Raw genomic sequence first — 144,179 nt, forward strand, 5'->3', positions numbered from 1 at the left:
GCCTGTTTTGCCCCTGGTGGAATCTGCTGATGAAGGCTCCTCTCACCAAGAAGACATGAGTGACAGGGAGGAGGGGAGTGTGGCAGACAGCTCAGAAGGAGATCAATTATCTAGCTCCTCCTTGGATTCAGAACAAGAGTTAATGATACAGCCACGCATGCGGAGAGCGATGCATAGGCAACAACAACTGAGAGATTATTATCAAAGAAAATGAGGCCACCTGTGGTTGGGTGGGGCTGTGGTAATTAGTGAGGCTGCTATAAATAGCAGCCTGTGGGTTTGGCCATTGTGGAGGATTATCTGATCGTTGTGTTTCGTGACTGCTTTACTGACTTTGACTTTTTGTGTTCTGATTTTCCCCCGCTTTGAAACTAAACCAGAGCAAAGTGTGTTTCACTTTGTGAAAGAAGAAGGACTGTGAATTGCCTCACAGCTGCAAGCTAAGTATCACAGAACTGATAAGGGACTTGTACAAATTACCAGTTTGGTTGGAGATGAGTGCTCTTTGCTATGCCAAAAGAGGGCTTAGTTTAAGTGAATTTTCATTATAAAGAACATTGTTTTGAATTTTCAAACGTGTGTGTCTGAAATTTGTACCTGTGATTTTTTGGGAGGAGTCTACCAGAGAGCCCGACAGAACAAACATTATCTAAACCTAAAACATTATCCAAAACTAAAACCCCATAAAAATGGCCCCAGTCTTGCCAGAAAAGCCAGGTATTTACTGCTTTCTGGAAGGCCAGGAAGTTGGGGGTGGCCCAGATCTCAGGAGGTAGCTAGTTCCAGAGAGTCGGAGCAACCACAGAAAAGGCCCTCCCCCACAGACCCATCAGCCAACACTTTTTAGCTGACAGAATGTAGAGAAAACCAACTCTGTGGGCCTTTATCGGTCACCAGGAGCTACGTTGTAAAAGGCGGTCCCGAAGATAGTCTGGCCCTAAGCCATGTAGGGCTTTAAAGGTAATGACCAACATCTTGAATTGCACCTGGAGACCAATTGGAAGCCAATTCAGTCGGCAGAGAATTGGTGTAATGTGGGTGTACCTAGGTGTACCCACAACAACTCATTCAGTCGCATTCTGGACCAAATATAGTCTAATAATAATAATAATAATAATAATAATAATAATAATAATTATTATTATTATTATTATTATTATTTATTAGATTTGTATTCCGCCCTTTGCTGTTCCCTTTTCCTGGAAAGCAACCGCAGTGGCCTGTCCCTTTAAGGTACTTTGACACTGCCCACCTTCCGGCCCTGTGCAAAGGCAGCTAAGTGGGGAGGTTGTATGTGAAGAGAGAGGTGGTTGTTGGGGAAGAAGCAGGGAGAGTAAAGGGCCTCTGAAGGAAGGGAAATGGGGTGGAGAAAGTGGGCTGGTGGGATGGAGGTGTCCCTTTAGAATGGCAGGAGGTGGGCCCAGAGACTGAACACTACAGTTTGTTTTCTAGGATCTGCAGCTTAGAAGGATCTTCTGTTTTAGAAAATGGCATTGGTTGCACCATTTGCCCTAAAGTGAATTTTTCTTTGAAGCCTGGATGTCTGAGCATTGCTCCATCTCTCCAGTTGTCCTTTATATTCCCTGCCACCACCAATGCTCAATGCCTTTTGCTGGTCCAAGTTAAGAAACTTGAGTTTACTTCATGAACCTCACTCTGCTGCCTTTCTATTCTGTTCTGTTCTTCTCCCCTACACCGCCCATTAAATTTCCCATCCTTCCCCAGACTTTAGACCTGATGAATCAGACATGCTGGGTGAGGAGAGCTGGGCTTTTTGCTTTGGGATTGGATCTTGGCTGCTGTGTTGGAGATTTCATTAAAAGTCTTTTTTAAAAATCCCCTTCTTCAAATGGGATTGCTCCACAGCGAGGAGGGAGACGGAGAAGGGGGCAGCCACTAGTGGAGAGAGGAGTGCTTCTGGAATGGGAGAGCCAGGAAGAGAAAAGGCAGCAAAACTTGCAAGCGATGCTTCACTCTGCTGGCTAGCCTTTTTATTCCCCCTCACTTAAAGGACAGGACTGCTTGAAAGACAGGAGTATCTGCTTCTTTAAATTTATTTTACTTACAGTACTTTTTGCACAGTTCAAAGAAGGGAGATATCTCGTATTGAACTTGAAAGGGTGGAAGGCTAAGTCAACCTTGAGCCCCATCAGGGTTGAACTCCAAGGCTGTGGGCAGAATTTGCCTGCCAAACTGCATTCTAACTACTGCACCACCAGGACTCCTAGGTGTGGCCCAGTTACTGAAAACAAAGGAGGAAACAAAGAAAACAAAGGAGGAATCCACTCATTGATATTTTCAATTCAGTCTTTTTATATATAAAGTCCCATTTTTACAAGCCAAAGTTTTGCATGTGATAATCTTGGCAAATTTCTCAGTGAGGCTAATTAAGATATAATAGTTCCATGGCAAGGCTGCTGCCAAAGATCAAAGCTACTGGTGCATTCCTTCATGAGATAAGAAGTCTACAGTTTCACAAACTTACTAATTACAGCTTTCCAGCCTCTCAGCAGACAAGACACTTTTTCTCCAAGGATTTTTAGCAGGAAAAAAAACAGGTGGCTAGTGTAACCTGGTGAAACCTGAAATCATCAACCGATTCCATTGCAAAATATTGTAGCTCCACCCCGAATTATCCATATGCCATCCTGTGGTCAACAATTCCCCAGAGTTAACAAATTACAGACTACTTCATTTTTCCATGCAAGTATTCTTGCTTTTTTCTTAATCTTCTAAAGCAGGCATCTAGCAAAGGCTTCAGATCTTCCTCCTCCTCCTCTAAGCCAGACTCTACTGTCATTGATATATCTGCCATTTCTGGTGGTCCTTCAGGTTCATCCAGGTCTATTTCTCTCTAACTTTCTCATCAGCTGGCAACACCACTGGCCCAGGGTACCAAGATGAGCCTGGCCCATCCTTCTCAGAATCTATCCTTACCAGAAGTGGATGAGGAGCACTCACAACAGTTACACATCATATTAAGAAAGCTGAACCTATTTCCACTTGTTGAATTGGACTACTGTATGCATTAATGATATCCAAAAAGAAAAATGCTGTATATTTAGAAATGTTTACGTAAGGTTTTCAAAGATTTTTTTTAAAATTTAAAACAAAATTGATACAATTTCCAGAAAAGGTAGGGAAATAATAGGGTTTAATTTATTGACTTAATAGTTTCGGTGTCAAATTTACACTTAATGAATTTAATAAGAAAAAATACTGTATTACATATCATTTACATGCAAATTGATTGAATGAATTCAAAATCCTAACAATTTTTATTCCATTATTTAATCATTCCTCATTACTGCAAACAATTTCACCATATTTCTGTTGCTCATTAAACAAAACATAATTTTTAAGACATGAAAAATAATTTTTTCTGATCTTAATCTTATTCTCACCAAATTTACCATATCAATGGTTACGTATTCAATCTACTATTATTGGAAGTAAGTTACAACAAATTCAGGGAGCTTTCTCCCATGTTTGCGTTAGATTAATTGTTGCTGTTGATTTTCTTAACTATTTTTAAAAAATTGTTATGGAAATAAAGCAAAAAAAAAAAAGGCTATCTCTAAGGCTTACACAGCCAGGCAATTAGTTTGTTTGATAGAAATAGCTTTATAATATGTCAGACCAAATATCACTGAGTGTAACTCAAAACGGGTGCTTTGCTTTTATGAATCATGGAAGAAATCAGTCCTTGAAGGTTAATTGTGAAGCAAAGCAACTTTTCATTTTTAAGCTATGGACCAGCTTACTCATCTAGTTTGTATATGCAAAGAAGAAATTTTGAGAAGATACATCTGGTTGGAGCATACATTCCTTGATTTATGGCTTTGTGAAATCAAGTGTATAACTTTTTCTGTCCAAAACATCAAAAAGTAATCTGGCATCAAGGTCTCTCTCTTGGTGATTCTTTTAAATATCTAAATTGATATGTCTAAAAAGTCTTTCATATATCTAAATTGTCTTGGCTTTGATTAGTTTTTTTAAAAAAATATACATTTGAATGAATGAATCAATGTTCTACTATGTTTCCCTTGAAGAACAGAATTAATTGTATTTACACTACTATCAACTGACCAGGATAGTACAAACCACTTACATGTACATTCATAATATAAGGGGAATCATGGCTTTTCTCCACCTGTGTGTAATAGATTTCTTCAGATACATGTGGTGTTTCTTTCGAGCCCATTGTACCATCTGGATTGACATTAGTAATGCAAAAACACCAACTAAAAAAAAAGAAGGAAATTGCTGGTCAACTGGGGCATCATCAGAAAATATATTTTTTCTCGCCTACCCTCACCATCCATAAAAGTTGTTTTAGAATTGGGGGGAAAATTACTTCACTACAGTTTAGATAAAGGGGCAAGATCCTAGATGGAATTCATGCATTTTTGGAAGTAGTCTGATAAGATTTTATTTTTAGTAGCTTCCATGTTTACTGAACATTGTCTATATAAAAATAATGCTTCCTCAAATTCCCTGATTTCAAAGGAAAACCCTTATTATTGAAATGTTCCTCACTGCTGGATCAAAAAAAATAATAATGGAGGGACACGCTGCAAACAACTAGCTTTTAATATCATATTTTGTAAGTTATATTCTTGCTTTTCCTAAATCAAAGTTAATCTTTGGAAGGCTACCATATTTTCTGGTAAGTGGGCATTTTTATTAATTATCATGACACCTTTTGGAGGAGGGAAACCATTTTCATCTGCAACATATGCTCCCAAAATTGCAAATGTGCCTTTGATAAAAAGACTAACTTCAAAATTAATGTTGTTGAATTAAAACAATAATAGAAATAAATCCTAAACTGATTCTTATTCTGCTTAGTTCTGTGGAAGATGAAAGGAGTCAGCTCTTACATAGTTCTTAATTAATACAAATAATATGTATTCTTACCTGGCAGAGTTTGTGTCATCACTGTAAAACACAACCAAGAGCCAATCTATTATAGGAATAAAAGAGAAAATCTTCAACAATTGGCAATAAAAATACCTTTTTTATTTTGGCTGAATTGTTGTGCTCACATTAAGTTTCAGTGGAGGCTGTTCCATTTTCCCAGGCACTATATAGGGCAGTGATGGCAAACTTTTTCAGTTCAAAAATTTGGAAAATATCTAACATGATTCTGTAGACATATCACCACAATCACCCACAAATTCTCAACCTTCGTCCCACATCTATACCACCCTAAAGAGAGGCACTTAGTAGCAGCACAAAGGCTGAATCTAATATAAAGGCCTTGACTTATAAACAAGAGTTTAAACTAAATCTGGGAGGGTGACAATCCTTAGGATCTTTAGGATTTAATCTCATGTATAAATCCCATGACAACCAATCAAACAATGATGGTATCAACTGTTGAGTTGGTGAATCCAGAAAAAGAAACTCCTTGGACATTATTTTACCAAAAGTATAAATTTCACTGAATAAATCACATTGGCACAGAAGCAGCGAAACCAGCTCTGGGCTTCCTACACAAATCCACACAAAGTTCATTTCCTCTTTCCCCATGGGCACCCCAGTCCATTATGTCCACCAATCACTTCTGTTCATTTTGTTTTGGGAACATGTTGTGACATCTGCTCTGGGTGTCCATGAAGGGGAAACAATATCTCACAGGAATCAATGATGCTTCGATGCAATTCCCCCACCCTTGCAGTCCACCAGAATATAGGTGAAAGTTCAAGTGTGTCTTGACATGCCAGCACTCAGGACTCAGGACTATAGTGCTAAGTACTGTAATTTTCCCTTATGATATCTGGAGTCAAGAATCATTTTGATCTCATACTGCTCCTCTCCCTTAATTAGGCTGGGAGTAGGAGAAGGTTCTTTGACCGGCCTAAAACCGGATTCCTGAAAGTATTTTAAAATGAACTATAGATGAACTTGCCTTCTTGGAAATTTCAATTTAGGATTCACAATCTGGACAACCCCCATTCTAAATTCCCTTTATTGAGGGATCCTTTTCTGATCTGCTTGCCTTTTTTTTTTTTTTTTGGCTTTCCCAAGCTTTATTTATGGATGGCAGACTATATGGCTTTTAGAATATTTATCCAGTTGGCTAATAACACCTAGGCCAGAGCTTCCTGTGGACACTCTGGAATGAGTTAGAACTCAGTCCCTATAGCCACTTTGAAAGAGATAAAACCTTTGCTGCTGTGCACTAAGTTGCTATATGCCACTTCTGCGAAAGGACTTCAGCCCAGTTAGTCTGCTAATAATTTATATAACAGTGCAGTCTACTAATGAGTTGGCCTATTGAGCCTCCCATGGATGGAAAGTGGAGCTAAGTCCCTGGGAGGAGCCTATCAATTTTAAAACTTCATACCCAAATATTGTGGTGAATTGCAGTCCCTGTCTGAGATAATGTGTTTCAAGACCCTGTGTAGTCTGTAGATGTGTTGCACATCTTGGCTAGGACCTGGGCAGAAGGAATATTCAGACAAACCATAAAGTGTGCTTACTTCAAAAACAGTTCAATGACAATACAAATTAGTGGTACCTCAACTTAAGAACTTAATTTGTTCTGTGACCAGGTTCTTAAGTAGAAATGTTCTTAAGTAGAAGCAATCTTTCCCATAGGAATCAATGTAAAAGCAAATAATGTATGCAAACCAATTAGGAAAGAAATAAAAGCTCGGAATTTGGGTGGGAGGAGGAGGAGGAAGAAAAGGAGGAGGATAGCCGCTGCTGAAGGAAGAAGGTGAGATGAGGGGAATCAAAAAGTTCAAAACTTTAAGGCTTAAAAAAAGAGAGGGACTCTGAGGCGGCGAGGAGCTTTCTTTGCACAAAGTAGACTGAACAAAACAGAACAACTACAGAAAGAACCTAAAGATAAAGAAGAAGAAAAGGGGGCTGCTGGCAAAGAGAGGGAGGAAATACAAGATGTTAAAAAAAACAACCACAGATTCAACAAGAATTGGTGATAGATAGCAGATTGCGAGAACCCAAAGAAGCCAAAAAATACTATAAATAGAGATGTCACAAGATTTTTTTAAAAAATTCAGTTAATATAAATGGATTTAATAACTCGAGAAAAAAAGACCAAATACTGACCAAACTCAAGAAACAAAGAGCACAAATAAATATTTTACAGGAAGTTCATATCAAGAATTCAAATAGAAAATTACTTAATAAATCCAAATTAGGGAAACTATATACAAGTCTAGCGAACCAAAAAAAAGAGGTGTAGCAATGTACATTGATGAAACAATAGAATCAAAACAAATATATAATGATTGTGAAGGCAGAATTTTAATTGTACAAATAGATTTAGAACTGAAACCTCTCCTTATTATATCAATATATGCACCAAATGACAATAAAAAACAATTCTATAAGGAACTACACAATAAAATAATAGAACTATCAATAGAAAATATGATAATAGTAGGTGACTTTAATGCAATCTTAGATAGTCGAATGGACTATACAGGGAAAAAGAAAGAAAAGAAAAAAAAGGTAATTTTACCAACAACATTTTGGAAAATGAGTACAGAACTACTGCTAAAAGATATATGGCAGGAATGCCACCCAAAAAACAAACAATATACTTTTTACTCAAACCCCCATAAAATTTGGACTAGGATAGATATGGCCTGGGCACCAGCACACATAATGGAAAAGATCAAGGACATAGAGATAGAAACTAATAGTTGGGCAGATCATAATCCACTAGTTATATATTGGAAAGGTAAGGGAAAATCTAATAACTTGTATATAAATAGAAATGTATTACGCGACCCTGAATACAAAGAGTGGATAGGAAAATAATTAGATTTTTTCTTTAAAATAAATAAAAATAATGACACAACCCCACAAAACCTTTGGGATACAACAAAGGCATATATTCGGGGGTTAACAATCTTGTATATGGCAACAAAAAAAATTAAGAGAAAAAGACCCAATATCAAAAATTAGAGGATTAATTTAAAAAATCAGAATTAGAATTGCAACATAATGAACATGACGATAAAATTAAAAATCAGAGAGACTTATTAAAACATAAAATAAAGTTGATAGAACAAGAACAAAAGGCAGAAAAAATTAAAAAAGCGAAACAAGAATATTTTGAACATGCAAACAAACCAGGAAGATGGCTGGCTTATAAATTAAGGGAAGAAAGAGAAATTAGAATTATTAAAAAATTAACAGATAGTAGAGGTGGAATAAAAAATAGAATAGATGAAAAGAAGGAAATAGTATTAGAGTATTATAGGAAATTATATGAAAAAGAAGAAATAAACAGGGAGGCGATTTCGGACTATTTAAGTTCTATAGCAGGGGTCAGGAACCTTTTTGGCTAAGAGAGCCGTAAACGCCACATATTTTGAAATATAATTCCGCGAGAGCCGTACAATATGTTTAAAGGGCCATTGACAGATCAATCGCTCCAATGTTCACTTAGTACAGCAAGGAATGCTCCTCCCTGCTGTATAAAGCCACAACTGGACTGAAACAATGGTAATTAGCAGTAAAAAAATTAAATAAATAACTTACATTGTGAGCTTGCGATGCATGACATCAGTCCAGCAGTCTGGCTTCTTCTTTTTCCTGCGCATGACTGGAAGCTGGCATTCTTCCCACCTGATGTTGAGAGAATGCCAGCTTTGAGGCATTCGCAGAAGAAAGAAGATGGAACGTTGGACATGTCACACAACGCATTGTAAGTTATGTCAATTATCTATTTTATTATTTTACAAATCTCTATGCACACTGCACATACCTTATTTAAAGTAAAAAACAAAATGGGAACAAATACAATATTTAATATTTATTCTTCCTCTTTCTCTCTCTCCCTTTCTCTCTGTCCTTGTCTTTCTAATTCTCTCTCTCTCTTTCTCTGTCCTCTCTTTCTCTTTCTTTCTCTCTTTCTTTATCTCTCTTCTCTCTTTCACTCACTCTTTGTATCTCTCCCTTTCTCTCTCCCTCTCTCTGTCTCCTGCTTTCTCTCTCTCTCTCCCTTTCTATCTCTCTTCTTCCTTTCTCTCTCCCTCTTTCCCTTTCTCTCCCCCCTCTCTCTTTCTTTCTCTTCTCTTTCTTTCTCTCTGTCCCTCTCTTTCTTTCTCTCTGTCCCTCTTTCTCTCAGTCCCTCTCTTTCTTTCTCTGTCCCTCTTTCTTTCTCTCTGTCCCTCTCTTGCTCCTGAGTGGGCCGGGCCGGAAGACCCCGCGTGGAGCCCTCGCGACGCCTCACCTGGATTTTTATACCGGAGGAAGGGAGGGAGGCATTCCTTCATGCACCCCCCCCTCGCCTTCCCCTCCCTGGCCCGGAGCTCCTCCCCTTTTTAATTGCTCCAGCTATCAAAAGGGCGATTACCATCGGCTCCCCTGTCACCCGGGCGGCATTTCCTCCACGCCCCTAAACGAAGCGGGGGGTGGGGGGGCTGTCAAAAGCACAGACTCCCGGCTGCTTCCGAAGCGAAACTTTTTTTTCTCTTTTGTCTTGCTGGAAATTCCGGCGGCGATTCTCACCTGCTGCAAGTCCCCGGGACGCCTCGGCTGCAGGTTGCAAAGCTCCCCCCCCTACACTCTGGGAGCGGTGACTCACCAGGAGAAGACCCACGCGGCTCCTCTGGGGGCCTTGCGGAAGGCGGCGGCGGAAGCTCCCATGGCTGGCGCTGGGTGTGAGGGAGGATGCTTTCTGCGCGGGCGGAGGCCCACCCTCGCCGGAAGAGCTGCCCATCTAGCAGTCCCGCTGCCCCATTGGCCGGCAGGGGATGATGGGCAAGGGACGCCTCGGGGAAGGAGGGCAGGGTGGGAAGGGAAGGAGGGGGCTGGCGGGGGTTTAGGGAAGGGGAGCCGAGGCCAGCCTTGCAGCTCCTCGGCGGGAGGAGTCGAAAGCCACCAGGAGAAGACTGGGCTCAGCAGCAGAAGCGCCGCCCCCGCCATTATTCAGGCTCTCTTCGGGGTTGGGGAGTTTTTGGCGGGCGCCGGGGCCCGGGCCATAGACAGGTAGGAGCCCTGTCTGCGAGCCAGATACGGCCATCAAAAGAGCCATATCTGGCTCGCGAGCCATAGGTTCCCGACCCCTGTTCTATAGACATACCTAAATTAACTGAAGATCAACAACAAAAATTAAATAAACCCTTTACAGAAGCAGAATTACAGCAATCTATTAAAAATCAGAAAAATTAATAAAGCTACTGGCCCTAATACAATACCCACAGAATTTTATACGTTAGACAGTGAAATACTTTTTTCAAATATGTTGGAGATATTTAATGAGATAATAGCGGATGGTAAATTACCTAAAACATGGACAGAAACTTTAATAACATTAATACATAAACCGGGAACAGAAAAAGAAAAAAAATGAAAATTACAGACCAATTTCATTATTAAACGTAGATTATAAAATCTTTATATCAATATATGTATTTAGGTTTAAAAACATTATAAATGAAATAATACATGAAGACCAGAATGGATTTTTACCAGGTAGACCAGTGTTTCCCAACCTTTTTTGAGCCGTGGCACATTATTCATATTTTCAAAATCCTGGGGAACACTGAACGGGGTGGGGGGGTGGGGGTGGGGGGGCTTAAGAAAAGTTTGGACAAAAAAAATTTCTCTTCCTCCATTTTGCTCTATTTCTCCCTCCCTCTTTCTCTCTCTTCCTTCCTTCCCTTCTTTCTCTCCATCCCTCTTTCTTTCTTTCTTTCTTTCTTCCTCTTTTTTGCTCTCTTTCTCTCTCCCTCCTTCCCTCCCTCTATGTCTTTCTCTCTCCCTTGCTCTCTCTGCCTCTCTTGCTATCTCTCTTTCATTCTCTTTCTCTCTCTTTCTCTGTCTCTCTTGCTATCTATTTCTTTCTCTCTCTCTCTCTCTCTCTCTGTCTCTCTTTCTCTCTTTCTTGCTATCTCTCTGTCTCTCTTGCTATGTCTCTCTTTCTCTCTCTGCCTCTCTTGCTATGTCTCTCTTTCTCTCTTTCTCTGTCTCTCTTGCTATGTCTCTCTTTCTCTCTCTCTGTCTCTCTTGCTTTGTCTCTCTTTCTTTCTCTTTCTCTCTCTGCCTCTCTTGCTATGTCTCTCTCTCTCTCTCTGCCTCTCTTGCTATGTCTCTCTCTCTGCCTCTTGCTGTCTCTTTCTCTCTCTCTATTTCTCTGTCTCTCTTGCTATGTCTCTCTTTCTCTGTCTTTCTCTCTCTGTCTCTCTTGCTGTCTCTTTCTCCCCCCCTTTCTCTCTCTTTCTCTCTCTCCCTCTCTTGCTATCTCTTTCTCTCTCTTTGTCTCCCTCTCTTGCTATCTCTTTCTCTCCCGCCTCTCTCCCTCTCTCTTTCTCCCTCTCTTGCTATCTCTTTCTCTCCCCCCTCTCTCTCTTTCTCGCAGCAGCCGCAGCGGGTAGTAGCCGTGGGGTGGCGGCAAGGTCGTCAGCTGTGAGGCGGAGCTCTGGAACGGAGGCACCGATGGCAGTGTTCCTCCTAATTTTTTGGGGGGGTGGGCAGAAAAGTGTAGTGTCTGAGCGGCAGTCCCTTCGGGACCGGGCGGCACAAAATTAATTAAGTAATTAATTAATTAATTAATTAATTAATTAATTAATTAATTAATTAAGTAATTAAGTAATTAAGTAATTAAGTAATTAAGTAATTAAGTAATTAAGTAATTAAGTAATTAAGTAATTAAGTAATTAAGTAATTAAGTAATTAATTAATTAATTAATTAATTGATTGATTAAGTAATTAAGTAATTAAACTAATTAATTAATTAATTAATTAAGTAATTAATTAAGTAATTAATTAAGTAAGTAAGTAAGTAATTAATTAAGTAATTAAACAAACTAATTAAATAAATAAATAAACAAACAAACAAACAAATAACCCACCCTGTTTTACTTCAGAGAATTTCAAAATAAAATACTGTACTGTGTGTCTATAACAGTGAGCTCATAATAGGGCAACTCTATCAATATCAAAATGCCACTTAAATAGTTGAGCTAGTTTCAAACTAGATTTTGATTTTCTTTCTCTCTTCCTTACTTCCATTCTTTTTCTTTCTCTTTTCCTTCCTCTCTTTTTTCTATCTGTTTCTCTCTCTTCCTCTCTTCCTCTCTCTCTCCTTCCCTCTCACTCTTTCCCTCTTGGCTTCTGGGCAGGTTTGGAAAACTCTGAGTTGATGATGATTTTTAAGTGAGCGATTGCTCACTGCTCAGCTTAGAGGGAACTATGACCGACGGCTGTTCCGGAGCTCCGCCTCACAGCTGACCACTCTGCCGCTGCCCCAGGGCTACTACCCGCTGCGGCTGCTGAGAGAAAGAGAGAGGGAGAGAGGTTGGGAGAGGGGGGCTACTACCCGCTGCGGCTGGGGCTGCCGCCGCCATCACCCTCCCGCTGAGCGCCGCCCTTCCGCTGCCGCTACCCTCCCACCAGGCCCCAAAGCTCACCTGCTGCAGCTGCCAGGGAAGCTCCAGCTGGGCGGGGCGCTACAGTTGCTGGAAAACGTGGAAGGCGCTAAGAAGGAAGCTCAGCTTCCGTTCTCACAACTTTTTGCTCTTCGCAAAAAGTTTCGAGACCAGAAGCTGAGCTGCTTTCTTCACGGCACATCTGACCATGTCTCGCGGCACACCGGTTGGGAAACACTGAGGTAGACAAATTAAAAATAATCTGAGGACAATTATAAATACCTTAGAACAGGGGTCCCCAAACTTTTTACACAGGGGGCCAGTTCACTGTCCCTCAGGCTGTTGGAGGGCTGGACTATAAAAAAAACTATGAACAAATCCCTATGCCCACTGCACATACCTTATTTTAAAGTAAAAAACAAAACGGGAATGTATTATTTAGAGGGGGGGGAAGAAGTCTGAAATTCATATATGTTTATGTTTTGTTTTTAATTTTCTTTTGTTGACATCTGATTGGCTATACAAGGTTTTCTTGGTTTATAGAAAAATGTATAAAATGTTTATAGAAAAATATATAAAGAAAGGAAGCACTTTGGCATAATGGTTAATAAGTTAGAAATATAATTGGTGTTCTACTTTTTGAAGGAAAGTTAAGGAGGGAATTTAATTAAAAGTATGTGCCTGGAAGACAACATTAGAATAAAAACTTTTGCAACTTTTTTGATTATTAATATTAGTTACTGACAAAATACCTCATTTTATTCAGGGAAAATTAGATGGTACATTGTATTGTTTGAATGTATGTTGAGAGAAAAATTTAAAAAATTTTACACCCCCCCCCCAAAAAGACCTTCCTCCCTCCACCCCTCCATTCATTTCATTCTTCCTTCCTTCTTTGTTACCTCCCTCCTTTCCACTTTTCTCTTCCCTCTCCCTTTTTTCCTTCTCTCTCATTTGTTTTGTTTCCCTCTCCCTCGTTCTTTCCCTCCATCACTTTCTCATTTTTCTCTTTCTCTCTCTCACATTTATTTATTTATTTATTTACTTACTTATTTATTTATTTATTCCAGTCAAGAACCTCCGCTGCAGCCTTGTTTCAGGCCTCAGCAAGAGACTCTGCCAAACTGTGGAAGAGTGCATCTGGAATAACCCCAAGCACCCTCTGAAAGCCCTCTGGGTCCATCAGGCATCTGGGGCAGAACCTCCTAGTCAGTTCCGCCTCCCTGCAGGGAAGGATTTGAGCCAGGAAGTCAAGCCGCAGTAGAAAATGGTCTGACCATGACAAGGGCAACACTTCTAAGCCCCTTAGTCTCAGGCCATTACTCAATTGCTGAGAGAGGAATACCATGTCGGGTGCCTGCCCCCCCTCATGAGTCGGACCCTGTACTACTTGAGTCAGGTTCATGGCTATCATGGTGGCCATGAACTCCTGTGCTAGCCCAGAGGTTTCACCAAGTGACGGTAGGTTAAAGTCCCCCAAGACAATAAGTCTGGGGAACCCCACTGCCAGCCTGGCTACCTCCTTGAGCAGCACAGGCAGGGCTGTTGACACACAGCTGGGAGGTAGGTACGTGAGCAACAAGTCCACCTGAACCCCTAAGTCCAACTTCACCAGAAGAGACTCAAAACTCGCAATCTCTGGAGCAAAGAGTCTACACAGGCAAAGGCTCTCCCTGGCTATAATAGCCACTCCTCCCCCCCTTCCCTGGGGTCGAGGCTGATGCCATATCTGAACCCTGGCTGGGCAAATTTCAGAGAGAGGAACTCCTCCCTCTGGGCCCAGCCAGGTTTCAGTCACACATGCCAGGTCAGCCTCCTCATCCAGGATCAGATCCCAGATGAGGAGAGCTTTATTTACCACCGACCTGGCATTGAGTAGCAACAGCTTGAGCCCAGGGCCAGAATTACATTCATCACCAGTACCCTGGGGTGAGCTCATGGAGCCTGAGGAAGGAATCATTATTAAACAATGATCCCTCCTTCCCCTGGAATGGCTAGCTCCATGGCTCCCGCCATATCTGCCTCTCCCCAGCAATACTGGAATATTTTGACCTTCTGTCACCCCAGAGATAGTTGCCCCCTCCCCTCCTGCCTCTCCACCGTCAGGTGTGCCAAATATTCCATTCATACCATATTCATTCATCTCATCCACACCATAGTCCCACCCATCCCACTTATCTCCCATCCCACCCATCCCATCCACCCTCATTCAATCTACCCCATTCACTCCAATAGTCATAAACATCCATCATTTAAAAAAATCCCCAATAGAGTTAAAATACCAGTACAAAATCCCATTTCATTCTACCCCCCCCCCAGCATATATAATTTAGCCCCCTTAAAAATTAACTAAAAACATAAGACAAAGGAACATAGAACAAAAAATAGCATAGGAGTGGTTGTAGTTCTTTAAAAAAAAAAGGTAGCGGCAAGAGGGTGTCAAACTCCAGGCTGATTAAGTTCTTATTAATAAAGTCCAGTGCCAATGATAAGATAGTCTCTTCAATGCTGGCCACTGCCACTGACCCACAGTGTCCTGTCTCTTTACCTTGATTGATAGAAGGTCACCTGCTACAGGCAGGTAGTTGTGATACAGTTCCATGTTCAGCCTGTCCTGGAATTGATAGACCAGCATACATTTGGGCCAATTTTTCAGGTGAGCTGCCAGGCTATGAAAATCTTAGATATACTCTCCCCCAGCCACTTGCTTTGCTGCAGGGAGAGGATATGGGTTTCTGCACAATGAACTGGTGTGGGGTCTTCAAATCTTTTCACAACATCTATATAAAAGCATCATGATCTTGCAGCTCTGGAGACTCGTTGTCATGGGGAGACACCAGCTACCCTGCATCATCCCCCTCCAGATTGGTTGTAATGGCATTGACCTAGGACATTCATCTGGGTGATCCCCTACATGGTGATCCATGTAGTCCCAGACTTGGGTCAGGAAGTAAGTCATGTTGTTGGATTGCCCCTTGAATTGGACTGGTAAGAGAGGTGGCAGTTGTTACTCTCGCATGAGGACGTATACAGGTGGCAACCCCACTACCGCCAGGGGTGCCTGAAATGATATACCAGCTGCCACCAGGTCTGTGCATGCCTACTCCTTCAATGTGGCTGCAGCTGGGATGGGAGCCATTGTCGTTTGGGAGGGGGCTCCCATTTATCCAGGTGGGATTGGCACCATCAACTGCAGGTGGAAAGGGTAGGCAACAGTTTCATAGCCCCTGTGGGTCAGTCCTGTGACTGACTTTCATTGAGATGGCTTCCAGACTTTCTCCCTCATCTGCTCAATCAATGGACTGCAGTTGCAGCTAGGAACTTCCACTTGGTTAGGTCATCCTACTCACCTAGCCTTCCACTTCCCCCCACCATAATTCCATGGGGGATAGGCTCATCCTCTGCTTCTCCTCTGCTTCTGCCACCTTTGGTCAATTAGTATGGGACTGCCACTTTGTGCCCAATGTTGGGTTCCATTCGCTCTTCCTTTTTAGTGTGGGTGTGTTGCTCTGGCTTCACAGCCCTTCTGTCCTTTGTCAGTTGTCAACTGTCTCAAATCTGCCACCTTCTGCGGTAGGTCCAGATTGGGCTACTACCGAAGAGAGTTGGTTTAGAACCATGTCAGTGAATCAAGTGACTGTCCAGTGACAAATCAAGAAAAAGAAACTCCTGGGCATTATTTTACCAAGAGTATAAACTTTAGTGAAAAAATCCACATTGGCACAGAAGAAATGAAACCAGCTCTGAGCTTCCCACATACATGCACACATAGTTCATTTTTCCTTTCCCCGTGGGCCACCTACAGTCATTACATCCAACGATCACTTTTGTTCATTTTGTTTTGGAACTAGCTGATCCTGCTGTGACATCTGCTCTAGGTGCATTTGAGGGAAGGAGCAATGGTTCACAGGAATTGATGCTGCTTGGATGCTATTCCTCCTACCCTTGTATTACATTCCACCCCCCATTCTTTGTCAAACTGTGAGAAAAGTAGAATATAGCTGAAAGTTTGAGTTAATCTTGACAGATGGAAAGGAACAAACACTTGGAAGCCTACCCATGATCAGCCATAAAGGATTCAGCTTATATTCAATTCCTCAAAAGTTTGAAAACAAATAAAATGAACTTGAAATACTAGTACACAATGGCAAGTATGATATAGTTACTATTATCAAAATTTAGTGGGATGAAATGATTGGAATATATTGATGGAAAGACACAAACTGATCAAAAGAAATAGACCTAGCAAAAGAAAAAATGGAGTTGTTTACATGTAAGAGATCATGACATCTCTACAGAGATGTACACCACCCAAAATGAAAGCCTCCTAGAATGCATATGGGTAAATATATAAAGAAAAAGAAAACATTTCCATAGGTGTATACTACAAACTACCCAACCAAGTAGATGAAATAGATGAACTTTTTGCTAATCAGTTAACAAATGTATGTAGGAAACATACCATGGGGGACTTTAACTATCCTGATATCAATTGGGAAGCAAATTCTGCATAAAGTGGGAGATCAAAACAGTTCCTAACTAATCTAGATGACAACTTTGTCATTTGAAAGATAGAGGAGGGAATTTGAGGGACAGTTTTACTTGACCTAACACAGTATTTACTAACAGAAAAGAAATGCTGGAACTTTGGGTGAGAGTGACCCTGTCATATTGAAATTCAATATAACACAAGTACAAACAATATGACATAATATAATATAACATATATATAACATAATATAATATAATATAATATAACAATGCCTCAGCCTTTAAAAGAGCTGATTTTAACAAACTTACAAAGAGTTTGTGAAGGATTCAATGGATTAAAATCTTAAAGGGGAACACAATTCAAGGAGCTTGGGAAACTCTGAAAAATAGGATTATAAAAGCCTACTCCAGCTCAAAATCACTGAAAAAGAAAAACAAGCATGATTATACAAAGAACTCTCTCCTATTCTGAAAGACAAAAAGGACAGATACAAAATATGGAAAGAGGGACACATTACTAGAGCAGAATACCAACAAATAGCCTGAATTTGCAAAGATGGAGTCAAGAAAGCTAAGACTTGCAAATAATTAAAAAAAAAAGTCCTTTCACCATATTAAAAAAAAAACAAGAAAAAAGTCAAGGAAACAATCAATTCACTAATTAAAGAAAATTACAAGAAAAAACAGGCAATAGAGAGAAGGCAGAGCTGTTTAATTCACTTTTGGCATCTGTGTTTGCTCCAAATGATAATATAGCCCAACCAATGAAGAACATAACCATAAAAGACAGATTAAGATTACAAATAAAAATAAGTAAGAAAATGATAAGAGAACACCTATATTCTCTAGATAACTTCAAATTGCCAGGACCTGACGGTTTACATGCCAGAGTTTTGAAGGAGCTGGCAGATATGATCTTAGAATCATTGAATCATATACACTATTTCAAAGGTCCTGGACCACCAAGGAACTATCAGAAGTCAGAAAAAAAGCTGATGTTGTTCCCAGCTTTAAAAAAAAAAGGGGGGGGGGTGGACGACAGACCAATCAGCCTGGGAAGATCCTGAAAAACATAATCAAATAATAGATCTGAGAAAACATAAAAGGAAACAAAGTTGTAACCAAAAGCCAACACAGGTTTGTCAAAAACAAATCATGCCAAACAAAGTTTACTTCATTCTTTAACAAAGTGCCTAAATTAGTGGACATGAAATGTAGTGGACATAGTTTATTTGGATTTCAGTAAGGCATTTGATAAAGTACACTAAAACCTGTTTCTTGGTTAGTATCACTGATATATGGATTGTAATTGTAATTGACTGATAAACCACAGTCAACATGTAGTCTTTGATGAAATTCAATGAAGGGAAAAGTAAGGTTTTAAACTGAGGCAAAAAAATAATAATGAAATACACAGATAGAGATTAGGGGGTACCTGCCTCAATAGCAAGAACTGCAAGAGGGATCTTGGAGTCCTAGTGGACAATCACTTAAATATGAGCAGCCAAAATAGCTAATGCAATCCTAGGTCATATTAACAGAAGGATACAATCAAGATTATATGATTTATTAGTACTTTTTTTAAAATAAAGCCTTAGTAAGATCATACTTAGAATACTAAATCCATGTTTGGTCACACATTGATATTGAAACTCTAGAAAGAGTGCAAAAAAGAGCACCCAAGTTTATTAGAGGGCTGGAGGCTAAAACACGAAGAATAGTTCAGGAATTGGATATGTTTAGTCTAGTGAAAAGAAAGACTATAGGAGGCATCATAGCGGTTAAAATATTTGAGAGACTGTGACAAAGAGAGACAAGAGAAGCAACAATGAATAAAAACTAATTAAGGAGAGAAACAACCTAGAACTAAGGACTAATTTTCTAAGAAGTAAGCAGAATTAAACAGTGAACAGCTTACCTTCAGAGGTTGTAGGCAATCCATCACTGGAGCTTTTAAGAAGATGCAGGACATCCACTTGTCTAGAATAGTGACCTATTTTTATTCTAACTTCCTCCCTAGCTCACACTGCCAATCAAAAAGGCCATCTCACATCATTCCCCAAGACAGACATGCTTTAGAGAGTGGTGCAATTGCCCTCATGACCCAGCATTCCTTAAGATCTATCACACTTTTCATATTTACATTAAGGCAATGTTCTTTTTGTATTGACAAATCCCTGTGGCATAGCCCTAACCCAAGGCATTTGAAAGAATTCAGAAAATATTATTCTGTGACTTTTGCAGCCTCCAAAAATTATGTGAATTCTTGCCTGATTCTCAGAGGCTGCAGAGTATGCAGGAGCATAGCTCTCTAGTGTGACTTCCAGAGATTGGGCAAGATCACATCACATTTTTGTAAAACCTTAACAGTTTCTGAAAATCAAGCAATAGTGTTGTCAGGTGTTGATGAATACCACCCAAATGTCATGATGTGTGTTGTCTTTGATATATGTGAATAATCTAGTGAGTAGGTAAAATGACCAAAGGCAGCAAAACTGGGATCACTATAAGGCTGATTGTTAATAGAGCAATTCCAGAAAGTTGAAGGAGGAGAGAATGTGAAAATGACTGGCATATTGAAGGGAATGTAGGTTGATGGGGTAATCAAGACATGGACGTTATTATTATGGAATCATTGGTGCTCTCCAAATTTAGTTATTTTCTTTACTAAAATAGATAACTTCATCACTAGTAGTATTCTCTTCCATTATTAAACTATTGTAAGCACTTTTTCATAAAATATTGGCCATTTTAACAATCAATTGTTTTGAGGGAGGGAGAGAGGGAGGGAGGGAGGGAAGAAGGAAGGAAGGAAAGAAGGAAGGATACCTCATATGTGTAATTTGGACAGGAAACAAGTGTAAAAATCCATGTGAAAGGATTGAGTGTTGGACTTGGGAAAGATATTTTATTTCCTGTTGGAAAAAAGAAAAAGAAAAATATTGAGTTCAGGAATTAGAAGATATTTATGAAATATTATTTATTTCATTGTATGCATATCTATTTTCATTTACACAAAAAGTATTTTCATTATATGTTTACTTTGTATTCAGGTACTTATGTTATAAATGTAATTCAGTTTCAACTGTTCTTTAACTATTGTGATTTTCATAGCTTAGATGAACATTCATTTTACAAGTTTATACAGGATTCCAGGAAAGAAACTATATGCATTCAAAGTATTTAAATTTAGTTGTCAAGTTAGAAAGTGTGTTATGAATGTTTACTTGTTTAAAGTAGCAATATTACCATGAGGGGAAAAAACCTTGCACATAGACTGGAAAAATCAAATACAGGTATAGAATAGGTGGCATCTTGCTCAATAGTAGTAACACTGAGAGGGATCTAGATGTCCTAGTGGACCACCAGTTAAGGAAGAGCCAGCACTAAGAGTCTTATAGTATTAATGTATTTATGTTCTAGCAACAGAATAATGGAGTAGGAATGGACCTTGGATCTCTTCTAGTCCAATTCCTTGCTCAAACAGGAAAACCCTATACTATTTCAGATAAGAGGCTGTTCAGTCTCTTCCTAAAAGCTTCCAAAGATGGAGTACCCACAACTTCTAAAGGCAAATCATTTTAGTGGCTAATTGCCTCACTGTTGGGAAATTTCTCCTTCTAGGGTGGTTCTCTCTTTGATTAGCTTCCATCCATTGTTTCTTGTCCTGCCTTCTAGTGCTTTGGAAAATAGGTTGACCTCTTCCTTGTGACAATCCCTCAAATGTTGGAACACTGCTATCGTGTCATCTCCTAGTCTTTCCTTTTCACAAGACTAGACATATCCAATTCCTGCAACCATATTTCCATATATTCCGAAAGCATCAGTCTGAAGATGACAAGTGGGACCTCGTTGAAACATGGCCAGGATTCTATCAATCTCACATGGGAAAAAGCCTGAATACACCAAGACCTACATACCTTAATACATACGTATGTACGCACATACATACATACATACATACATACATACATACATACATACATACATATATTCAGGTGCTCTTTGTCGAAACTGAATTACACAATCTCACAAATGTACCGCTATGGGGAGGATACCTTCTTGCTGACCAGGATCTCCACCATCCTATGTGACTTAACATTTCTACACATCTGCCAAGACAAAAACTTGATCCCCAAACTAAAATTCCATTCTAAAACCCCATCCACTGAAAGGATCCTGAAAAGAACTGAATTAGCCCTAATCAGAAATGAACTCCACAGGAAAAGATTCCTACTAGACCAAACCAACAAAGACCTACTCACTCTTTACTTCAAAACCAGCAACAGAATCCACCCAATACTCTGGGACAAATCCAAACAACTAACCCTATGGAGAACTGAAACAAAAACCTCCCTCAAGACAGACATGCACCTCAAACTCTCTCAATGACCTAACCCAAATAGATTTCACTGAAGACTGAGTTGAAAAAGCATTATGTGACCTTAAACCTTCCCTATCAGTCAGACCAGATGATCTATGTGCATATTTCCTAAAAAATCTCTCTTCTGCTATAGCAGAACCACTGAGCATAATCTTCGAAAAATCCTTCAGAACCAGCACACTTCCTAAACTATGGTCAAAAGCTATGGTCATCCCCGCCTTCTAAAAAGGAGACCCCTCTCTTGTTGATTACTTCAGACCAATATCACTATGCTGTGTCCCATGTAAAGTTATGGAATGAATTATAAACCAATCAATTACTCTCCGCCTAGAAACTAATAATCTACTCTCTAACAAACAATTTGGATTCAGAAAAAACTATCCTGCAATCTACATCTCCTCCACTGCAAAAACATATGGACAACTCATCTTGACCAAGGAAAATCTATACATGCAATTTATATTGACTTCTGCAAAACTTTTGATTCAGTGATCCACCACAAACTACTTCTAAAACTCAAATCCTATAGCATCTCAGGATCCCTCCACAGCTGGATTACTGCATTCCTGCCAAACAGTCAAGAAGTGGTCAAAATAGGAAGCTCCATATCCATACCTGTCCCTGTTAAAAGTGGTGTCCCCCAAGATAGCGTCCTGGGATCAACGCTCTTCATTCTCTACGTCAAAGACCTTTGCAATCTCATCACAAGCAACTGTGTTCTTTTTGCAGATGATGTAAAACTCTTCAACACCACTGATAACACAACTACTCTACAAAAAGACCTAGACTCAGTTTCTGACTGGTCCAACACATGGCAACTCCAAATCTCAACCAGCAAATGCTATGTCCTACATATCGACAAAAAGAATCAGAACTTCAAATACAAACCGAATAAACAAATTATCACAGATAATCCCCACTCAGTCAAGGACCTTGAAATACTAATAACTAAAGATCGAAGTGCCAAAGCCCACTGCAACAACATCGCCAAGAAGGCCTCAAGAGTTGTTAATCTAATCCTACATAGCTTCTGCTCTGGAAATCTCACACTACTTACCAGAGCTTACAAAATGTTCGCCAGACCCATCCTAGAATACAGCTCATCTGTTTGGAACCCATACCACATTTCTGACATTAACACCCTTGAAAATGTTCAAAGATACTTCACCAGAAGAGCCCTTCACTCCTCTACCTGAAACAGAATTCCCTATGAAACTAGACTTACAATCCTGGGTTTTGAAAGCTTAGAGCTATGATGCCTTAAACATGATCTAAGTATTGCCCACAAGATCATATGCTGCAATGTCCTGCCTATTAAAGACTACTTCAGCTTCAACCACAACAACACAAGAGCACACAACAGATTCAAGCTTAATATTAACCGCTCCAAACTTGACTGTAAAAAATACGACTTTAGTAATCGAGCTGTTGAAGCATGGAACTCATTACCAGACTCTGTAGTGTCATCCCCTAACCCCCAACACTTTACCCTTAGACTATCCACAGTTGACCTCTCCAGATTCCTAAGAGGTCAGTAAGGGGCGTACATAAGCGCACTAGAGTGCCTTCCGTCCCCTGTCCTATAGTCTCTCCTATATCACCTATATCTTCTCTCCTATATCTCTATAAGCTTCATTGTATATTATTGTGTATTGGACAAAACAAACAAACAAACAAACAATCAAACAATCAAACAAATAAATAAACAAACAAATAAGCAAATAAACCAACAAACAAATAAGTATACCTTCGTAATTTGGCCATATGGGAAAGAAAAATTGGACAACTTCCTCACACATCTCAACAGCCTACACCCCAAAATATAATTCACCAAGGAAATAAAAACCAACAACCAACCTCACTTTCTGGATGTCCTGATTTACAAAAAATCCAATGGCACCCTAGGACACACCCTCTACTGGGAAAAAAACATACACACTAACCGTTACTTAAATGCACAATCCCCCCACCATCCTGCACAGATCAATTCTGTAGCCAAGACTCTCATCTCCAGAACCAAACGCCTAGCTGACAAAGACCACCTAGAAACTGAATTACACAGTCTCACAAATATATTAATTTCCAACAGATTCCAAAGAAAAACAATCACCAACCTAATCCGAAAGGAGATAACCCCTAAGAACCGAGACACAGAACAGGACAACCAATACATCAAAGGTACCACAGATAAAATCAGCAAAATTCTCCACAAACACAATATCAAGACAGCCTTTGGCACAGACCAAAAAATAGTCAACATCTTAAGAAACCCCAAAGATAATATTCAGCTAGAAAACCAAGGAGTTATGAAATACCATGTAAAATCTACCCAGCCACATATATTGGACAAACTAATATGAGAGTAAACACATGCATTGCAGAATATAAGAACGCAGTGAGAAAAGAAGAAAAAACTTACTCCTTTTTCCAACACTTCAAAACTGCAGAACATGAAATTGACTTTGAAAGAACTAAATTAATTTCCAAAACTAAACATTCCAACAAAAGAATAATCATGGAAGCCATTGAAATAGAGAAATATACCTCCCGCCTACCAGATATTTGGAAACTAGTCCTTATCAACAAATGTATCCCAGCGACGAAAACTGACAACAGACCCAGAACAATACAGGACACCAATACCAATCACCCTCACCAGACCCAAACCCACACCCACCCTACAGACAAAATGCAACTACCACCCAGAAACCAAACCACAGCAGCATCTCCAACTGCTGCACCCCCCTCCGACACACACAAAACAAACTGACACACACCATATACCCATGACCAGACCACAAACTCGCAGCCAAACCAAAACCTGGAATGTTACACTACAGACATACATTACAAAACAGTTGACTAGTCTGCAGGCTCCAACTGCCACAACTACTAAGGATATTACCCCTAATCCGCAAACATCAACTAATCTGCATACATTATCTGCATACATCAATTCCATCAATTACTCAAGGTGTTACCCTACCAACTAACCAGGAAGTTTTAACACAGCTTGCAGCAGCTGAGCCAGCACTCCACATCTTCCCACCAGTATTTATAGAGGGAAGGCAGCTCAGATCACACTTTGTTCATCCCAGCACAAATCTGAAAGCATCAGCCTGAAGATGACAAGTGGCATCTCGTTGAAAAGCACTAGACCTCTTCAAATCAAGCATTTATTTCAACAAGCTTCTTCATTTTGTTAAATTGTCTAGAACAATAATAAAGCAATCTTTTAAAAATAAGTCTAATAATTTGAACATTCTACAGGCATTTATAGTTATTGACTTACCCCCTGGCAGCAAAAAACAAACAGTCAGTTTCAGATTTGCCTCTCCCTGCAGCAATTTGCCTCTACGCAGCTTTAGTTTCACTTTCATTTTAGGACATGGGCTTGTTAGCAACTGCAATCAATCAGCTGAATATCAGGAGGCAGATAATCAGTGTCTTATGCTAATCCGGCTCTGCTGGTGGCTGCTGCAAGGAGGTAAATTGCTGGCAGACAAAGATCAAAGAGTGGGGATGGCTGGGTGGGGATACATTTGGTATATAAGACATGCCCAAGTTTTCACCCTCTTATGGGGAGTAAAAAGATGTGTTTTATACTCTGAAAAATACAGTATGTGCCATCAAGTTCATGCTGGCTTTTAGTAATGACATATATTTTCTTAATCATTCAGAAATGCAAAAAATATGTATTTATAATAATATTCAATTAGCATTTTCAGAACATAGTTATTCTACAATCAGTATTTGTATGAAGGTTCAGGTTTCTGAGTAATATGGCTTGACTTTTGTTCCAAAATTTTTAAATTCTTTTTACCATAAAGTTAATAAACAGATTTTTAGATAGATTCAAGAAAATCGGGAATTATAAGATAACATTTTCAAGAAGTTCAGGAAGTACAAGATAACTATAAGAGAATATTTTTAATTAGTAGACCTCCTGCCAAAATTAAGAGAAAACTCTAGAGAACCAGAAAGAGACATTGTCTTTTACCAATTTTCTGTTTACATAAGGTAATTTATGATAAACTATTTCTCAAATATCAAGAATAATGCTATGAAAAATATTAAAAGTTAGGAACGAAGAAATAGACTACAAACCTGACTGGTGAACCAAAGCCACATTGATAAAATGGTTTCCAGCTTCACATACCTGCAAAATATTTCAAATTTATTTCAATTTTTTTGGACACTATAATTTTGTAATCTGTTGATACATTATCTGGAGAGCCTAGTAAATTCAGGTTAACAAAAAGCAGGTGAGTCCTATTTATATTCTCATACTGTTCAAGAATATGAATATCAAGAGTATCAAGAAAAATAAATATACTCTTTACAAAATATAAACATTTTCCTACAATAGCAACATTAACGATGTCCTCTAGGCTTTCTTTACTAGAGATTTATGGAGTACTCCCTGCTGTTTTTATTACTATTATGCTTCTAACATGTAGCTATCAATAACTAGTGTGCCTGGCTCCAGAATTAAGTAGCATTTAGCATTAAATACATTGAAGGTTCCCAACTTAAATTTATAAAAATCCCAAACAAAAAAGTGTTAGACTATCAATTGCAACACTTTAAGGCTGTACGAAGCCTGCGCCCTGTTTAAAAAGTGGAGTAGGGAGAGGATAAGGTGGACTAAACATGAGAAAAGAAGCTAAGGTTCCAAATGGAAGATAGAGACATCTTGGACTTTGATAAAATTTAATTATTTATTTCTTCATTTCCTTTATTCAATTTGTATGCCGGCCAACTCCCTAGGAATTCTAGGCAGCTCACGACCAAAAATAAAACATACAAAAGCGGTAAAGACCTTGCTTTTCCAGCAGACTTGGGGCCATTGATCTGATGGTATACCATCAAAATCCTCCAATGCAGTCTGCAAAGGATAGGTGTAATGTGGTTGTAGCTAGGTGCACCCACAACAGCTCGTGCGGCTGCATTATGGACCAACTGTAGTCTCTGAATGCTTTTCAGCACATTGCAATAATCTAAAATCCTATTAAGGATGGCTGCACAGTGACTTCAAAACAAGTCTCATTTGGAACCATCCCTGACTTACTCAGTTGGTTCACAGGTTGTGACAAAAAAAAAAAGCATATAATTAGCTAAGCATTATTTGATCTCTGCTGCATGGCTTGCAATCACCCTGAGTTTTCCTCAGCAAATTAAAACTTTGTAACCTTAATAAGTTGTAGTTTATGAATAAACTCTTTATATGTAGTATATCTCTTTTTTCTTGGTTTAAAATGCTTATATGATCAAGTTTCGATATAGCTTCGATATCAACATTAGAATGTCAGCTTTTAAGTTTCAATTCAGAAACATAAGGTCTTCAAAAGAAGATGCTCCACAAATGTCATTCCCCTAAAGCACTTTTTCTCAATTATTTTCTGTTACGGCCCCCCCCCCAAGAAGAAGTAAACATTTCAGCCCCTCCCCCCAACTCTCTGCCGGGACGATTGTTTGCAATATTCAGCACATTTTCGCTGAAAAAAATCAAGCGTCTTATCAGTGTGGTTTGGGTGCAATGTGTTTAAGTGGCGCTTTAATTTGGTGCTTCTCAGTTATTTTCTGTTATGCCTCCCCCTAGGAAGAAGTAAACATTTTGTGTGCCCCCAACTCTCTGCCAGGATGGTTGTTTGCAATATTTGGCACATTTTCACTGAAAAAATGCAAGCGGATTATCAGCATGATTCAGGTGTAATGTATTTAAGTGATGCCTTAAATTATTTGGCTTCATGATGTGCACTGCCAACAGTTGTAGACACAGTAAACATACTGGTCTTTCCCTGTCTCCCACCATAGTCACAGTAAAGCCAAGCACTTCATACACTTTGTCATATTTCCTCATTGTAGCTTTCGGGAGACTTACATTTTTCTCATTATCTCCGTCTCTCTCCTCCTTTCTTTTCATCCTTCTTATTTTCCATGTTATCTCTTAAGGGTTTGTTATCTGCACTTCATATCTCCTGCTATTATTCATATCTGTGCTATTGTTCGGTGCAAAAAATCTCTACTCCCTATGCTAAAAAAAGCACATTCCCTGGGATCATGCGCCCCCCTGGTATTGCTCCGCCCCCCCGGGGGCCGCCACACTATTTGAGAAACACTGCCCTAAAGACATTTATATATACTAGATTTTTTCCACACTCATATTTATTCTTCAACTGCTTGCCTCTACATACCAGAAATCCAAAGGTAGCAAAAGAAACTTGCTTGTTTCCATATGCTAGAAAATATAATAAAACCATACATAAGTGATTATTTTTATTAAAAAGTGATTTTATTCGATGATTGAGAAACATTTTAGTATCTACAATAATATATAATTATAATTCACACAATTGTGTCTGCCCGGAAACTTAATTATTTGCTATCATTGTGATTTATGCATCAATATGTACTCCAAAAACAAATGCTTAATTCAGAATATTTAACTCAATATATTTCCATATATTTAAACCAACAAAAGGAAACAAAAATGCTGATTTATATTACATATTGAAGGAAATTAGCACCTACCACTTTCCTAGAAAATGAAATATCCTAGGAAATATTGAAAAAGGAAGAATATGTTTCCCTGGATGAGAAAAGGAGAAACATGTTCTAAAAACAAAGCAGCTTCCTTTAGCTCCAGGGTGCAGTGATTAAGACAGGGGTGGATTCTAAATTACCTTGCTGCTGGTTTGCTTCCTCCCACACCTTGTGGGTGTGCCTCATGGGTGTGATTTATAGATGCATATGCATGCTTTGCCAAAAAATAAAAAAATAAAAAATAATTTTTAAAAAGCCAAAAACAAGATGACGACTGCATGCACAATGCATGCAGTCAGCTTCTGCAGTTGCTCAAAATAATAATAATAATAATAATAATAAATAAATAATGAATAAATAAATAAATAAAATTAAAAATATAAAAGAAGATGGTGGTGCCCATAGATCAGCAGCAACCAAACTAGTTCCATGACATCACTGTGACATCACTCGCAGGTTGTTACCAGTTTGGGCGAACCAGTCCAAACTGGGAGGAACCCACCTCTGGATTAAGACCTTTACCCTTAGGACATGATAGGTTTAGCTCTTTATCCATCTCGCCACATGGCATCTGGGAAGATTGTATCAGCCAGCAAGGCGCAAGCAAACTTGGTCTCAGGTCAGCCTACAAAGTTACTCCTATTTGGCCCTATGGGAGTTTGACAACCAATCAGAGTGCATTTCTTGCACAGGAGCAGATAGGTCCTGAGGCGGGGCCCAAGAGAGGTCATAAAACCAAGAGAGTCTCAGCATGTCATGCCTTTTCTCTTTTTCAACATCTTTGAGGCATGTGATCCCCCTTTCCCCAGGACCTCAGAGTATGTGGTCTGCTGTCCCAAGCAATCACCATGCTTCCAGTGTCTTTTTCCCTACTTGGAACTGAAACCAGAAAGATATTCCTTACAACAATTTGGTACCCAAGAAATGGGACCCCAAGCTAACATAACAAACGGACGTTGTCCAAGTAAGCCTCTCTTGCTAGCAGGAGACCCATTAAGTCTGTGGGTAATTTTTTCTTGGACCCTGACCATTTGGAACTAGGTTTTAAAGGGGGGTTGCATTTTGAGCTCAAAGGCTATTTGGAAAGAAGGTGAGTACCTCTAAATTTTAATGTAAAGCATGGGAAATGTGTATATGCCTGTGTGTTTGTGTGTATATGTATGAATGAGGGGATCCCTCTCCCTATCATAGCTAGATTTTGCTTCCTCTGTGTGTTGTAGCAAGGGAACCTAGAAAGTATAAAAGGTCAGGCCAGAGTATAGGATCTTTTCTTTTGTGTGTATTATTATTATTATTATTATTATTATTATTATTATTATTAATTAGATTTGTATGCCGCCCCTCTCCGAAGACTGTATGATTGTGTGTGTGTAATTTTTTGTTTGCATTTTACTTTATGACATATGGACATTCCAATTTCAATTGAACAGTGTGTTATCTAGGTATATTATTTTAGGAAATAATAAACATGCTATTTGTTTAACCAAGTTAATGTAATTTCCTTATACAGTGATACCTCGTCTTACAAACGCCTCATCATACAAACTTTTCAAGATACAAACCTGGGGTTTAAGATTTTTTTGCCTCTTCTTACAAACTATTTTCACCTTACAAACCCACCACCGCCGCTGGGATGCCCCGCCTCCAGACATCCGTTGCCAGCGAAGCACCCTTTTTGCGCTGCTGGGATTCCCCTGAGGCTCCCCTCCATGGGAAACCCCACCTCTGGACTTCCGTGTTTTTGTGATGCTGCAGGGAAATCCCAGCAGTGCAAAAATGGGCACTTCGCTGGCAACGGAAGTCCGGAGGTGGGGTTTCCCAGCGAGGGGAGCCTCAGTGAAATCGCAGCATCACAAAAACACAGCGGTCCGGAAGTGGGGTTTCGAGGACTTCGGTGTTTTCGCGATGCTGCAATTTCACTGATGCTCCCTTCGCTGGGAAACCCCACCTCCGGACTTCCGTTGCCAGCGAAGCGCTCGTTTTTGCGATGCTGGGATTCCCCTGCTGGGATTCCCCTGAAGCATCGCAAAAACACAGAAGTCTGGAGGTGGGGTTTCCCATGGAGGGCAGCATCAGGAGAATCCCAGCAGCACAAAAATGGGCGCTTCGGCTGGCAAAATGGGTGAATTTTGGGCTTGCACGCATTAATTGCTTTTCCATTGATTCCTATGGGAAACATTATTTCGTCTTACAAACTTTTCACCTTAAGAACCTCATCCTGGAACCAATTAAGTTTGTAAGACAAGGTATCACTGTATCACCAATCTTTTCATATATTTTTACTTTTTCATAGCTGTTTTATCTGCTAGAATCTTGGCAGGATATTCATTTTTATGGTGGCTACTCTTCCTATTAATGATAGTTGTGGATTTTTCCACTTCTCCAAAACTGTTTTAATTTGTTGTGCCAATTTATAATAATTATCTTCTTTAATTGTTACACACCTTGCTGTTAGTTGGATTTCTAAATATTTAACTTTCTTGATTATTTGTATACCTAAGGTGACCAGACATCCCGATTTCTGCGGGACAGTCCCATTTTTTGCCAATTTGTCCCACTGGGTTTTTAAAAAGTTCCGCTTTTTTTACATACCAGCCGCTGGCTTGAATGCCGGCTGGAGATTGCATTGGAGCTGCTTGCCATGCGATCAGGTGACTTGAAGGGATCGGCTGGCAAGCAGCTCAGCTTCCACCATGGGGGGCTGGGATGGGCGCGGGAGACATTGACGCTACTAAAGAGGCGCTGATGCAGCTGCTCCTCAGCCTGCCTGAGCAGCTGATGCCACACCCCCTCGCAGGGAGAGAGAGAGAGAGACAAGATGTGTAGGGCAGCTGGCGAGTCCCGGACAGCTTCCCATAGAAGCCAAAGCAGTGGATTTACTGTCCTGGCCCTCTTCTTTGTCAGGTGCTCCTGCTCCTCGGGGATTTATCGGTGGTGCATCGGGCACTCTGTTGATGTTCCCGTCTGGTGGCTGCATGGAGGAGCATGCCTACCATGTCTGAGCGTCATGAAAGAGAGAGAGAGAATGAGAGAGAGAGAGAGAAAAAAAGAGAGAGAGAGGGAAGGAAGGAAGGAGGGAGAGAGAGAGAGAGAAAGAGAAATAGGGAGAGAGAGAGAGAAAGAGAAAAAAGAGAGGAAGGAAAGGAGAGAAAGAAAGAGAAAGTGGGAGGAAGGAAGAGAGAGAAAAAGAGAGAGAGAAAAAATAGAAAGGAAAGAAGAGAGAGAAAGAAAGAGGGAGGGAGAGAAAGAGAAAGAGAGAAAGGGAGGGAGGAAGAGAGAGAGAAAGAGAGAAAATAGACAGAAATGAAGGAAGGGAGAGAAAGAAAGAAGGAGGGAAAGAGAGAAAGTGAATGAGAGAAAGGGAGGGAGGAAGAGAGAGAAAGAGTGAGAGTGGGATGGAGGGAAGGAGAGAGAAAGAAAGAGAAAGCGATGAAGGAAGAGAGAGAGAGAGAAAGAAAGAAAAAGAATTTCTTTTGCTCCATATACACCAATTTTTTAATCAAGATGCCCCCCCATCAATGGTATGCCTCTTTAGCAATGTTAAAATCTGATCACCTTATATATACCTGTTTTCCTCATTAGTTCCTTTTTCCTGTATGCCTGTAATATTTTAACCATTATTTTGAGTTTTTTTCTTTATTTATTCTCACTCCTGCAACTTTACCATATTCTTTTATTTTCCTTTAAAAAAAAAATATTGAATTTTTCTTCTTCTATTTTCCTAATTAGTTTGAGTCCATTTTTTTGTGGGTCTTCCAAGATAAAGACCAAGTCATCTACAGATGCCTGGTATTTATATCGTTCCCCGTTTCCATGCCTTTAATTTCTGTGTCTGGTCTAATATTTATATTTGACACTTCCAATGTCAATATGAATGGTAAAGGAGACAGTGGACATTCTCATCTTGCACCTTTTCATATTGAAATTCTCTGTTGTACCTCCATTTACCATCATCTTTGCTGTTTGATTGTAGTATATTGCCTTTATAGTGTTGATGAGTCTCTCACCAAGGTCCATGTTTTAATTGTGGTGACATTGGTTGCCAGTTTACGGTATCAGGTGCTTTCTGTGCTTCTAGGAAAAGCAACATCATTTGTTTTCCATGATGTATTCCATAGTATTCCAGTGTATTTAAAATCAGTCTCATGTTGTTTTTAATCTGTCTCTTAAGAAAAAAGCCATTTTGATTTGAATGTATAAATTCATTTAAAACCCTTTTTAGTTTCTCTGCCATTACTGAAGCATATATTTTATAATTAGCACTCAGTAAGATATGATTCTGCATTAAATCTGAATCTTCTTTTGGAATCAAAGTAATATTTGCTTCCATCCATGAATTTGGTACCTTTGAATCAATCAATACTTCATTATAAACTTCCTTCAATATATAATTATTATACAATAATGCCATTTTGGAATAAACCAATTAAGATATAAAATATCTGATAGGAAGCCCACATCCCACCTTAAGGTGGACCACAGACTGGATCAGTTCAGAGAGATCAACTATGTTTCTCCTATACAAATGTTACCATAATCATGTTACCATATTTATTGTCTCTACATAAAAACATTATGCAGTAGCATGACCTTATATCACAGCAAAAATTACATTGCTTTCCTACATTAGAATGTCAGATGGAGAGAAAGCATGAAACACTGTTCCTCTGCCAGCAAATGTTTATAAAAAATGCCAATGCAAAAGTGAATCACTTCCAGTCATTAGAAAATGCCAAAAGAATGCTATCTAGATCTATTACTTAAGCACATTCTTCTGTTCTACTTACATGGAGGAGTATATTGTGGGTGATTGATGTAGTAAGCAAACCAAGAAGTAAATCCCCAGTAAAAAGCACAGCCCTATAAAGGAAAATACAGGAAATTATAATACAGATTTTTGTTATAGAATATACACATGCCAACTATTTTGATGGTATTTTATTTATTTAAATTATTTTTACAAAAAAAGAGCACAAATACTTGCATGACTCTAAAAGATGTACTAGGTAAAGTTCAAGAGAGAGTTGCCTTGTATGATGAATAACACCCTTTCTTTTAAGTATCATCAGAAAGAACACCACAGGAACAAAAAAAACCCAAAACCAGAATACAGAACAGATACTGTAGTTCCTGATCTTTTGTTACATTTTTAACCCCCTCCCCCCAATTGCTTCTTTATGAATGAACACTAAAAACTACAGAAGAGCTCCATTTCCTGTTCAAAAGTATCTATATCCCAAATTAAAATTAATGGAGCTTCTTATTTGGGAAGGTTGCTGTTAAGTAAAGAACTCAGACATATATAATCTATCTGGGGCAATCAAATAATGTAGATATTATCACATCTCATATTCCTCCATTTAATACACTGTTATTGCCTCCTGCACTAAATGCAGTGTACATCAATCTCCCCAACAGTGGCAGCAATTGAATCTTTTTATTTTTCCAGAAGGGCACATATTCCAGTAACATTAAAAATATATTCAGCTAAGGTTAGTGCACAATTGCTCTTTGGTGCTCAGTTGGGACCCTACTCCTCTTTTATTCCTCTGGAAAGGTTGCAATCCAAAATCCTAAGAGCCATATTTCAGGTAGTGCACTACATCTCAAATGCAGTACTAAGGAGGGAGAAGCAGGGACATGGATTTACATTTTTGTACATTGGTTAAAACTACTCATCTTTAATAGGGTTCTTCCCTTATAGAAGACAATTTCAAATCAATATAGTTGAGGACAATCTCACAAAAACTTCAGTAACTTGGTTTCTCCGGGGAAGTCTTTAAATGATGGGATATGAGTATGCCCTTAGAGTACTAAAGCGATATATTAAAGATCTGGAAATCTAATAAGATTGGGCTTTTTTCCTAATAATGTTTATTTGAGCAATCAAACTAATCCTTTAAAAGCAGCAAGATATTTATATCAAACAACCATCCCAAAAATCCAAAGGCATTGACCTTAGCATTCTGCAATGTGCATACCGGTCTTGATTGGGAGAGGCATGTATGGTGGGAGCCAGGGAATAGGCCGCTCATGGGAAACGAAGACCTGCTGCTTGAATGCGGTCCCTCGTTCTAGCCCACTGGAATCATTGAGTTCAACCTGTGGTACTGGTGATAGGTGAAATCCAGGTTCCTGGGCTCAGGTTCCAAAATTCATTCTGATGTCACTGCTGAACAGTTCAACTGTATTGAGTATTGATTCAAGTTCTGGGACTTTTCACATACAGTTTTAAATCATCCCTATATAGTAGATGGTTTATCATGCCATGTTGGATAGATATTTGGTATTTCAGTTTTATGTTTTGTAGGATTATTGTCACTGGAATTAATGTAATATTGAACAGTAGTGGCAAAAGTGAGTCCCCTTGGAAGATTCCTCTTCTAATTTTGACTTCACCAATGCTCTCCCCATTTGCTGTTAGAACTGTTTTCCATTTTTACATGTTTAGTTTTTAAAATGAACAAATATATTTGCTAATTTCATAGTTTTATAGACAGGTATTAATCCAGCTATGGGGTACTGAATCAAATGCCTTATTGTAAATAATCTATCTCATATTCAAATTCATTTTTCTTCATCTTGCATTTTTAGTACCATTTTGTCAATGAGCAGCTGATCTTTTGTTCCTCTTGATTTTTACTAATTTTCTTCTTGTTCTAAAAGATAAAAGCTGTTTTACATCAGATGATTGAATACTGAATTTGCCAATATTTGAGCAAACTTTGAACATTGTTAGCAGACAAATAATTGTTGCTTGGTTCTGTGCCCTTTTCTGGATCTTTCATTATCAAGTATGTTCAACCAGCTGTTAACCATTCTTGTTGCATTTTGAAGCATTTCATCAAATTGTGTAGCCAGGTGGTGATGAAGGCTGGTCAGGTGTTTTAGGTCAGGTGTATTCATGCAGTTCATCCAAGGCAGGGGTGCCCCAGTTCTTGATCTTCTTTACTTGTTTTGCAACCATATAAATTATTATTACAATATTCTCCATTTTGTTTTATGTAGCTTGTTTTTTCAATATCATTGAACCAGGAGACAGTTTTGTTCTATTCCACTGGGTTTCCCCACATTCTTTCCAAAAATTCAAAGCTTTTTCTTTACAGGAGTGAACACTAATTTGGATTCAACTTTCATCAAGTGATTGGTAGAAAAGACGTTGGTTTCTTCTGAACTGGACATTTTTACAATAGTGTTTTATTCATCCTTCATATTTTTCTATTTCGCTGCTGTTGCACATTTTTTTTGGATTTCCAGTATTATTTTTTCCTCCAGGTTGTAAACTATTTTTCAGCTCCTTATTCTTCAGTTTTCCCCCTTTGAAGTACTTCAAACTCTGGCATCCTCTTGTAGTTTCTTGATTTTATTTTCAAATAAAATTTTGCACTTTGGTGTTCCAGTTGCATTTTATAACCCAGTTCTGCAGTTATATAGCTGTGCTATAAATTGATTAGTTGGTTGGTTCCATGTTATCTGCTGGATGGGATGAAAGTTAAAATGTTGTTCATGGTTAGTAGATCTTTCACTCATTTGCTATTGCTATTGCTATTATTATTATTATTATTATTATTATTATTATTAGTAGTAGTAGTAGTAGTAGTAGTAATAGTAGTAGTAGTATTAAAATAATGCTTTCATTTGTTGCTTGTGACTGTAATAAAAATCGATGATGGCAGTATTTTTCCATATCCCCCTACAGCCACTGAAAACTTTTTGATATAGGGTCCCTGTCTTCACTGGCTTCATGTCTTGCAAAATCAAAAACATTCATTTTCCAAATTTCATGTTAATATAGATTTTTATTCCTCATCTTTCAAAGGAAATAGATGATAATCTCTACCAAAATTCCTAAGACTCAAAGCTTACAGATAATTATTTTTCATGTGACAGCAGCATCATATTTTTAGGATATTATAGAATTTTATGGTATGGTACGGTATGGTACGGTATTATATAGGTTGGAAACATGCAGAAGAAACCTTCATCCTGCAGTAGATAGACAACGGCTAAAATGATGTTGATGTAATAGAATGAATTTAATATTTGAAATGTTTGAAATTCAACTATAAGAATCTATTTTTGTGACAAAATATTTAACACAATAATGGAAGTATTGCTGGAAAGGGTCTGATATGTTGATATGATATGATTAAGGCAAATAAGTCCCCCCCACTAGAGTTTTACAGCTGCAATTGCAGTTGACTGAGTCAGTTTACTATGCATAAGTCAGAAAAATATCAGGAAGAGCATCTAATTCTGCTTCATTGACTATGCCTTTGATTATGTGAATCACGCAAATTCTAGCAAGTTCTTAAACAGATGGAAATACCAGACCATCTTATTTGTCTCTTGAGAAACCAAGAAGCAATAGTGAGAATTGGACACAGAACCACTGATTTAAAATTGGGAAAGGTGTCTGGCAAGGCTGTATACCTTCATCCTACATGTAAGTTAAATAGGCAACAGCCCTGCCTATTTAACTTACATGTAGAACACATCAGGATGATGGAATTAAAATTTCTGGGAGAAATATCAACCTCAAATATGCAGATGATACCACTCTAGTGGCAGAAAGTGAAGAGGAATTAAAGAGCTTCTTGATGCATGTGAAGGAGAGTGCAAAAGATGGCTTGAAATGTATGGCTATGAAAGTTGGACCATAAGTGTTAAGTTCCCATATGGAATAGACAGGGGTACAGTAGAACCTCGACATACGAGCTGCTCTATATACGAGCATTTCGAGATGCGAGCTAGGAGGGGAGAGATATTTTTGTTCTACTTACGAGCCCAAATTCGGGATACGAGCGATCACTGCCTGTCCCTGTCAGCGGCCCAGCCACCTTCACCCGCCCAGACAACCACCAGAGGGGCTCCTCCAGAGGGGCGCACGGGGAAGGGCTTGAGCCGCCGCCTTCTCCTTTCCCCGTGGGAGCGCCGCACCTCTTGTCTGCCCGGCCTGAGAGGCACGAAACCGGTGCTCATGCCGGGCGGCCCGCCTGGAACGCCAGCAATGCCACCGGGCCGATTGCTGAGCGGGGGCGGGGCGCGGAAGGAGGCGAAGGCGAGGAGAGCGCTGCTAACTGCAAGAATCTTGTAGAAGTTTGCCTGGGGGCGCTGCCCACATCTCAGAAGGGAAGAGGCGTAGGGAAAAAGTGGGGTGAAAAGTCCTGAAAACACCGCCAAAGCCCGCTCCATCCGGGATGGGGGCCGGTGCGGTGGCACCTTCGCCTCCTTCCGCGCCCCGCCCCCACTCGGCAATCGGCCCGGCAAGACCTGCCTCTGACTCATCCTTCTTCCTAAGAGTTCCCTCGTGTACGGTTTGGGATGCCGGCTTTGGCGGTGTTTTCAAGACTTTTCGCCCCGCTTTTTCCCTACGCCTCTTCCCTTCTGAGATGTGGGCAGCGCCCCCGGGCAAACTTCTACAAGATTCTTGCAGTTAGCAGCGCTCTCCTCGCCTTCGCCTCCTTCCGCGCCCCACCCCCACTCGGCAATCGGCTCGGCGGCATTGCTGGCGTTCCAGGCGGGCCGCCCGGCACGAGCACCGGTTTCGTGCCTCTCAGGCCGGGCAGACAAGAGGTGCGGCGCTCCCATGGGGAAAAGAGAAGGCGGCGGCTCAAGCCCTTCCCCGTGCGCCCCTCCAGAGGAGCCTCTCTGGCGGTTGTCCGGGCGGGTGAAGGTGGCTGGGCCGCTGACAGGGACAGGCGGTGAGCGCTCAGAGGGGGCACAGCCTGGAGCGAGACTTGGCCTCCGCTGCGGCTGCTGCCCGTCTGCTTCTCTCTCCCTCGTTCCCTCTCTCTCCTGACATGCATGGCAAAGGTGCGGGGAGGATCGGGAGGCTCAAGCCTCCTTCGGTGGTGGCGGCCGGTTTCTTATTTTTGGGCTTGCACGCATTAATCGCTTTTCCATTGATTCCTATGGGAAACAATGTTTCGTCATACGAGCTTTTCGACTTACGAGCCTCCTTCCCGCACCAATTAAATTCGTAAGTCGAGGTTCTACTGTATTCCAAAGAGCAAACTTGAAACTTCCCAGCTAATATGTAGATCTCTTTTTTCCCCATTAAAAATGTTTTTTATTGAAATCCTTTAAAAACATAATAATAATAATAATAATAATAATAATAATTATTATTATTATTATTATTATTAATTAGATTTGTATCCCGCCCCTCTCCGTAGACTCGGGGCGGCTCACAACAGTAATAGTACAATACATAACAAATCTAATAATTAAAAAGTCACTAAAACTCCCTTATTAAAAAAAAACATACACAGAAACATACCATGCATAAACTGTGTAGGCCCAGGGGAGATGTCTCAGTTCCCCCATGCCTGGTGGCAGAGGTGGGTTTAACAAAACATAAGCAAACATATTTATAAACAACCAAAAATACAAAATCAAATCAAATCAAATCAAACCAAACCAAACAATACAACAAAAAGAAAAACACACTTACAAGTAACAGTGAATATAAAATAACATTGCGGAAGGAGGGAAAATATATATTTGTGTGTTAATAATTATAGAAATTCATTCTAGCACTCCTTTCCATTCATTTAAATGCTGGCAAATACAATCGGCCTCTGGATTAATTATTTTGGTTGTTAATTTCTACCTATAAATCAATTATTATATAAAAAATCATCACTCTAAATATATACTACATAGATACTGCATATGTAGATCTCAAGACACAACATCCCTCCCAGCAAAGGGCTCCACTTACTTTTACCTACTAGTATGGGATCCCAAGCCGGTGCAGGCGCACAGGCACCCAACTTGTGTGCGCATGCATCCAAACCAAAATCTATTATCTATTATTATTTATTAGATTTGTATCCCGCCCCTCTCCGTAGACTCAGGGATGGGCTGGCATCCGAAAGTCATAAAAAAAAATCCTAACGGATCGCTGATTCCATTTGTACTCAGTGGGGACCATCACTGATCCTATCACTGATCCCTCCCCCTTGGCTACAGTGTTCCCTCTAAGGTGCGCAGCCACATGGCCGCATGCCCGAAACCTCCCCCCCGTGCACCCTTTTCCAAGCCATGCAACAGAGCTGGGCGTTGGAATTGGGGGCGGGGCGCGACAAAAGTTTTTTCTTCTTTTAAATGTCAGGCATGCACGTGCGCTCCCCATCCCCCTATCAGCCCGCCAGGGGGGGGGACGGCAGGGAGGCCACAACTGGGAGTCTTGGCACTGGCCCATCCATGGTGGGTGGGGTCGGGGGATGGCTGCGGCTCCCTTTCCTTCTCCTACTGCCTATGTCTACCACCGGTGGCTGTCGCCGGCAGTAGACATAGGCGGTGGGAGAAGGAAAGGGAACCCCGGATGCCCCCGCCCCAGGTGCCTCCGGCCCGCTTGCGCCTCTGGCCTCTTGCTGCTGTCACCTGCCTGCCTGATCTGCCCTCTTTCCAGCTTTCTCCTCCTCTGCCTCCTGCCTTAGGGCGTGGCTCCTCCCACAGCAGTGCTGCAGCGGCAGTGGCAGCTGCAGCTTCTCCTCCTCCTCCCAGCGAAGAAGCTGTGAGAGCGCTTTGGGAACGCCCGCCCCCCCACAGCCCCTTCGCTGGGAGTGCTTTCGTCCTGGGCTGTCAGCGAGAGGGCTGCAGGAGAGGCGGGGCAGGCATTTCCGAAGCGCTCAGAGAAAACACTCTCATAGCTGTTTTGTTGAGAGAGAGAAAGAGAGAGAGAGACAGACAGAGTGAGATAGAAAGAGAGAGGGAGAGAGAAAGTGAGAAAGAGAGAGAGAGAGAGAAAGAGGGCCAAGAGAAAGAGAGAGAGAGTGTGTGTGTGAGAGAAAGAAAGCAAGAGAGAGAGAGAGAAGGGAGGAAGGAAGAGAAAGAGAGGAATGATAGAAAAAAGGGGAGGAAAAAAGAGAAATGAGAAAATGATTGAGGCAGAGAATGAGAGGAAAGAGAGAGAAACAGAGTGAGAAGTGACTCTTGATTTAAAGCATATGGTAAAAAGCACCCAAATAATAACAGAGAAAAAAATCCCCAGCCCTCACCAGTTTTTGGAAATGGTTCAAGAGTTCTCTCTCTCTTTCTCTCTCTCTCTCTCTCTCACACACACACACACACAAGAGGGCAGGAGACAGGGATGGAAAAAGAGGAGAAGTGAGGGGGGGGAGGAATGAGAGAAAAAGGGAGGGAGAAATGAGAAACAAATGAGACAGAAAGGGGAGAAACAGGAGAGGTACCCAGAAATGAGAACAGTGGTAGAAATTTGAGGAGGGATGATTGATTATTAAATATGGATTGACTATGGAATATTGATAAAATATATATTTAGATGTTGTTTAATATTAGGATGTATTAATTTAAAAAATTGGATTAGAATTTTAGAACTATATAGAATTACATAGGTAAAATTAATGGAAGATACATATGATAAATAAGGGGTTTATGAAATGTACTGTATGGTTTTATGAGTTTGCATTATGAATTTAAAATATACTTGAAAATGTAGAAGATTGATGAAAGTTAATAATAGTAAATGCTAAGTGCCTGAAAATTAATTGAGCTTGGAAATATTGAATGAAATTATAGAAAAGTATAATTTATGGAAATATATTAATTGTTCAGGTAGATTTTCATAGTATTACTGGATTACTACAATACTATGATAAATATTTAAGAAATGAAGATTTTAAAGCATGGATTTATTAATAGTTGTGGTCAGTGTTCCCTCTAATTTTTTTGGGGGGTGGGCGGAAAAGTATAGTGTCTGAGCGGCAGTCCCTTCAGGACTGGGCGGCACAGAAATAATAAATAAATAAACAAAGAAACAAACAAACAAACAAATAAATAAATAAATAAAAAACCCACCCTGTTTTGCCTCAGAGAATTTCAAAATAAAATACTGTACTGTGTGTCTATAACAGTGAGCTCATAATAAGGCAACTCTATCAATATCAAAATGCCACTTAAATAGTTGAGCTAGTTTCAAACTAGATTGTGATTTTCTTTCTCTCTTCCTTACTCCCATTCTTTTTCTTTCTCTTTTCCTTCCTCTCTTTTTTCTATCTGTTTCTCTCTCTTCCTCTCTCTCTCCTTCCCTTTCACTCTTTCCCTCTCGGCTTCTGGGCAGGTTTGGAAAACTCTGAGTTGATGATGATTTTTAAGTGAGCAATTGCTCACTGCTCAGCTTAGAGGGAACTATGGTTGTGGTTTTGGTTTTGCTGGTTGTTTTAGTATTAATAGTAATAGATGTTGGTTTTGTTTTATTTTAAATTTCTTTTCATAAAAAAGAAGGGAATTTTTTTCTATCTATCTATCAATCAATCATCTATCTATCTATCTATCTATCTATCTATCTATCTATCTATCTATCTATCTATCTATCTATCTATCTATCTATCTATTTATACTTCTATGCTGCCCAGTCCCAAAAGGACTGCCGCTCAGACACTATACTTTTCTGCCCACACTGAAAAAAAATTAGAGGGAACATTGCTTGGCTCAGCTCTCACATATAATCACTTAGATATACAGGATGCTACAACTCCCTTCAGTTCAATTGGATCATCAGCGATAGGTGGAGAGGATGTGTTTTCTCTCTCTGGCTCTCTCTGTGGAATTTGCTGAAATGGCTCGGTCGAGGCTCCTGATTCTACTGGAATGGTCTGGTTGCTGTCATTGGGTAGCATCTCTGGATTGACCTGGCTCTCATGAACTAAAAATAGTGAGAGCCGGGTCTAAAAATGAACTGAAAATACTGTTAGGACTTGAACCTGTTTTCCAGTCAGTGGAGTTGGTTGTTGGTGGCCTCATAATTGGTCCACATGGCACCACCATTTTCTCCCATCTGCAAGGCCTATTATATAGGGTTTTGGGCCACCAGCTTCTGGTCAAATACGTCCTGGAATTCATGCCGCAGGTCATTGCAGCTCTCAGCATCCATTGTGTTAATCACTTGCTCATCTTGGCTTCCCTTCATTCTTAGTGTTCTGAACCAATTGAGACTCATGAGGCTAGGAATGTGGTCATGTGCGATTGTCAGTGGCAGCCTTGCTTCTTGGTCAGCTTACTTCACGGTTACCTCTCTGATCCCCAAAACTGCAATTCGGTTTCGTTGGCAGTTGGAGATTCACACTGGATGAGCTCTTAGTTGCTCTTAGTTGCAAAGTTAGGCATGGTTCACTTCACATTTGCCCAGGACATGATGGTTTATTATTTATTTTATTAAGTAAATTAAATTTTATTAGTAATTAAATTTGTATGCCGCCCAATCCCAAAGTACTCTGTTTATCGATGAGCCCATATCAAACTACATATCACAAAGAAAGCCTTCCACAAGCATATTTATGTGGATTTTGGAACTGTTCTGCTCACTTATTTGGTTCACCCTGATGTAATTTACCCCTGGTCCTGGAGTGAAACTGCTAGCATGTCGGGTTGAGCCCCTCTCTTCTCGCCTTGTGTCACTTGGGTAATAGTTTAGCCTTGCGCCTCTGGGAGGGATACACAGTGCCCTGATAAATACACAATGTGGCCGAAATTCCCTCACCTCTGGCACACTGTGTCACAAAATTGACAAACTGCTCAGGGGTGCCAACCCCCACTACTGTAACATACTGCTGATCCCAGCCTTCTTGCATAATTTGTCTTCTCTGTCTTGAATACCTCTCCCTCTTGTTCTCCGTGTTCTGGTAGCTCCACATTACAATCGGTTTCATGAACTTCTGAAATTGGTGTATTAGGGACTGGCATTCCTTTCTGGTGGAGTGTTTCGGCAGCCCTATTCAAACTCTCATTGGCCCAGGCCTCCTCCAGGTCGGCTTTAGACAGGAGCCTCTTCTGCAAACTAATGTCTCATACTCCCCAAAAGAGCTAGCCCAGCAGCTCATTGTCTAAATTGTGAAACTGGCAGTGAGTCATTGCCTGCCTTAGTGCTGTTTCGTATTCATTGATTCAGTCTTGTACTCTTTCCCCAAATTCATATTGGCTGACCCCCTTGGAAGGTGCCAGATCATAATGCTTTTGGAACTGTTGTTTTAATGTGTCCCATGATACTACATCGACAGCATCAGGTTTAGCTAAAATGACAGCAATCTTGTAAACTTTAGCCACACAATGGCTCAGAAACATTGCTCTCTTTCTGTTGTTGGATAGTGTCTGTAAATCATTAGCTTCCAGGAAACAGCAGAACTGAGTCATGTAGTTTTCCCAAGTTTCATCCACTGAGCTGGATGCAACCTACAACTCCTTCACTGCAAAAACATGTAGACTACACATCTCAATCAGGGCAAATCTATAAATGCAATTTATATTGACTTCTGTAAAGCCTTCGACTCAGTGGTTCATGAAAAACTACTGCTAAAACTGAAATCCTATGGAATCTTAGGATCCCTCCATAGTTGGATAAACCTATCAACAAGACAACAAGTTGTCAAAATAGGAAGTGCCATATCTAATCCTGTTCCAGTTAAGAGCAGCGTACTCCAAGGCAGCATACTTGGACTAAGGCTCTTCATACTCTATATAAATGACCTTGCAAGCAACTGTGTTCTCTTCGCCAATGATATTAAACTTTTCAACACCACCGATAACACAGCTACTCTCCACAAAGACCTTGACATTGTGTCTGAATGGTCAAACATCTGGCAACTCCAAATCTCAACCAAAAAATGCTCTGTCCTACACATTGGCAAAAAGAATCTGAACACCAAATACAAGACAACCTTCACTCTGTTAAAGACCGTGGAATACTCATATCAAATGACCTAAGTGCCAAAGCTCACTGCAACAACATCGCCAAAAAGGCTACAAGAGTTGTTAACCTAATCCTACATAGCTTCTGCTCTGGTAATCTCACACTACTAACCAGAGCATACAAAATATTTGCCAGATCAATCCTTGAATACAGCTCATATGCAGGGCCGCCGATAGGGTGGTACTACTGGGAGTGGCGTCAGGGGCCCAGCCAAATTTAAAAATGAGGGGGCCCCAGTTTTGCCTGCTGGCCTCCTGGCGCCTGCAGTAATTTGTGCCCAGTGAGCAGCTCCTCGCACATGTGCAGTACCGGCCCTCTCTTGCCGGCCGCCTGCCTCACCAACAAAAAAGGCGTGCCCTCTGGCCCTCGCGAGGCAGGACTTGAAGCCCCGACGGAGCCTTTGGCAGCGCGGTCCTCCCAGTCCCGGATGCGGCGAAGGTAGGAGCCCCTTCGGGGTGGTGGTGATGCTAGTTAGTTGCGCTTGTGTTAGTTGCGCTTGTGTTAGTTGCGCTTGTGTTAAATTTTGTTTCTTTCCTAAGCAGCCTTCTGTGTAAAAAAATCCATTTGGAAACGAGTTGTTCCCAAATGGATTTTTTTACACAGAAGGCTGCTTAGGAAAGAAACAAAATTTAACACAAGCGCAAGTTATAGGCTTCGCACAAGTGCGCCAGCATCCCCCCAAAGCCCCCCCGCGCACCCTTTTCCAAGGGTGCGCACGAAGCCGCGGCCACCCCCGCCCCCCACGCCTCTAGCCCCCTTGCGCCCCCTGGCTACTCGCCGCTGCCCCCACCCACCCGCTCCGCCTCTCTTTCTTCTCCGCTGCAAGAGAGGCGGGGCAGGCATTCTCACAGTGGGGGCCGCCAGCCGGCGAAGGCGATTTTCAAGGTCGGGTGTGCGGGCCGACTCACGCTCTCCCCATCCCCATGCAGCCCACCCGGAACATTCAAAGTAAGAGCGAAGGTTTTTCTTACTTTGAATGTTCTGGGCGGGCTGGCAGCAGGGGGATGGGGAGAGCGCGCGTCAGCCCGCGCGCCCGACATTGAAAATCACTTTCGCCAGCCTCCGGAGAACGAGAGAGTGAGAGCGACGACAGAACAAGATAGAGAGAAAGTGAGAGAGAGAGAGAGAAAAAAATAGGGGGAGAGAAAGAGATAGCAAGAGAAAGAGAACGAGAGAGAGAAAGAGTGTGAGAGAGAAAGCAAGAGAGAGAGAGAAAGAAAACAAGAGAGGGAAAGTGAGAAAAAGAGAGAGAAAGAGGGGGAGAGATAGAGAAAGAGAGAGAAAGAAAAGAGAGAGAGATGAGAGAGGAAGGAAGAGTGAGAGAGAGGAAGAAAGCAAGATAGAGAAAGAGAGATAGAAAGAAAGAGAGAGAGAGAGATGAGAGAGGAAGGAAGAGAGTGAGAGAGAGGAAGAAATCAAGATAGAGAAAGAGAGAAAGAAAGAAAGAAAGAAAGAGAGAGATGAGAGAGGAAGGAAGAGAGGGAGAGGGAGGAAGAAAGCAAGATAGAGAGAGAGGAAGAAAGCAAGATAGAGAAAGAGAGAGAGAGAGAAAGAAAGAAAGAAAGAGAGAGATGAGAGAGGAAGGAAGAGAGTGAGAGAGAGGAAGAAAGCAAGATAGAGAGAGAGAGAAAGAGAAAGAGAGAGAAAGAGAGAGAGGGGGGAAGAAAGCAAGAGAGAGAAAGAGAGAGAAAGAGAGAGAGAGAGAGGAAGAAAGCAAGATAGAGAGAGAAAGAGAAAGAAAGAGATGAGAGAGGAAGGAAGAGAGTGAGAGAGAGGAAGAAAGCAAGAGAGAGAAAGAGAGAGAGAAAGAAAGAAAGAAAGAGAGAGAGAGATGAGAGAGGAAGGAAGAGAGTGAGAGGGAGGAAGAAAGCAAGATAGAGAGAGAGGAAGAAAGCAAGATAGAGAAAGAGAGAGCGAGAGAAAGAAAGAAAGAAAGAAAGAGAGAGAGAGATGAGAGAGGAAGGAAGAGAGTGAGAGAGAGGAAGAAAGCAAGATAGAGAGAGAGAGAAAGAGAAAGAGAGAGAAAGAGAAAGAGAAAGAGAGGGGGGAAGAAAGCAAGATAGAGAAAGAGACAGAGAGAGAGAAAGAGAGAGAGAGAGAGGAAGAAAGCAAGAGAGAGAGAGAGAGAGAGAGAAAGAAAGAGATGAGAGAGGAAGGAAGAGAGTGAGAGAGAGGAAGAAAGCAAGATAGAGAAAGAGAGAGAGAAAGAAAGAGAGAGAGAGATGAGAGAGGAAGGAAGAGAGTGTGAGAGAGGAAGAAATCAAGATAGAGAAAGAGAGAAAGAAAGAAAGAAAGAGAGAGAGAGAGAGATGAGAGAGGAAGGAAGAGAGTGAGGGGAGGAAGAAAGCAAGATAGAGAGAGAGGAAGAAAGCAAGATAGAGAAAGAGAGAGAGAGAAAGAAAGAAAGAAAGAGAGAGATGAGAGAGGAAGGAAGAGAGTGAGAGAGAGGAAGAAAGCAAGATAGAGAGAGAAAGAGAAAGAGGGAGAAAGAGAGGGGGGAAGAAAGCAAGATAGAGAAAGAGAGAGAGAGAAAGAGAGAGAGAGAGAGAGAGGAAGAAAGCAAGAGAGAGCAAGAGAGAGAGAGAGAGAAAGAGAGAGAGATGACAGAGGAAGGAAGAGAGTGAGAGAGAGGAAGAAAGCAAAATAAAGAAAGAAAGAGATGAGAGAGGAAGAGAGTGAGAGAAAGAGAAAGAAAGCAAGAGAGAGAAAGAGAAAGAAAGAAAGAGATGAGAGAGGAAGAGAGTGAAAGAGAGGAAGAAAAAGAGAGAGAGAAGAGTGGAAGGAAGAGAGAGAGAGAAATGATAGAAAAAAGGGGAGAAAAAAAGAGAAATGAGAAAATGATTGAGGCAGAGAATGACAGAAAAGAGAGAGAAACAGCGAGAGAAGTGACTCTTGATTTAAAGTATATGGTAAAAGCACTTAAATAATAACAGAGAAAAAAACCCAGCCCTCACCTGTTTTTATTAATAGTTTTGCTGGTTGTTTTAGTTTTAATAGTAATGGATTTTTGTTTTTTTAAATTATTATTGACAAAATTGAACGGGTCCAAAGACAGGCTACAAGAATGGTGGAAGGTCTTAAGCATAAAATGTATCAGGAAAGACTTCATGAACTCAATCTGTATAGTCTGGAGGACAGAAGGAAAAGGGGGGACATGATCGAAACATTTAAATATGTTAAAGGGTTAAATAAGGTCCAGGAGGGAAGTGTTTTTAATAGGAAAGTGAACACAAGAACAAGGGGACACAATCTGAAGTTAGTTGGGGGAAAGATCAAAAGCAACGTGAGAAAACATTATTTCACTGAAAGAGTAGTAGATCCTTGGAACAAACTTCCAGCAGACGTGGTTGGTAAATCCACAGTAACTGAATTTAAACCTGCCGGGGATAAACATATATCCATCCTAAGATAAAATACAGGAAATAGTATAACGGCAGACTAGATGGACCATGAGGTCTTTTTCTGCCGTCAGTCTTCTATGTTTCTATGTTTCTATTAATTTATTTTAATAAAAAAGTAGGGATTTATTTGTTTGTTTGTTTGTCTGTCTGTCTGTCTGTCTGTCTGTCTGTCTGTCTGTCTGTCTATCTATCTATCTATCTATCTATCTATCTATCTATCTATCTATCTATCTATCTATCTATCTATCTATCTATCTATCTATTATTTCTATGCTGCCCAGTCCCAAGTTTTTCCTTATTTCCAGATTGCATTTCTTCTTGGTGAGGCCCATTGCTTCTTGTACTACCTTCAGGTGGCATGGAGAATAAATAGATGCCATCTGCTCTGTGGCAGCCCTTTAAGGATTGGGAAACTACTATTATATTCCCCCTCAGTTTTCTATTTATTGAGCTAAACATACTTGTTCTCTTAGCCCTTGTTCATAGGATTTAGCCTCTAGGCCAGGGGTGTCAAACTCAATTTCATTGAGGGCCACATCAGGGCTGTGTTTGACCTCAGAGGGCTGGGGGAGGGCTTGCCCAGGGTGTGTGGCCATGGTGGCATGGCACAGGATTTGGGGGGCAGTAGTTTTAAAATGGCCGGGGGGGGGGGCAGACACTTAGGCTGTATGGGGCCCCAAAATTCCTGATGGCGGCCCTGCTCATATGTCTGGAACCCACACCACATTTCAGAGAGATATGTCCAGAGATACTTTACTAGAAGAGCCCTCCACTCCTCCACACTCAACAGAATATCCTATACAACTAGACTTACAATCCTAGGTTTAGAAAGTTTAGAACTACGTCATCTTAAACATGATCTAAGCATAGCCCATAAAATAAACTACTACAATGTTCCTCCTGTCAACAATTACTTCAGCTTCAACCATAAGAACACACAAGCACACAACAGATGCAAACTTAAAGTAAATCGCTCTTTTTAATTTTTTTATTTATTAATAGAGTTGAAAGGGACCGTTAGGTCATCGAGTCCAACCCGATGACCTAACGGTCCCTTTCAACTCTATTAATAAATAAAAATTTTTTAAAAAAAGAGCGGTTTACTTTAAGTTTGCATCTGTTGTGTGCTTGTGTGTTCTTATGGTTGGCTAAACACAACTGAAGAAAATATGACTTTAGTAACTGAGTAGCTGATGCATGGAATTCACTAGCTGACTCTGTAGTATCATCACCTAACCCCCAAAACTTTACCCTTAGATTATCCATTGTTGACCTCTCCCGATTTCTAAAAGGTCAGTAAGAGGCATACATAAGCACACCAGAGTGCCTTCCGTCCCCTGTCCTAATGTTTCTCTTTTACTAGTATCACGTATATAAATATTATATCTTTATATACCTCCAATATGTATGTGACTAAACAAACAAACAAACAAACAAATAAATAAATATAGATCTCCAGACACAACAATAAGGAAGGCTGGGCACCAAAAAATTGAGGCCTTTGAACTATGGTGTGGTGATGGAGATTACTCCTGTCAGTGCCTTGGATTGCAAGGCGATCAAACTGGTCAGTCCCAAAGGAGATCAACCCTGACTTCTCTTTAGAAAGCCAGATCCTGAAGATGAAATTCAAATACTGTGGCCACCTAATGAGTAGGAAGGACTCACTGGAGAAGAGCCCAATGCTTGGAAAGATAGCAAAAGAAGAATGGGACAACAGAGAATGAAGTGGCTGGTAGGCTTGAGCTTAAATGGACTCCAGAGGATGGTAGAGAACAGGAAGGTCTGGAGGAACATTGTCCGTAGAATCACAATGGGTCGGACAGAAGTTCACAACTAACAAGAACAACAATAATTGCAGCTGGCTGAGTCAGTTTACTATGTCAGAAAAATATCAGAAAGTTTGCTCCTGCAAACTTTTTCTTTTTCACTGTCTTTATATTGTTTCCAAATCTGAAATAACGGTCACTGTAATAATGAAGTGAAATACAGTGAATCTCAGGAAGAACAGTTAGAGAATAAATAATGCATAGAATTACTATTTTAGAGAACATTAAGGAGAGAATCTTTGGACTTCTCCTGGATACGTATTTTAGCCATCCAGTTCATTTGGTCTACATTCTTGTATCTTACATCATCAGCTCATCACTTCATCACACACTCTCCTCAAGTAGGACAAAAGTGCTCACATTTAAGTGATGATAAGAAAAGGGAATATTTACCAAAACTGTCTCCAACACCTTCCTTTTTTAAAAAATGATCTTTATTAATTATATATATGTTGTAGTGGTCCATGTCCAGTTCAGCTGATCATGGATTTTGAGGACCAGGAGACGAAGGAATAGTGGCATCGCAGGCCAGTGTTCAGATGGCCAGTGCCATCTGAGTCTGAGAGTGAGAGTAAGGAAGAGTTAGGGACTGAAGAACCACCATAGGCTGCAGAACCCCCAATTAGAGTATTGTATGAGTCCAAGCCCTTCCACCTCAGGCTTTTTGGTTAACCCTTTCTCTTCCATTTCTCCTGAGTTTTCTTCTGTCCATGGCTGGGAGGAGAGAGATGGGAGCTCAGGTCCCCAAGGAAAAAAGAGTATTGGGATAAAATGTCAACACCCCAAATAGCATTTGGGAAATAAATCAGATTCCAGGCTAATTCTCTTATCCGAGGTTTGATTTATTAACAGAGCCATGTTGGTCACGCAGTTGACAATCCTGATACTAACTTCCTACCAGTTCTCCAGCCAGATCAAGGTTCATCCCCCATCCCCACACCCACAAGTTCATCACAAGGACTAATCTACTGTGGCAGGCCAAAGTCTCTAACTCCACATGATGGCTTTTGGCCTGACAGAGACATCAGTAGCAGAGATTTATGACTCTACTCTGGCTGCAATCCTGGATTCCAATTATCTCTGGCTAATGATAGAAATGTGGCCAACATCGCATTCCTGAAGTTAACCCTTGTATTGCAGAATTTTGTGTTATAAAGAGACTTTCCCTATTACTTCTGAACCAAAGTGTGAGTGGGTCTTTATTCCTAATAATTGATCTGACCAGACAGAACAATATATAAAAAAGACAAATAAACAAAACAATAAAACCAACAAACACATAGATAAATATAACATCAACATCATATATATATATATATATATATATATATATATATATATATATATATATATATATATATATATATATTGTATATATAATGCTAGTGCTATATATGTTATATATTAGTATAGAAAACACTCAACATACACGTCAACCATCCAATTGACCCTTAACTTATTTACTTTTATTAAAGTAATATATTTGTACTGTCTTCAATTAATCTTTATTTTCATTCATTTATTCATATCAATTTACTAATGATTCATTTTTTCATTTTAAAATATAAGGTGAAAAGCATGTAAAATTACATGCATCCGCTCTTTCTTTCAGACCGTATGGAAAGATAAGCAAACATTGCTGTATTACTTTATACTGTATTGTATAGTTATCGCAGTTTTGGCATTTTTTTTTGATTGAGCTAATTATACCATTTGTCCCAGGTTTTATAAAATTCCATTTCATCTTTATCTTGTAATTCCAATGTCATTTTAGTAATTTCTGCACATTCTAATACTTTGTTAACAAGTTTTAATATTGATGGGGTTTTCCAGTTTGGGACATATACAATTCTGGCTGCTGTTAACATGTGTAAAGTTATATACCTGTCTTCTATAGTGATCTTTTCTCTGAAATTGCCTAATAGGTAGAGTTCCATTTCTAAAGGAATATATACATATTTACACACAAACACACACACACAGAGAGAGAAATCTGTCTGCCTGCCTGCCTATCCGTCCAGATATCCATGATTTTAAATATATAAAACACACACAGATACAGGTAGTCCTCAACTTACGACCACAATTGAGGACAAAATTTCTGTTATTGAGATATTTGTTAAGTGTATTTTGTCCCAATTTATGACTTTCCTTGCCTTACTTGTTAAATGAATCACTGAAGGTGATAGGTTAGTGAAAAATACTCGAGACAGGCAGGTTCAAAAGACGGTCCCTTTATTTAGCTCTTTTTGGAAGTGACACTCAGCAGGGAACGCGTCTGCTGTCAATGAGAAAAGCCGCTCTATTTATACTTTTGCGGCTCGCGCCAAAAGGAACTGTCATGCGTCTGAACCAATCAGACGTGACCTCTTGTTATTTACATTTTCTGCCCGGAGACAGCTTTGTACAAGGCTTTAACTATTTACATAGGATTTAACACCCCTCCCTCCTTAGTTCAGAATATGTCAATCAGTTAACCATGTGATATAGTCCTCCAATCTGCTCACTCTACGTGAGTCTCTCTCCGACCTGCGCAGATCAGTTAAGTCCTCGCTTTCAACGGTGGAGGTCGGTTCGCCTGTACCTCCCCAGTGCGGCTGGGGCCGGGTTTGAGCTCCGGCCTGCTGAGTTGAGTGGGCAGGCACAACACCGACCTCTGAGGACGAAGATGGCTCGGCGTCGCTGGAGGACCATTCCTGGCTCGGTAAGTCCATTTGTAATTCCAGTAAATCGGGTTGTGAGTAAAAGTCTGATAGGGGGGAAGAGTTTTCGTTAGCGGTTTGTCCCTGGGAGGATTCAATGCGTCCTCTCAAGTGATCAATGTGCCGCTTCCACATGCGGCCATCTTCTAATTGTACATAATATGTTTTGGGAGCAGTTTGCTGCACAATCTTTCCCTTAATCCAGTTCAACCCCCCATCAAAATTTTTAGCAAAAACATTTTGTCCCAGGTACAAATTTCTTTCAGGATTTACAGACATATAATCAAGACATTTATTATTACAATATCGTGGGTGCAACCTGTCCAGAGGTGATCTGAGTTTTCTACCCATTAGAATTTCTGCAGGACTCTTGTGTGTATGGGAATTGGGTGTAATATGCTGTACTAACAAGAATTGGTCCAAATGTTGCTGAATTTCTCCAGGGCCTTCTCTGCGCAATGCTTCTTTGGCCACCCTTACGTACCGTTCCGCCAAACCATTAACCCATGGCGAGTAAGGTGATGTGAGTGTGTGTCTGACCCCCAAGTTACTGAGGAATATTTCAAATTGCCTGGCTGTCAATTGGGGCCCATTGTCTGACACTAAGATGTCAGGACAGCCATGAGTGGCAAACAAATGGTGCAAAACCCTTATTGTAGCACAAGTGGTTATATTACTCATTGCAATTATCTCAACCCATTTGGAGAAAGCATCTACCACAATCAGAAAATACTGAGACCCTATTGGGCCTGCGAAATCAATGTGTATCCTGGACCAAGGTCCAGCAGGCTTTCCCCACTCTACTGGAGCTGTTTTGGGGGGATTAGGCCGTGACTCCTGGCATGGGTCACACTTGGCTATCCACTGTTCAATGTCTGCATCCAGACCTGGCCACCACAAGTGCCCCCGGGCTAAACTCTTCATTCTGACAATACCAGGATGGCCTACATGTAACATAGTGAGTACTTTGGTCTTCAAGCTTTCAGGAATGATTACTCTATCACCCCACAATAGACAACCCTTAATAAAAGACAATTCTAACCTTTTGGTTTTAAACTCACTTAATTTTGCCTCCTCGGAGTCTCCGTGCCAACCCTTTAGTACACAGTTAATAACTTTTTGTAGAGTTGGGTCTTGCTGGGTGTGCGCCGCCATCTCCTTAGCTGTTGTTATTGAATTTTCCTCAAAGTCTATTATTAACACATCCTCAGATGGGGCTGGGTCTTCAACTAAGTCTGACATAGGGCACCTACTTAGGCCATCAGCCTGGTTGATGGTTTTGCCCCCTTTGTGAATGAGCTCATACTGGTATCCCGAAAGAAATAAGGCCCACCTAATTAGTCTGGGGGACATAAATGGGGGTGTTGGTTTGTTAGAGGCCAGGAGGCCCAGTAAAGGCTTGTGGTCAGTAATCAATTCAAACTTCCTTCCAAACAGATAGTTATGGAACTTTTTAACCCCAGCCACTAAGGCTAAAGCCTCCTTATCTAGTTGGCTATAATTTCTTTCAGTGCTGGTCATTGTTCTGGAAAAGAAAGCGATTGGGGCTTCAGTATTATTAGGCAGAACATGTGCCAATACCACACCTACCCCATAAGGTGAAGCATCGCACGTAAGCCTGATGGGTAGTAATGTACTATATTGAACCACCACGCTTTTAGAGGTTAATAATTGTTTAATTTGAAAAAAGGCTTCGTGCTCAGTTTTGCCCTAGGTCCAGGGAATTCCCTTCTGAAGCAGCCGGTGTAGGGGTTCTGCTGCCGTTGCCTTCTGTTTCAAAAAGATAGAGTAAAAGTTAAGAAGGCCTAGAAAAGCCTGTAGCTTAGTTTTGTTTTTTGGTTCTGGCGCTTCTGTAATAGCTTTTAACTTTTCGGCAGTGGGGTGGATACCATTCCCATCTATTCTATATCCTAAGAATTCTACACTCTCAGTACCCCACACACATTTGTCAGGTTTGATCCTCAAGCCCTTGGATTGCAGTCTATGCAAAACCTCCCTTATTCTTTGGTTTAGTTGTTCTTGGTTTCCCCCACAAATTAGTATATCATCAAAGTAGGGGATAGTCCCTTTAACCCCGGTCAATAAACGTTCCATTATGCTTTGAAAAATCCCAGGGGCTATGCTGACCCCAAATTGTAGTCTGGTGCATTTAAAAGCACCCCTGTGGGTAACGATAGTCTGTGCTAGAGATGTTGGTTCATCAACTGGGAGTTGTTGGTATGCCTGTGCGAGGTCGATCTTTGCGAATACCCTCCCTTCCCCCAAAGAGTGAAGGATTTGTTGCACTACTGGAATGGGGTATGGGTGATGTTGGAGGGCTTTGTTGAGTGTGGATTTATAGTCCGCACAGACTCTTAAGGAGCCATCTGGTTTTAGAGGGGTGACTATTGGCGTTTCCCAGGGCCCTTGTTCTACGGGGACCAGGATGCCCTGGGCTATGAGTTTGTCGAGCTGTAGGTCAACCTTGGGAAGAAGAGGTAAAGGCACCCTTCGGGGCTTAAGTCTGACCGGGGGGACCTTAGGGTCAACAGAAAACGATATAGGGGGCCCTTTATAAGTTCCCAAGGTGGGGCTAAAAACCTCTGGAAATCCCTGTAAAAAATTGGGAATGTTATCAGAGTTAACAGTACAGATACCCGAAATTTCAATACCCAATGGGTGCATCCAAGTTAATCCTAGAAGAGAGTGTTTAGCCCCTGCAACCACAACCATAGGAAGGAGACATTTAACATTTTTAAAATGAACAGGTACATGTACTTTTCCTAACACAGGTATGATATTCCCTTGAAAATCCCTAATTACCAATGTAGTTTGCAATAGATCAGATTGTAAGAGGTTAGGCATGTACATCTTAAGTTTCTCCCATGGCATAATAGTATATTTAGACCCCGTGTCCAGTTCCAGATTGCATGGTTTGTTGTTTAGGAGCAGCGAGATTACGATTTTGCTCCCATTTTTTGTTGTTGTGCTATTCACAGAAAATTGTTCGTTACTTCTTGTGTAGTCGTGGTTAGCGGTTGGGTAGTTTCAGCGGCTGGAACCTCGGGAAAATCTGTTGTCTCACGGTTGGGTTGACTGGTTGGAAAATCGCGGAGGGCGAGGAGTGGAGAAGGATTCCTCAGGCAGAGGGGCTCTGCAGGCCTCGGCGATGTGGCCACGTCGGTTGCAGCGGCGGCAGATGGCGTCTCGGAAGGGGCAGCGTTGGCTCGGATGGTTTCCTTGGCAGCCGGAGCAAGGAGCAGGGGGGCGAGGGTATCTGGGTTGTCTCGATTGATCCCTCTGGAGTAGGAGACAGTTGTCCTCGGCGATGGCAGGTGGGCTGAGGTCGTCTAGGGCCTCGGCGCGGGAAGGCGAAGAGACAATTTTTGAAACGGTTTCTCGTTTGTCATGTTCTTTTAGCTCTTTGGCGGCAGCGTCGGTGACCGCGGCGGTTTGTGCCAACTTGATTACCACCTGGAGAGTAGGCTCGTCTTCGGTGAGGAGCTTATTGCGGACTGTGGCATTTCTCATGCCGAAAATGAGGGCATTGGTGAGGCGAGCTTCTGGGCTGTCAAACCTGCATTTTGACAGCATCGTTCGAAGTCACGTGGTGAATTGGTTGATGGACTCGGAGTCGAGTTGTGTCATTCTGGAGAACTGGTGCCTGAACACGACGGCTGGTTTTGTGGGTTTGAAGTGGCTAGCGAGCCTTGCTTGTAGGTCGTCCCATGGAACGGATTTTGCTGGCAGCGGGTCGGTTAGAGTTTGTGCGAGGTCGAAGATTTCTGGGCCGCAGTAGTTTAAGAAAATTGCCCGCTTTCGGTCGGTGTCGGCGTCCCTCATCCCGGCGGCTTCGAGGAAGATTTCGAATTTTGCCATGTGGGCGTCCCAGGATGACTTCTCCGGATCGAAGTATTCAGGAGCCCGGCCGATTCGAAGGTTGTTCATCTTGCACGCGTGGTTCCTCCGTCCGTCGTCGCCAGTGAAAAATACTCGAGACAGGCAGGTTCAAAAGACGGTCCCTTTATTTAGCTCTTTTTGGAAGTGACACTCAGCAGGGAACGCGTCTGCTGTCAATGAGAAAAGCCGCTCTATTTATACTTTTGCGGCTCGCGCCAAAAGGAACTGTCATGCGTCTGAACCAATCAGACGCGACCTCTTATTATTTACATTTTCTGCCCGGAGACAGCTTTGTACAAGGCTTTAACTATTTACATAGGATTTAACAGTTAGTAACTCAGTTGTGAATCTGCTTTCCCCACCACTTGTCAAAAGGAAGTAATAAAGGATCTCATGATCCTGAGTCATAGCAAAAATCATAACTATGAACCAGTTACGAAACATCTAGATTTTGATCACATGATCATGAGGAAAGGTTATAACTGAAAAATGAACATACCACTTTTTTCAGTGCCATTATAACTTTGAATGGTCACTAAATTAATTATTTTAAGTCAAAGACTACCTATACACCACCTGCAATTAAGTTCTCAGGGTAATTTGCTTACTTCCACCTATAATTCTCTCTTAGTCTAACAATACCAATAGCACTTAGACTTATAGTACTTTATAGTACTTTATGAATCCCAGCAACTGATTAGGTCCCACAGAGTTGGCCTTCTCCGGGTCCTGTTGACAAAACAATGTCATCTGGTGGGACCCAGGAGAAGAGTCTTCTCTGTGGTGGCCCTGGCCCTCTGGAATCAATCCCCCCCCCCGGAGATCAGGACTGCCCCCACCCTCCTTGCTTTTCACAAACTTCTGAAAACCCACCTTTGTCACCAGGCTTGGGGAAACTGCCGTGAATGATTTATCTGAACTGTATGATTGTTTTTTATAAGGGTTTTAAAATTGTTTTTAATATTGGATTTGTATCTCATGTATTATTGGTTGTGAGTCGCTCCGAGCCCTTGGGGAGGGACGGCATACAAATCTAATAAATTATTATTATTTACAGTGGAGGGGGGTTTCTCCAGTTCAGACCAATTCTAACTTAGCAGCCTGGGTCACTAGAACTGGCATCAACCCAGGCCTGCCACACATCCCCCAAGCTAGTTCTCTTGACAGTGCCTGCCCCAGTGGTGCATCCCTTAGCAGCAACAAAGAGTTCAAACTTACCTCTCTGCTAGTTTGCTTCCTCCCATACCACATAGCCATGCCCCATAGGGGCATATGTGCTTTGCACAAACATGCACAGTGCCAAAAAATTTGAAAACAACCTCCCCTCCAAGAAAAGCCAAAAACAAGGTGGTGACCATATGCACAGTGCTGGAAACTCAGCTTCTGCACATTCTCAGAAAAAGAAATAATTTTTTTTTAAAGATGGTGGTTCCCATGGATCGACACTAACCAAACCAGTTCCGTGACATCATTGTGACATCACCAACAGGTTGCTACCAATTCAGGTGAACTGATCTGAATCAAGGGGAACCCACCTCTGTTTACAGCCCTCTCTAAGCGATTTTTCAGAGTTAGCATATTGCCTCCAATGACCTGGATCCTCATTTTACCCACTTCGGAAGAATGGAAGGCTGAGTCAACCTTGAGCCTGGTGGGATTTGAACTGTCAAATTGCAGACAGCTGATAGTCAGCAGAAGTAGCCTGTAGTACAGCACTCTAACCACAGTGCTGCCCAGGCTCTTCAACTTAAGTTGTAGGGGTTGTTGTGATGATAATATAATGCACCATATGAATAACTTAGAAAGCAGGACAGAAATGCAACAACAGACTAATAATATTTTTAATGCTTTCATTTCTATAGTATATTTTGTGAATGTTAATCACCTTGATCATATTTTTCAGTGGGGTATGTCCTTCTGAAATCTTGTGCACAAAGAGAGTTTCCAGAAGAAGCCTGATATAATGTAAGCAGTGACAGATGCAGGCCAAACTGCAGAAATAATCAAGAATAAGAAATAAACATATTTTTAAAAAAATATGATGCTATTGTATGCTCAAATCTAATTTATTGTAGTTCAAATCTAATCTATCATAGCAATGAATCTAAAAAACTTGTTCTGTCTATGATCCATTTGCTTAGTAGCCTACAGCTAATCACTCTATTTTTGAAAAATGTAGATTATTATAATGCTGACATTTTTTTCATTAAAAAATTCATACAGATGAAATAGTTTGAATATGCTAAAACATAAATAATTTTGACATGCATTTATTAAATGGAGAAACTTTAGCCAACTAAAAATTCAACTTATCCAATTAATCAATTAAATTAAACTTAGCTAACTTATTTAACTTGATTATAACTACAACAAGTTGCTGAAAGTATTTTATTTCATCTGATTTTTGTTACGTTCATTTCTATTTATAGACTGAGAAGTTGCAGAGAAGACATGCATTGGAATTTTTTGACCTATGTAGTTCTACAAAGTTAAAATACACATGCATGATTTGAATTAACAATAAAACATGCAGTTTTATAATTTAAAACCCCAATATATTTCAGTTAATTATTACTTAGTTATAATTGAGATTTTTAAAATACAGGGCAACAGAACAGCTTGCTAAGAGAGTAGAATATGGAAAAAGACAACCATTTTAATCTTATATTTCATTATATTCACAATGTATACATGCAAACACATTTCCCAAGTTTTGTTGAAAAATTCATATAGATAACTATTTAGAATTTATTTTAGTTTAGTTTAGATACCTCTGGTTAAAACCACTCTAAGAATGTTCAAAAAATAGCCACAGCTCACCCCTTTCAAGATGGTTGCTGCACAGTAAAAGTTTCTTTTCTCTCTCATTGATAGTTTGCTGATTTCACTGCTAAAGCTGGTTCTTTGGCATGCTGCTTGGTTTTGAATGGGAGCATTTAGGAGTGACCCAAAATGTCTTCTGGGCAATGAGGGGACCAGTGGGGAAGGGAGGATCTTGAAGATTGCTAACATCTTGAAGGGAGACTAATTAAATTTCATTGTACACATGTTGTGCATTGACAATAAAGGTTTAATTTGATTTGATTTCAATTCCCCCTGGAAGCAACTAAAAAGTCACTGGGTGTATCCACTTTGCTGTCAAGCAGGAAGTTTTAAAACTTTAATTTTGTTCTGTTTTACTATTATTGTTTTTCCTGTTAACTGCTGTGTCATTAGTATAACATATAGAAAACAGCTCAACAAATTGTTAATAGATTTAATAGTTTAAAATTTTTGAGAAGACCTGTATGGAAGGAGCTGAGAACTCATGTTGTAATAATATATAAATCAATATTCAACTTCGGGGGATAATACGTAGATAATCTGTGTGGTGATAGTGGCTTGATGCATCTCTAATGTTCTGATTGCTTTGTGTTTTCTTTTATTACTTCTTCAATTTTTATTTAGTTTTGTATTCTGTATTTTAACTTTGTTCTGAATAAAACTATATATATACACACACATACATGTACACAATTGTAACCGCTGATGCTATTGAAATAATAAAGGTTCATTATTTCTGGGTTCAGTGTAATCACTATGCAACTGATACCCAGTTTATACTTCAGTTTTTGGGTATACTTCAGTCTTGAAAGACCATGGTATCATGCTCTGGATTCCCTTGACCTACTTTTTCTATGAAATAACAAAATAAGAGAATAACAGAATAACCAAGTTGGAAGGGATTTTGGAGGTCTTCTCGTCCAACCTCCTGCTCAAGCAGGAGACCCAATACCATTTTTAACAAAACGTCTTCTTAAAAGTCTCCAGTGTTGAAGTATCTACTACAACCAAAAGGCAACCTGTTCCACTGGTTGATTGTTCTGATTGTCAGGAAAATTTTCCTTAGTTCTAAGGTTGCTTCTTGTTTTGCCTTCCGATGCTTTGGAAAATAGCTTGACTCCTTCTTCTTTGTGGCAATTCCTCAAATATTGGTACACTGCTATCATGTTGCCCCTAGTTCTTTTCACTAAACTAGATATACTCAGTTCTTGCAAACATTCTTTATATGTTTTATCCTTCAGCCTCCCATTTTTATTTCTCGTTTATGAACTTTTTCAACATCTTTTATATTGAGGTGACCCCAATTTGATGCAGTATTCCAAATGTAGTCTTATCAAGGCTTTATAAAGTGGCAGTATCACTTTTTGTGATATTGATTCTATCATTCTCTTAATACAAAAGCCTAGGATTGGGTTGAATTTTTTGCTCACTCATATTTAAATGATTGTCTACTAGAACTCCAAGATCCTTCTTGCAGTTACTGCTGTTGAGCCAGCTTTCATCTAGCCTGTGGTTGTACATTTGAGTTTTCTTGCCTATCTTTTCCAATATCTTCTCATTGATGTCAGGTTGATTGATCAAGTTTCCTGGATTGCCCCCCCCCCCTTTAAATGGGGACCACATCAGCTCTTTTTTAGTCCTCAATTAGCTCCTTGGTTCTCCAAGATCTTTGTAAGATATGGTCTAATGGTTCTGAGATAATATTTGCCAGCTTCTTCAGAACTCTTTGATGTAATTCACCAGGTCCCAGTGATTTGAACTCATCTAGATCACAGATCTCACTATTTTCTTGCTTGTTTTAATTTTTATTTCTAGTCTATCTTTTATAATTATACTTTTGATAGATTGGCCCATGTTTTCTTTTTGCATGAAGACAGATGCAAAAAATGAGGTAAGCAGCTCTGTTTTTTCTCCCTGTACTGCCTGTTACTTCTTTGTCATCATCTTTGATTAGTAGACCAACTGTTTTCTTGGCTGTTTTTGTTTTATTATATATTGAAATAAACTTTTAAAAATTGTTTTTTATATTTTTTGGAAATCTTATTTCATCCTGAGCCTTGGCTTTCCTGATTTAATCTTTAAAAGTTTGGGCTATTTGTTGATATTCTGCCTCAGTTATATGTCCCTCTTTTCATTTATTGTATTTATCTTTTTTTGTCTTTCAGTTTGCCAGTTTGTGTAGCCATGTTGGTTTCTTCTTCTTTTTCCTGAACGCCATCCCTCTACTAAACAAATAATTCCCTCAACACTGTCAAACTTTTTACTAAGTCTGCACTTCTATTTCTACTAGTTTTTTTCATCATTTCTATCATCCTTTTCCTCCCCCTTAGGACTGTGTGACTGTAACTTGTTGCTTGTATCCTAAGATTTTTATTAATATTGATTGTTTCTTCATTGTTTGTTTGACCCCTATGACAATCATTAAGTGTTGTACCACATGATTCTTGACAAATGTATCTTTTTCTTTTATGTACGCTGAGAGCATATGCACCAAGACTAATTCCTTGTGTGTCCAATAGAATTCTATTCTATTCTTATTTGTCATTTCCAGTGGCATTGAGGTGAACTGGACATTTATAATCATATTCTTTACAGATCCCCAAATTTCTTGGATTGTTCTCCCCTTTAAGATTTAAAATAGATGAGCTAGAGGGGAGGGATCAGGTCAGGTGGGAGAGTGGGAGGGAGATGATAGATAACATTTTCTGTAATGTACAAATATTTTCTGAATAAATAGAATTTTTTGCATATTCATGGAAGATCAAATAACATTAGGCGAAGTTCAAATGTAAGAGGAGAATATGAAAAGAAAACTACTTTGAGGACTGAAATAAAATAGTGAAAAGATGGTGACCTCATAGACAGCCAATAACTGCCAATGTTAATAAAGGTATTGGATTTGCATTCATAGTTCACCACACAAAATGAATTTTAACTATTTCCAAGAAGCACTGAAAATACAGTCCAAAGTGTAACAAAACCTGATATCCAGTTGTTACTCTCTGTCTCTGTCTCTCTGTATATGTGTCAAGCATATATTTATTTGTCTATTGAAAAAAATCTTAAATACAGTCACTCTTACTTACTGAACCACTGGATGCCGTAAACATCTTGCACTTTCTTTTGCATCGTAAACAGTTGAGAAGCGAAAATAAAACAGCAAATAGATTAGAAGAGGGCCTGTATATTCAGTTAGAAAAACCTGGGGGGGGGGGAGAGAAGAAACAGAGAAAGATTGATTAATACAGTGGGAACAGGCTATATTCTGAGAAATGTTTTCATGACTTACTACCAGTGTTCTCTCTAAATTTTTTTGGGGGTGGGCGGAAAAGTATAGTGACTGGGCGGCACAGAAATAATAATAAAATTTCCCTCTGGGCAGGTTTGGAAAACTCTGAGTTGATGATGATTTTTAAGTGAGCGATTGCTCACTACTCAGCTTAGAGGGAACTATGCTTACTACTACTCTTTCATGACTTACTACACCTCCTTGTTCTAGTCCTTGAAACATCACAAAGTAGGCCAATCTAAATTTGCTCTCTTACTGTAGCCAGGCCCTGCTTAAAGTGCAAGGATTGATTGAGCAATCCATATATTGCCCTCCTCCAATTCAGTGGGTGATTTTGATGATAAATTTACCAAGTGCCCAATCTGGAATGTCCATTTGTGTGTGCACACCAGAGCGCCAGAAACCCGAAGACTGGCTGGCTGGTGCACATGCACGCACTGGCCAGCTAATCTTTGGGTTTCTGGCATGTGAACATGTACTGGCCAGTTGGTCTTCACACATGCCAGAGCACCGGAAACCTGAAGACCAGCTGGCCAGAATGCACATGCCTGAGTTTTGCCTTTTTTCCAGACCATTTTCAGACTGTTTTCCAGTGCCAGAAACTTGTGCAAGCCAGAAACCAAAAGAGCAGTTGGCAATAGTGTGCATGCCCACAGAGAGGGTTCTGCATGCCACCTCTGGCATACGTGCCATAGGTTCTCTATCCCTCTCATCTGATAACTTTTTAGTAGATGCAATATAGGAATTGTGGTCTCTATTACTGATTTATATTCCTTGGCTGAAAACAATTTGTCCTATGATTCATCCAGTCAAAGTTTACAAAGACAAGAGTTTAATAGGTACAATCAAAATGCTGGGGTTTTTTTAACCAAAAAATTCAATTGTAATAGTATGAATAGAAATTGATATTCACTTCAAATATCCTATTTGAATCAATGAGACATATCACAAGTTGTTGCTGCTAAGAATAAAAATCTGATAACTAAAAATATGGCTTTAAAGGTTTTCAACTATTCTTCCGTAGAACCAGCAGTTGATTGCTCCTAGTTTGGACAGGTTCTTAGAATTCGTAGTAGTGGTGGCGGAAGGCTCTGCCCACCCACCTGGGACACATCTGTGCATGCAGAGAAGCATCACGCATGAGCATGCACATGACGGCAAACTAATTCAGAATTCATTGCTGCAGGTAACAGTTATGTTCTTCAAAAGATCTGCCATAGCAGAGAGCTACAAGCAAATGTTAGAAAGTGTTCTATAGCTATATAATCAGATGTCCACTTAGGTAGCTCTCATCACCCAGGAAAGTCTGCCTTCATTTCTTCTAGCCCAACTCGGGCCTTACATTGGGCGCCAATTTTTTAGAAAAATCTCCAGGAGACCAAAAGAATAAAAGAAAAAATACTTTATTGACAACAAAATAAAGAAAAAAATAGACTGGTATGCATACAGGGGTCCCGGATCAGGCTTGCTGATTCTGAAACATTTTGGTTACACAAAGAATCTGAATATATAGTGATTTTTAATATCAAAACCTCCTCCTTCCCTTTTCCATATTTGGAGTTGTTTTTCACAAAAGATATTACTTCATTTTGATATTTCACCAATCCCTTTTTGGGGCTTTCCCATACCATCCATCATTATCATGATCCTTTTAATTATTTTGTTTTTCTGGTTCTTTTTGGAGGCCGCTGTGCTCCAATTTTTAGTATAAAAGTATTCCAATTTCTTGGAATTTTTATGTTGAAATATTTCCTAAAATCGACTTGTTTTCCTTCTCTTGCAATATTTTGCAACCTTTTCCTGACAAGGCCTGAGTTTTGAAAACAAAGATTTACAAGTCTGAATGTATAGGCACTATATTTTTCTTACATATAATAATAATAATTATTATTATTATTTATTAGATTTGCATGCCGCTCCTCTCCGAAGACTAAGAGCGGCTCACAACAGGAATACCAAGTACAAATCCAATGATTAAAAAAGCAAAATAGTTAATAAAACCCTTGATTTAAAAACACTCATACAACCCAAACAAACCATACTTAAAACGAAGCAGCCGAGGGCAATCATTTTCCCCATGCCTGGCAGCAAAGGTGGGTTTTTAGGAGTTTGCAAAATTCAAGAAGGGTGGGGACAGTCCTAATCTCCGGGGGGAGTTGATTCCAGATGGTCGGGGCCGCCAGAGAATGCTCTTCCCCTGGGTCCTGACAGACAGCATTGTTTGTCGACGGGACCTGGAGAAGGCCAACTCTGTGGGACCTAATCGGTCGCTGGGATTCGTGCAGCAGAAGGTGGTCCCGAAGAACAGAATGTTACAGAATCCCAAGTTTTTGATCCAAAAGTCCTGGAGAAGAGCTGTGTGTCTTGAGATGAAAAAGAGTGATTATCATTGTTATCATCTAAAAAGGAATTAAATTTAAAATTTATCTGAATGATATAGAAAATGTCTTATTACATTTTCAATTGAACCAAGACTCAGAGTAACACTGAGAATATGGCAGAATATATTCCATCAATTAAAACAATAAATCAATCCAAAATGATTGAAACTACAACACTAAATTATAGAAATCTGAAGAAGGAAGGAAAAAGGGAAGAAGGGAGAGAAAAAGCAAGGAAGGAAGGGGGGATGTGAAAGTAATCAATGAGAGCAATCAATGAGAAGTAATCCATTGCTTCTTGTCCTGCCCTCAAGTGTTATGGAGAATAAGTCCCCCTCTTCTCTGGGACAGACTTTCAAATAATGGAAGACAATTTTCATCCTCTAATCCTTCTATTGATATGTTAGACATACATAATTATCACTCATGATCCTAATACTAATCAATTGTTGACTCAATTTAAGACTATTGGCCTTTTTGGCAAAACACTATTGGCTTATACTTAAATGGTGGTCCACTTGGATACTTAGATCCCTATCATAGTTACTTATTGCTCTTATGTTTTCAGAAAGAAAAATATCTGCATTCTGTATTATTTAATACTCTTGACTTGATTTATCTGAGTTGAAAGTATTGAAACTTGCTGAATTTTCATAAAAGAGTTCAAATCCAGCTGATACAAAATGTACTGAATGTTAAGTATGCTTCTATATGTCATCTATTTATACATGACTGAAAGAGAGAACAGGGACAGGAATGTGACACTTGATTCCATGAATACCAGAGTTAATATTCAGTTCAGGTCACAAAGTTCATATGCCTGGCTGATTCATTCAAATTCATACAGTGATGGTAAAGACTCAGCATTTTTAGTTAGCAGTAAAAAAAATTAATTGGGGATCAATGGCTTTTGCATTTTCAGAACTGGGGAAATCTTTGTATGCTGGGTAAAACTAGACACCTGATGCATATTTCTTCAACAAATGCATCAAAAGCTTAGCAAACGGTCTTTTGGCTGTGATATCTAGTTTAATGTTTACACTGTCTTGAATTTTTTTCATACTCAACTTTCCAAAACATTCTTCCCAAGAAAATTAAAATTTGAAGCTTGATTCCTACTTTTGTATCATTTTAATGGATCTTAGTTTTTAAAAAAGATATTTAATCTAGAAGGGTCTGTTCTTCAATTATCATATTTATAGTTCATCTGAGGTTACTGTTAGTGATAATTTGGTTTTAAACTTGATAATCTTGATAAAAGCCACTTGTTGTTGACCTAGTTAGAATGCTCCTGTAAAAAAAGAGGATTATTTTAATGTCTTCCTCACCCTGTCATATGATATTATATACATATACACATAGTTATGTGTGTGTGTGTGTGTGTGTGTGTGTGTGTGTATGTAGGGATGTAGGGCTCTAGCGATGGGCTAATGCCTGGACCGGGTGGGATAGAGAAAATGGAGCTCCATCCCAGAGCATCCAATTTGCACTGAAAGATGTTGAAAGAAAATGCAGGGTGTCCTGTATAAGCCACGCCCGAAGAGTGGTAGTAAAAATTTTGGTAGCCCTTCACTGTATATATGAATAGAAAATATGAAATATACATACATACATACATACATACATACATACATACATACATACATACATACATACACACACATATATAATAATAATAATAATAATAATAATAATAATAATAATAATAATAATAATAATTTATTAGATTTGTATGCTGCCCCTCTCCGGACATATATGTGCACCAGCATGCCTTCCATCCCTGTCCTATTGTTCTCATTTATCTGAATTTACTTTCTTTATGTTTATAGCTATACCTGCTATCTTGTACATGTTTGAAAAAAAAACCCCAAATATATAAATAAATAAACAAACAAACAAACTTGTTTGATGATTCTCAAAAAAATCCACAAATGAGATAGGCATGGACTTTGATTTTATAAATTAAAAACACAGCATTTTGGCAAATGATACATAACTGTATGAATAAATGGATTCAATGTTAGGCTACTGACATGTTAGCAATATGTCTGTATAAAATGCAGTTTATTGGAGGATTGAGTTAAGTCTATTATTATTAATTTGTGAAAAGTTCTCTTGGCTTGCCAACATGTATATATTCAAAAAAAATCCTTTCTCATCCTCACAAAAGCATGTCATGGGCTCAGTTAGCAAAATATGCAATGATGGTTTCAGACAGGTGAGCTGTACTCAAGAATTGGTCTAGCAAATGTTTTGTATGCTCTAGTTAGCAGTGTAATATTGGCAGAGATTAGATTGATGGGTCATTCCATGTCAAGTGAACCAATGATTTTTATCTTTATATTTTAAATTATTTTGAGATTCTGTTATTTGGCAATAGTATGTCACAGAATGCAAAACATTTAGGCTGGTGCTTCTGTCCTTGTTCTAGGGTAAACACAGCGAGACCTGAGCTGCCTTCCCTCTATAAATATTGGTGGATGGGTGTGGTTTGATGGCTCAGCAGCTGCCTGCTGTGTTGAAACTTCCTGGTGAGTCAGTGGGGTAACACCTAGGATCCTTGATGTGATTGAGATATGCTGATTAGTTAATGTTTGTGGATTGGGGGTGATATCCTGAGTAGTTGGAGCTTGCAGGCTACTTAGTTGTTTTGCAATGTGTGTTCTGAGTCTGTTTTCAGTTTGTATGGCTGGGATACATTTGTTAAAAGAGGGCTGGTTTCCAGATGTCTGGTAGGCGGGAGGTATCATCATGCTTGTTCATATTTTGGGCATGTTTTTCTATCTCAATAGCTTCCATGATTATTCTTTTGCTCTAGTGTTCTGTTTTGGAAATTAATTTAGTTCTGCCAAAATCAATTTCATGTCCTGTAGTTTTGAAGTGTTGCAAAAGGGAGGAAGTTTTTTCTTTTTTTAATTAATGCATTCTTATGTTCTGCAACACATGCATTTACTCTCCTGTTAGTTTGTCCAATATATGTGGCTGGGCAGATTTTACATGGTATTTGATAAACACCCTGGTTTTCTAGCTGGATATTGTCTTTGGGGTTTCTTAGGATGATGGCTATTTTTTTATCTGTACTAAAGGCTGTCTTGATGTTGTGTTTATGGAGAATTTTGCTGATTTTATCTGTGGTGCCTTTGATGTAAGGGAGGAGGGTGATGCCGTTGTCCTGTTCTGTGTCTTGATTCTTGGGGGTGTCTCTTTTTGGATTAGGTTGGTGATTGCCTCTCTTTGGAATCCATTGGAAATTAATACATTTGTGAGACTGTGTAATTCAGTTTCAAGGCGGTCTTTGTTGGCTAGGTGTTTGGTTCTGGAGATGAGGGTCTTGGCTACGGAATTGATCTGTGCAGGTCTTGCTGTGTTCGCCCTAGAACAAGGACAGAAGCACCAGCCTGAAGATGATGACTGGGACCTTGTCAAAACATCGCCAGAAATTTCTGAATCCTACATGGGAAGAAACTCGAATATCGCAAGACCATCATACCTGTACCCGTGAAAATCTACGAAAACACACACACACACACACACATAACTGATTTTCAAAGCTTGGAAAAAGTGTGAATATTGGTGTTGCCTGCCTTTACTTTTCTCCTCATAAGTCAGGCTAGAAAAAAGACAAAGAAACAAAATAAACACCACTCTACTTGAAACTGTAGAGCCTTTCACCAGATATGTCACCAGAGTATATTTGTTAAAATTTTATCCATGCAAATGCAAACACAAAATATTAAAACGCATTTCCGAAAAAAAACATTTAATTTAAAAATTTCCCAAAATGCACATGTGCCTGCTATGTTCCTAGCCACATCTGTACCAAAATTCAAGTTGGGATTGTTATGTAATCGTATTTAGAAATATAACTATTACAGTGTCAATTTGAAAATTGGGTCATTCCGTATCAAGTGAGCCAAACATGATTTTTTTTTTACCTGACCTCTTTAGACATTTAAAAATTTTTTATGAGGTAATACTTTAGTTATTTACAAATTCTTTTAATCTTGTTTTTAACATATAATTAGGATGAGACTGTATTTAGAAAGTCACACTTGAGGATATGATCACCTTTTTTCTTTTGGTTTGTTCAATGCATTCAGGTTGAATATTTGTTTGTTTGTTTGTTAGATTTGCATGCCGCCCCTCTCCGCAGACTCGGGGCAGTTCACAACAATAACAAAAAAACAATGTATCACAAATCTAACATTAAAAAGTCTCTAAAAACCCCTTATTTAAAAAACAAGACACACACACAAACATACCATTCATAAATTATATAGGCCAGGGGAAGATGTCTCAGTTCCCCCATGCCTGATGGCAGAGGTGGGTTTTAAGAAGTTTGTGAAAGGCAAGGAGGGTGGGGGCAATCCTAATCTCTGGGGGCAGCTGGTTCCAGAGGGTTGGGGCTGCCACAGAGAAGGCTCTTCCCCTGGGTCCCGCCAGACAACATTGTTTAGAAAATGCTGAGCAAGTTGTGCTATCATGATTAAGATGTATTTATTCTGCACTTACGGTATTTGTTTTTTGTGTTTCTTTATTGTTGCAGATAAATGTTAAATTCAATATGTTGTAATTTGAAAAAAAAGGAAGAAACTCACACAAACATAAAATCAGATGATCCAAAGCTTTAAGAATCCCTGTACAAATATAACCAAGAAAACAGATAACACACATGCCTTTTTTTCACAATTTTAAAACATATGTTTTTCCACAATTGTGCATCAAAATTTTGAATTTGATTTATCCGAAAACAAAATCTAAAGAAACATAGTCTTGTGACATATCAAATGAAAACCGGTACCATTCTGAGAAAAATGATACCTCCCACTTTTTAATCTTAATTCTAGCCTGAGATATGATAAAAAATGTAAATCCATACCAGGCCAAAGTTAGCGCTTTTTCAAAACTTTAGAAGTTTTTTAAAAAATTAACTGATGAAGAAAAATATCAAAACTTTTAATTTGTAATTAACTAAAGTATTACTTCATAAAACAAAAAAAATCTAAAGACCTCAGGTAAAAAAAATATTCATATTTGAATCACTTGATATGCAATTACCCTGACTACTTTTAGTGCCTTTTTTGCAATGTTATTACAGTGGGATTTGGTATTTAGATAATTAAATATGAATACTCCAAGATCCTTGACAGAATGAGGACCATGTCCTCCAAGCTTGTATTTGGTGTTCTGATTCTTTTTGCCAGTGTTTAAGACAGAGCATTTGTTAGTTGAAATTTGAAGTTGCCACTTGCTTAATCATTCTGATACATAGCAAGGTCTTTTTGAAGGGTAGTAGCATTGTCTGTGGTGTTAAATAGTTTGACATCATTGGCGAAGAGAACACAGTTGCTTATAATGGCATTGGACCAGAATACCTTCAGGATCGTGTTCTGCTGCACGAATCCCAGCCGCCAATTAGGTCCCACAGAGTCGGCCTTCTCCAGGTCCTGTCGATTAAACAATGTTGTCTGGTGGGACCTAAGGAAAGAGCCTTCTCTGTGGCAGCCCTGGCTCTCTGGAATCAACTCCCCCCAGATTTTAGAACTGCCTCCACCCTCTCGCCTTCTGTAAGTCTCTGAAAACGCACCTATGTCACCAGGCATGGGGTAACTGATGTATCCCCTTGCTAATAAGATTTATGTATGGTATGATTGGGTTGTATGGTTATTTTTAATGATAAGGGTTTTTAGACAAAGTTTTTTAATTATTGGATTTGTTATATATTGTTCACTGTTGTTGAGAGCTGCCCGAGTCTTCAGAGAGGGGCAGCATACAAATATAAATTATTATTATTATTATTATTATTATTATTATTATTATTATTATTAAGTGATCACAAAGGTCATTTATGTAAGGTATGAAGAGCATATGTCTTAGAACGCTGCCTTGAGAGACACCACTATTGAAAGGTGCAAGATTTGATAGCAAACTCTCTATTTTAACCACATGTTGTCTGTTTGACAGGAATGCAATTATCCAATCATGTAGGAGTTCAGAGATACCATAAGATGTTAGTTTCAGAAGTAGTTTGCTGTGCAGCACTGAATCAAAGGCTTTACAAAAGTCTATGTAAATAGAATATATTGCTTTACCCTGATCGAGTTGTGCAGTCTATATGTTTTTGCAGTGTAGGGGTTACAGATTACAGGATAATGTTTTCATGAAACCAGATTGTTTGTTAGAGAGTAGGTTGTTAGTTTCTAGGAGGGTAATGGATTGGTACTGTATATGATTTATTCCATGACTTTGCAGGTGACACAACATAATAAGATTGGTCTGTAATTTTTGACATTGCTGGGATCTCCTTTTTTGAAGATAGGGATAACTTTGACTAGTGACCATAAGTTGGGTAAGAAGCTAGTCCTGAAAGATTTATCAAAGCTTATGCTTACAGGTTTGGCTAAGGCTGTTCAGCTTTCAGTTTGAAAATTACATAAATTATTATTTTGAAGATATTTTGACATGTTAGGGGTTTTGCCTTTGCTTTGCTTTTATGTAGGTTGTCGAGAAGGTGGTGGCGCTCCAGCTCCAGCGGTCCTTGGAAGAAGCCGATTATCTAGGTCCCCGACAGTCGGGTTTCAGGCCCGGTTACAGCACGGAAACCACTTTGGTCGCGTTGATGGATGATCTCTGGCGGGCCCGGGACAGGGGTTTATCCTCTGTCCTGGTGCTCCTTGACCTCTCAGCGGCTTTCGATACCATCGACCATGGTATCCTTCTGCACCGGTTGGAGGGGTTGGGGGTGGGAGGCACTGTGCTTCAGTGGTTCTCCTCCTACCTCTCTGGCCGGTCGCAGTCGGTGTTAGTGGGGGGCCAGAGGTCGACTCCTAGGTTTCTCCCTTGTGGGGTGCCTCAGGGGTCGGTCCTCTCCCCCCTGCTATTCAACATCTACATGAAACCGCTGGGCGAGATCATCCAAGGACATGGGGTGAGGTATCATCAATATGCGGATGATACCCAGCTCTACATCTCCACCCCATGCCCAGTCAACGAAGCGGCGGAAGTGATGTGCCGGTGCCTGGAGGCTGTTGGGGCCTGGATGGGTGTCAACAGACTCAAACTCAACCCGGATAAGACGGAGTGGCTGTGGGTTTTGCCTCCCAAGGACAATTCCATCTGTCCGTCCATTACCCTGGGGGGGGGAATTATTGACCCCCTCAGAGAGGGTCCACAACTTGGGCGTCCTCCTCGATCCACAGCTCACATTAGAAAAACATCTCTCAGCTGTGGCGAGGGGGGCGTTTGCCCAGGTTCGCCTGGTGCACCAGTTGCGGCCCTATCTGGACCGGGACTCACTGCTCACAGTCACTCATGCCCTCATCACCTCGAGGTTCGACTACTGTAATGCTCTCTACATGGGGCTACCTCTGAAAAGTGTTCGGAAACTTCAGATCGTGCAGAATGCAGCTGCGAGAGCAGTCAGGGGCTTACCTAGGTATGCCCATGTTTCTCCATCACTCCGCAGTCTGCATTGGCTGCCGATCAATTTCCGGTCACAATTCAAAGTGTTGGTTATGACCTTTAAAGCCCTTCATGGCACTGGACCAGAATATCTCCGAGACCGCCTACTGCCGCACGAATCCCAGCGACCGATTAGGTCCCACAGAGTGGGCCTTCTCCGGGTCCCGTCAACTAAACAATGTCGGTTGGCGGGCCCCAGGGGAAGAGCCTTCTCTGTGGCGGCACCGGCCCTATGGAACCAACTCCCCCCGGAGATTAGGATTGCCCCTACTCTTCCTGCCTTCCGTAAACTCCTTAAAACCCACCTTTGTCGTCAGGCATGGGGGAATTGAAACATCTCCCCCTGGGCATGTTTAATTTATATATGGTATGCGTGTGTGTATGTCTGTTAGTATATGGGGTCTTTTAAATCTTTAAACATTTTAAAAACTGTTGGATTATTTATGATTTGTTGTTACATGTTGTGAGCCGCCCCGAGTCTTCGGAGAGGGGCGGCATACAAATCGAATAAATAATAATAATAATAATGTATGTAAAATGATTATTCTCCTCTTTGATTCCTTTCATATTTCGTCATTTATTTTAAAGCTGGTTTCTTTAGTAGTTATATAACCATTTGCCCATCAAAATATAACATATACCATTATTTTGTTATAAACCATTCAGTAACCACAAGATAGTTAGGACATTAGGCAGATGGAGAGGTTGAAGAAAAGATATCTCAAAGATGCTTTTTCAAAAAGAGAAGCTCCTTGAATAAGAAGTGAAATGTCTTCCTAAAAGAAAAAAAACCCAATGCACTTACCTTTTGAAACAGCACCTTTGAGAAACTATGATCTGGATGTCTGAGAACTTCCACAGACATTGAAGAAAAGATACCTTGCCTATGTAGTCATTGAAGGGCATATTTGAACTGGGATTTATGATTTGTACATCGGATATTTTTTTTTTAGCCACTAGAAGTTAATTGCTGGAGTCTACTTCTTGTGATGAGCCAGCTCCTTTTATTAAAAATTATTTCACAATTAGGTAAGTTATTAAATTAATGTTTCTCAATCTTGGAAACTTTAACATGGGTGAACTTCAACTCCCAGAATTCCCTAATCAGTGTGGTAGGGAAGTGAGACAATTTAAGCTTAAATAATGATATTACTTAAGGAGAATCTGCTCCTCAGTTAGTTTTTTAAGGACATTGTTTTTTCCGTATTCCTTGGCTTTAGGTTCTAAACTAAGATGTGGACTGAGTAGGCATATAACTAAACTAGCAAGTAAATAAATTGCTTGTCTAAGCAAATGTAAAGAATCAATTAAATCCTATCCTATCCTATCCTACCCTACTCTACTCTACCTTTCTCTACTCCAACTCTACTCTAGTGTTCTAGTCCGGTCTTAGGCTCAAAGTCAGCTGGGTGACTTTAGCTCTTGGAAGAAGGCAATGACAAGGCATTTCTTTGGAGGGGGGAGAGAACCTTGCCAAGAAAGCAACAGCGTCATGTTCTCTGAGAATCAGACATTATTGAACAAAAGGGAAAAAAATACATTAGAAGAATCAAACAACTATGAGCTGTTTTAGCATTGAATAATATGGCTGTGTGAATATATTTGTACTTCTATAAAAATTATACTTACTGTTATCCAGCTAACTTGCTGTCCCATGTCTGTGAAATACAGTGTAATAATAGAAGATGCTGCAAGACTCTTTACATTAACAGAATCTTTTAAATATGGCCCATCTGAAAACAGAGCAAAAAAAGGAAACACTTAATTATATTTTGAACAATATTTATCTGTAAACATATATGAGCAGAAACAAATTCTGCTTTAAAAAAGCCTAACAAATGAAATTGCTTTTCTATGACACCAAATGAAATTGTCAAATAATGTGTGTACCAACTATGCCTAAACTGATTGCAAACATGCAGATATAGTAATTCTGCATCAGGCATACACTATTTACTTGGCTGCCTTTTAAAAAGCCATGGTATTTTCTAACTAACTGTGTTTCTCCAGAGTAAAAATGTAACCTGAGCAATAACTTAGTGCACCAGTTCTTTGTAACTTTAACAGAAGGAAGGATTATTAAAGGAAAGAGATGGTGGAATTTTGCAGGAAAGTTGGTTAAGCGAAACTACTTATTTCCTTATTAACATAGTTACATACCATCAGGCAGGGCATCAAATATCAGGTGTGGTAGGAAGACAAAAGCAACCAGAGATAAAGAAATACACAGAGGAAATTCCCAACGTGTTGTCTATAGCCTAGGTCAGTGTTTTTCAACCGGTGTGCCGCGGCACACTAGTGTGCCGCGAGACATGGTCAGGTGTGCCGCGAGGTGGCTCGCCCCCCCGCTATTGCCCCCTGCCGCCGCCGCCGCTATTGGCACCCTCCCGCAGGAGGCCGGCAAAGGTTGCTTTGAAAGTCGGCCCCCTCGCGCCCATGGCTTCTCGTTGCTTCCCCGAAAGCTGCGCATGTGTGCGCGTGCGCACCCCAAAATACCCCCGTGTGCACCCTTTTTCACGGCCGTGCGCTCCTCATCCCCCTGCCAGCCCACGGGGGGGGGGGCAGGGAGGCACCGGCAGCAGAAGGGAAGGGAGCCGCAGCCGCCCCTGCCTCCCCACGGTGCCTCCAGCCTCCTCGGCCTTTCGGCGCTGCCCCCCGCCCACCAGCCTCTCCTCCTCCACTGTCTCCTGCCTTTCGGCGTGGCTCCTCCCGCACCCGGAACGCACGCCCTGCCCGTCTCACCTTTGCCGAGAGCACTTTTGTCCCGGGCTCTCAGCAAGGGGGTTGCAGGAGAGACGAGGCAGGCGTTCTCTCAGCGGAGGCCAGCGAAAGTGATATTCAATGTCGGGGGTGCGCGGGCGGTTGCGCGCGCTCCCTACCCCCCCTGCTAGCCGCTCGGAATATTCAAAATAAGAAAAACCTTCGCCGGTGAAGGCTTTTCTTATTTTGAATATTCCGAGTGGCTTCTTCTGAGAAGAACGGAGAGAGAACGAGAGTGAGTGAGAGCAACAGACAGCAAGATAGAGAGAAAGTGAGAAAGAGAGAGAGAGAAAGGGGGGAGAGAAAGCGATAGCAAGAGAGAGAACAAGAGAGAGAAAGAGTGTGAGAAAGAAAACAAGAGAGAGAGAGAGAGAAAGCAAGAGAGAGAGAGAAAACAAGAGAGAGAAAGTGAGAAAAAGAGAGAGAAAGAGGGAGGGAGAGAAAGAGAGAGAGAGAAAGAACAAGAGAGAGAGAAAGAAAATAAGAGAGAAAAAGAGATAGCAAGAGAGCGAGAAAGCAAGAGAGACAGATAGGGAGAGGAAAGGAGAGAGAGAAATGAGAACAAAAAGGGGAGAAAAAGGAGAAATGATTGAGGCAGAGAATGAGAGGAGAGAGAAACAAAAGAGAGAGAGAGGGGTGATTCTTGAAGCATATGGTAAAAAGCACCCAAATAATAAGAAACGCCCCCCAGCCCACACCTGTTTTTGAAAAGAATAAAAGAGAAAAAATCCCAGCCCTCAACTGGTTTTGGAAATGGTTCCAGTGTGTATACACACACACACATAAGGGGGGGGAGAGAGACAGGGATGGAAAAAGAGGAGAAGTGAGAGGGAAAAGGAATGAGGGAAAAAGGGAGGAAGAGAGAGAAATGACAAACATGAGAGAGAAAAGGGGGAAAGACAGGAGAAGTACCCAGAAATGAGATATAAATTTGAGTAGGGATGATTGATGATTGACTGTATTTATAAGGGGATGTTACATGGGATTGTATATACGAGGGGGTTATGTATGTATGTATGTATGTATGTATGTATGTATGTATGTATGTATGTATTGATTGATTGATTGATTGATTTGATTTGTGTCATTTTGGTTGGTGGTGTGCCCCAGGATTTTGTAAATGTAAAAAATGTGCCGCGGCTCAAAAAAGGTTGAAAATCACTGGCCTAGGTCACCAACCTATGGTCCTTGGACCATTGGTGGTCCATGAGAAAATTTTGGTGTTTCCCAGAGAAATGTTTTTTTGCATACAGTATTTTATTTTGTACTTGTCCTCAAGCTACTGCCCCTGTGATCAATTAATCTGGTGTGCGTACTGGAACATAAGACTGCACCACCCAAATCACCCCATCCACCTGCCAACCCCCGCTCTTAAGAGTGTATAATTTCTTTAGGGTTAGGGTTAGGCATTCCCTCCTGGACCCATTTTCTTTGCTGGGGTGACCTCAGCTGGAGACACAGAGTCACCTGAGAGGCAGATGAGCTGTTCCAGCTTGGGGAAAAGAAGCGGCGCAGTCGCAGAACATTTCTGGTTAGGAAGGTGAACCTGATAGCCAGCTTAGCAGCATGAAGTGCTGCCTAGAAGGGGAGAGGCTGCTGAGGAAAATGGTACCTGGCACATGTAATGGAGGTGGCTGGCATTTTTAGGCCGGTCTGGACCAGGATGGGTGGGGGTCACTGATGGCTTTTTCGGAGAGGCCCGGCTATTGCTACATCGATGCTTTGGAGTTCACCAGGAGAGTCAAGGTCATGGGACCTAGCAAGGATTGGGACCTGTGGTGGAGGGAGAGTGCCTCTGGAGGCATTTGAGAATGGATGGGATGCACCAGAGTCACTCTGGGGGTACCTGAAGCTGTGGACAACAAAGAGGGTGAAGAGATGTTGAAGACTCTTCCTTATTCCCAGTCAGGCTTGCAGGCTCCCAGGGAGGACATGCTGCACAAGGTGGATGGGTGGGCTGTACAGGCATGGCTGAGTGCACCTTTGCTGGGGCTACGGTTTGGATTCCCTCCAAATGTGACTCCTTTCATGTAGTCTGCAGCCAGTGCAGAACTGGGCTCTTGGGAAAGTGGGTGGGTCTTAGGGTGGGCATGTCAGGCACTGCTTCCTTTGCAAATGCCCAGTCCTGTCTGCAGTCTGGGAACAAGTATTGTTACTTTTATTCTGCTCCACTTCCCTTCGTCTAATCCAGAGGAGACTTTCATGCAGATCCCTTTCATGGGCTCTCTGAGCAAGAGGCTGGGTAGGGTTCCACCCCCTTACCAAGAAAGGCTGCTACTTAATTTGCCACATAACCAACAAAACACCTGTGGCTGTTTTCCTTCCCCTTTTTGGAGGCTGGAGTGGTCTGTTGCACTCACCCTCATTCTGGACTTCCTCCTGCCCTTTGCTTCTCCTTTGCCTGCATTTTGCTCCTGGTTTGTTTTGGTTTTTAATGTATCCTTCAGAAATTACTACCTGTATCCTTAGGGCAAGGCTGTTCGTATTCAGCAACCATTGCCAAGCTCTATGCTTCATTATTGTTTTGACCATTACAACATTCACCCTGTTCTGATGATACTGATTCTCATCCAATTATTTTACTTAGTTCTCAGATGCTTTTTAAAAAATCTGTATTCAGTTGATCTGTGTTAAGTTTAACTGTATTTTTAAAATTGTTATGTTTAACGGCATCAAATAATTTTTGTTTTAGATTTGAATGGTTTCCATGATGATAATGATTGTGTTACAATTAAACAATGAGTCAGTCGAGGTGACTGGGGCACGTACTTGTCCACCTGTCTGGGAAGAGTTTGATCTGGTGACACCTGATGAAGTGGACAAGGTCATTGGAGCTGTGAGTTCTGTCTACTGGATCCGTGTCTCTCCTGGTTGGTCTTGGCCAGCAGGGAGGTGACACGGAGCTGGGCCCAGGAGATCACCAACGCTTCCTTGGGGAGGGGAGTTTTTCCAACACTCTATAAAGAAGCGCTTGTGTGCCCCCTCCTCAAGAAGCCTTCCCTGGACCCAGCTGTACTTAACAACTATCGTCCAGTCTCCAACCTTCCCTTTATGGGGAAGGTTGTTGAGAAGGTGGTGGCACTCCAGCTCCAGCGGTCCTTGGAAGAAGCCGGTTATCTAGATCCCCAGCAGTCGGGTTTCAGGCCCGGTTACAGCACGGAAACCGCTTTGGTCGCGTTGATGGATGATCTCTGGCGGGCCCGGGACAGGGGTTTATCCTCTGTCCTGGTGCTCCTCGATCTCTCAGCGGCTTTCGATACCATCGACCATGGTATCCTTCTGCACCGGTTGGAGGGGTTGGGGGTGGGAGGCACTGTGCTTCAGTGGTTCTCCTCCTACCTCTCTGGCCAGTCGCAGTCGGTGTTAGTGGGGGGTCAGAGGTCGGCTCCGAGGTCTCTCCCTTGTGGAGTGCCTCAGGGGTCGGTCCTCTCCCCCTTGCTATTTAACATCTACATGAAACCGCTGGGCGAGATCATCCAAGGACATGGGGTGAGGTATCATCCATATGCCGATGATACCCAGCTTTACATCTCCACCCCATGCCCAGTCAACGAAGCGGTGGAAGTGATGTGCCGGTGCCTGGAGGCTGTTGGGGCCTGGATGGGTGTCAACAGACTCAAACTCAACCCGGATAAGATGGAGTGGCTGTGGGTTCTGCCTCCCAAGGACAATCCCATCTGTCCGTCCATTACCCTGGGGGGGGGGAATTACTGACCCCCTCAGAGAGGGTCTGCAACTTGGGCGTCCTCCTTGATCCACAGCTCACATTAGAAAACCATCTCTCAGCTATGGCGAGGGGGGCGTTTGCCCAGGTTCGCCTGGTGCACCAGTTGCGGCCCTATCTGGACCGGGACTCATTGCTCACAGTCACTCATGCCCTCATCACCTCGAGGTTCGACTACTGTAATGCTCTCTACATGGGGCTACCTTTGAAAAGTGTTCGGAAACTTCAGATCGTGCAGAATGCAGCTGAGAGAGCAGTCATGGGCTTACCCAGGTATGCCCATGTTTCACCATCACTCCGCAGTCTGCATTGGCTGCCGATCAACTTCCGGTCACAATTCAAAGTGTTGGTTATGACCTTTAAAGCCCTTCATGGCATCGGACCAGAATATCTCCGAGACCGCCTTCTGCCGCACGAATCCCAGCGACCGATTAGGTCCCACAGAGTGGGCCTCCTCCGGGTCCCGTCAACTAAACAATGTCGGTTGGCGGGCCCCAGGGGGAGAGCATTCTCTGTGGCGGCACCGACTCTCTGGAACCAACTCCCCCCGGAGATCAGAACTGCCCCTACTCTTCCTGCCTTCCGTAAACTCCTCAAAACCCACCTTTGCCGTCAGGCATGGGGGAACTAAACATCTCCCCCTAGGCACATTTAATTTATACATGGTATGCCTGTGTGTGTGTCTGTTAGTATATGGGTTTTTTTAAATCTTTAAATATTTTAATTAATTGAATTATTTATGATTTGTTTTACACTTGTTGTGAGCCGCCCCGAGTCTTCGGAGAGGGGCGGCATACAAATCCAAATAATAAATAAATAAATAAATAAACAGCTTTTAAAGACTTTGTTATTAAATAAGCATTTGTGATGTTGTTACAATTAAATAGGCATTTATACTTTAATTATATTAAATAGGTGTATTTCACATTAATAAAATGGAAGTTTTTCTATCACTATTTTACAAATGTATTTATTTTTAGAAAAAAATCATATTAGTGATCCGCAGGACTCAAAATTATGAATTAGAGTCTGTGGGATTTAAAATTACGAACTTGGTGGTCGACAGGATTTAAAATTATTACTTTGGAGGTCCCTGCGGCCCAAAAATTTGGGGAACCCTTGTCCAGGGGTGGGCAGCAGGTAGGATAGGGTGGAACACCATTCCACCGGTGGGAATGAAGCTGCGTGTGCAACTCCAGCTGACTGGTGATAGTCACTTCCTGGATTACTGGTCTCGGCTCGGCTCTCCTTTTTTCCCCTGCTGCTGCTGCTGTGTCTGTGCTCCTCACACTTTTCCTCTTTCCTCCTTGCTGGCCCAGGATGAGCTTCCCTCTCTCCTGCCTGGTTTCCCTCCAGCCTCACATGGCTACCTCCTGGCCTGAGGTACAAGTGAACAGCATGGGTGGAAACAGCGCTGGTGGCATTCCTGCTTCTGGCGGACCCCAGTTATTATTGCCACACAACGCCTTTTCATCTCAGCTGCGGGTGGAGCAAGGGTTTCGTGAGGGGAAAAAGACCACAGCCCTGACCGCTTTGGTGCAGCTTAGTGGGGTCTCCTTTTTTTTCCTGCTGCTGCAGCCACTGTCTATGCTCCTCGCCTTTTTCTTCTTTCCTCTTTCCTGTCCTCAGATGAGCTTCTGCCTCTCCTGCCCAGCTCCCCTTCAGCCTCATACGGCCAGGTCCCAAGCCAGGAAGGAGGAAAGATGAAAAAAGCAAGGAGCATGCTGTCACACGAACCAAGACCCAGCATCTGAGAAAATAAATGAACTTCCACATCTTCTTTCTTTAGCGTAGAGTCAATTTATTTAACAAAGCCAATTTGGATTCAGCATGTTTCATTCCAACTTAAGGTCCCTTAAGATTACATCCAGGTCAAAAACTCATCTCCCATCCCCACACCCACAAGGGCAATCTTCAGGACAAATCCAATGCAGGGATTTCTAATTCCTTCCTGTGTTCAGTACTTTGGATTCTGTGTGAAGGAATGTGTGCTACGTGGCATAATCTCTTACTCCCCTGTGTGTGTGGGGGTTTATTTTCTTTCTACCATACTGTGTCAGGCCAACCTTTGAATTCACATATTAACCTGGGGCCTGACACATGCAGCAGCAGCAGCAGTGAAAAAGCGGACAGCCGAGCCGAGCTACGCCAAAGCCTTTTCATTGCAGCTGCAGGTGGAGTGAGGGCATTGCGAAGGGAAAAAGACCGCAGCCCAGGCCACTTTGGTGCAGCACAGCTCGGAATGTTCAGCAGTGAGATACAGTTACTTGGTTTGATCTTTGATGCCTCAGGAGCAGCTCTTAAAATATTTTGGCATTGATGTAATAACCTCCTAAGGTAATACAAGTAATACGAATGAATAGTAACTCAAGGCACAATGTGGATGATGTAAACTCATTCTTACATGTGCATGCCCTCACCTCCACAGACATATTTATGTACCATATATGTGCGTGGGATCAACTCACATCCAATTAACCCATACTCATCCCCTATCAACTTAATTCAGACAAAGAGGCTCTGGAATCACCCCAACCTCAGCTGGGAGTCGCCAAGGAGACATGGTCATGCAAGAAATAAACAGCCAGCGCTTGCACGACCAGGGTGATGATTCCCTTCTGAAGCTCTCAAGGGACCTGCTTCACTCCCATGACCGGCCCAGGACGGGAACGAAGAAGGAGGAAGTGAAGATAGAAGGCTGGCAGGTGCTGATTTTGTATTGCCCGAATGAGCTGACTTTCCCCACCGGGCCGCAGACAAGTGAGTCAGTCAGTGCCATCCTACAAGTTGTTCTGCAAGGTGCAGGGAAGGTGAAAAAGGTGGGAGGTGGTCAGATCTCTCCCCCGCAGGGCAGGGGAAGGAAAGGGAAGAGAGAGGGGGAGGCTGGAAGGAGGGGAGAAAGAGGGAGGCTCGTCCATTGGGTGACTGAAAAGGAAGAAGCCAATTTTGGGACTGGGTGAGATCATTCTTTAAAATATTTTGAAAATGAATACTTACTGCGTTCTAGTCTCAGGCCTATCCGAGATGGATACCATTGTGGACCTGTCATCAAATAAGAGAAAAATGTACTTTACTCCCAGGCCTTTGTTAAAGAGTAAGAGTCCTACTACTTTGCCACATCAGTAATCAACAAATTATCATTGCTTATTATGAGGAATCCAGAAATTTAATTTCAGTTCACAGAGGCCAGAGCAACAGCTCCTGGCTGGGACCTGATACCTAGTGGGAGAAAGAGGAGAGAAAGGTAGTGTTTTTTAGCCATTTTCTATTTCTTGAATTCAAAGATGTTGGGGAGATACTACTGGCTGGGAAGGAGAAAGTTAAGAAAGGGACAATTTCATTGGCAGTTTGAATTCAAATACAGACCATTCACAGATTAGGCTCGGAAGGAACGGCTGACTGGGAAGGATAAAAAAGGGTGGGAGAAGCCATTTTAAATTGCAATTTCAGTTCAGACTCCAGAACAACAGCTCTTGGCTGGGACCTGAGATCTAGTGAGAGAAGGAGGAGAGAAAGGTAGTGGCCCGTGCACTATATAACTACAAATCAAAACCGGCAGAAGTTTGGTAGCGACAGGGGTTGTTGATGTTCTTAGTAAGTACCTGTTTTTCAATAAATGGTTACGATGTCTGGCTTGGTGCAGTGTAACACTTGTTTAGCTGCTGTGTTCTGTACCACCTTGTGAAATTTGGGGTGCTGCCCTCCTTGCATAAGGACATCTACTTTATATGGCGAGATCTCTAGGTTGCAGTCCTTAGTTTGTACCCTGCAGTCAGAAGTGGAAAGATTGTCCCAGCCATGAGCTTTAATGCAGCCATGTGTGCAGCCTCCACTTCCTCAGCGCTCCCTGAGGAGAAGGTCTGTGTGGACAACATTGGTTCAGGAAGATTACGAGCAGTGGAGCACAGACACAGGAATTTTGCTCTCTGTATCTAATTCCTATAATGTTCTTGCAGATTTAAAGTTGTTGTGGATATTAGCTAGGTCCCTCAGGCGGAGGATGAGGGGATGTTCCAAGGGGAAGTTGTTGTAAGTGAGGTGCATATTGTTACCAAACCATCGGGTGCAGTTAGTAGAAATAAAAAGAAGACACATTTTTTTGTGAGTGATTTGACTGTTAGAGGTGTTGATTTGGGACAGAGTAAGGATGTGGTGAAGCTGATGGGGTGTCTCCCAGGGGCCACTGCCAGCAGGGACAGGAGGCAGATTACAAATATTGACAAGGCTGTGAGTAAAGTTAATAACGTTGATGTGGTGGTGTATCTTGGCACAAATAATTTGTCCCAGAGAAATGTTAATCTAGTAAAAAGAGATTTCCGATGTCTTAGCATGGAGCTGGGCAGAATAACTGATTCAGTGACTTTCTCAGAGGTGTTACTGGTTTGTGGTCAGGAGAATAAAACAACTTGTCTCGCAGAGTTTATTGTGTGGTTAAGGCAGTGGTGTAAAGTGGTTTTGGCTATGTTAGTAGTAGTAGATGGTCTAATAGGGACTTGTTTAAGAGGGATGGTTTGCATCCATCATACACAGATACCCAGGTACTCAGTGAGGAGTTCAGAACATTTTTGGACAGGCATTTAAACTAGGTAAAAGGGACAGAGATGTAACTGATGTGGATGAATTCTGTCTCTGACCAATGAGGATAAAACAGTTTGTTGAAGTTAGGGGCAAACAAATAATGATAATAATGTTCTTCTTGTAATGTGCATGAATGCTCGAAACTTGAGCAACAAGCTCTGTGAGTTAATGACCATAATATCTAGAGATCATTTGGATCTGGTTGCCATAACTGAGACATGGTTTAAGGACTCCAATTAATGGGAAATATCCATACCAGGGTATACATTGTATAGGAAGGATAGAGTAGAGAGAAGGGGAGGTGGAATAGCCAATGTTAAGGAAAGTCTAAAAGCAACACTAATTCAAAATACATGTAAGGACCTGGAGACTCTCTTGGTTGGCTTGCAAACAAAAGAGGGTTCTGTCATTACGTTTGAGGTGATCTATAGGCCTCCGGGGCAGTCTGAGGATTATGACAACAAGATGGTGAATGAAATTACCCAAATGGCAGTAAAGGGAGATATTGTGGTTATGGGTGATTTCAACATGCCTGATGTTGACTGGGATATCCCTAGTGCCTTTACATGCAAAAGTAAGAATATAGTAGAGGCCCTTACTGTGGCACAGCTGGTTAAGACACTGACTAGAGGAGAGAGTATTCTAGATTTAGTTTTTATGAATGGGAATTGGGTCTCAGAGGTTAAGGTGGGAGAACATTTAGGTTGCAATGATCACCTATGCTTGTGGTTTGATGTAAAAACTGATTGTGAGCAATCCTATACTACAACCAAGGTACTGGATTTCAGAAAAACAAATTTCAATGAAATGGGGGAATATTTAAATAATGAATTAAAGGGGAGGGATAAAATGGCAGGAGTGTGTGCCCAGTGGAGTGTATTTAAAAAGGCCATTTAAAAAGCCACTGGACTGTATGTAAGGCAAATAACTAAAGGTAAAAGGAAGAAGAAACCACTATTGTCCAGTAATGATGTAAGGGCTATAGTCAATGAAAAAAAATCTGCCTATACGAGGTATAAATAGTTTGGAAGTATGACTGACAGAGAGGTGTATAAAATTAGACAGAAGAAGGTGGAACTGATAATATATGCTGCTAAAGCCTCAAAAGAGGAAGAAATTGCCCAATCTTTAAAGAAGAGGGATATATTAGTGATAGGAAAAAGAAAAACTGCAACATCACAAAGCTTAGTACTGGGGATAATATATACATTGATGAGAATAAGGAGGTCTCTGACCATTTCAAAAGCTACTTCTGTTCAGTTTTCTCAAAAAGACAGTTTACAATATAATACTATGGATGGATACAGCATTGCTTCCAGTTGTAGGGATTCAACTCCAGTGACCTCAGAGGCCGATGTCTTAGGATAACTTGAATGATTAAATATAAATAAGGCAATAGATCCAGATGGCATCCACCCCAAAGTTCTTAAAGAACTCAGACCAGTCATTGCTACCCCTCTGATTGATTTGTTTCACCAATCCCTTTTAACAGGAGATGTTCCTGATGATTGGAGAATGGCCAGTGTTGTGCCTATCCATAAGAAGGGCAGCAGAGAAGAAGCTGGTAACTACAGGCCAGTTAGCTTGACATCAGTTGTTAAAGTGATGGAGACTCTATTCATAAAGAGGATAAATCAGCACCTAAAAACCAATAACATATGGCTTTACTGAAGGCAAATCATATCAGACTAACCCCATTGGTTTCTTTGACTATGTCACAAAGGTTTTGGATGAAGATGGTGCCATGGATATTGTCTATCTAAACTTTAGCAAAGCCTTTGATATGGTTCCACATAAAGTTAGTGAAGATTGGACTTAATCCCTGGATAGTTCAGTGGATTTACTGAAGCATAGATATCAGAGGGTTGTTGGTGATGGAGAGTATTCTGAGCAGAGACAGGTTACAAGCGGTGTGCCATAAGGGTCTGTTCTGGGTCCTATTCTTTTTGATATGTTTGTGAGTGACATAGGGGAAGGTTTGATAAGGAAAGTTTGCCTATTCGCCGATGACTCTAATAGGGTTGATATTACTGGAGGCATCTGTAATATGGCAAATGATTTAGCTTTACTAGATAAGTGGTCAAAGCAATGGAAACTGCAGATTAATGTTTCCAAATGTAAACTAATGCACTTGGGAAAAAGGAATCCTCAATCTGAGTATTGTATTGGCAGTTCTGTGTTAGCAAAAATTTCAGAAGAGAAGGATTTAGGGGTAGTGATTTCTGACAGTCTCAAAATGGGTGAACAGTGCAGTCTGGCGATAGTGAAAGCAAATTGAATGCTTGGCTGCATAGCTAGAGGTATAACAAGCAGGAAAAGGGAAATTGTAACCCCGCTGTATAGAACACTGGTATACAGCGCTGGTATAGAGCGCTGATGAGACCACATTTGGAATACTGTGTTCAGTTCTGGAGACCTCACCTACAAAAACATATTGATAAAATTGAACGGGTCCAAAGACGGGCTACAAAAATGATGGAAGGTCTTAAGCATAAAACCTATCAGAAAAGACTTAATGAACTCAATCTGTCTGGAGAACAGAAGGGAAAGGGGGGACATGATTGAAACATTAAATATGTTAAAGGGTTAAATAAGATTGTTAGACCGGGTGTCACATTACAAGCCCCAATTAAGTCTGAGTGGAAATTCAAACACACACTCTCTTGTAAAGTAAACAAAGGCAGTTTATCACAAAGAAAAAATACAGTCCAAATGCACTTTTATCAGCCAAAGTGCTCTCCCACAAACTTTGAACGCTGTGATAAGCCAAAACAAAGGCAAAACAGGTAAAGGCAGCTGTGAAGACGTCCTAAAACCAAACTTAACTGTGAATTAGTCCAAGAGTCCTGGTAAAATCCTGAAACAGTTCAAAGAGTCCTTGTAAAATCCTGATGTAAAATACGGTTCTCTCTCTCTCCAAACGGATAATTTCCCATGCCGAGAGGCAACAACACTGGCAATTTATCAGCAGCCCCATTAGCCTAATTGCCCCAGTCACAGGTGTTCTCCCTTATTTTCTATAATACTTGCGCAGTTATTCTTTCCTTTTCACAACCCTGCACCTGCAAGCATCTATGAATCTTTCTCCTTCTGATTCTAATGACGACAATGATGATTCACTAATGGGGTAATTAGCTAATGGGCTGCCTGTAATTGCCTCCTCATCTGATGCTGCTTTACTCTCAGAAGCTTCCCTTGACACAGACGCTTCACGTCGGAAGCTGTTGGCAGTAAAACCTGCCTCTGATAATGTGTGGGTTCTCCCACATCAACCCCCACAGTCCTTGGAGCAGGAGCTGGCCCAGAGCCAACCACAACAAAGATTCAGGAAGGAAGTGTTTTTAATAGGAAGGTGAATACAAGAACAAGGGGGCACAATCTGAGGTTATCTGGGGGAAACATCAGAAGCAACATGAGAAAATATTATTTTACTGAAAGAGTAGTAGATGCTTGGAACAAACGTCCAGCAGACGTGATTGGTAAATCCACAGTCACTGAATTTAAACATGCCTGGGATAAACATCCATCCATCCTAAGATAAAATACAGGAAATAGTATAAGGGCAGACTAGATGGACCATGAGGTCTTTTTCTGCCGTCAATCTTCTATGTTTCTATGTTAATTTGCTTTGGAAACCAGTTGCTAACTGAATCTTACTATTTTGATGTTCTTACAAATTGTTCCCAATACTGCATAGAAAATTGAGATGGAAGCAATGCATGAACTGTGTGGTAAGCTTTGTGTTGTGAATAATTTGAACCATGTCAATATATTCAAAACTATTAATCTGAATTAATATCAGACTATAAGATTATTTATTTTTATCATGACGAATCACCAAGACAAAGAAATCACCCCAATATTTAACCAGTTCATTAATAAATTATATCTTTGGTCATAAAAATTAAGATAAAAATTCATATCAATATCCAAACATAATGTGAAGGTATGCTGCAACTAAAGTTCTTAAGAATTTTGAATTTCTTATCAAAATTTCAGATTCCATCTCTTATCAAAAGTATTCCAAATCTAAAATTTTGAAAGTTATTCCAAAAGACATGGAATACAATGATATATATTTGTTGATTATTTTTCAATTCCTTGCTATTCCCTAGAAAGAATATGGTCCCCCGCTAACTCTAAAAAATGTCCATCAAAAGTTGAAACATTACTGGAATGTACAGTTGCTAGTGGAGGAGTTATAAGGACAAAATGAAAAAAAACCAACATTGTACTTTCACAGTGCCGATCCCACTGCATAAAAATGGAACTTTCAGAATGATGACTAACGTTGGGTTTTTTGTTTTACTTTCTGTTATTTGTCTACTTATGTGTTATTTAGTTATTGTTATTGTTTAAAGACAAGACAGGAGGAAGAGAAGGTCAGTGTCTGAACAGTAACAAGGATAGATTTTGAAAATATTTACATCCAACATATTGGAATCCAATACTTTTGAATTAAACTTGATTCTGAGTTAATAAATGCTAGGATTGTGATGGTGAACCTATGGCACTCATGCACACGGAGCCACATCTGAGGGCACTGAGGTGTTGCCCTATGGCAGTTCCAGCCTGTACGCACCTATCAACTGATTTTCTGCTATCCGGAGGGTGGGAGGAGGGTGGGGGAAAGCCTCCAGAGCCTGTGGATGGCAAAAAATGGGCCCAACAGGCTTACTGAAAATTCATTTCTGAACTTCTGATAAGCCTGTGGGCCTGTTTTACACCATTCAGAGAGCCCAGAGGTTTCAATGAGGCCTGCACGCATGTATGGGGAGGGGGAAGTGTGTGGGGTATGTGTGCATGCATGTCGGGGGCAAGGGCATTGCATTATAGGTGTGGGCACACATGTGTGCAATATTGTGTGCATATGTACCCTTTGGCCATCCGAGCAAAAAAAGGTTCACCGTCACTGTGCAAGGGTATGTATGTTCTTTTTCTGTATTTTTTTTGTTGCAGTTCTTAATTAGCGCCTTTAATGAAAACATTCATCAGAGATTATTTTTGAATGGATGGAAATTGAACATTGCTAGAAGTCATACTAATTCAAAATTAATTTGGACCTTGTATTTCATACCATCTCAAAATATATCAACTAAAATTTAAATGAGAGATGAAGGGATGCCAGCTCAATCTCCAGAACAGAAGTTATAAGACCATACTTCATTGTCAACCAAAACGGACACATTCCTTGCAAGTAAAACAAATATAGAAATGTCATATCCTGGTTAGACTGTCTGGAAATAGCAAAGGTCATAATAAATGTCCTTTAAGATGGATGAGGATCTAGTGTCTGAGAAGTCTCAAGAACACTTCTGAATTACCGCAAAACAGATAATGATATCACTTGGCAACTCTGCATTTGTTACCCAAATTGGAAAATGTTCCTGGAAATGAGCTAAACCATCTGGAGAACTTTTTCTTTCTGATTTTTTATGCACAAATTTAACTACTGAAGAAAATGAAACAAGCTTTAAATTCATTGATTTTTTTATGGAAGGGCTAGACCTCTAAATGAATCTTAAAATGAAGTCAGTGACATTGATGAGATATATTTCACTGACTGAATTATCTTTCTTCATTTGCCATAGTGAAATTAACTAATATTCATAAGACAACAATAAATATTTATACAAAGATATCATTAGATTCATATATCAAAGCATAGGAAAATAATTTGGTGATTTATCATTAACAAATAAATTTACTGGCAGCTTTACACTTTGCATTAACATGTAGTATGTTTTGTCTAGCTTGGCTTTTATAACTTTTGAAATTTATCCTCTGTAACATTGAATATGAATCCCTACCATTGGGATTCTTTTTATTAAGGTTGAATACTTTTAATTCTAATTGTTAGTTAATTAATTAAAGCTGGTGCTTATTTGGATCAGTATGACTAAGAATTAAAGGCACAAGTCTTTCTATGTTGAAGCTATCCTGAATTTGAATTCATTTTTATAACTTGGAATAAGAAACAGATTAAGGAATATATTTTCTATGAACAATGAATGCTCTTCTTTCTCTGTAAAAAACTGATTATCATTAATTCAAAGCAGCTGAAATTTGACATGCTATGGTAGATCATGAGGTCAGCCTAACTAGCCTAGTTGTAATTCTTGGTGGCAACAGTTTTTAGGAAGAAGCCCTTTACTACCCAAGATCTTTCTCTTATCAGTGATTAAAAGATAGGGCTTTGGGAATTGGACGGCCTGGACTCTGAGCTCTGTGCTATCCAAAATTGCCTTTTTTATAAGATCTCACAAACAAATTCCACAGCTGCATTCAAAGTAAACTGGGAAATTGTTATTATTTTTTAATTAATTATTTTTATTTATAAAACACATAGAAAAGGACAAAACATACATAACACCAAAAGATAATTGGGAAACTATTCAGTTCATTTGTCTAAGGTAGTCAGTGACGGTCTCCTATGAGTATAGTCAGGTACACAGAACCGGTAGAAAAATTTTGACACCCCCCCCCCTTTTCCCCCCTATTGCAGTAAATGAGGTTGCATGTGTATAATTTTAGAAGAGCTGTCCATGTATATGTGTGTGTATATACACACAAAGTTTATATAGTAGATAATGTATATAATGTATATTTTTGGGGAGGGGGTATAAGTTTTTTATTTTTTTTCTCTCCAGCTTACAGAAATACAAATTTACATACCTTCAAATTAGAATACAATACAATATAATATCAATTGCCAAATTCTTAATCAAAATTCTTAATTATTTATCTGTTTTGTTCTGGCATACATCATTTATCTTGTGCTACCTCCTTTTCTAATTTTGTCATCTAGATTTCAAAGATTGCTTTCTGTTCTCATTCGGGTTCAAAATGCTATTAGCTATTAAAATTTCTCTTGGCTATTTGCTTTTTTCTACTAAAACTATGCCATAGTGCTTCAGTCCATTTCTAATATTCTTATCTCATTCATGTTTTTTAAACCTCATTTTAATATAACTGCCCTTTACGAGAGATGTTCCAAATTTACTTCTTTTCATACAACAACAACAAAAAATATTGATTCATATCATGCCTTAAATCTAATTATAACAATAGCAATACAGGGGGGAAAGGTGATTACTAATAATTTAAATTATATTATCTTCTTTCTGTGCTTAAACATTATATCATTTGTTTCATTTTACAAATATATCATTTCTAATTTAGCAAATCATAATAACATATTTTTCTATTTATTTTTCACTGAAAGTATCTTCTATTATCAATCCAAGTACAGTAATAATTTCCCCTACTATATATATTTTTGTAATAATCTTCCCTAATCTATAACCCTAATTCTGCCGCACGAATCCCAGCGTCTGATTAGGTCCCACAGAGTTGGCCTTCTCCGGGTCCTGTCAACTAAGTAATGCCTTCTCTGCGGTGGCCCGGGCCCTCTGGAACCAACTCCCCCTGGAGATCAGAACTACCCCCATCCTCCTTGCCTTTCATAAGTTGCTGAAAACTCACCTTTGCTTCCAGGCACGGGGAAATTGACACCTCCCCTAACTACTGCTATATGTATGGTTTGAATGGGTTGTGTGATTATTTATTAATAAAGGTTTTTAAATTGTGTTTTTAAATATTGGATTTGTACATTGTTTATTATTGTTGTGAGCCGCCCTGAATTCTCAGAGAGGGGTGGAATACAAATCTAATAAATCATTATCACTATCACTATCACTATCACTATCATTATCATTATGTCAATACAACTCAGCAAACGAGGTCACTATGCTGGATTTCGTATTTCATCACCAGTCGGGTGCTTCCCAAGCACCTAGGACTGCGCGATGTAGTGGCGGATTATGTTTGCTGATCCCAGTAAAGCGGCCTTTTGCAATTGACAGATGGAGATTTTTGTCAATTCCAATGGTTTTCAAATGTCCGCTGAGATCCTTTGGCACTGTGCCCAGCATGCCAAGTACCACTGGGACCATTTTCACTGGCTTATGCCAGAGTTGTTGCAGCTCGATTTTTAGATCTTTGTATTTCATTAATTTCTCTAGTTGCTTCTCCTCAATTCTGCTGTCCCCTGGGGTTGCGATGTCGATGATCCATACTTTCTTTTTCTCCACAATCAGGATGTCTGGTGTGTTATGCTTCAGAATTTGGTCAGTCTGAAATCGGAAGTCCCACAGTAGTTTTGCTTGCTCATATTTGACCACTTTTTCAGGCTTATGATCCCACCAGTTCTTTGCAACTGGTAAATGGTAGTTCCGGCACAAGTTCCAGTGGATCATCTGTGCCACAGCATCATGTCGATGCTTGTAGTCAGTTTGTGCGATCTTTTGCAGCAGCTGAGTATGTGATTGATTGTTTCATCTGTTTCTTTACAGAGTCTGCACTTTGGATCGTCTATTGATTTTTCAATTCTGGTTTTGACAGCATTTGTTCTAATGGCCTGTTTTTGTGCCACCAGTATTAGTCCTTCTGTCTCATTTTTGAGTGTTCCACTTGTAAGCCATGACCAGGTCTTTTCTTTATCTACTTTGCCTTCAATCTTCCCCAAGAACTGGCCATGCAATGCTTTGTTCTGCCAACTGTCTATATGACACTGAGTTACAGTTTTTCTGTACTGCTCCTTAGTTTGCTTCACCTTGAGAAGTTTCCTATTGTTGACCTCCATCAACACTGACTCTTTCCTCTCCTTCACATAGTCAGCTAATGCAGTGATTTTCAACCGTTTTTGAGCTGCGGCACATTTTTTACATTTACAAAACCATGGGGCACATTGAGGGGGGGGCGCTAAAAAAAGCTTGGACAAAAAAATTCTCTCTCTTCCTCCCTTTCGCTCTATTTCTCTCTCCCTCTTTCTCTCTCTCTTTTTTTCTCTTCCTTCTTTCCTCTTTTTTGCTCTTTTTTTCTCTTCCTTCTTTCTTGTTTGCTCTCTTTCTCTCTCCCTCCCTCCCACTATGTCTCTCTCTCTCCCACCTTCCCTCCCTCCCTCTCTCTCTCTCTTTCTTTCTTTCTTTCTTGCTCTCTCTGGCTTTCTTTCTCTCTTGTTCTCTTTCTCTCTTGCTTTCTTTCCCTCTCTTTCTTGCTTTCTCTCTTGTTTTCTTTCTCTCTTTCTCTTTCTTTCTCTCTTTCTCATTTTCTTTCTCTTGTTCTCTTTCTCTCTTGCTCTTTCTTTCTCTCTTTCTTGCTTTCTCTCTTGTTTTCTTTCTCTCTTGCTCTTTCTTTCTCTCTTGCTCTTTCTTTCCTTCTCTTGTTTTCTTTCTCTCTTGCTCTTTCTTTCTCTCTTTCTCGTTTTCTTTCTCTTGTTCTCTTTCTCTCTTGCTCTTTCTTTCTCTCTTGCTTGCTTTCTCTCTTGTTTTCTTTCTCTCTTGCTCTTTCTTTCTCTCTTGCTCTTTCTTTCTTTCTCTTGTTCTCTTTCTCTCTTGCTCTTTCTTTCTCTCTCTTGCTTGCTTTCTCTCTTGTTTTCTTTCTCTCTTGCTCTTTCTTTCTCTCTTGCTCTTTCTCTCTTGCGCTTTCTTTCTTTCTCTTGTTTTCTTTCTCTCTCTGAGCTTTGCGGCACACCTGACCATGTCTCGCGGCACACTAGTGTGCCACGGAACACTGGTTGAAAAACACTGAGCTAATGCATGATTCTCTTCTTCCACAGTCTGCTTCACTTGGAAAAGTCCTCTGCCGCCTATTTTCCTTGGTAAATACCGCCTGTCAATGTCACTGCGGGGGTGTAGTGCAAATTATTATTATTATTATTATTATTATTATTATTATTATTATTATTATTTATTAGATTTGTATGCCACCCCTCTCTGCAGACTCAGGGCGGCTCACGACAGAGATAAAACAATACGTAATAACAAATCTAATATTAAGTCTAAAATAACAATTTTACATTAAAAGTCTAAAAACCCCATTATATAAGAAACATACTGGGGGGAGTTGGTTCCAGAGGGTCAGGGCTGCCACAGATAAGGCTCTTCCCATGGGTCCTGCCAGCCGACATTGTTTAGTTGACAGGACCCGGAGAAGGCCCACTCTGTGGGACCTAACCGGCTGCTGGGATTAATGTGGCAGAAGGCGGTCTCGTAGATATTCTGGTCCGGTCCCATGAAGGGCTTTATAGGTCATAACCAACAATTTGAATTGTGACCGGAAACTTATCGGCAACCAATGCAGACTGCAGAGTGTTAGTGTAACATGAGCATACCTAGGGAAGCCCATGATTGCTCTCGCAGCTGCATTCTGCCCGATCTGGAGTTTCCGAACACTCTTCAAAGGTAGCCCCATGTAGAGAGCGTTACAATAGTCGAACCTTGAGGTGATGAGGGCATGAGTGACTGTTAGCAGTGACTCCCGGTCCAAGTAGGGACGCAACTGGTGCACCAGGCAAACCTGGGCAAACGCCGCCGTCGCCACAGCTGAAAGATGTTTCTCTAATGTGAGTTGTGGATCAAGGAGGATGCCCAAGTTGCGGACCCTCTCTGAGGGGGTTAATAATTCCCCCCCAGGTGATGGATGGACAGATAGAATTGTCCTTGGGATGCAAAACCCACAGCCACTCCATCTTATCCGGGTTGAGTTTGAATCTGTTGATACCCATCCAGATCCCAACAGCCTCCAGACACCAGCACATCACTTCCACTGCTTCATTGACTGGATGTGGGGTGGAGATGTACAGCTGGGTATCATTGGCATACTGATGATACCTCACTCCATGCCCTGGAATGATCTCACCCAGCGGTTTCATGTAAATATTAAATAGCAGGGGGGAGAGTATCGACCCTTGAGGCATCCCACAAGGGAGAGACCTAGTGGTCGACCTCTGACCCCCCACTAACACCGAATGTGACTGACCGGAGAGGTAGGAGGAGAACCACTGAAGAACAGTGCCTCTCACTCCCAATGTCTCCAGCCGGCGCAGAAGGATACCATGGTCGATGGTATCGAAAGCCGCTGAGAGGTCAAGAAGCACCAGGACAGAGGATAAACCCCAGTCCCAGGCCCACCAGAGATCATCCATCAACGTGACCAAAGCAGTTTCCGTGCTGTAACCAGGCTTGAAACCTGACTGTCGAGGGCCTATATAATTGGCTTCTTCCAAGGGCTGCTGGAGCTGGAGCGCCACCACCTTCTCAACAGCCTTCCCCATAAAGGGAAGGTTGGAGACTGGATGATAGTTATTAAGTACAGCTGGGTCCAGGGAAGGCTTCTTGAGGAGGGGGCACACAAGTGCCTCCTTGTACGGAGCTGGAAAGGACCCCCTCCACAAAGAAGCATTGACAATCTCCTGGACTCAGCTCCATGTCACCTCCTTGCTGGCCGAAACCAGCCAGGAGGGACACGGATCCAGTAAACAGGTGGCGGAACTCACAGCTCCAATGGCCTTGTCCACTTCATCAGGTGTCACCAGATCAAACTCTTCCCAGACAGGTGGACAAGTACGGGCCCCAGTCACCTGAACTGACTCATTGTCAGTCGACTCTGCTATCCAATAGAAGTTGAGGTCCGCCCAGATCTGAGTGACTTTATCAGTGAAAAATGTGTTAAAGTACTCGGCATTACTCTGCAAGGGCTCCCCAACTCCTCCCTGGTTAAGAAGGGAGTGGGTCACCCTAAACAGAGCAGCCGGGCAAGATTCCGCTGATGCAATCAAGGTGGCATGATACGCGCATCTTGCCGGCTTGAACGCCACTTTGTAAGTCTTAATATGAGCTCTTACAAGTGTTCGATCGGATTCGGACTCACTCTCGCTCAATCACTTCTCTAGACGTCTCTTCTGGTGTTTCAACTTCCGGAGCTCCTCGTTGAACCATTATTATTATTATTGTTGTTGTTGTTGTTGTTGTTATTCTTATTCTTATTCTTATTCTTATTCTTATTCTTATTCTTATTCTTATTCTTATTCTTATTCTTATTCTTATTCTTATTCTTATTCTTATTCTTATTCTTATTCTTATTCTTAAACTTCCAGTGTAATAATCTTACTTAATCTATAACTTCCACTGTCAAACTCAGTGTAATAATCTTCCTTAGTCTATATATCACTGTCAATCTCAGGGTAATCTTCCCTAATCTATTTGGTTTCACTGCCATTCGCAGTGTGGTAATCTTCTCTAATCTGTATATCTTCCCTAATCTACGTTTGTTCCCTATTCTATATACCTTCCACTGTCAAACTCAGTGTGATAATCTTCTTTAATCTATTTAATTTCACTGTCATTCCCAGTGTAATACTCTTCCCTACTCTATATATCTTTCATTGTCATGCCCAATATAATAATAATCCCTAATCTGATTTTCACTAATCATTTCAGTGTAATTATCTTTCATCTATTTGTTTTCACCATATTTCTGAAAATAATAATCTCCCCAATCTATTCATTTGAAATCCCAGATACTTCCAAAAAATATTAATCATAATCAGTATTATTTATTTTTCCCATATTAATCCTCCTTTAATAATCATAGTTTTCTTATATTCCTTTTCCCTTTCCCTCTGTTTTTCTTTTACCATTATAATTCACATTATAATAATTTTATCGTTCATATAATCAATAAATTCAATTTTGTCTCTACAAATCCATTTAAGGACCTTATACAGTTATAAATTTATTATTATCTAAGTCTTCTTCCACCTGCTCCTCCTTTCAATTCTTCTTTTATTTTCTTATTTATATTTACCAAATAGCTGCTATCTGTTCACAATTCAATTTTAATATTGCAAATATAGGCTATCTCACATTTCAATTAATAGTTCAACTAATAATTAAATGATAATTTATCAATCTTATAAATTTATAGTTTTATTATTGTCCAAATCTTCTCCCATCTGCTCCTTCTTATTTCAGTTCTTCATTTACTTTCTTGCTTTTATTTTTTATTATTATTTCAAAATGTTTAGTCCCCTTTCTCAATTCAATTTCTGTGCTTCAAATAAAATCCGTAATATCCACATGTTTCAGCAGTTCTATAAAATAATTCTTTTAATTATTTATATAACTAAAAACTTAATTTTCTCAGCTGATTAAAACCAATTTGCTAAATTTCATAAAAATAGTTAAATAATCCGATAAACAAATTTTAAAATCTTCAATCTTGGGCTTTTATTGTCCCCCCAGCAGCTTTCTGCTATTGTATCCAATTGCCAATTAGCCGCTTCCTCTCTATTTTCCCCACAAGCATTTGTTCCCATTTAAAAATCAAGAAAATCAATCCAAGCTTCAATCGGCCAAATCACTCACTAGCACCATTCTTAACTCTGTTCCTCTCGCTGTTGGGTTCCTATGTATAATATGTATGTACACATATGGCATATATACATAGAATTAAATAGTATATTTTGGATGTTCAGCCATAGTAAATAGTTAGAGAAATTATATCTTTTTGAGACGAATAGAGGCCAGGTACCCTAACCCTAACACAAACCTTGATGTGAGTGACAGTCAAGTTGACCACATTTAAACCAGTCACATGACCCTTGAGCCACCCTGTCACATGATCATCAAGCCATTCTCATCTGGTCACATGATCATCAAGCCACACCCACAAAGTAAGTCACACACCCACAGTGTGGTAGTAATTTTTTTTGCTGCTCTTCATGGAAGGCAGTGTTTCTCAAATTTGATAAACTTTCAGATGTATGACCTTCAATTTTCAAAATTCCCTAGGCAGCCATTGCCAAGTTTGTAAATACTAGTTTAAGGGAAGACTGTTAATTAACTAATTTTAATCAGTTGACAGAAATGTCATATCTGTCCCAAAGCTTATTCAAAAATGAAAGAAAAGAAAAGAAAGAAAAAAGAAAAATAGAAGAAGCTAAGGTCACATACCAGAAGGAATTAATAAAACCGAGAACTGAGTAAAACTGCAAGTGTCAGTTTATGGTCAATGTAGGAAAAAGTCTCCTGCATCTATACACTAAATTATACTTTCTATAATATACTTTTTTTTAAAAAAAAAAGAAAAAAAGAAGAAGGTTATCAACATACCACAATATGGTGTGAAACATATAGATCAAGCAAAGAGTCTCCATATATATCAATTCAGGAAATATTAAAAATAAAATCCATGTTTTATGAAAAAAAATAATTTGGCTCTTGCTTTTTTTACCTTTGACAAGAGCTTCATTTCAGTTAACAGGGACATGCTGCACTAATACCATACACGAAATAGTAATTAAGGGAGGGACTAACATTTTAACTCTGCAATCTTAGGTTATTCGATTCTTCACTCTCGACTGATAATCATAATTTCCAAGGCTATAGCCTCAGTAGTCTAAGCAGAAAGGGAATGATTATGGACATGGAATGTGAACAATTTAAACAGGAAAAATAGAAAGGAGGGAAGAAGAAATACAATAGATATGTTTGAAAGAATTAAAGTTCTACATATTGCAATATTATTTTGAAGGGAGTTTATTAACAGAAAGAAATATATCCAGCTACAAATCATATTTGGAGAGGTAAGTGTATTTAGAATTCAAGTGTTATATTAGTCACAATATTAGAAGAGCAGTTGCACACAGTTTATTTTCAACACTAGTGTTGGGCGAACCCAACAAAATTTGGGTTCGGCAGGTTCGTGCGAACTTGGCGGCTGGTTTGGGCAAGTTCGTGGAACCCAAACCTGCCTAACCCTTCTGGCCCTACCCTCCCATCTTCAAGTTTCTCTGGGGACCACCCTGGTGGCAGCTTTAATGCGCCAAGAAACTTGCCACCGTCTTACTTTCCCAATGGAGAAACGCTCCCCTCATACACCGCACACGCCCATCCTCCTTCCGACGTCAAAGGAGAGGGGGGCGGGGGCAGGCAGAGGGGAATCCCCCACCCCCACTCCCCCAGTCTCCCCATGATGGGATTCCAGGGGTGAGGCTTTGATGTCATGGAACGTCACTTCCTAGCTTTCGGTGCAGAGGCTGGGGAAGTGGGGGCAGGGGAGTCCCCTCTGCCTGCCACAGCCCCATTCCCCTTTGATGTTGGAAGGAGGATGGCACGCGTGGTGTGTGTGGGGAGCATTTCTCCGTTGGGAAAGTAAGACGGTGGCAAGTTTCTCGGTGTGGACCACCTTGGCGACGGCTTTAACGCACCGAGAACCTTGCCACCATCTTACTTTCCCAATGGAGAAACACTCTCCACACACACCGCGTGTGCCCATCCTCCTTCTGACATCAAAGGGGAGGGGGGCGGTGGAAGGCAGAGGGGAATCTCCCGCCCCCACTCCCCCAGCCTCCCCACAATGGGATTCCGGGGGTGGGGCTTTGATGTCACGGAGACATCATTTCCTGGCTTTTGGTGCGGAGGCTGGGGGAGTGGGGGCGGGGGATTCCCTTCTGCCTGCCACCACCCCCTCCCCTTTGATGTCAAAAGGAGGATGGGTGCACGCGGTATGCGTGGGGAGTGTTTCTCCATTGGAAAAGTAAGACGGTGGCAAGTTTCTCGGTGTGTTAAAGCTGCCGCCGAGGTGGTCCCCACTGAGAAACTTGCCACCATCTTACTTTTCCAACGTAGAAATGCTCCCCGCACACACCATGCGCTCCCATCCTCCTTCCGATGTCAAAGGGGAGGGGGGGTGGCAGTCAGAGGGGAATCCTTCACCCCCACCCCTCCAGCCTCCCCACTATGGGATTCCAGGGGCGGGGCTTTGACATCACAGAGACGCCACTTCCTGGCCAGCCGAGGTGACTGAATGCCGAACACAACCCGAACTTTGCCCGAAGTTTCAAAAAATTTTGTGTTCATGTTCGGCATGCTGAACACTGCAAAATCCGCACGGACCCGAATCGTGCGAGTTCAGTTCGCCCAACACTACTGATTAATTCATCTTTACCAACATCATTAAAAATGTGTAATTCCACCACTATCAAAAGTAAATAATATATCCCAATATCTTTACACTTGTAAAGATATTGGGATATATTATTTACTTTCTGAAGCACGCTCAATCTGCAAATATTCTACATAGATAGCTTGCTCTGAATCTTCTGATGAATTTGTACCAAACACATAGTAAGAAAGCAATTTAATTTAAAGTAAGGTTTCTAAATTTGATGACTAAATAAAAAAATTAGATACTTACATATTTTGTGAAACTTATGTTTTACATCAAGAAGTGTTGATGATGGTGGCATCTGAAAAAAATGGGGGAAACATAAAATTTTGTGTTGATTTAAATATGCACACACTCACGTATATTTCCATATACATACGTAATACAAATATTGAATATTTAAGGATCCAGCATCCATACAGAAGCTGCACAAGATCAATTCAAAAGTTCAGTTTGCAGCAGTTTCATATGCAACAGACAAAACCAGCCAATTTATAACAGTTTTAGGGCCTCTTTTTTTCTGTTACAAATATTTAAGTACTTGTTAGGTATTCTGTTAAATGGGGTAAATTGATTAGACTATACCAATTTTATTATTTCACATTTTACATTATTTTCATAATGTTTTGATCTGCTCACTAATATCATAATTTCCCAGATACCATATGCTATGTTTAAATATGTTTTTTTTTAATATAACAAGTTCCAATTACAATGAATACAGGCAAATGCCTAACACCTGGTGAAATCTAAATGTCCTCAACACAGAAAACTCTGACTTCATCTTATGTTAAAGTCAAATATTATTTAATAATCCTTGTTTCAGAAGGTTTTGAGATAAAGAAAAAAAAAGACAAATAAATTAAGAATTGACATTTAAGACATTATAATAACCCCTTATAAGAGCAAATGCATATACACAATATTCATACAGTATTTGCTATGATAGATAAATGTTCTGTATACAAATAGGTATTATAATAGAGGGCCAAAGTAGATTTAAAACATCTAGACATGAACATAGGGAAATAGAAATTTTAACACTTGGCCTTCTACCTAGCTATCCAGCTAGTTATCATCTATCTATCTACAGTATAGAAATTTTACTATTAGCCATTACTCTAACTCATGTCTCTAAGTTTCATAAAAAGAAAATGAGCAGTGTTTAAAAATATTACAAGTCACAGGGAGATTAACTTGAGAGAATTGAGATAATAAATTAATTTTCCCATAGAAATTCTCTAGGCCAACCATCTTGTCAATTTCTGCAAACTGAAGATAATAATTCTAAGTGCCTTATACATTTATTGCTGTAGGGATTTATAACACATCTGAATATTCTAAAATAGTCTACAAATTTGATTTCTGTATGAGAAATATTGCAGCATATTATATCATATGTTTTTTGTACACCCGGTATGATTTTTCAGAAACCTAGTTATCAGAAACTCAGTTCTAGAAAATAAGTCAATAATACTGAAACTATCAGAAGAGCAAATGTTAAATAGAATTGGATGTAAAATATTAGTACAACATAGAAAAAGAAGTAATATTAAGCAAATATACTAAATTACTAAATTACTAAACTTTGTAGGTAGTATATGTCAAAATCTATGGGAAAAATCTATGGGAAAAATCTTTTCCTCCATCTTTTGAGAACCAGTGGATTGCTGCAGATGGTATCTTGTAACATTTAAATAATGGAAATCAGATTTTAAAAACCCTATCTGTAAATACTTATTTTGGAGGGTTAGGCACATTCAGCAACATTTCTATCCATTTCAAAAGCAAAATCATATATTCATATTTGATTCATAATCCTACCTAAAAATTGCAGTGGATCATTAAAGTAAATTTTCATGAAAGTTATTATCTGCCTTATTTAACACAAAATGTTGAAAAATAATCAGTTGCAATGTGAGTATCACCTATTGGTATTATTTGATTCTGTTGATGAATCAGCAGAAAAAAATATTAACATTTACAATCCCTGAGGAGAAAAATCATTAAGCCAGTGCAATGATTAAAATAAAATCTTTAAGACAGCAAAATATTGTATTATTTTTTTTTAAAGACATTTACTCTGCAATGTACTGCTAAAAGTACACCTAAAAACTTACCTTATCCACTACACAAATCTGTTTTTTGCTGTGGGCATCAAGAATCTCCACTTCAACATAAGTGATTTTTGAATGTCTAAGAACTGGCAGTGGTCTTAGGTGGCCAGCAGTAAGTACAAGCTGGGATAAGCTGAAAAAACTTTTCATGCCATTATGAGGTGCAGGCAATACTGATCCCTGGATGGCAAGATCTTTCTTGTGCTCAAGAGTGCTGGGCTTATGTCTCCTGAACATGATTGCATGAAATACAAGGGCCTGTCATGTCAACCCTGGACACCTACAATGGGTGATCTGTTGTCCCTGGATCACTTAAATACAAACACTGGCTGATGAAAGGTCAAGTGGCATTCCATTTAAAGAGTCTAAGTTTATATGGCAGGATTGGAAACAATAGCTTTCTAATCCTTTACTATATTTAGCTGGCTATTGTGATATTCTGTACTACTGTTTTTATTTTAAACAGTGTTTGAAACAACACACCCTGCTCAGTTTCTTATCTTGCTTCCTAATTATTACAATCCTATCCCTTTTTTAAAATAGTCCAAGAGCTATAAAGGAATCAGAACTAATATGCAATGGAATACAATATTATATATAGAAGCCGGGAATAGAAATCTGTCTAGTTTTAAAAATGCAAGTCAAATGTCACCCACATGGGAATTGTTTCTTAATAAAGAGCATGTCAATCAAACAGTTAAATACTGTCAAATGTCTGCCACATATTGTCAAGTAATCCATGAAGCTAAAAATACGCTTGTGTAGGTAGATGACTTTCCGTTCAATTGCATTATATTCACATCCTATGCTAAAAAAAAACAACCCCAAAACCCCCAACAACTAAAAAAAACCTACCCCTCCTTATTATAGCAGTCAAAGTACATGCACACTTTATACAGTCAGTCTATTCAACCTTCAGTACAAACTCCACTGTTGCATTTCTGGCCTGAGATGACCCAGCATAAAAAATGTAGAAGCGGTGCTTCCATTTGTTGGCATCAAAACTGGAATGAATACAGTTTTTAGAATAGAATGCATTTCTTCACACGTGCCACATAAGTATATCAGGGATTCTATATTCTAAATAAATTATGGTTCCATGTTTGCATGTTCACATTGAAATTTACAACACTTGACTTCCGGTTTCGTTGAGGACCGCAGCGGAGTCTCTTGGCAGGGCTCTGCCTTGAGACTCCTTCCACCCTTCCAGAGGTCGCCGAAACGCGATTGGATCGAGTCCGGATGGCTCGATCCTAGAACAGGGGAATTCCCTCTGTCCGAGGGGCCGTCGCCGAGGCTCCGGAGGCAGGGGTTTGTCCTGCAGCTCTGGAATAGGGAGCACCGGTCCTCTCGCAAGAGGACGCGGCCATTGCGATCCCACCAAACCAGCGGGAAGCAAGAAAGAATCAGAAAAGTGAAAGCAGAGATTAAAGCTACTTTTATTGAAAAAGGAATACACTAAAGAAAGCATAATCAAGGTAATAAGATTTTTTTCTATGTTTCATGTTAAATAAGAAGATCGGAGTAAAGAAAGTGGAGAAATAAAAAAGTTATAAAAGAAGGCGAAAGAGAAAGTTGTCTAATACATTGTATCCAGGCGCAAAACAACAGCCGGAACTTACTCTCATTACTTTCACTTATTGCCTTGAATTTGGACTTGAACTGTCAAACGTTTGAAAATAAGGAGAATTTAAAGGATTTCAAAATGAGACACTAAAAGGTTTAACATATATAAAATGACATTATTTGGCTGAACATTCTTCTCCTCTTCTGAAGCAATTGGTTACAAAAAATAGTAGAAAATGAAGTCCGGGCTCGGATTTTCCCAGCGGAAGGATTAAGACTGCTTACTATCTAGTCATAAAACTGGAATAAATATATAAAAAATACTTTTCTTCTTATTTTGAATCTTTTACATTTGGATTATTTGATTAACCCTATTTGGATTACTTTGTTGGATCATTTCATTTGGATTAACGGCTGTTCTGTCGGATTCGTAGCGGAGAGGCTTTACATCTTGCTTTAAGCTGCGAGAGACGGATCGACTCCATTTTAACATTGGATAATTAAACTGCAATCGTTTGGAAAACTGAGATCATATAATTCTTGAGAAGATTAAATTTTATTGTTTCTACTCTTTCAACCAAAGGGACCTTCTTCTAACCTATATTAAAAGTCTCTTCTAAAACAGATTAGATCTTCAATCAACAGAATTATTTTATTATAAGAGGAATATTAATAACTGATTTTTGCTCTTTCGTTCTTACAATTTTAAGTTTTGAATTTTAAACTTACATTATATTATAATCCTTTGGGTTTTGTATATGCATTGTTAACAATCCTTGGTTCCCTGCTCCTCCTTAACCGAATTATATCTCTTCTTTTCTTCTAGATTGCCCCCTTCCCTTTATCTTCTATTTTTTTTCCTTTTTTCCTCTTTCTTCCTTCTCCTTTGGTTTTCTTTTTTTTCCTTTCTTCTCCTGCTGTGCCAAATCAATTTTTTTTTCTCTTGATATAATTTTGGACTTAGAGTAATAAGAATTAATGAGCCATATTTTGAATATTGAATTCTAATTGTATTTGTACTTGAATTATATTTCAATTTTCAGTGTGTATTTGAATTTTTACTGTGGTCTGCCTAGGGCAATCAATTGTCTAGGTTTGGAATTTATAGCGATTCTTTAAATACTGCTAATACATAATAATATTAATTTCAAATTTCAAAATGTCAAGTACTTCTACTTATACCAAAACAATTAAGAAGCAAACATCTGCTGCATCGTCCCCTCAAGGCTCGCCTCATCCCTCCCCTGCACAGCCGGCCTTATCAGTAACCATGTTTACCAAGGAGAAGGAGAAAGAGAAACCACAACAACCTTCACTTGCTACAATCCAAGAGACACTAACTGCATTAAACGACTTTATGCTTCAATCTCAACGCGATGCAACCCAACAGAGAGATGCAATAAAAGCAGAGATGGCTGAAATGAAAGTGGATACAGGAGAGATGAAAGACCAGATGAAGGAGATTAAACAAACTTTGAAAGACAGTGAAGACCGAATGAAAGCAGCTGAAGAAAAGATGGAGAGAATGGAGAAAAGAATTGACTACCTGGAGGACAGAGCGGATTCACGCTACAGAAGATATGTTGAATCAATTACACATCTGGAAATGCAACGTGCTTCATATGGGCTACGATTTCAAAATATAATAGAAGAGAAGGATGAAGATTTAAAGGCCACCATGGCTGAAATTTTTGGGGAAATCCTCAAGATTGACCCACTAGAAATAATAAAAGAAATCGATGAAGTTTACAGAATTTCAAATAGCTACATACGTCGCCACAACCTTCCACAAGAGATTCACATCAAATTTGTAAGAAAAACTTTGAGAGATGATATACTGCATTCGTCAAGAACTGGTCAACTACAACACAAAGGCAAAGAAATAAAAATATTAAAACAAATTCCAAGAAGTGTTAGAGAGAACAGAAGAGATTACCAATTTTTGACCAAAATTTTGATCAAAGAGAACATAACTTTTCGCTGGCTTATTCCACAAGGACTGTCACTGACATGGAAATCCACAAGATACAAGCTGGAGAATTTAGACCAAGCAAGAGACTTTTATGAAAATAGTGGAATAAGCGAAATGGAACAGCTAACAAGAGAACTGGAAGTAATGCAGGCGGAAGCCATGGGGGCATCAGCACAAGTGGAGGAGCAGGAACACGGGGCCAGAAGAAAGCAACCTCAGCGGGAAACCAAAAAGTACAATAAATGACCACATCGAGAGACTTAAAAATTTTCTCAGTAAATGTTAATGGACTAAATGAACCAAAAAAAGAAAACAAATATTTTCCAAAATCAAGAACCAAAAAGCTCAAATTGTTATACTTCAAGAAGTACATATAAAAAAAAGTAATCGGAATTTATTGTTAAATACTAAAATTGGAAATATGTATGCTGCATTAGCAGATCAAAGGAAAAGAGGAGTAGCAATGTATGTTGAGAGTTCTATAAATTCCAAACAATTATTTAGTGATAATGAAGGTAGAATTTTGATTGTCCAAGTTAATATTGAACCTAGACCTCTTGCTATTGTTTCTATATATGCCCCAAATGACGACCAAATCACATTTTATAAAAAATTACATCAAAAAATTATAGAGTTAAATTTGAAAAATATGTTAATTATTGGAGATTTTAATGCAATAACAAATAGACAATTAGATCACTCGGGGGAGAAAAAAAATAGTAAAAAGAAAAAAAAAGAATTTATTACCCTCCACTTTTCAGAAAATGAAAGCAGAATTACTATTGAATGATATTTGGAGGGAAAGACACCCCCAAAAAAGGCAATATACTTTCTATTCAAACCCCCACAAAATTTGGACTAGAATAGATATGGTGTGGGCTCCTAAAATAACAGCAGAATATATACAAGAGGTGGAAATAGATGTTAACACATGGGCGGATCATAACCCAGTTATAGTCTATATGAGAAATAGTAAAAAGCATTACAATTGGCAAATGAATAGAAACATTCTGAAAGAGAAAGAATACAAAGAATGGATTGAGAAGGAATTAAAAACATTCTTTGAAATTAATAAAAATACAGATACTACTCCCCAAAACTTATGGGACGCAACTAAAGCGTACATAAGAGGATTAACAATATCTTACACAGCAAAATACAACAAAGAAAAGAAAAGAAAATATGAACAATTAATGAATGAATTAAAACAACTAGAATTTATATCACAACAAAACATGAAAAATAAGGATTTGGGGGAAAAAATAAATTTAATTAAACATAAAATTAGATTGGAAGAACAGAATCAAATGCTGGAAAAAATAAAAAGAGCTAAGCAACAATATTTTGAACATGCCAATAAACCAGGTAGATGGTTAGCATATAAACTGAGAAAACAGAGACAATCTAAATTAATTAAACAATTAGAAGATAAAGATGGAACAATAAAATATGACACAGAAGGAAAAGCAAATATAGTACAATTTTTTTTAAAGAATTGTACAAAAATGATAATATAGAGGAAGATGAAGTATTTAAATACCGGTATCTAGAAAGTTCAGAATTACCCCAATTAACAGAAGAACAACAGGAGAGGATGGAGAGTCCCATAACAATGGAAGAACTCCTTATAACTATTAAGAAGCAAAAAAAATAACAAAGCCACAGGACCAGACGCTATTCCAGCAGAGTGGTACAAAATAGAAAATGAAACATTAAGAAATCATATGTTGCAAATCTTTAATGAATGCAGGTTAGATGGTAAAATTCCTAAATCATGGTCTGAATCTTTGATAACTTTAATTCACAAACCGGATACAGCAATGGAAAAAATTAAAAACTATAGACCAATATCATTATTAAACGTTGATTATAAAATATTTATTGCAATATATGCAGATAGGTTGAAAACGGTTATAAATAGTAAAATTCATTCAGACCAGAATGGTTTCCTGCCAGGCAGACAGATTAAAAATAACCTTAGAACAATTATTAATGTATTAGAATATTATGAGCAACATCCAGATAAAACATTATCATTAATGTTTTTAGATGCTCAAAAAGCCTTTGACAATGTTAATTGGACATTTATAAAAATGCAACTAAATAAAATGAGATTTGGCCCTAAATTTGTCAATTTAATAGATGCTATTTATTCAGAACAAACAACAAAAATCATATTAAATAATGAGCAATTGGAAGCGTTTAAAATAAATAAAGGAGTTCGACAAGGATGTCCTATTTCACCCCTCCTGTTCATTATGACCTTAGAAACACTATTAATAAAAATAAGAGCAGATCCAAAGATAAAAGGGTTAACCGTAGGAAAAGAGATATATAAAGTTCAGGCTTTTGCAGATGATCTGACCTTTATAATGGAAGATCCGATAGCTACAGCACCAAGATTAATCCAGACAATAGAACAATATGGTAAGGTAGCAGGTCTGAAAATAAATAAAAATAAAACACAATTTATAACAAAAAACATGAATAAAGTACAAGAAAACAATTTAGAACGTATTTCTGGAATACAAATAGTTAAAAAAGTAAAGTATTTGGGAATATGGTTAACAGCCAAAACAATAACATTAAAAAATGATAATTATATAAAATTAATTAATGAAATTAAAAAAGATTTAGAAATATGGAACAACTTAAAAATATCTTTTCTGGGAAGAATTGCCACAATTAAGATGAATATCTTACCCAAGGTTTTATTTTTATTTCAAGTGATCCCAATAAATCCAGGGGCAATTTTTTAAAAAAATTTAACAAATGTGGTTAGAAAATTTCTATGGCAAGGCAAAAAGGCAAGAATTAAGATAAATATGTTAGAAGATATAAAAGAGAGGGGAGGTTTTGCCCTCCCAAATTGGAAATTATACTACCAGGCAGCCGCCTTAACATGGATTAAAAATTGGATAACCTTAGAGGATAAGAGAACATTAAAATTAGAAGGACATGACCTTATGCTTGGCTGGCATGCCTTCGTATGGTATGATAAAGATAAAAACCATTCTTATTTTAAAAGACATACACTAAGAAAATATTTATTTGATGTATGGAAAGATATAAAGAAAAACCACTTTTTAACAATTCCGGATTGGGTTGCCCCGTTAGATGCAATAATACATCCAAACTCTATCAAGGATACAAGAATAATAAGATATAAAGACTTGTTAGATGATCAAATGAAATTAAAAACTAGAATTAAATTACAAGAAGAAGGGATACAAATCGATTGGTGGCACTACGCACAGATCAGATCTAGATACCAGAAAGACAGCATACTTTATATATTTAATAAAAATAAAAATTTATTAAGTAACTTAATTACTATAAATCAAAACAGAGTAATTGGGAAAATATACAAATATTTGATTGCTCACAAGAATATTGACTTAACTTTAAAAGACAGTATGATACTGTGGTGTAGAAATATAGGCAAAGAAATAGACATAGACACATGGGAGAAAGTTTGGATGCACAACTGGAAAATGACAAAATCAGTTTCTTTAAAAGAAAATCAAATTAAAATGTTCTATAGATGACATCTCCCACCAAGTAGAATAGCAAAAATGTTTCCCAAGACATCACCTTTGTGTTGGAAATGTAAGAAAGAAATAGGATCCTACTACCACCAATGGTGGACATGTAACAAAGCTAAAATGTACTGGAGAATGATAGAGAAAATGACAAAAGAGATAGTAAAGCAAAACATAGAAATTACCCCGGAGTTCTGCTTACTAGGAATTACTAATCAAAATTACAAAAAAGAAATTTTGTATTTAATTATACATATTTTCACAGCGGCAAGGATTATTTACGCGCAAAACTGGAAAGGGGAAAATATCCCCAAAGAAGAGGAAGTTATTACAAAAATATTAGATTGTGCGGAAATGGATATGATGACAAGACGCTTAAACGATCAAGAAGAAACAAAATTTTATGAAACATGGAACAAAGTTTATGTATGGATAGATAAGGAAAAAAAATAACAGAAAATTAAAAATAAATATAGATGTTTTGGTTTAAATTTTCCTTTTTCTTTATAAGAATAATACTAGAATTAGTTTATATACATAGAATTGATAAGACTGTTTGGTTTTACACTATTACAATTATTTTTCTTTTTTTATAATATCAATTTTTCCTTATTAGATATTTTTGCATTAGTAGTATTGAATTATGTATTTAACTATGTATTCCTTTTTCTGTATCTGCATTTATACTTTTGAGAAAAGCGGGGAAGATACATCCCCACACTTTATGTTGAATGTTTGTAAGTCTGTGTGTTAATTTTAAGAAAATTAATAAAAAAATATTGAAAAAAGAAATTTACAACACTTAACAGAAGAATTTGTACTTAACTGGGATATACATTAATAATCTACATGAATCTGTAATATTTAGAATGAAAATTAGAAAATATAATAATAATTGGCGACTTCAATGTGATACTAAATTCAAAAATGGACTACAAAGGTTCTAAAACCAAATCTAGAAAACAGTTACCGTTAGCTTTTGAAGACTTAACTACTGAATTTGCATTACAGATGTTTGGCGCTATTATAACCCCGACTGTTATGAATATACTTTTTTCTCCGCCCCACACAAATAATGGTCATGCATTGACATGGCCTGGGCCACCCCTGAACTTATTAATGAAATAACGCAGATTCATATAGTTCCGAACACATGGGCCGATCATAATCCTATAAACTTGAAGTGGAGAAACCCTTCAAATTTCCACTCTCAAAGATGGTCCATGAACCAATCAATACTTAATGAAAAAGAATTTCAAAACTTAATTAAAAACAAAATACAGCTCTTTCTTTAAATTAATCAGGACGGGATAACAACTACCCAAAATCTATGGGATATACATTGCATATACAGCCAAAAGGAAAAAACAGGCCAAATCTTAATTCCACACATTAAACTCAAAACTTAAAAAACTAGAAGAAAGCTTACAATTAAATCCAAATAACCATAAAACTCTAGCTGAAATAAATTTGATTAAACATGAAATAAATTTAAAAACTCAAGATGAACTTTCTTGGAAAATAAGAATCTCTAAGCAAAAACAATTTGAATTTGCTAATAAACCCGGGAGATGGCTATCATTTCAACTCACCCAACAAAAGAAAGGTAAAAATCTTGAAGCTCTATATGATGAACCGGGAGTATTAAAAACAAAACACAATGATAAAAAACAAATAATTGAACTTTTCTTTTCAAATCTGTATAAACAGGAGGAAATAGATGACCATTTACTCCTAGAACTATTCAAAGACTCAGATTTAATTAAAATAAATAATGATAATCAGGAGCTTTTGAATAGGAAAATAACACCATTAGAAATAGATAAAGCAATTGCAAATCAAAAAAATAATAAAACCCCAGCGCCGGATGGCATTCCTGCTGAATTTTATAAACAAACATCAGAAATTTTGCACCCCATATTTCTTAACTTATTTAATGAAGCATTAGAGGAAGCCAAACTCCCCGCCACATGGAATGAGGCATATATAACCTTAGTCCCAAAAGATGATAAAAATAGGTCCCATATACAGAATTATCATCCAATATCTCTTCTAAATTCAGATTATAAAATATTCGTATCAATCATAGCAGATAGACTCAAAAGGATTCTAAATGCCATAATACATCCAGATCAAAATGTTTTTCTCCTGGCAAGGAATTTTGGAATGAATACGAGAATTATATTGGATTCGTTGGAATATTACAATAAAAATATTGATAAACCTGTAACTTTCATATTTGTCGACCTTCATAAAGCATTTGACAGTCTCTATTGGCAATTTTGGCAATCATTTCGTTAATATTATCAGATCTATATATACTATTCAAACTGCTAAAATATTAATTAATAACGATTTGACTGACAAGTTAAATATTTGTAAAGGTGTAAGGCAAGGATGTCCCCTAGCTCCATTACTTTTTATACTGGCATTAGAAATTTTATTAAATAATATAAGAGCAAATAACGAAATTAGAGGTCTTAAAATTAAACAGGAACAATTTAAAGTCCAGGCATTTGCAGATGATATGGTTTTTATATTACAAGATCCATTAAAATCAACTGTAAACCTGATCAAACAAATGGAGAGATTTGGTACTGTGGCTGGATTAAATATAAACAAAGACAAAACCAAGATAATGACTAAAAATATGTCATAAAATCAAATAGGTAAACTCGAAGAAATATCTAAACTCAAATCTACAAAAAAAAATCAAGTATATAGGATTATGAATTACCGCAAACTGTGCCACAAAAAGATAATTATGGACTAAACTCCCTCTCTCCCTAATGGGAAGAATTGCCATGATTAAATCAAATATTCTCCCACGATATTCGTACTTATTCCAAACTGCTCCAATAAAACAAACCCTTCTTTGAATGTCTTCATAAGAAATTCCGTAAATTTATTTGGGTGAAGAAAAAGACGAGGATAAAAATTAAATGTATGTTCGACCACCGTACAAGAGGGGGATTTGGATTACCCAATATGGAGTTTTACTATAAAGCCTCAATTCTCAATTCAATTAGGGAATGGATAATACTTAAAAATAGAAGGCTATTAGCACTAGAGGGCTATGACCTTCTGATGGGGTGGCATGCCTTTCTATTAACAGATCTGCATAAAATACCCTCATACTTTAAACAATACTACATCCGCAAGGCCTTAATTGAAGTTTGGCACTTTATCAGGAAGATTTACTATTTATCCACTCCAAAATGAATATCCCCAATCGAAGATGTTACATATCCAAACCTCCTCCCTCTCAACAAGATAATAACATACAAACACTTACTTGATATCAATGATGATTTAATATCTAAACAAAACCTTTCAGAGGCTGGCCTTAGCTTTGATTGGTACCAATATATTCAAATACAACACATTTATACTAAACATAAAAACAATTTGGGATTTGAAAAAAAATAACACACTAGATAAGATTCTATTTGGTTCAAATAAGAAAATAATATCTAACGTATATAATAATCTATTGTATCAGTACACTATAGAAGAAACAGTTAAAACATCAATGATTGCTTGGAGTCAAAATTTTGGGTATAATATTTATCTAAACGAATGGGGAAAAATCTGGACTATAAATTATAAATATACAATTGCCACCACCCAGAAAGAGAACCAATATAAAATTTTTTACAGGTGGCATCTCCCTCCAGCTAGACTTGCAAAAATCTACCCAAATATGTCTCCAAAATGTTGGAAGTGCAATGAAAAAAATGGGACATATTACCACACTTGGTGGACATGTGAAACTGCAAAAACCTACTGGTTAAAAATTTAAAAAAAACTATAGACCAAATTACTTCCCTATCTATCCCCTTAAAACCAGAACTATTCCTCTTAGGAATAATTAGACAAAAGATTAGTAAGGACGATTATTATATCATAACTCACATTCTAGCCGCAGCAAGAATTTTGTACGCTCAATATTGGAAACAAGAAAGAACACCTACTATTTTAAATCTGTTAATCAAAGTTATGAACTATGCAGAAATGTCAAAAATGACCATGGAATTACAAAATCGAGAAGATATAGTTTTCTACCAAGTCTGGGACAAGTGGCATAATTGGCTAAGGAAAAGAAATTTTTTGCAAATAATTCAAAAGAAAGATAATCCAACAGAGTAACTTATTAATGAACGATAAAATTTAAAATTATACTGTATTTGCTATATCACAAAGGATGTACGCAATATGTAACATTGAAGATCTCATTCATCTCATCCATCTACTCCCAAACAAATCTAGCAGAATTTTTTTAAAAAAACAATGAGAAGGAGATACATCAGCAATATTTTTGAAATTTATGTCGTATTGATACGATATACCAGCCTCATTGCTGGTTCATCTCTATTTTCCATCTATACCCTCTCCTGCTACTCTATATTTTCCCTACTATATTTCCCTTTTCTCTATTCTTTCTTTTTTCATTTCTCTTTTTTCTTTCTCTATTTCTCTTTTCTACTTGCTTAATATTCCTAATATTATGCGATTCATAGGATATAGGCATCAAATGTACCGATTTACAAATAATTTAATGTTGACCTATTACAAATTATCTTTTCTATTTTTATTTTCTGTAGAATCAATAAAGACATTTATTTTTTAAAAATAGATAAAATGTACTTATTTACAATAAGTTTAAGCAGTAGGTGAAATATTACGTCAATGATCTCTATTCAAACTGAAGCATGCATGGTCTTGTGTAGCAATCAGAACTGTTTGTTTTTCTTGATATGGTATAACATTGTTCCAGGCAGATGTGAAGAAGATAAGGGTAAAGAAAAAGCCAAGGCCTTGGAGATGTTGTGGAACAGGGATGGGTTCTAAATCCCATTGCTACCAGTTCGCATGGACACTCAAACTGTGACACTTCTGCACATATGCAGAAGCATTTGGGTGGGTGGGTGGAGCCTCCTGCCACCGCTGTTAACTGTTCGTAAAACTGAGCCGTACTGGTAGAAATCCATCGCTGTTGTAGACCCATAATCCTAATGGTAATAGAGAAAGCAGTGAAAGATGACAGTCAATAGAATACATTTCTTTTCCAAGAGAGGATATAAATCAGTGACGAGTTGCTCTCTTAGAACCAATAGTGCCAGCAGCAGGATGTCCCCCCCCACCCGCCCAAGATGCTTATGCATATGCATGTGTGTGAGCACACATGCAAAGCTGTGGCAAAATAAATTAACAACCCACCACTGGTATAAATCACCCACACTCTCCACTCCTTGTGGTCAGCTGCACCAGAACCATGTGTCTGATGGTTCTGCTTCGTTAAACCATCCTTCCAATTAGCCTCCATGTTTCCAGTGTCTTCCTCTTCACTTGGAACTGAACCAGATGGATATTTCTTCTAGCAATGCATTTTGTTATTCTGCAGTCAGCACATTCACATCAAATCAACAGAAATATAACTTCAGTTCTAAAATCATTAATTTTTGAAATGTGGAAATTTTTCAAGTTTTTTTTTAAAACAATAGAATAGAATACAATTCTTTATTGGCCAAGTGTGATTGCACACACAAGAAATTTGTCTTTGGTGCATATGCTCTCAATGTACCTAAAAGAAAAAGATACATTTGTCAAGAATCATGAGGCACAACGCTTAATGATTGTCATAGGGCAATCATAGGGCAATAAGCAATGAGGAAACAATCATTATTACCGGTAATTAAAATCTTAAGGATACAAGCAACAAATTACAATCATACAGTCATAAGTGGCAGGAAACGGTGCAACCAATCTAGGCAATAATATTAAAAAATGAGTTTTTCTCATTTTTGAGCTGAACATTCTTTTTGCACATATCAACATGTGGAAATCCACATCTTGTTTTAGTCCTTCTGAATTCAACTGAAATGTATTAAAATGGGATTTTCTAATAACTGGTGTTAAAAACATTCCTTTGGTTTTCATGAAAATTTCAGAAAATTTCACAACTTCTCATAATATCCAGTGAAATGGCTGTTCCATTTTCCCCATTCAAAACTACAGAGAACTTGTAGGTTCAGGTTTAACAGTGTGTAAAATGTTGTTTCATGGAAGTCTAATTCTTCTGTCCTTCATCTCTTATATCTTTCATTCAATAATATCATTTTCTTCTAGGATGAATTGATCTGAAATAACTGGAATGAGTAATCTTTTTATTAATATAGTCATTTGTAGCTTAAAAATTATCAAAATTTTCATTTGCCTCTTGATTAATACCATAGATTATTTTCTTTTCCCTTTTAGAACAAAAAGTGTCCTGCTTTTAATCACTAGCACTTTTGACAACTAAAAATCTATGTTATTTCCTGTTCCTGTCAGTGGGAAATCATCCATCGCTATGTCTTGCATACATTCCAAGCTTCTCCTTAGAAGCAAGAGGCTTCTTTCTGTACTTTGATAAGGGAAATCTCAATTAATGCAAACTTTTCACGCTGGAAGATAAATATGAAACCATGTTTCTAGGCTTAAATGTGCATCACTTCTAAGATTTATTTATTTATTATTAGAGTTGAAAGGGACCTTACAGGTCATCAAGTCCAACCCCCTGCTTAAGGAGGAAATCCTACAGCACCCCAGCCAAATGGCAGTCCAATCTCCTCTTGAAAATGTCCAAAGTTGGGGAGCTGACAACTTCTGCTGGCAGGCCGTTCCACTTTTTGATCACTCTCACCATCAGGAAGTTCTTCCTCATCTCCAGGTTGAATCTTTCCTTGGTCAGCTTCCAACTGTTGTTCCTCGTCCGGCCCTCTGGTGCCCTGGAAAATAATGTGACCCCCTCCCTTCCATGGCAACCCCTTAAGTACCTGTATACAGCTATCATGTCCCCCCTAGCCCTTCTTTTTACTAGACTATCCATGCCCAGTTCCAGTAACCTTTCCTTGTATGGCCTGGTCTCTAGTCCCTTTATCATTTTAGTTGCTCTTTTCTGCACCCTTTCCAGAATCTCTATATCCCTTTTGAAGTGTGGTGACCAGAACTGGATGCAATACTCCAGGTGCGGTCTGACCAGGACCTTATAGAGTAGTATTATTACCTCTCTGGTCTTGGAGTGTATCCCCCTGTTCATGCAGCTTAGGATTGTGTTGGCTTTTTTACCTGCTCCTGAACATTGCTGGCCCATGTTTAGCTGGTTATTCACCAAGACTCCAAGATCCCTTTAACAGTCATTTATGCTGAGTGTGGTTTTGCCCAGTTTGTATGCATGTTTTGGTTTTTTTTGCCTAGGTGCAGGATTTTACTTTTTTCTACATTAAACTTCATTTTGTTTGTTTCGGCCCACTGTACAAGTCTGTCTAGATCTTTCTGTATTCTGTGCCTATCCTCTGGGGTATTGGCTAATCCCGCCAGCTTGGTGTCATCTGAGAATTTAATTAATTCCCCTTTATTCCCTCATCTAGGTCATTGATAAATATGTTAAAGAGTACTGGGCCTAGGACTGATCCCTGTGGTACCCCGCTGTCTACCTCTATCCATGTGGACTTAGTCCCATTGAGGGCTACTCGCTGGGTGCGATTAGTCAGCCAGTTTTCAATCCATCTTGTTGTGTTACTGTCGATCCCACTCTTCTTTACTTTGGAGAGTAGAAGATTGTGGTCCACCTTGTCGAATGCTTTGCTAAAGTCTAGGTATATTATGTCCATGGCATTTCTCTGGTCAGTTGACTTGGTCACAGTGTCAAAGAATGAAATGAGGTTGGTTTGGCATGATTTGTTTCTGACAAATCCGTGTTGGCTGGTGGTTATTAGGTTGTTCGATTCAAGGTGTTGACAGATCTGTTTCTTGATTATCTTTTCTAATATTTTCCCAGGAACAGACGTTAGGCTGATCGGTCAGTAGTTTCCTGGGTCTGGGTTTTTTTTTGCCTTTTTTGTAAATAGGGACCATGTCAGCTCATTTGCAATCATCTGGTAGGTCTCCTGTGATCCAGGATTTTTGAAAGATGTGGTACAGAGGTTCAGTGATGACATCAGCAAGCTCCTTTAAGACTCTGGGGTGCAGTCCATCTGGTCCTGGTGATTTGTATTCGTTGAGTTCCAATAGGTGGTCTCTTACTGTATTTTTATTAAAGTAGTGATTTGTTCCAGTTTTGATTTCTGCAGCTGTGATACAAGCTTGTTGTTTTGTTGTTTCTTTGTGCGTGAAAACAGATGCGAAAAAGGTATTGAGCAGTTCTGCTTTCTCTTTATTGTCCGTTACTTCTGTGCCGTCTCCTCTTTTTAGTGGACCAACTGCTTCCTTGATTTTTTGGGGGGTGTTTATGTGTTGGAAGAAGCTTTTTTTATTGTCTTGGACTTTTGTTGCTAGGCTTACTTCGTACTGGGCTTTTGCTGTCCTGATTTTTTTTTTTTTGCAGATTCTGGCTGTTTGTTGGTAGTCTGCCTTGGTTATGTGCCTTTCTTTCCATTTTTTGTATCTGTCTTTTTTTTCATTCAGTTTGTTTGTTAGGTCTTTGTGTAGCCAAGCTGGTTTCTTTTTGGATTTTGGGTGTTTCATTTTCATCAGGATAGCATTGTTTTGGGCTTTTGTGATCGTGGCTTTTAAGATTTCCCAAGCTTCTTGTGTGGTTTTGCCTTTTAGGATTGTTGTCCAAGGGATCACTCTCAGGTTTTCTCTAAATTTATTGAAGTTTGCATTTTTAAAATCTGGGATTTTGGTGTTGTTGGGTCTAGTTATTGTGTTGATATTATATTGAATTTGAGGATGTTGTGGTCACTTTCACCCAGCACTCCATCTGTTTTGACCCCTACTATCACTTCTTCTCTGTTTGTGAGAATTAGGTCCAGTGTGGCTGCCCCTCTAGTTCCCTCCTCTACTTTTTGGACTATGAAGTTGTCTGCAAGACATGTCAGAAATTTGTTTGATTTTTCGCTTGGTGTGGAATTATTTTTCCCATTTATGTCCGGGTAATTAAAGTCTCCCATTATTACTGTGTTGTTTTTCTTGCATATGTGTGTCAGTTGGTTGTTGAAAAGGCTGTCCATTGTTTCTGTTTGGTGTGGTAGTCTGTAGTACACACCAATTGTTGTGTTGCACTTTTTTTTTCTTTGATGTTGACCCATAAGCTTTCTAGAAGGTTTTCTTAATTTGTAGTTTGTAACACAGTGACGTTGTAGTGGTCTTTTATGTACAGTGCAACTCTACCTCCTTTTTTGTGTGATCTGTTTTTTTTTTAATAGTTTGTATCCTTTAATCTGTATATTCCAGTTGTATGTATGGTCCCACCAGGTTTCGGTGATTCCAACTATGTCGTATTTGCCTTCGTTGATTAGAATTTCTAGTTCACCCTGTTTGTTCCCTAGGCTTTGTGCATTGGTATAAAGGCATTTGAGTTCTTTATGCCTATTTTTGGGAGGACCCTGGGTTACTTCTGGTTGGTGTTTGTATGTGTCTCCCTTCCCTTCTCTTTTTAGTTTATTGTTGACCTTGCTTGCTGAGGGGCCCTGATTGGTGTTAGGTTCTAGAATATGTTGCCCACCCCACATGGTGTTAGTTTAAAGCCCTTCTGACGAGTTGGGCTAGATGGTTTCCAAGGATATTCTTCCCAGTCTTAGTGAGGTGTAACCCGTCCCTAGCTAGAAGCCCATCCTGGAGAAAGTGTAGTCCATGATCAAAAAATCCAAAGTTTCTTTGGCGTCACCAACCTTTTAGTCAGTGGTTCAGCTGCAGAATCTTTTGTTCTCTTGTTGGGTGCCGTCCCCTTGTAGGTAGTATGGATGAAAAAACTACCTGTGCACCCATGTGTTTGGCTTTGTTGCCCAGTTGGTTGTAGTCCCTCATTGTTGAGTTTAGGTATTTTCCTGTGTCGTTTGTTCCCACATGGAATATTATTAGGGGCTAGGAGTCTGTGAGTTTTATTATCTTGGTTATTTTTTCTGTTATGTCAGAAATTTTGGCTCCAGGGAGGCAGCTTACCTCCCTGGATTGATTGTCTGGCCTACAAATGGCAGGTTCAGTTCCCCTGAGAATTAGTTGGTTTTGTCTTCTGAGGGAGTGTTTTGTGTGGAGGTGGCATGGTCCTTTCTGTGTACTGGTTATGGTTGCTCTTTTTGTGTGCTTTGAGGTTTGTTGTTGCTGTTGCTACATTTAATGGTGTTCAGTTCCTGTTCTAGTTTTTCTATTTTTTCTGCCAGTAGATAGATCAGTTTACATTTGGTGCATTTGAAGTTTTGGAGGTCAGTGGGTAGAAGAGTGTACATTGAGCATGATTGGCAGATCACAATGACTTATGTTGCTTGTTCTTCCATGTGTGTGGTTGGTCTGGTTCAAGTTGCGTATGTATGTGTTTTGTTGTGTTTGTTGTTATTTGTGTATGTGTCAGTGAAAAAGAGTGTTGGAGTGTTCAATGTGCGCTTAATATTGGAGATTTCAAAGTCTCTTGGTGTTGGAGTAGTCAAATGTCCACAGGGAATTGCAGTTGTCAGAAGTCTCTTTGGTGTTGGAGTATTCTAATGTCCTCTAGGGGTTACAGTGTTGAGAATATATCTTTGGTGTTGGGTGTTCAGGTGAAGTTGCAGTAATAAAAGTGTCCACTTGGAGTTTACAAGAGTCCAGTTGGAGGTCTTGAGGGTTCTACATTCCTTTGTTTCCCCTTGGGGCCACGTGGTCTGGTTCACTTTATTGGCACGGTCCAGTGGGTTTCATGAAGGGGGGAGAATCAGTTGGGCATTGGGAGCTCCAGGGAGATTACCTTGGATTGGTGGGGAGTCCTCCTGGCATCTGGCTTTCTGGGCGGACTCAGCAGGGCAATGGGGGGTCTGAGGAGGTCACTCTGGAGGCTCCAGAGGCTCGGGGGAGTCCTCCTGGCTTCTGGCGCTCCTGGGCGGAGTCAGCTGGGCGTCAGGGCTTCCGGGAGGTGGCTCTTGAGATATATTTATACCCCCAAATAAATGTTTATTTTCATAGATGTGCTGATCTCAGGGTAAGACAAATAGAATCCCAATAATTTTAAAAAGACTCCTGCCCAAAGAAAAAAGATTTAAAAAAAAGTAAGCAATATGACTAAAATGCGGGTCATCTGGGAGTTGAAATCTATGTATTTTAAAGTTGCTGAGATAAAAAAAAATATTGCAACTCTCAGGCACAAGAAACCAGAGACAGGTATAAAATTCAAAACACTAAAAGTTTATTTCATGCTACCTATACAAAGAAATATATATATACATAACGAGTCATCAGTCACTGAAATTAAATGCGGGAGTATCTGGATCAACTATCTGGATCCTTCTTTACCTTAACTGAACTATGAAATTTGTTATTATCAGTGTAGTGCTCATTACAAATAAAGGCACAGAATAATTCATGGATGAACTCACCATCAATATTTGCGCATCTTATAGAGCAGTGTTTTTCAACCAGTGTGCCGTGGCACACTAGTGTGCCGCGAGACATGGTCAGGTGTGCCGCGAAGCTCAGAGAGAAAGAAAGCAAGAGAGAGAGAAAGCAAGAGAGAGAGAGAGAAAGCAAGAGAGAGAGAAAGCAAGAGCGAAATAAAGCAAGAGAGAGAGAAAACAAGAGAAAGAAAGAGAGAGCAAGAGAGAGAAAGAAAGCAAGAGAGAGAGAGAAGGAGGGAGGGAAGGAAGGAGAGAGAGAGAAAGGGAGGGAGGGAGAGAGAAAGAGAGCAAAAAAGAGAGGAAGGAAGAGAAAGAAAGAGGGATAGAGAGAGAGAGAGAAAGAGGAAGGAAGGGAGAGAAAGAGGGAGGGAGAAAGAAATAGAGTGAAGGGGAGGAAGAGAGAGAGAGATAATTTTTTTGTCCAAACTTTTTTAGTACCCCCCCCCCCCGCTCAATGTGCCCCAGGGTTTCATAAATGTAAAAAATGTGCCGCGGCTCAAAAAAGGTTGAAAATCACTGTTATAGAGCTATGCTATCTTCTGAATCACAGGCAGCGTAGAGTGTCACATGCTGGCTAGCACTGGTGGAAAAATTCCTATGCCTTCCAGTTCATGTTTGTTAGCTTCCTGGTAGCTAATAGCCACTGAACTATATCTGCTTTTGGTTTCATCCAAAAAGGCTGCCTTATTTTCTTATGCTTTTCTGCCACAGCATCTTATTGAAGGAACTCTGTGAAGCATGGATTTTATATCAGGAGGCTTGTAACTATAGGGAAAACACTCAGCAAAAGAAACAAAACAAAGAAACCCCAAACCCCAACACTTTTTATAAATATGAAATAATATCCAGACATTTTGAATGATAGTGCAAATAAGGACAGGTTTCTAAGGGGGAAAACATTATTTACTGTACAGTATATAATCCATTTATTAGATTTTATTCTGGACAATATCGGCTTCATCAAGGTGCATCCCTTGTTTATGTGTAAATTCTTCTTACTATTTCATTGTCTACCACTGAAAATTATTGATTGTACTTGCTCTAGCAATTGTCCCTGCCCAAAATAATTCTTTGTTAATTTCAATGGGAATCAATCAAACCAAAAATAATTGCAACTTTGAAAGCTTAGTATCTAAAATTTTGAAGTTCAGTAAAATTTAAAGTTTAGGATCCAAAGTTTTGAAATACAGTAAAATTTACAGTAAAATGTATTAAAAACCACTAGTTCTCTATCATTCCCCTCCATTTGGCACATAGGATGCTAATGCAGGCATTTAAGTAGTCTAAACAGTATGGATGGCATATTTAGCATTGCTAGTCCCGGAGTCGGGTTGTATTCTCCTTCTTTCTTAAATAAGAGTCAGTATTTCAGTGGAGCACTACGCAATAATCTCATGGTAGGGAAAGAGCAATTGAGGCCAATCCTTCAGCCAGGGCATCAAATGTCATTATTAACATAAATTTCAAAATATTAAGGACAGGACTTTTGAACCCCTCAAAAAATACTACACATATATACAAATATGAATACACAGGATGAACAATGAAATGCCACAACAGCATAGCCATATGCTGAATGCTGAAATACGCTAAATATGAACTAAAGAAGGATGCATCAATTAGATATAATGGGCTAAAAAAAGTGCTTTTGAGAAGCAAAGGAAAAAATACTGGTATACTTAAAGAATAGAGAAATCATGAGGTACAACACTTAATGATTGTCATAAGGGTCATATAAGCAATGAGGAAACAATCAATATTTTAAAAAATCTTAAGGATACAAGGAACAAGTTACAGTTATACAGACATAAATGGGAGGAAATGTGAAATAAACCCAGAGGCAGGGTTAGGTGAAAACGGTACCTTTATTCAGCTCAGAAAAGGTAAGTGACTTTCAGCTAGTACCGTCTGCTTTGCCTGGGAGAAACCGCTCCTTTTTATACATTTGCGGTTCCCGCCAAAGCAAGAGCAGCTGCGTCTGAGCCAATCAGGAGCGACTTCCTGATTCTAGCTCAGACAGCGCTTTAACAAGGAACAAACTATTTACAGAGATACAAGGTAGCCATTACAGGATACAACACCCCTCCCTCCTTAGTTTGGATACATCCATCACGAAAGCCATGTGACGAAGTCGTCCAATCTGCCTGGTCTCCGCGAGGCTCGCTCCGACCTGCGCAGTTCAGTTGCGTCCTCGCTGCCGACGGTGGAGGTCGGCTCGCTGTTGCTCCCCCGGCGCGGATGGGGCCTGTTTTGGGCTCCAGCCTGCTGATTTGGCCTGGCAGGCACAACGCTGACTTCGGAGGAGGAAGATGGTTTGGCGTCGCTGGAGGATTCTCTCTGACCCGATAAGTCCATTTGAATGTTTATAAAATCGGGTTGCGTGTTAAAGTCTGTTGAATTGGGAGAGTCTGTGTCAGCGGTTTGCTCCAGGGAGTTTTCCATGCGTTTTCTTACGTGGTCAATGTGCCGCTTCCACATTCGACCATCCTCCAGTTTTACAATATATGTTTTAGGAGCAGTTTGTTTAACAATAATTCCCTTCATCCAGTTTACACCTCCATCAAAAATTTTTACAAACACATTTTGACCCAAATACATTTGTCTTTCAGGGTTTACATACATTTGGTTATTTGTACAAAACCTTGGGTGTAACCTATCTAGTGGGGACCTTAGTTTTCTCCCCATTAGTAACTCAGCAGGGCTTATGTGCATGTGAGTGTTTGGGGTAATGTGCTGGGTTAGCAAAAACTGGTCCAAATTTTGTTGTACATCTCCAGGGCCTGATCTGCGCAATGCTTCCTTTGCCACGCGAACGTAGCGTTCTGCCAAACCATTAGCCCAAGGCGAGTAAGGCGAGATGAGTGTGTGTCTGACCCCAAGACTATCTAAGAACAATTCAAACTGCCTGGCCGTTAATTGTGGCCCATTGTCAGACACTAGGATATCAGGGCAACCATGGGTAGCAAACAGCCTGCGCAGCACCTTGATGGTGGCACTTGTGGTTATGTTGTTCATTGCTATGATTTCCACCCACTTGGAAAATGCATCCACTACTATTAGGAAATATTGTGACCCCACTGGCCCTGCAAAATCAATATGGACCCTGGACCATGGCCCGGCAGGTTGCTCCCACTCTGCTGGAGTTGTTTTGGGGGGGGGGGGTTAGGCCGTGATTCTTGGCATGGGTCACATTTGGCTACCCAGTTTTCAATATCAGCATCCAAACCTGGCCACCATAAGTGCCCTCTGGCTAGGCCCTTCATCCTGACAATCCCAGGATGGCCCACATGTAACATTTCGAGTACTTTTACCCTTAGGCTTTTAGGAATGATCACTCTATCCCCCCACAACAGACAACCTTTTACATATGACAATTCAAGTCTTTTGGTTTTGAAGTGACACAATTCAGGTTTCACAGAGTCATTTTGCCATCCCTTAAGTACACAATTTACCACCTGTTTTAGGATTGGATCTTGCTGCATGTGTGCAGCCACCTCCCTTGCAGTAGTTAGTGGGTTGTCTTTGAGCTCTATCATTAAGACATCAGCAGATGGGGCAGGGTCCTCCACTAACTCTGCCATGGGGCACCTACTGAGGCCATCTGCGTGGTTGATGGTTTTACCCCCTTTATGGATGAGCTCGTACTGGTATTCTGAGAGGAAAAGGGCCCATCTGATTAATCTTGGGGACATAAATGGAGGAGTAGGCTTGTTGGGGGCTAAAAGACCCAATAAGGGCTTGTGGTCGGTAACCAATTCAAAACTTCTTCCAAAAATGTAATTATGAAACTTCTTCACCCCTGCCACTAAAGCTAGAGCCTCCTTATCTAGGTGGCTATAATTTCTTTCAGTATTGGTCATCGTTCTGGAAAAGAAAGCAATTGGGGCCTCTGTTTTGTTAGGCAAAACGTGAGCCAAGACTCCTCCCACGCCGTACGGGGAAGCGTCGCACGTAAGCCTGATAGGTAGCGAAGTACTATACTGGACTACCACACTTTTAGAAGTTAATAATTGTTTTATTTGTACAAAGGCTTCGTGTTCAGTTCTCCCCCATGTCCAAGGGGTTTCTTTCTGGAGCAAGCGGTGTAGAGGCTCTGCTGCTGTTGCCTTCTGTTTTAAAAAAACGGAGTAAAAATTAAGAAGGCCTAAAAAAGCTTGCAATTCAGTCTTATTTTGTGGCTCTGGGGCTTCTCTAATGGCTCTCAGTTTCTCAGTCGTGGGGTGGATACCTTCCTTATCGATTTTATAACCTAGGAATTCTACACTGTTGGTTCCCCAGACGCATTTATCAGGCTTAATTCTCAACCCTTTGTCCTGAAGTCTCTGAAGTACTTCCCTTATCCTTTTGTTGAGCTGTTCTTGGTTTTCCCCTGCAATTAAGATGTCATCAAAATAGGGAATGGCCCCTTTAATCCCTGATAACAATCGTTCCATTATGCTTTGGAATATCCCTGGGGCTATGCTTACTCCAAACTGTAATCTGGTACATTTAAAGGCACCCCTGTGGGTCACAATTGTTTGCGCATTTGCTGTCGGTTCATCGACAGGTAACTGTTGATAAGCTTGCGCGAGATCGATCTTTGCAAACCTTTTCCCTTCCCCCAGGGAGTGCAGGAGTTGTTGTACCACCGGAATGGGGTAAGGGTGATGTTGGAGGGCCTTATTTAGCGTGGTTTTATAGTCAGCGCAAACTCTTAAGGAGCCATCCGGTTTTAGAGGCGTGACTATGGGTGTTTCCCATGGTCCCTGCTCCACAGGAACTAAAATGCCTTGGCTTATGAGCTTATCCAGCTGCAGGTCAAGTTTGGGAAGGAGCAGAAGGGGTACCCTGCGAGGTTTGAGCCGGACAGGCGGGACCTTGGGGTCAATAGAAAACGAGATAGGGGGCCCTTTATATGATCCCAGGGTGGGGCTAAACACTTCAGGGAACTCTTGTAAAAAGTTAGGCATGCTATCAGAGTTAACAGTACAAATACCAGAAATTTCAATTCCCAAAGGTTCCATCCAAGCCAACCCCAGGAGCGAGTGCTTAGCCCCTGTAACAACAATCATAGGCAGGGTACATTTAACATTCTTAAACACGTTAGGTACATTCACTTTGCCCAGAACAGAGATTATCCCCCCTTGAAAATCTCTAATTACCAATGAGGTTTGCAATAGCTCAGATTTAGATACGCTAGGCATGTACAATTTAAGCTTTTCCCACGGCATAATGGTGTATTTAGACCCCGTGTCAAGCTCCATAGAACATGGCTTGTTGTTTAGAAGTAATGAAATAACAATTTTGCCCCCATTTTTTGTTGCCGTGTTATTCACGGAAAATTGAGTGTTACCTCTTGAGTAGTCGCGGTTAGCGGCTGAGTAGTTCTTTCGGCCCGAAAAACGGAAAGGTCGGTTTTCTCGCGGTTGAGATGTTTAATTCTGGGGTCGTTGATGGCGCGGAGTGGAGAAGGTTTCCTCCGGTGCAGATGCTCTGCAGGCTTCGGCGATGTGGCCGCGTCGGTTGCAGCGGTGGCATATGGCGTCCCGGAAGGGGCATCGTTGGCGCTGATGGTTTCCTTGGCAGCCGGCGCAGGGGGCGGCAGGGTGAGGAAATCTGTGTTGTCTCGGCTGGTCTTGCAGCAGGAAACAGCTGTCCTCGTTGCGAGCTGGTGGGCTGAGGTCGTCTGGGTCCTCGGCGCAGGAAAACGTGGAGTCTATCTTGGCGATGACTTCTTTCCTTTCGTGATCCATCAGCTCTTTAGCAGCGACGTCGGCGACCTCTGCGGTTTGTGCTAGCTTAATCACTGTTTGTAGGGTCGGTTCGTCTTCGGTGAGGAGTTTGTTCCTGACCGAGGCGTTTCTCATGCCAAAGACTAAGGCATCGGTGAGGCGAGCTTCCGGGTTGTCAAACTTGCATTTCGCAAGCACCGTTCGAAGTCGCATTGCAAATTGGTTGATTGATTCCGCTTCGCGCTGAGCCATTCTGGAGAACTGGTGCCGGAAAACCATGGCTGGTTTTGTTGGCTTGAAATGGCTCGCGAGCTTGGCTTGCAGGACGTCCCAAGCAACGGATCTTGCTGGCAGCGGGTCGGTGAGAGTCTGGGCAAGGGCGCGGATTTCTGGACCGCAGTAGTTTAGGAAGATGGCCCGTCTCCGATCGGCATCGGCGTCCCATATTCCTGCTGCCTCGAGGAAGATCTCGAAGTTGGCTAAGTAGTCGTCCCAGGAAGTCTTCTCGGGATCGAAGAACTCAGGAGCCCGGCCGATTTGGAGGTTGTTCATGTTGGACACGAGGTTTCTTCCGTCTGTTGTCGCCAGTGAAATAAACCCAGAGGCAGGGTTAGGTGAAAACGGTACCTTTATTCAGCTCAGAAAAGGTAAGTGACTTTCAGCTAGTACCGTCTGCTTTGCCTGGGAGAAACCGCTCCTTTTTATACATTTGCGGTTCCCGCCAAAGCAAGAGCAGCTGCATCTGAGCCAATCAGGAGCGACTTCCTGATTCTAGCTCAGACAGCGCTTTAACAAGGAACAAACTATTTACAGAGATACAAGGTAGCCATTACAGGATACAACAAAATGGGTGATAGGAATGATGAGAAGAAACTAGTAGTAATAGTAATAGACTTAGTAAATAGTTTGATAGTGTTTAGGGAATTATTTGTTTAGCAGAGTGATGGTGTTTGGAGGAAAAAACTGTTCTTGTGTCTAGTTGTCTTGGTGTGCAGTGCTCTGTAGTGACTTTTTGAGGGTAGGAATCGAAACATTTTATGTCCAGGATGCGAGAGGTCAATAAATATTTTCACAGTCCTCTTTTTGACTTGTGGGTATACAGGTCATCAATGGAAGGCAGGTTGGCAGCGATTGTTTTTTCTGCAGTTCTGAGTATCCTCTGAAGTCTGTGTCAGTCTTGCTGGGTTACATAACCAAACCGGACAGTTATAGAGATGCAGATGACAGACTCAATGATTCCTCTTTAAAACTGTATAAGCAGCTCTTTGGGCAGTTTGAAGTTCCTGAGTTGATGCAGAAAGAACATTCTTTTTGATGACGTTTTTGATGTTAGGTGACCATTTTAGGTCTTGAGATATAGAACCTAGAAATTGGAAGGTCTCTACTTTTGATACTGTATTGTCTAGTGTTGTGAGAGGTGGTAGGATGGGAGGGTTTCCCCTAAAGTCTATCACCATTTCTATGGCTTTGAGTGTGTTCAGTTCTAGATTGTTCCAGTCGGACCACGAGAGTAGTTGTTCAACCTCATATTTGTATGCAGTTACATTGTTGTCTCAAATGAGACCAATAACTGTTGTATCATCTGCAAACTTCAGTAGTTTAACAGATGGATCATTTGAGATGCAGTCATTGGTGTATAGAGAGAAGAAAAGTGGCAAGACTACATACCTAATACCTAATTGTACAGGTATCTGGTGTGATTTTGCCTAGCTTCACCTGTTGCTTCATGTCTGTTAGGAAGCTTGTGATCCACGTACAAGTGTGTTCAGGTACTACTAGCTGATTTAGTTTGGTTAAAAGAATGTTCAGTATGATGGTGTTGAATGCTGAACTAAAGTCCTTAAAAAGGACCCTAGCGTAGATCTTTGGAGATTCAAGATGTTCTAGGACATAGTGCAGAGCCATAATAACAGCATCATCTGTCAAACTATTTGCTCAGTATTCAAATTGCAGGGTATGCAAATTGATGGTTTTCAAGTGGGACATCACTAGCCTTTCAAAAGTTTTCATAACTACAGATGTTAAAGCAACTGGTCTGTAGTCATTCAGTTCCTTGATGGAGGGCTTCTTCGGCACTGGGATGATAGTCGAGCGTTTGAAGCAGGAAGGAACATAGCACAAGTCTAGTGATTTGTTGAAGATTTGGGTGAAGATGGGGGCCAATTGGTCAGCACAGACTTTTAAGCAGGAAGGAGTTATCTTGTCTAGGTCTGATGCTTTTCCAGGCTTCTGTCTGTGAAATAAATCTTGCACTTCCTTTTCTGTGATCACCAGGAGTTGTAAACCCAATGGGATGGGTTCAGTTGTAGAGGATTTGACTGTTGTTGATGTGTCTGGGATGGAGGTTGTGGAGATAAGTGGCTGTAGTTTCTTTTTAAACCTGCAGTAAAATACATTCAAGTGGTCTGCCAGTTGCTGATTTCCTTCAGCTCGGGAAGGTGGTTTGCTGTAAGCGGTGATGTTTTTGAGAGTTTTACACATGTTTGCTGGTTCATTTATTTTCAGAGTAGTTTATTTTTGCTGTTCTGATCTCCCTTGTTAATACATTTCTGGCCTGATTGGTTTTCCTCTCAGGACAATTGAGTAATGATCTGATATTAAGGGACTTAGAGATATTGACTTTGTCATGGTCAGATCATTTCCTATTGCGGCTTGATTTTAAGGCTCCAATTAGGAGGTTCCGCCCCACATGGATCTAGAAGGTTTTCAAAGGGTGCTTGGGGTTTTGCCGGATTCGCTTGTACACAGTGTGGCAGAGCTTCTTGCTGCGGCTTGGATTACAGCTGCGACAGAGGCTCTAGACTGAATTGCGCCTTTCTGACCTCTCTGTGGCAACAGACCCTGGAGATCTCCTCGGTTTACTGAGGAGTTCCAGGGAATGAAATGCCAGAAGAGAGGTCTAGAGAACATAGTTCCCTCTAAGCTGAGCAGTGAGCAATCGCTCACTTAAAAATCATCATCAACTCAGAGTTTTCCAAACCTGCCCAGAAGCCGAGAGGGAAAGAGTGAGAGGGAAGGAGAGAGAGAGGAAGAGAGGAAGAGAGAGAAACAGATAGAAAAAAGAGAGAAAGGAAAAGAGAAAGAAAAAGAATGGGAGTAAGGAAGAGAGAAAGAAAATCAAAATCTAGTTTGAAACTAGCTCAACTAGTTAAGTGGCATTTTGATATTGATAGAGTTGCCCTATTATGAGCTCACTGTTATAGACACACAGTACAGTATTTTATTTTGAAATTCTCTGAGGCAAAACAGGGTGGGTTTTTTATTTATTTGTTTGTTTGTTTGTTTGTTTGTTTATTTATTATTTCTGTGCCGCCCAGTCCCGAAGGGACTGCCGCTCAGACACTACTTTTCCGCCCACCCCCCAAAAAAAATTAGAGGGAACACTGCTAGAGAAGCATTGGAGGAAAACCAGATCCAAATCTGATCGAACACTTGTAAAAGCTCATATGGAGATTTACAAAGTGGTGATCAGGTCGACAAGACGTGCATACAATGTTGGCCTGATTGCGTCTGTGGAATCCTGCCCAGCCGCCCTGTTTAGGGTGACTCCCGCCCTCCTTAATCAGGGGTGAGTTGAGGAACACTTTCTGAGGCCTTTAACAAGTTTTTTTGCAGATAAAATCGCTCAGATCTGGACTGATCTTGACTCCAATTGAGTGCAAAGTTGGCTGACAAAAAGTCAGTCGAGTTGACAGGGGCCCATCTTAGTCTGTTTGCAGTGAGTTTGACCTGGTGACACCTGATGAAGAGGACAAGGCCATTGGAGCTGTGAGTTCCTCCACTTGCTTATTGGACCCATGGCCCTCCTGGCTGGTTTCGGCCAGCAGGGAGGTGACATGGAGCTAGGTTCAGGAGATTACCAATCCTTCTTTGAGGGAGGAGTCCTTCTTGGCTCCCTACAAGGAGGCACTTGGGTATTTAATAACTATTGTCCTGTCTCCAACCTTCCCTTTATGGGGAAAGTTGTTGAGAAGGTGGTGTCACTCCAGCTCCAGTGGTTCTTGGAAGAATTCGATTATCTAGGCCCTCGACAGTCAGGATTCAGACCTGGCTACAGCACAGAAACTGCTTTGGTCTCACTGATGGATGATCTCTGGTGAGCCCAGGATAGGAGTTTATCCTCTATCCTGATGCTCCTTGACCTCTCAGCATCTTTTGATACCATCAATCATGGTATCCTTCTACACCAACTGGAGGGGCTGGGAGTGAGAGGCACCGTTTTACAGTGGTTCTCCTCCTACCTCTTTGGTCAGTCACAGTCAGTGTTGGCAGGGGATCAGAGGTCAACTCCTAGGTCCCAAGGTCCTCTCCCTTCTGCGATTTAATATCTACATGAAACAGTTGGGTGAGATCATCCAAGGGCATGGGGTGAGTTACCATCAGTACGCTGATGATACTCAGCTGTACATTTCCACTACTTGTCCACTCAGTGAAGCAGTGGAAGTAATGTGCCAGTGTCTGGAGGCTGTCAGGGTCTAGATGGGTGCCAGTAGGCTGAAGCTCAATCCAGACAAGACAGAGGGGCTGAGGGTACTGCCTCTCAAGGACACATCCAGCTGTCCAACCATCACCCTGGGGGGGAGAGCTTTTGCCTCCCTCAGAGAGGGTTCACAACTTGGGGGTCCTCCTTGATCCTCAGGCAACTTTAGACCATCATCTCTCAGCTGTGGCAAGGGGGGCGTTTGCCCAGGTTTGCCTGGTGCACCAGTTGCAGCCCTATTTGGACAGGGAGTCTCTGCTCACAATTGCTCATGCCCTTATCACCTCGAGGTTCGAATACTGCAATGCTCTCTACATGGGGCTACCTTTGAAAAGTGTTCGGAAACTACAAATTATGCAGAATGCAGCTGCACAAGCTATTATGGGCCTACCAAGATATGCCCATGTCTCTCCTGCACTCCATGGACTACACTGGCCGTCAATTGGTTTCTGGACCGAATTCAAAAGGTTGGTTATGACCTATAAACCTTACATGGCATAGGACCAGATTACCTGCAGGACCGCCTTTTGCCGCATGAATCCCAGCATCCGGTTAGGTCCCACAGAGTCTGCCTCCTCCAGGTCCCATCAATTAGACAATGTCATTTGGTGGGTCCTAGGGGAAGAGCCTTCCCTGTGGGTGCCTGGCCCTCTGGAATCAACTCCCCCCAGAGTTGATTCCACCCTCCTTGCCTTTTGTAAGAATTTGAAAACGCACTTATGTCATCAGACTTGGGGTCACTGAACCCCAGCCTCTGCCCAATGAATGTATTCAATGTAATAGTTTGCATGTGACTGCTTTTATTTTAAATATTTAGTTTTTAAGATAATTTTTAAATTAACTACTCTATTAATTAATTGTATATTTGCAGGTTCCTGGTTGGTACACACAGGTCTTCAATAAGCTGACATATGATGTTACAGTATCTGTGAGTTCATCCACGTCTGCAGAGGTGTCTTTAAAAATATTCCAATCTGTGCAGATGAAATAAAGAAGAGTTAAACTGAATAGATTAGGGAAGATGATCACATTGAGTTCCATAGTAGAAGATATATAGAATTAGAATAGAATTAGGGAAAATACATAGATTAGGGAAGATTATTGTCCTGCATTTAGCAGTGAAAGCAATTAGATTAGGGAAGATTATTGCACTGATATGACAGTGACACATAGATTAGGGAAGATAATTACACTGGGATTGGCAGTGAAATTTATAGATTAGGGAAGATTATCACACTAAGAACTGCAGTGGAAAATATCCAGATTAGGAAAGAATATTAATACACTGGTCTTTCTAATGAAGATATTTTTTGCAAAAATAATGGAATAATATAATTCATATTGATTTTGATTCGTTAAAGCAGAAATGATATATTGATATAATGAAAGAAATGAGTTGAGTAGGAAATATATGTTAAAATTTCTAATAAGAACCCTTTCTCCTATGTATATTAACATTGTTATAATGAGATTAACATACGATAGGAATGGTGTTTCTTTTCTCTTTTTTCTTTTTTCCTTTTTTTTCCTTCCTGAATTTTAAAGAGAAGTAAATTTGAATATTTCTTTTGTTAAAGGCAGCTACGATAAAATGAGGGTTTTTAAATAAAAGCAGGAATGAGTTTAGTAAGAATGCTTGAAATGGATTGAAGCACAAAGACACAGCTATGAAAAACAGCAAATAGCCAAGAGAAATCTAGATAGCAATAGCACTTTCAATGCAAATGAAGGCGAAGAACAATACCTAAAATCCAGATGATAGTATTTGGAAAGGAGGTAGCACAGGATGAATGGTATATATCTGAATAAATTGGATAAATAATTAGAAAAAAATGATTAATTTAATTAAGAATTTGGCACTTGATATTATATTGTATTATATTTTAATTTGAGATATGTAAATTGGAATCTCTGTAAGGTGTGAAAAACAATAAAAAATTTATACCACCACCCCCAAATATTCCAATCTGTGCAGTCAAAGCAAGCCTGTAGCTTTAACTTTGGAAGAAACCAGGATTGGCAGTAACCAGGATTGGTTGCAAGTTGGTAGGAAGACATAGGCAGGGAATATAGCTGTTTAACAAGAAACCATGTTTGTCAAGTAACAGAGACTGGTGAAATACAGAAGAAGTAGTTCTTGATAAGGTGAACTGTGTTTAAATTCTCTTCTGATAATAAAAAGCTAAACTGTAAACATGTTGTTTTCTGCAGCTGGTTTATGATTTGAAAAATTGAGTGAAACCAATTGCCATGCCTGGAGAATAAAGATACAAAGCTTGTTAGTCAGAGAAGGACTATGGGACACTATATTGACACCACCCATAGACAGAGATGCAGCCGTGAGAGTGCAGAATGATAAGGCAAAGGCATTAGCTGTTGATGACAGTCAACTTGTAAACATATAAGGCTTTCCAGACTTAGCAGAGGTTCAAAGAACTGTTTCAGAGAGAAATGGCTGGAACAAAGGTTATTTTGACTCGGCATTTATATAATTTAAAACTGCAGCCAAATGGTTGTGTTAGTCAACACATGAATAAGATGAAATGTTTGTTTGCAGAATTGGAAAACAGAGGCTTGGCATTCCCAGAAGAACATAAAACATACATCTTGTTGTCCTCATTAGATAAAAGCTGGGAACCATTTGTTTAAGTTTACAAAGCATTCCAGAAACGTCTCTGAACATGGATTTCACAACATCCAAATTGATGAACTGTGCCAGACAGAGACAATGTGATGAAGAAAGTCAGGTGAAAGATGTTAGTAAAGAAGAAAAGACTAAAAACTTTTGCTGTCATTCATCGTTATCATGTGGCAACAAAGGTCATATTGCAAATAATTGTCCACACAGAAACAAGCCACTGAGTAAAGCCAAGAAGGGGCATGAGGATAGAATGCTGAGAAGAGATAATTGAGTATATGGTGTCAGGACAAAAGCAGCAAAACAAAGCAACTTGGATTCTGAACGCTGCTTGTTCTGAGCACATTGTAAACTCAGAAGAATTGCTGAATGGTGATATAAGAATGTCTGAATTGAGTCATGTAACTTTGGCAGATGGAACAGTTTCAAATATAGAATGGACTGGTTCAGCATATATTCCTTGTTTGAGTACAAATGTAAACAATGTAATTTGTGTTCCAAAGTTAAAATTTTGTTTGTTAAATGTGGGGAGATTAACAGCTGAGGGTTACCTATTTAATTTCTTTGAAAAGTGCTGTAAGGTTTTGAAAAATGGTATAGTTTGTGCTGCACGAATTGTAAAAGACAAACTGTTATGCTTAACAAAGATAATATGGGGAATGTTACATGTATTGAAAATGAACAAGTGCATAATAATTGTATACATTATCTACACAGAGTATTTGGACATGCAAGTTTTGGAGCATTGGAGACAGTGTTCTCTCTAAATTTTTTTTGGGGTGGGCGGAAAAGTATAGTGTCTGAGCGGCAGTCCCTTCGGGACTGGGCGACACAGAAATAATAATAAAATTTCCCTCTCGGCTTCTGGGCAGGTTTGGGAAACTCTGAGTTGATGATGATTTTTAAGTGAGAGATTGCTCACCTGCTCAGCTTAGAGGGAACTATGATTGGAGAGAATGTCTGGGATATGTAGGTTAAATGTTAGAAACTGCAATAAGTTCTTAGAGTGTAAAATTTTCAGCATAGTTAAAGAGAAAGCATATCCAATACCAAAATTCAGCAATAGAATAACAAAACAACCATTTGAATTGGTTCATGGAGATTTGTCTGGACCATTTAAACCAAGTCAAGAGGATGCTAGATATATGTTTGTGTTTGGTTGATTATTATACAAGATATACATATTGTATGTTACTTAAATGTAAAAGTGAAGCATTTCAAAGGTTCAGAGAATGGGTGGCTATGATTGAGAGACAATTTAACTGTAAAGTAGATAAATTGTAGACAAATAAAGGAGGAGAATTTACAGCATATAACTTTAAGAGATGGCTCAATACAAGAGGAATAATCCATAGATTAACTAACCCTAATTCACCAGCTAAGAATGGAATTGTAGAAAGGTGGATAGGTATGTTGAATGTGATGCAGGATGCAATGCTGGTTGATGCTGGTTTAAATTTTAGTTATTGGGGAGAAGCCTTAATGACAGCCACATATGTATTGAATAGAACATGGAGTTCTAGTATAAATCAGATACCATGTTATATCTTGTATAGAAAAAATTATTATCTAGATCATTTAAAAATTTTCGGTTCATATGCCAATGTATTAATTCTTGAGGCAAGACAGCTTAAAGGACAACAGAATAGAAAAGATTTGTTGGGTTTGATGACAACTCTAAGGGATACAGGTTTTCAAATGAATTTAGGAAAGTGGTTATTTTAGGTATTTTATGTTAAGTCAATGTAAAAAGATTCAAGAAGTAATAGAAAAACTTAACATGATTGATGTCAAGATAGCCAGGACTCCAAACATTATTGATTTTAATGCACAGGAAAGTGATGAAATTTTCAATCAGCCAGGTTTGTATAGGTCAGTGATTGGTAGTTTATTACACATTGCCACCTTTATGAGACCCAATATCTCATATGCTATCAGAGTGTTATGTAGAAAAGTTTCAAAGCCCACTATAAAAGACTGGCAAGGGTTAAAAAGAGTAGTGAGATATTTGAATGGGACTGCTACATATGGGTTAAAGATTGCACCAAAGCAAGAGAATAATATGCAATGAATGGTAGATAGTTCTTTTGCTAACCTAAATGTATGGGTTTTATTGTAAAGTATGTGAATGTTCCAATAATATGGATGTCAATCAGCCTGTCAATTGCAGAAGCAGAGTTTGCGGTGCTGTCTGAAGCATGCTGTGAAATTATATTTTTTTTATTTTTTTTATTTCTTTTTATTTTTTTTAATTAATTTTCATAAAATAAACAAACAGACATACAAACATTAAACACAAAATGGGGATACATTTTCCCCGCTTATCTCAAAAAAATAAATTCAAATACAGAAAAAGAATACATAATTAGATATATGTTAAATATTAAAACTTTTGCTAAATTTTGAGTTAAAGTTTTTCACATTTTCACTAATACAAATATAAAACCAAAATTCTTACCATATTACTTATATATAAACTAGTTCTAATATAATTCTTAAACAAAATAGATTTAACTAATACTAATATAACCCAAACAGAAATGAATACCTTATGCTTACGAAAAATAGATTATATATCTTATTTTTTCTTATCTATCCATGTATAAACTTTGTTCCATGTTTCATAAAATTTCGTATCTTCTTGATCATTCAAATGTCTTGTCATCATATCCATTTCAGCGCAATCTAGTATTTTCACAATAACTTCTTCTTCTTTGGGGACTTCCTCCCCTTTCCAATTCTGCGCATAGATAATTCTAGCCGCAGTTAAAATGTGTATAATTAAATATAAAATTTCTTTCTTATAAATCTGATTAGTAATTCCTAATAAATAAAATTCCGGGGTAATTTCTATATCCTGCTTTACAATTTCTTTTATTATTTTCTCTATCATCTTCCAATATATTTTAGCTTTACCACATGTCCACCATTGATGATAATAAGTTCCTATTTCTTTTTTGCATTTCCAACACAACAGAGAAGTTTTAGGAAACATTTTTGCTATCCTATTTGGTGGGAGATGCCGTCTGTAAAACATTTTGATTTGATTTTCTTTTAATGACACTGATTTTGTCATTTTCCAATTATTAATCCAAACTTTCTCCCATGTATCTATGTCTATTTCTTTACCAATGTTTTTACACCATCTTATCATATTATCTTTTAAAGTCAACTCTACATTTTTGTGCGCAATCAAAAATTTATATATTTTCCCTATTGTTTTTGTTTGGTTAAGAGTAATTAAATTACTTAGTAAATTTTTATTCTTGTTAAAGATGTAAAGTGTTATGTCTTTCTGATATCTAGATCGAATCTGTGCATAGTGCCACCAATCTATTGTTATCCCTTCTTCTTGTAGTTAAATCCTAGATTTTAATTTCATTTGATCATTTATTAAGTCTTTATATCTTATTATTTTTTTCTCCTTTATAGACTTTGGATGAATTATTGCTTCTAAAGGAGCAACCCATTCGGGAATAGTTAAAAAATGGTTTTTCCTTATATCTTTCCAAACTTGTATTAAGTATTTCCTTAGTGTATGTCTTTTAAAATATGAGTGATTTTTCTCCTTATCATACCATATAAAGGCATGCCATCCAAGCATAAGATCATGCCCTTCTAAATTTAATATTCTTTTATTTTCTAAAGTTATCCAATCTCTGATCCATGTTAAAGCGGCAGCCTGATAATATAATTTCCAATTTGGAAGTCCAAATCCTCCCCTTTCTTTAATATCCTCTAGGAAGTTTATTTTTATCCTTGCTTTTTTTCCTTGCCATAAATTTTTTTTAACTATGTTTGTTAAATTTTTTAAAAAATTGCCCCCTGGATTTATTGGGATTACCTGGAAAAGAAATAAAATTTTGGGCAGAATATTCATCTTAATTGTTGCCACCCTTCCTAAAAAGGATATTTTTAAATTATTCCAAATTTCTAAATCTTTCTTAATTTCTGTTAATAATTTTATATAATTGTCATTTTTTAATGTTATTGTTTTAGCTGTTAACCATATTCCCAAATATTTTACTTTTTTGGCTATCTTTATTCCGGAAATGCATTCTAATTTGGTTTCTTGTATTTTACTCATATTTTTTTGTTAAGAATTGTGTTTTACTTTTATTTAACTTTAAACCTGCTACCTTTCCATATTGTTCTATTGTCTGCATTAATATTGGAACTGTCGTTATCGGGTCTTCAATTATGAAAGTCAAATCATCTGCAAAAGCTTGGACTTTGTATGTCTCGTCTCCTACAGTTAAGCCTTTTATTTTGGGGTCTGATCTTATTTTGATTAATAAAGTTTCCAAAGACATAATAAATAACAAAGATGATATGGGGCAACCTTGGCGGACTCCTTTGTTTATCTCAAGAGTTTCCAGTTGTTCATTATTTAATATTACGTTCATCGTTTGTTTTGAATAAATGGCATCTATTAAATTAACAAATTTTGGACCGAATCTCATTTTATTTAATTGCATTTTTATAAATATCCAGTTGACGTTGTCAAAGGCTTTTTGGGCATCCAGGAACATTAATGATAATGTTTTGCCTGGATGTTGCTCATAGTATTCTAATGTGTTAATAACCACTCTAAGGTTATTTTTAATTTGTCTGCCTGGTAAAAAACCATTTTGATCTTGATGAATTATCCCATTTATAACCCTTTTTAGTCTATTTGCATATATAGCAGTAAATATCTTGTAATCTACATTTAATAATGATATAGGTCTGTAATTTTTAATTTTTTCTGGTTCTGTACCCGACTTATGAATTAAGGTTATTAAAGATTCAGACCAGGATTTGGGAATTTTACCATCAAGTCTACATTCATTGAAAATTTCTAACATATTATTTCTTATTATCTCATTTTCTATTTTATACCATTCTGCTGGTATAGCATCTGGTCCAGTGGCTTTATTATTTTTCTGTTTTTTGATTATTGTTAGGAGTTCTTCCATTGTTATTGGTCCATCCATAATCACCTGTTGGTCTTCCATCAATTGTGGTAATTCTGAGTGTTCTAAATACTTAAAAACTTCATCTTCGCTAATATTATCTTTTGTATATAGTTCTTTGAAAAAATTGTATACAATGTCTGCTTTCCCTTCTGTGTCATATTTTATTAAACCATCCTTATCTTCTAATTTTTAAATTATTTTTGATTGCCTCTGTTTTCTAAGTTTATATGCTAGCCATCTGCCTGGCTTATTAGCATGTTCAAAGTAGTATTGTTTTGCTCTTTTTATTTTTTTCAGCTATTTGGTTTTGTTCTATCAATCTAATTTTATGTTTGATTGCATCTATTTTTATTTTCAATTCTTTATTCTTTGTACTTTGTTGTGATAATGATTCTAATTGTTTTAGTTCATTTATTAATTGTTCATATTTTATTTTATTTTCCTTATTGTATTTTGCTGTGTAAGATATCATTAATCCTCTTATGTATGCTTTAGTTGTGTCCCATAAATTTTGTGGAGTAGTGTCTGAATTTTTATTAATTTCAAAAAATATTTTTAGCTCTTTCTCAATCCAATCCTTATATTTCTTATCTTTCAAAATATTTCTATTCATCCGCCAATTAACCTGTTTATTAGTGGTTCTCATATAAACTACTACAGGATTATGATCTGCCCATGTGTTAACATCTATTTCTACCTCTTTTACTTGTTCCGCGATTATTTTTGGAGCCCATACCACGTCTATTCTTGTCCAGATTTTATGGGGGTTAGAGTAAAAAGTGTATTGTCTCTTATGGGGATGTCTTTCCCTCCAAATATCATTTAATAATAATTCCACTTTCATTTTTTGGAAAGTAGTGGGTAATAAATTCTTTCTTCTCTTTTTACTATTATTATTCCCCCCCCCCCGAATGGTCTAATTGTCTATTTGTAATAGCATTAAAATCACCAATTATTAACATATTTTCAATATTTAACTCTGTTATTTTTTGATGTAAATATAAAGGGGCATGTAAATATATAGGGGCATAGATAGAAACAATAACCAGAGGTCTAGGTTCAATGTTAACTTGTACAATCAAAATTCTACCTTCATCATCTGTAAATAGTTGTTTGGAATTTATAGAGTTCTCAACATACATCACTACTCCTCTTTTTTTTTGGTCTGCTAATGCAGCATACATTTTTCCAATTTTAGGATTCGATAATAATTTCTGATTACTTTTTTTAATATGCACTTCTTGTAGTATTGCAAATTGAGCATTTTGATTTTTAATTTTAGAGAACATTTGTTTTCTTTTCTTTGGTTCATTAAGTCCATTCACATTTACTGAAAAGATTTTTAAATCTTTGAGTACAGTGGTACCTCATGATACGAACCCCTCGTCATACGAACTTTTCAAGATATGAACCCAGGGTTCGGAATTTTTTTGCCTCTTCTTACGAACTTTTTTCACCTTACGAACCTGCCGCCGGCCGCTGGGATGCCCCACCTCCAGACTTGAGTTCCTCCCGTTTTTTCCCACCCTGTCCTGCCCCATTCTACCCTCTGGATCTCCATGGATTTCCTCCATTCTTCTCCACCCTGTCCTGCCCCATTCTCCCCTCTGGATTTCCATGGATTTCCTCCGTTCTTCTCCACCCTGTCCTGCCCCATTCTCCCCTCTGGATTTCCATGGGTTTCCTCCGTTTTTCTCCACTCTGTCCTGCCCCATTCTCCCCTCTGGATCTCCATGGGTTTCCTCCGTTTTTCTGCACTCTTTCCTGCCCCTTCTCCCCTCTGGATCTCCATGGGTTTCCTCCGTTTTTCTCCACTCTTTCCTGCCCCATTCTCCCCTCTGGATTTCCATGGGTTTCCTCCGTTTTTCTCCACCCTTTCCTGCCACATTCTCCCCTCTGGATCTCCATGGGTTTCCCTCCCCCCACTCCGTTCGCCTCAGCTTCGTCTGCCGGCAGCTTTTTTTTTTAAAGCCTTAATGTTTTGGATTTTCCTAATCGGCTTGCACGCATTATTGGCCCTCTCAAGTTGCTAGTTCTTAGTGAGAACACTTCTGTCACTTCTGATTTCCAAGTCCAATTTGAACCTGGATGTTTTGCCCTCTCAAGTTGCTAGTCCTTAGTGAGAACACTTCCCCCACTTCTGATTTTCAAGTCCAATTTGAACCTGGATGTTTTGCCCTCTCAAGTTGCTAGTTCATAGTGAGAACACTTCCCCCACTTCTGATTTTCAAGTCCAATTTGAACCTGGATGTTTTGCCCTCTCAAGTTGCTAGTCCTTAGTGAGAACACCTCCCCCACTTCTTATTTTCAAGTCCAATTTGAACCTGGATGTTTTGCCCTCTCAAGTTGCTAGTCCTTAGTGAGAACACCTCTCCCACTTCTGATTTTCAAGTCCAATTTGAACCTGGATGTTTTGCCCTCTCAAGTTGCTAGTTCTTAGTGAGAACACTTCCCCCACTTCTGATTTTCAAGTCCAATTTGAACCTGGATGTTTTGCCCTCTCAAGTTGCTAGTTCTTAGTGAGAACACTTCCCCCACTTCTGATTTTCAAGTCCAATTTGAACCTGGATGTTTTGCCCTCTCAAGTTGCTAGTTCTTAGTGAGAACACTTCCCCCACTTCTGATTTTCAAGTCCAATTTGAACCTGGATGTTTTGCCCTCTCAAGTTGCTAGTTCTTAGTGAGAACACTTCTGTCACTTCTGATTTTCAAGTCCAATTTGAACCTGGATGTTTTGCCCTCTCAAGTTGCTAGTTCTTAGTGAGAACACTTCCCCCACTTCTGATTTTCAAGTCCAATTTGAACCTGGATGTTTTGCCCTCTCAAGTTGCTAGTTCTTAGTGAGAACACTTCCCCCACTTCTGATTTCCAAGTCCAATTTGAACCTGGATGTTTTGCCCTCTCAAGTTGCTAGTCCTTAGTGAGAACACTTCCCCCACTTCTGATTTTCAAGTCCAATTTGAACCTGGATGTTTTGCTCTATCAAGTTGCTAGTCCTTAGTGAGAACACTTCCGTCACTTCTGATTTTCAAGTCCAATTTGAACCTGGATGTTTTGCCCTCTCAAGTTGCTAGTTCTTAGTGAGAACACTTCCCCCACTTCTGATTTTCAAGTCCAATTTGAACCTGGATGTTTTGCCCTCTCAAGTTGCTAGTTCTTAGTGAGAACACTTCCCCCACTTCTGATTTTCAAGTCCAATTTGAACCTGGATGTTTTGCCCTCTCAAGTTGCTAGTTCTTAGTGAGAACACTTCCCCCACTTCTGATTTTCAAGTCCAATTTGAACCTGGATGTTTTGCCCTCTCAAGTTGCTAGTTCTTAGTGAGAACACTTCTGTCACTTCTGATTTCCAAGTCCAATTTGAACCTGGATGTTTTGCCCTCTCAAGTTGCTAGTCCTTAGTGAGAACACCTCCCCGACTTCTGATTTTCAAGTCCAATTTGAACCTGGATGTTTTGCCCTCTCAAGTTGCTAGTCCTTAGTGAGAACACCTCCCCGACTTCTGATTTTCAAGTCCAATTTGAACCTGGATGTTTTGCCCTCTCAAGTTGCTAGTCCTTAGTGAGAACACCTCCCCCACTTCTGATTTTCAAGTCCAATTTGAACCTGGATGTTTTGCCCTCTCAAGTTGCTAGTTCTTAGTGAGAACACTTCCCCCTCTTCTGATTTTCAAGTCCAATTTGAACCTGGATGTTTTGCCCTCTCAAGTTGCTAGTTCTTAGTGAGAACACTTCTGTCACTTCTGATTTCCAAGTCCAATTTGAACCTGGATGTTTTGCCCTCTCAAGTTGCTAGTCCTTAATGAGAACACCTCCCCCACTTCTGATTTTCAAGTCCAATTTGAACCTGGATGTTTTGCCCTCTCAAGTTGGTAGTCCTTAGTGAGAACACTTTCCCCCTTCTGATTTTCAAGTCCAATTTGAACCTGGATGTTTTGCCCTCTCAAGTTGCTAGTTCTTAGTGAGAACACTTCTGTCACTTCTGATTTCCAAGTCCAATTTGAACCTGGATGTTTTGCCCTCTCAAGTTGCTAGTCCTTAGTGAGAACACTTCCGTCACTTCTGATTTTCAAGTCCAATTTGAACCTGGATGTTTTGCCCTCTCAAGTTGCTAGTTCTTAGTGAGAACACTTCCCCCTCTTCTGATTTTCAAGTCCAATTTGAACCTGGATGTTTTGCCCTCTCAAGTTGCTAGTCCTTAGTGAGAACACTTCTGTCACTTCTGATTTTCAAGTCCAATTTGAACCTGGATGTTTTGCCCTATCAAGTTGGTAGTCCTTAGTGAGAACACTTCTGTCACTTCTGATTTTCAAGTTCAATTTGAACCTGGATGTTTTGCCCTCTCAAGTTGGTAGTCCTTAGTGAGAACACTTCCCCCACTTCTGATTTTCAAGTCCAATTTGAACCTGGATGTTTTGCCCTCTCAAGTTGCTAGTTCTTAGTGAGAACACTTCCCCCTCTTCTGATTTTCAAGTCCAATTTGAACCTGGATGTTTTGCCCTCTCAAGTTGCTAGTCCTTAGTGAGAACACTTCCCCCACTTCTGATTTTCAAGTCCAATTTGAACCTGGATGTTTTGCCCTCTCAAGTTGCTAGTTCTTAGTGAGAACACTTCCCCCTCTTCTGATTTTCAAGTCCAATTTGAACCTGGATGTTTTGCCCTCTCAAGTTGCTAGTTCTTAGTGAGAACACTTCCCCCACTTCTGATTTCCAAGTCCAATTTGAACCTAGATGTTTTGCCCTCTCAAGTTGCTAGTTCTTAGTGAGAACACTTCCCCCACTTCTGATTTTCAAGTCCAATTTGAACCTGGATGTTTTGCCCTCTCAAGTTGCTAGTTCTTAGTGAGAACACTTCCCCCTCTTCTGATTTTCAAGTCCAATTTGAACCTGGATGTTTTGCCCTCTCAAGTTGCTAGTCATTAGTGAGAACACTTCCCCCACTTCTGATTTTCAAGTCCAATTTGAACCTGGATGTTTTGCCCTCTCAAGTTGCTAGTTTTAGTGAAAACACTTCTGTCACTTCTGATTTCCAAGTACAATTTGAACCTGGATGTTTTGCCCTCTCAAGTTGGTAGTCCTTAGTGAGAACACCTGCCCGACTTCTGATTTTCAAGTCCAATTTGAACCTGGATTTTTTGCCCTCTCAAGTTGCTAGTTCTTAGTGAGAACACTTCCCCCACTTCTGATTTTCAAGTCCAATTTGAACCTGGATGTTTTGCCCTCTCAAGTTGCCAGTTCTTAGTGAGAACACTTCTCTCACTTCTGATTTCCAAGTCCAATTTGAACCTGGATGTTTTGCCCTCTCAAGTTGCTAGTTCTTAGTGAGAACACTTCCCCCTCTTCTGATTTTCAAGTCCAATTTGAACCTGGATGTTTTGCCCTCTCAAGTTGCTAGTCCTTAGTGAGAACACTTCTGTCACTTCTGATTTTCAAGTCCAATTTGAACCTGGATGTTTTGCCCTATCAAGTTGGTAGTCCTTAGTGAGAACACTTCTGTCACTTCTGATTTTCAAGTTCAATTTGAACCTGGATGTTTTGCCCTCTCAAGTTGGTAGTCCTTAGTGAGAACACTTCCCCCACTTCTGATTTTCAAGTCCAATTTGAACCTGGATGTTTTGCCCTCTCAAGTTGCTAGTTCTTAGTGAGAACACTTCCCCCTCTTCTGATTTTCAAGTCCAATTTGAACCTGGATGTTTTGCCCTCTCAAGTTGCTAGTCCTTAGTGAGAACACTTCCCCCACTTCTGATTTTCAAGTCCAATTTGAACCTGGATGTTTTGCCCTCTCAAGTTGCTAGTTCTTAGTGAGAACACTTCCCCCTCTTCTGATTTTCAAGTCCAATTTGAACCTGGATGTTTTGCCCTCTCAAGTTGCTAGTTCTTAGTGAGAACACTTCCCCCACTTCTGATTTCCAAGTCCAATTTGAACCTAGATGTTTTGCCCTCTCAAGTTGCTAGTTCTTAGTGAGAACACTTCCCCCACTTCTGATTTTCAAGTCCAATTTGAACCTGGATGTTTTGCCCTCTCAAGTTGCTAGTTCTTAGTGAGAACACTTCCCCCTCTTCTGATTTTCAAGTCCAATTTGAACCTGGATGTTTTGCCCTCTCAAGTTGCTAGTCATTAGTGAGAACACTTCCCCCACTTCTGATTTTCAAGTCCAATTTGAACCTGGATGTTTTGCCCTCTCAAGTTGCTAGTTTTAGTGAAAACACTTCTGTCACTTCTGATTTCCAAGTACAATTTGAACCTGGATGTTTTGCCCTCTCAAGTTGGTAGTCCTTAGTGAGAACACCTGCCCGACTTCTGATTTTCAAGTCCAATTTGAACCTGGATTTTTTGCCCTCTCAAGTTGCTAGTTCTTAGTGAGAACACTTCCCCCACTTCTGATTTTCAAGTCCAATTTGAACCTGGATGTTTTGCCCTCTCAAGTTGCCAGTTCTTAGTGAGAACACTTCTCTCACTTCTGATTTCCAAGTCCAATTTGAACCTGGATGTTTTGCCCTCTCAAGTTGCTAGTCCTTAGTGAGAACACTTCTGTCACTTCTGATTTTCAAGTCCAATTTGAACCTGGATGTTTTGCCCTCTCAAGTTGCTAGTTCTTAGTGAGAACACTTCCCCCACTTCTGATTTCCAAGTCCAATTTGAACCTGGATGTTTTGCCCTCTCAAGTTGCTAGTTCTTAGTGAGAACACTTCCCCCACTTCTGATTTTCAAGTCCAATTTGAACCTGGATGTTTTGCCCTCTCAAGTTGCTAGTTCTTAGTGAGAACACTTCCCCTACTTCTGATTTTCAAGTCCAATTTGAACCTGGATGTTTTGCCCTCTCAAGTTGCTAGTTCTTAGTGAGAACACTTCCCCCACTTCTGATTTCCAAGTCCAATTTGAACCTGGATGTTTTGCCCTCTCAAGTTGCTAGTCCTTAGTGATAACACTTCCCCCACTTCTGATTTTCAAGTCCAATTTGAACCTGGATGTTTTGCCCTCTCAAGTTGCTAGTTCTTAGTGAGAACACTTCCCCCACTTCTGATTTTCAAGTCCAATTTGAACCTGGATGTTTTGCCCTCTCAAGTTGCTAGTTCTTAGTGAGAACACTTCCCCCACTTCTGATTTTCAAGCCCAATTTGAACCTGGATGTTTTGCCCTCTCAAGTTGCTAGTTCTTAGTGAGAACACTTCCCCCACTTCTGATTTCCAAATCCAATTTGAACCTGGATGTTTTGCCCTCTCAAGTTGGTAGTCCTTAGTGAGAACACCTCCCCGACTTCTGATTTTCAAGTCCAATTTGAACCTGGATGTTTTGCCCTCTCAAGTTGCTAGTTCTTAGTGAGAACACCTCCCCGACTTCTGATTTTCAAGTCCAATTTGAACCTGGATGTTTTGCCCTCTCAAGTTGCTAGTTCTTAGTGAGAACACTTCTGTCACTTCTGATTTCCAAGTCCAATTTGAACCTGGATGTTTTGCCCTCTCAAGTTGCTAGTCCTTAGTGAGAACACCTCCCCCACTTCTGATTTTCAAGTCCAATTTGAACCTGGATGTTTTGCCCTCTCAAGTTGCTAGTTCTTAGTGAGAACACTTCCCCCTCTTCTGATTTTCAAATCCAATTTGAACCTGGATGTTTTGCCCTCTCAAGTGGCTAGTCCTTAGTGAGAACACTTCTGTCACTTCTGATTTTCAAGTCCAATTTGAACCTGGATGTTTTGCCCTCTCAAGTTGGTAGTCATTAGTGAGAACACTTCCCCCTCTTCT

At 39.7% G+C, this 144,179-nt stretch overlaps 1 protein-coding gene across 1 annotated transcript; it reads right to left on the reverse strand.

Moving 5' to 3' along the window:
- Positions 1–4,050: 4,050 nt before the first annotated feature.
- Positions 4,051–100,465, reverse strand: TECRL (trans-2,3-enoyl-CoA reductase like). The gene is made up of 12 exons (XM_070728910.1): positions 100,232–100,465; positions 98,361–98,412; positions 80,739–80,783; positions 72,887–72,990; positions 61,213–61,328; positions 57,189–57,294; positions 32,565–32,637; positions 27,429–27,472; positions 25,339–25,390; positions 19,677–19,762; positions 4,921–4,966; positions 4,051–4,244 (listed from the first exon to the last, which is right to left on the reverse strand). The coding sequence occupies exons 1-12, from the start codon at positions 100,463–100,465 to the stop codon at positions 4,120–4,122; spliced, it is 1,083 nt and encodes a 360-aa protein (XP_070585011.1). The 3' UTR covers positions 4,051–4,119.
- Positions 100,466–144,179: the final 43,714 nt, after the last annotated feature.

The sequence above is a fragment of the Erythrolamprus reginae genome, chromosome Z (genome assembly GCF_031021105.1).
Source record: "Erythrolamprus reginae isolate rEryReg1 chromosome Z, rEryReg1.hap1, whole genome shotgun sequence".
NCBI classification, from domain to species: domain Eukaryota; kingdom Metazoa; phylum Chordata; class Lepidosauria; order Squamata; family Dipsadidae; genus Erythrolamprus; species Erythrolamprus reginae.

Bases quoted from the DNA above. Each gene is read 5' to 3' on its own strand.
- TECRL (XM_070728910.1), bottom strand. From the start codon at position 100,465: ATGTTCAGGAGACATAAGCCCAGCACTCTTGAGCACAAGAAAGATCTT. The intron at 32,638-57,188 runs GTGATTAACATT...TTTCCTTTATAG, and splicing joins CACTGAAAAATATGATCAAG to GGCTGTGCTTTTTACTGGGG. The intron at 4,245-4,920 runs GTAAGAATACAT...CTTTTTTTTTAG, and splicing joins GATGACACAAACTCTGCCAG to TTGGTGTTTTTGCATTACTA.